The following is a 141162-nucleotide window of genomic DNA, read 5'->3' on the forward strand; positions in this document are numbered from 1 at the left end:
ATATAAGACCTGAAACAATTAAATGCATAGAAGAAAACATAGGAACGAAACTTATAGACCTTAGACTTAAAGAGGATTTTATGAATTTGACCTCAAAGGCAAGGAAAATAAAAGTAAAAATAAATTTTGAGACTACATCAAACTAAAAAGCTTCTCCTCAGCAAAAGAAACGATCAACGAGGTAAAAGAGACAACCATCCAAAGGGAGAAGATATTTGCAAGCAATGCCTTTGATAAGGGCCTAATATCCAAAATATACAAAGAACTCATTCAACTCAATAACAATAAAAAAATAAACAATCTGATCAAAAAATGGGCAGAGGACCTATACTTCTATACTTCTCCTAAGAAGACATGCAAATGGCCAACAAACATATGAAAAGATGCTCAACATTGCTATCTATTAGGGAAATGCAAATCAAAACCACAATGAGATACCATCTCACACCTGTTAGAATAGCTGTTATAAACAGGACAAATAATAACAAGTGTTGGAGAGGATGTGGAGAAAATGGAGACTTCATACACTGCTGGTGATATTGCAAATTGGTATAGCCACTATGGAAAACAGTATGGAGGTTCCTCAAAAAGCTAAGAATTGATCTACCATATGATCCAGCAATCCCTCTACTGAGTATTTTCCCCAAAGACTTGAAAACCCATATCCAAAAAGATATTTACACACTGATGTTCATAGCAGCATTATTCACAGTGGGTAGGACATAGAAGCAATCGAAATGTTCTACAATAGATGATTGGATAAAGAAGCTGTGGTACATGTATACAATGGAAGAGATAAGATGAAATACTGCCATTTGTGACAATGTGGATGGACTTCAAGATAATCATGCTAAGCGAAATAAGCCAGACAGAAAAAGTTGACAACCATATGATATTACTTATATGTGGGATATAAACCTAAAAGCAACAATGAACAGGACAAACAAACAGAGACTCATGGTCATGGACAATAGACTAGTGGTTTCCAGAGGGTGGAGGTGGGGGGGAGGGGAGAGCCAGATGCGTTAAAAGAGGTCAAATATGTGGTGACAGAGAGAAATCTAACTATGGGCAGTGAACACACAATGCAAGATATATTTTGCATTGTATACCTGAAATTTACTGGATTTTGCTAACCAATGTCACCATAATAAAAAAATAATTTAAAAAAATAGTTAAATAATTTATTATAAAAAAAGAAAAAAGATATTAATAGCATGGTTAAGTATTAACACAACAATAAAAAACAAGGAAACCAAAAAGTGAAAAAAAGGAAGCCACTTACAAGGGATTTTTTAAAAATTATATCATAAGCAAATAAATGTTATGCAGACATTGCAATATTATTGACAAAATTTTAAAAAGCTTTGGAAAGTGCTTATTATCTCTTTAAAAAAGATAAGTGGAATATGAATTATATAGATAAATTTCAACTGTGAGATATGTACAATATGTAAGAACTATGCATAAAAAGAAAACCAAGATAAAAGAAAAGAAAGTATAAATGTTTTAACATTCCTAGTACTATTACCAAATTGTTAAAAGGATCACACCAATTTGTATTTCATCCTCATAAGTAATTTGAAATTTTGAATTTTTTTGCAGTTGTTCTGTTCCTGGCAAAACTCTTTTTGAGAAGTAATAGATGTTTTAATTTCATTTAATATTTTATAGAAGTGCTTCCCCAACTGCAATGTAAATAAAAATGACACCTGGATCTTGCTAAAATGTAGAACCTGATAAAGACATTTGGAGTGAAGCCTAAGACCCTGTTTTTTGTTGTTGTTGTTTTGTTTTTTTAACAAGCTTCCTAGTTATTCTGATATTGCTGGTCTGATCCCATTGTAGGTATTAAGGCTTGAGGCTTAAGTCTTGGTACAGAAGAAAGTAGGAAAGTATTTCTTAAATTTTAAAAATGAAGTAAATTTGAAAAAAAATATTGCTTTAAAAAATATATTCCAGAGAAAATAATCTTCCCAAATTGTCTATGTTAGATCAAATATCAGGAAAACAACATAATCTTATTGATACTAATGAAGGCCGAAAAAAACGGAGTCGAGTAAAACTAGAAATAATGCCTGTAGGTTTGACTTAAAAAATACATCTTGGAGAGCTCCTCTCTGTATGGAATAGGTAGAAACTTGTAACCCAAACAGTTTTATCATTCAAATGCATAGGTCTTTTTGGTATCATGGGTTTCTCTGTAGAAATTTCATATACCATACAAATATGTCTAAACATGTCCTTTCCAGGTTAAAAAGATGTTCATCAACACCTTTATTTTTCATTAGGCCAACTTAAAAATTATTGCTATTCTAAATGAATTCAAATTAGTGAATATTTGGATATCTGTTCAAACATACAACCCATATACATTCAAGGCATTGTCTAATTTAATCATCTATTTAATATCCTAGAAGCTAAAAGATAAAATTGTTTAAATTATTCTATGTTTTTATCATTGGACATTATAGTTTATTTATACATTATCATTATTAACATAATAGAGGAACTTTCTTTTTTGTCCTCCCTGATGGGAGTACTAAAACAATGAGATAAAAAGTTTCTGGATATGCCATTTGGCCTTTCTATGTCTCAAATCAATTTAATAAGTATTTATTACTAGAGTATTTATTGTTTTAGGCTTTGTGATAACTACAACACGTATGAGATAAAGTCCTTATCCTTCAGTTGTTTCAAAATTATTTTAACTGTGAAATAATTATCATATAATCTTGTTCAGAGAGAAACTTGGCAAACAAATCACTGTAACAGTCCATCTTTTGGTATTCTACAAGTTGTTTTAGGTTGAGATTTATATGAAGCATTAGAGATTGCAAGGTGAAAAAAAAATTGAATGCTACTATTTTCTCTCCATTTGTCATTGATTATACAAACAAATGTCAAATGGTTCATTCAAGAAATAGTTGTCTTCAGATGCTCAGTGTTTTATAAGTAGACTTACCGCTATGTTGTAATGCTGAGTACATGTTGCAATACAGATTCCCCTATAGAGTAACATTTCTCAGTCTGTAATTTATGCCCCCTTTTAATACACATGCCTATCCAACAAGGCTCTGATATTTACTCCCTTCCTCTCATTGACAATAGTCTAGATAGCACTGATCTTAGCATGATATGATGACAACTGTAATTTCTTCAGTAGCCAAGTGGCATGGCTCCCTGAGGATTAAGTATTAAGATCAAGTATTTCAAACATGTGAAGAAATCTAAGTAATTGCATCTAGACCTAACTGCAAGGCCACATCAATATAAAGTCACACCCTTAAAGTTGTGTTAATTTGCCGATATTGGCATTGATGCCTTAGAGTTCCATGTAGAACAATTTGGAAGATAAATAAAGGTGAAAATGCTTTGCTCTTAATTTTTAAATTCAGTCAATGATTCTGAGGACAGATCTGCTTATTTCTTGCTGCTTTTAATTGCTTAGTGGTTCCTTTACCAAATACTCCCAATTTTTGCCTTATAAGACCTTTACCTACACAGGCAGAGGTGGTAGGGATTCTTGTGCTAAGGCAGTCAAAGTGCTGAATGGTGAAGGAAAAGGCTGAAGGGCTTTGTCAGAGTGGGTTCTGAGGAAGAATTTTCTGAGCTGAATGGCTTTTTAAAACAAACCAACAAACAAACCAAAGTGGGTGGTCTCTGAGCCTCAAGCCCTTTGAGGACTGCTAAATGAACTAGACTCCAATCTAATTATAGGCCACAAATACAGATCTCCATTAGAGCAGAAATATTTAGGGGTATTGCTGGCTTGCAAGGCCCCCAAAATTGAATGTGAGTGTTCACAAGTATCTCGTTATGCTTGCTGGATTCCTATATCTTATGGGGCAAGTTTATCAATTCTGGTTCAATATTATGAATTTTACCTTAATTTGACAATGGGTTTATCAACATCATGTAGAGTTGTATTTCAACTCTTGCTGTCCTTTGAGATCAACTGGAAAACTTTTAAACAACATTGACACTTAGACTTCTCCCCAGACCGATTGAATCAGAGTCCCTTGGGGTATGGGCCTCAGCACTGGTATTTTTTAAAAGTTACTCAAGTGATTCTCATATGTAACTACACGTTAGGAAACTTTAAGTTAGAGCAGTGATTCTCAAACTCAGCTGCACATTAGAATCACCAGGGGAATTTTAAAATATCTTGATAGTCAAGCTGCACCCCAAGCCAGTTAGGTCAGAATCTATCGGGGTGAGGCCTAGGCATCAGTATTTTTTAATAGTTTCCAAATGATCAAAATATGCACCAAGTTTGGGAACCATTGGAGAGCACTACACCTTCCATCTAAACTAATTCACACCTAATACAAATATGCTCCTTGCTCTGAATGAATTATGTCTGTGCTTCTCACATAAATCTTCATATGCTTACCTTGGGATCTTGTTAAAATGCAGATTCTGAATCTGCAAGGATGGTGCCAAGATTCTACATTTCCAAAAAAAAATTCAGGTGCTTTTGGTTAAGTGGGCCACATTTTAAGTAGTAATCAATTTTGCCACTGTAAATGGCCATCTGGATGAACCTTCATTAAAAAGATACAAAATATAGAGCATAGGATTTCATACAGAGGTCCACACTTTAAGAAAGTTAATTATATTATATTTAATTAGCCTGCATGTAAACTTCTGGTAGGAGATGATATTTCATTTGGGAAACTTATTAAAACAATCAGGGGAAAATGTATAGTCCCAGATAATACTGCAGTATTTCAGATAGAACCACTTCTCAGGCAGGTTTTAAAATAGACTCAAGCATTGGGTATTTCACTGTATTAGAGCAGATTTTTCAAATGTATAGCAGTGGCAGGGTTCTTTTTTTCAAAAATTTGTTCACAAATCCATTAATGCAAAGCAGACATAATAATTATACAAATTTTACAATGCTATTTATTTTTTTGTCGTTTGATGGAAAGATATGCCACTATTTCTAGAAACCCTGAACCATGTTCATAGAACCTTTGATGCCTCCAAGCATAGACTAAAATCTTGTGATTCAACGTACAGAGAGTATAAGAAATCTATTCTGAGAAATTCAATTTGATTTAAATTGAGTGTAAATATGAAACCTTTATTTACATTATATGGCTTGTGGCCACAAGGTTAATTCAATTGTTCGTGATTTATTTAAAAAATACAAATTTTCATTTTAGGCTTATTATGAGTCAGCCACAGTTCTAGGAAATGGAAATACCAGTGGGAAGATCTATTAAAAATTAACGGAAGAAATAATTGTTATTCTCTAATTGAAATATATGCAATTATGCAAAAATTCAGAAAAATTGCACAAAGGCAAAATTCAGAAACTAAATCACCTACAATTTCATCATTCAGAGACAACCGCTATTAACATCTTGTCATATACATATATTTATAGACTTTCTCATATACATGCATATACATACACATACTCGTTTTCTTCCCATTTACCTGACTCTAGTGCAGTGCCAAATGATAGCTTGAGTTGGGATTGGGGGGTGTTCTTACCCTCTCAATAATCTCTATTAGGCTTCCCAAAGCCACCTCCGTAAAAATTCAGTTCAAACAGAGTGTTTGCTAGACAATGTTGCTTCGATATAACTTCTCTGGTGGGACCTGTTATCAACCTTTCGACTACATTTTAAACTCTATTAAACCCCTCCCACAGAGCCTTCACTGTCAGTTCTAAAGCAGAAACTTGGCTGACCTGTGTGGGATTGGGTGAACCATTAAAAACTTTGTTTTACTGTTTCTCACACCTTAGTTATTCTCTGGAGGCTTCTTTGTTGTAATTCTTTCCACACATTACAGTAACCAAAAGTGATTTTTCCACCCCCAAATACGCTTAAATGGGCCAACTTCCGTCCCTCCAGTCCCTTCATTGGCAAAGCTCACAAGAAAATGGGTGAATTAGGCTTGTTCTTTTCTCACCTCTTTGCCCCATCAACATCTTCCAGACCAGACTTAACATTTCAGGCAAAGATGTGGATATACAAAGTTGCTTTCTTAAATCTTAAAGGAATATAACCATGTAAAGGGAATATATACTAAAATACTAAGTTGTGTATGTGTGTGTGTGTTTAAATCATGGAAGAAAGACTAATTTCTTCTTGGCTTTGGTAATCAAGAAAATATAACAAGGAGAATGAGAAACAGATGTAAATGCCATTTCTGATAAATTTAGGGGATACCTATCACTGTGGACCACAAAATATGAGGTGGAGATGTGTGAGAGAAGAATCTTCCTGGTTACAGAACTCAGATCAAGTCAGCAGAAGATAGTACTCCAAGCATGAAGCACACCTTGATATGAGAAGCAGAAACCTATTTGAAATAATGGGACTAGGGTGGGTAAGCTGGTAGCAAAAGCTTCCCTGGCAGCCCTACTACCTTCTGTAGTTCCACCTGCTCTATTTCTAGTACCCTAACTCCAAGAATCCTTTAAACAATCCTCTACTGAACAAACCATTAACTCTTTTCTGTTGCTTTCGCCTACATCATATCTTCACTTCTTTGCTTACCCAATTACAATTCCATAATTAACTATTGTAATCAGTTATTTGCATACACTCTCAACTTCCTTGCCCCCCTTTTTTTCACTCCCCCTTACTAACCCAGTAAAACTCCAACCCTGCTTTAATTGAACTTTTTGCATTTTGAGCTTTGACTCATGTAGATGAATGTGAGTAGGGAAAAACCCACAACTGTGCTTTTTTAAAGTGCTTATTAATTAGCAATGCATACATTTAGAGTTACATATTATTTACCAGAAGAAGGTACATGATATCTGGAACTTGTGAAAAAAAAATATGGGAGGAAATAAAAACAGCAAGATTAGTAAACTGTTTATAGTTCTGAAGGTGAATGATAAGCTTAGGAATTTATTATCCTTTTTTTCAATACTAGAAGAGAGTGGGGAAATACATTCAAAGTCCTCAAGAGAAAGAAAACTCAACCAAGAAATTCATGTGTAACAAAAGAAAAATAAACAAATGGGACTACATTAAACTAAAAAGTTTTTGTACAAAAAAAACAACTGACTGATTGGGAGAAGATATTCGCTAATGATATATCTGAGAAGAGGTTAATATCCAAAATGTATAAAGAACTCATTCAACTCAACAACAACACAAACAATCTAATTAAAAAATGGGCACATGACCTGAACAGATACTTCTCCAAAGAGGAAATACAGATGGCTAATAGACATATGAAACGATGCTCAATGTCACTAATCATCAAAGAAATGCAAATTAAAACCACAATGAGATAGCACCTCACACTTGTCAGCATGGCTAACATCAATAAATCAAGAACAACAAATGTTGGCGAGGATGCGGAGAAAAGGGAACCCTTATACATTGTTGGTGGGTTTGCAAATTGGTACAGCCGCTATGGAAAACAGTCTGGAGGTTTCTCAACAAAATAAAAATGGATATTCCTTTTGACTCAGAAATTGCACTTCTGGGTATTTATCCAAAGAAAACCAAAACAATACTATGCATCCCAATATTCACGGCAGCACAATTTACAATAGCCAAAATATGAAAGCAACCTGAATCCTCATCAACAGGCAATTGAATAAAGAAGTTATGGTTTATATATGCAATGGAATATTACTCAGCCACTAAAAAAATGAAATCCTACCATTTGCAATGACCTAGAGGTTATTATACTGAGTGAAATAAGTCAGACAGAGAAAGATAAATACCATATGATCTCATATGCAGAATCTAAGGAACAAAAAGAACAAACTAATCAAAAACAGACTCACAAATATAGTGGAAAATTTGGTGATGGACAAAGGGGAGGGGGAATTGGGGAGCTGGAAGAATGAGGTAAAGGGTTAAAGAAGTACAAATTAGTAGTTGATAGATGATCACAGGGATGGAGAGCACAGCATAGGGAATGTAATTAGCATTAATATATTGGCTAGGTGGAAAACCAGAAGAGAAAGAAGCAGGTAGGGGGATCATTTTATAAACTATGTAAATGTCTAACTAATGTACTGTATATTTGAAACTAACTAAATTTAAAAAAAAAGAAAGAAATTTATGTGTAACCAAACTTGTTTAAGTAGAGAGGAAACATATAAACATTTTTGGACATGCTCTAATTAGAGACCAGTTCTCCTGAACCCTTCTTGAGGAAATGGCCGAAGGATGAACCTCATATATCAACAGAGAAACTAGCAAAATGACTAATGAATGTTGAATCTCTTTTATTGCAGGACTAAGCATATAGTAAATCTGGAGGTTATAGCTGCAGAATAGAATGTACATTTTTAAAAGAAATGTCCCAAAAACAGTCCCAATATTACTCATTTTTTAATAGAATATCCTTTGTAGGAAGACAGAGCTAGCTTCAATAGGAACTTTAATACTTTGTGTTATTTTGGGCAAGTGAACTTTACTAAATTTCATCTCTTGTCTGTAAAATAGAGATAATTATACTTATCAAATAGGATGTACAGCAAAATAATGAAAAGTTCACTCGTTCAATAGATATTTATTGGCTTCTATCATGTACCAGGCATGTCCTAGGTGCTAGGTACACAGAATGAATATTAGACTTGGAGCTCACTTTCTACTTGAGGGAAGACAGACAAATAAATAAATGAAATGAAGTGATAATAAGTGCTGTGGAGAAAAACAAATGAGGAGATTCGTGTGGTGTGGGAGTGCTAGGGGCTGGGAGACATTGCAATTTCAACTGCACCATACCTGAAGGAAGCGATGGAGCAAGCCATGTGGGTATAGGAAGGTAGGGAGGAGGCTCAGGGAAGGTCATGGCCTGGTTCCTGGCTATGACTGTGGTTACTATTGTTATCTCTTGAAATGACTCATATTGGCTTCCCTGAAGCAGCAACTCTGACTTTACCAAGGTCTTCCAGTGGGCATCTCCCTGGTTGCACTCTATAACTGAGCCACAGACAGCCCTAACTTGAGCTCTCTGTTTCCTACAAAAGTCCTAGATATATAAGTATTTTATTTGACATGCTCTTATAGTTTTTTCTTTCCATTCCCTTCCTGACTCTGACACAGGTGCTGGATAGCTGGGCTGGAGGCAATCATGAAGAAAACCTTTCTGTGCTGAACTAAGTTATAATTCATCACACCTCCTGATACTCATAATTTTCTCCTGGTTAAATTTCTGCAACTCAATTTTTTTTTTTGGCAGCTCAAATTCTTAAAGTTAGTTACTTTCATATCAAGACATCTCTGCCCAAGGAGTTAAGTGGTAACTTGTTTTCTGATTGCTTAAAGGTATTATTAGCACAGAGGATTTGGTCATTTGGTCACTAACCCTTACCTTGTTCTGCCATTGTTCTTATTCATTAATTCGCTTATACATTTATTTATTTGATACTATGTGTCAAACTCTGGTTAGTACTAGATATACAGTGGAGAATGAAACAGGTATTTTTGTTGCCTTCACAGTCTAAAAGAGTACCTTTGAGTTCTTAAACAATAGACTCTTCCTACATCTACACTACCAGACAGGAAATAGGTATATTGCTTGAACTGCATCATCTTTGCAACCTCTGTAACTTTTAGAAATGGTATTTAGACTTGATGATTATATCTAATCAATGATTTCTATGATGTATAACTTTCTTCAGCATCTACACTTTCTGATTTTAGAATTTGTTTGATTTGTATCTAGTGTACTCAATGCTATTTGACAAATTCATTGTATTGTAATTTAATGTCTAGGGACTCCTATATGGTCTAGATCAATGGTTGCCAACATTTTTGGCACCAGGGACTGGCGCTCCTGTGAGAATCTAATGCCTGATGATCTGAGGTGGAGCTGAGGTGGTGATACTAGTGCTGGAGAGCAGGTGCAAATACAGATGAAGTTTTGCTTGCTCACTTGCTGCTTACCTGCTGTGTGGCCTGGTTCCTAACAGGCCATTGACCAGTACTGGTCCACAGCCCAGGGGTTGGGGACCCCTGGTCTAGGTATTATATAGATCTGCTTTCAAATAAAAACAAATTTAATAGCCAAGAGTAATCGAAGAGATTGAGGGTTAAGGTCATGAAAGTGGTCCAATTTATAATATAAAACAAAATGTTTTAAAATTCCCTTTTGCCATCTATCTGTTTCCCTCCCAATAACTGCAGCAACTTGAAATAAAGATCTCTTCTTTTTGTTCATCTCTTAAGTCAGGTACTGTATCTGGGCCTTACATATCTTTCATTTTTTCTTCCTCCTTATCTAGTCTGTATCACCTGTTTATTAGGAAAGTCAACCTAAGCTCTTTAGCTTCTTCTTTTTTTTTTTTTTACTTCACTCATTACGTGGATTCTCTTTCACAGTGGATTCTTAAACTTTAGACTGCACCAAATTATCTGGAAGTCTTGTTTAAAATGCAAGTGGCTGGGCCTCACCTCCAGAGTTTGGTATAGAAAGTCTGATTTGGGGCTCAAGAGTTTACATTTCTAATAAGTTCCTAGGTAGTGTTGATACTGCTGGTCCAGGGACCACATTTTGAGAACCACTGGTCTACAACTTAGGAGCATTTGAGAGCTGTTCCAGCAAACAAGACTTATCCTGAGTAGAAGCCTTTGTTATACTTATATATCAATAATGTCACCTGATTTTTTTATATGTTAATATAAAGCCTAAGAATTTAATGAGTCATCTATCACCATATTTAAAATTCTGTAGGAAGGGATGTGTATTTGGTAGACTCTGCTATGAAGTAAGAAGAAGAAAGGAAATATTTATTGCTTGATTGCCTGTACAGGAGATAGTAGAGTGGGGTTGGTAGCAGAGTTATTTCTGAAGCTGGGTCTTCTGTGGAGGCAGGATTATTGGAAAACCCTGGGAAAGTTATTCTCTTGCACATCAATTTCTTACTTTAGGAATAAAGATAACAGAAGTAATCATCTCAAGAGTTGTTGAGGCTCAGATGATTTAATACATATAAAGCCCTAGAATAATGATTGATGTATTTTTCATATTACGATACTTCTACTCTTCCTCCTCGTCCTCTCCTTCCCTTCCTTTTCTCCCCCTTCTCCTCCTCCTCCTTCTTGGGGATTTATCAAGTGTCTTCTATGCTACCTTTTTATAACTTAAAATCTATCCTAAAAGGTAAGCACCCCTATTATTCTCATTGTGCAGACTGGGAAACAGGAGTTCAGAAAGCTAGTAAAAATTTCTGGTCTTCGTATCTCACCAGCATTTTCCCAAAGGAATAATTTTTTTCCCATAAGGAGAATGGCACAGGGAAGCTAATTTCAAAAGTATGTTTGAATGTGACTGAATAAATACTTGCTTGATTAAGACGATTGGCGAATTTTCTAATTTAATATCATGTTCACTTTAAAATGTATTAAAAACAAATAACGGAAGCAAGAATGAATATAATAATGGCTGTATAACACACTAGTGAGTATCTAACATTTGTAGAGTACCTATCACATAATAGGAGTTGACCTATTAGAATGAATGTGATTTGGAATTGAAATTACCTAAAATTAAAGATTCATAATGTCCAGACTTATTAAGATTACATATACAGAAGAGGGTATTAATATACTATTATGAGACTTTTGAAAGTCGATTTGGTAATAGCTACCAAATTTCAAATTTATAGTTCTTCTGGAGGCGAGCAATTCAAAATCAAGGTTTTAGCAGTGCTATGTTTCTCCGAAGCCTCCAGGGGAGTTTCCTTCCTTGCTTCTTCCAGCTTTTGGTAACCCCAGGTATTCCTTTGCTATTGATTCATCACTCCAATCTCTGCCACTGTTTCACAGGGCTGTTTTTTTCCTGTGTGTCTTTTTCCTCTTCTCATAGGGACACCAGTCATATTGGAATAGGGCCCACCCTAATGATCTCGACTTGATTATATCTGCAAATACCCTATTTCTAATAGGGTCACATTCACAGGTACTGGTAGTCAGGACTTTAATATATATTTTAGGGGGACACAATCCCAAGAATGTATCATAGATGGTAATCTTAAAATTAATATGATGTTATTAAATTCCAGCTAGATAATGTTGACAACCTGAAGGAATTTATCAACAAGGGAAATTAGCTAGAGTTAGATGTTACAGACTTATTTGCCCCGATTGGACTTTATCCCTTAACATAAATTGGGAGGATTAAAAGAGAGACAAAAGAATGACTTTCTCACTATGTGATTCAGTCTTACTGTTTGTATCAAATTCAAAATTGTCTTCTGTACTACTAAGGGCACATGCCCCATGCTTTGAGAAATACTGTAAATATTTCCCTAAATGCTCTAAGTAATTAGAGAACAGATTCACTCTTTTGACTTAACTTCCTTAAATCACAAACCAAATGAATTGAGCTAAAAATATTTGTTTGAAAGTCTGTAGCATCTGACTATACTGTAGTGTACTGTAATAGCACTACTAGAACTAGCTGAAGTAAAAAAAGAGAAATTTGTCATAAGGAAGTATTTCAGGATATCAAATACAGGAAGTTTATTTGGGCCTTATAAGGAAGAGGAAACTGAAAACCTATGAGGACTATTCCTGGTGTACACTCTCTTTTTCTGTCTTCTCTTCTGTTCGTGTCATTCTTTTCTCCCAGAGCAAATCAGCATTCTGTACAACTCTATGCACACAAATAAAGACAGCAATCTCACAGTGGCAGGCTTAACTTTAGAGCATGGGTAACTTTAAGTGACAAAAGCCTGAGCAACTGTCTTTGAATTCTAGTTCCAACTTCCCCAGGAGGGAGACTGGGATTGGCTCAGCTTGAGTCAGGTGATAACTCAGGGTGAAATCAAGGGTGTGGGGGCAGGGCCACAGACAGTAAGTAACAGGCTGGCTACTCCGGGTAAAGAGGGCAGTTTTGAGAGAAAGAGGGCAGAATCCTTAACCTAGGTAAAGGCTCAGGAATTAATGCTTTACAAACTAACAATTATGCTAGGGAAATTCCAATTTTAGAGAGAGAACCTTAGTATGAATCCTTTCACAAAGAAATATTTTTAGTGAATTGCTAACTATACCTCTCTTTCAAGTTAAAATTTTTCGTAAAGTAGAGCATAACTATAATTGACATTTTGTATAATGTAATTATCCTCACCTGAAAGAGATTATAATTCCTGGTTTACAGAGGGGGAAATTGGGTTTTCATGCATGGAAGTTAAGTTTATCTGGTTATCTCAAGGGAAGGAGGAACCTCTTTGCCAGGAACACCTTTTTCTTTGAGACTATAAGGAAGGATGAGAGGATTGATACATAGAGAGATACACTGAAGTGCAGAGGAGGTTTGGAAAATTTGGGGCCATATTCAACTAAACTTTGAAATAAGTAATCCTAAAATATTTAGATTATTCAAAATAAAAAACATCGTTTGCTTGTCTACCTGACTCATAGTCCTGCATTTGTCTTAAATTACTAGACCTGGGATAAATTAGCCTTTTGTGATAGCTACTTGCTTTCTCCCTTCAGAACAGTACATTTTCCCTGTCTTGGAAAGAAAGAAACTAACACCTGGCTCTATCCCCAACCCTTTACTTGAATCAGTTTCCTCATTCAAGGACTTTTCAATATGCCTTTTGCTCTCACATTTATGATCTCTTTAAGATTATTTTTATTATTTCATAAAATTAATGGCATAGTTTTTTTTTTTTAATCCAAATACAGGTATTTGCATTTTCCTCTATTGCAACTCAGCCCTTATCATTCTAGCCCACACTGTTCTGTGTAATGCACTAAATTGTGACAAATGTTTCAGGATTACTAAGAAAATCCAACATTTTTCTTATACTTCCCAGCTTGATGATATCTGTAAATTATTTCTACCACAACCATAATAGGCATTATCTGTAATAAGGGTTTAAAATACTTTTTCATCTAATCTTCAAAACAACTCTTAAGGAAGATAGTAATATCACTATTATACTGATGAAGAAACAGAAGTTAAGAAAATCTAAATGACTTCCTTGGTGAATCTGTGATTCAAACTTCCATGGGCCAGACTTTTAAGCATAAGTTCTTACGGATTTTCAACTTTTGCTTTGTATCAAAACCACCTAAGAACTTTCAAAAGAGATAGAAGCCAAGGCCCCATCTCACACATAACTGTCTACGTTTTTTTCAGGCTTGGGTTTGGGAAGCGGCAGTCAAGCACTACTGCTGTCATATTCTACAGTGGAAGGACAGAATTTTGCACATACCACTACACACTGCCCCATAGTTGGCAATTAGCTGCTAATTTTTCCTTTTACATATGACCATATAATCTGTTTTGAATCTAAATGTGTTATCATCCAACCCACATTTCTTACTTCTCCATATTATGTGAAAGAATGTTGTGAAAAACTTGGTCAATCTTTTTGATATTCTCTTTTTCTAATCAAAGAATAGAGGGAATTTTCTGAAATGTTTACAAAGTTTCTAGCTATATCACTACCAGGGATCACATAAAGAGCTAAAAAAAAAAAAAAAAAAATCCCTACAAAGTGAAAAAGCTAAATATTCCAGGGTAATATTAGGCTAAAATCATAATATCTTAGTGAGGAAAGAGATAAGTCACTTCATCTCTCTGAGTGGGTATATTGATTTCTCAATTGTATAAGCCTATGAATAACATATTTCCTTTGTTCCCCAGGATTCTATATTCGAATCACAAATATAAAAAAAAGAGTCCATTTCTTTACAGGAAACACTCAATATTCACTTAGTCCAAATGGCTTTTCTCTGCAAAAAGGCAGTGGACAGTAACAGATACCATGCCTGGTTGAATAAGCACATCATTGCAAAATATAGAAATATCACTTAACTACAATGAATGTATCTGCATTGTTTTAGAGTTCTAAAACAGGTGTTTTTTTTCCTCATAAAAAAGAATGTTTCTAATTCCACAATTCATATGCTTTTCAATTTAACTCTGACATTAAGGCCACATTTAGCATTTTATCTTGTGTGGGTCTGTGTTCTGGTTTCTAGCCCAATGACGGTTTTTGATTGTAGGAAAAGGGAACTCTCATGGTGGTTGCTGCTTATAATTTCAACCTTACTATTCTAAAAAGGTTTTAGATTTGCCGTTGAGTCACAACTCCCATTTCTTTCTTTTTTTTTCTTTTTTTTAGAAATTAAAAAAAAGAAAAAGGGACTCTCCAGCATATTTTACTTGTAAACACATGAATATGGTTCCCAGAACCAATTCTATCATGGTGGCAGGTGGGGGGGGGGGGTGCCGGTGGAAGAGGTGGGTGAGGAGGGGGTGGTGGGGGGTAGGTTCCCTCACACCAACAAACAATTTTTGCTAAGACACCAGCTGGGTGTCCAAGAATTCAACTCAATTCTGACCATCAGATTCTACAAGTTAAGGTTTCAGACCTACAAGACTGCCCTTCCACCCATAACATACACACTTCAGATGCCAGCCACAAGCCCAGGCTCTTACCTGTGCTTCTGACCAACTGCATATAAACTGGGAGTTTATAGTTGACTCTTCCAACTCAAAATGCCAATCTCAAGTCCAAGTTGTTACCTATACTTTCTGACCAACTGGCTATAAATCAGAGGTTCCTACAACCCTTCCTTTGGTTTAATTAATTTGCTAGAATGGCTCACAGAACTCAGAGAAACATTTTACTTAACCAGATCACCAATTATTATAAAAAGATATTAAAGGATAAGAATCAATAGCCAGATCAAGAGATACCTAGGGCGAGGTCCAGAACAAAGGAACTTCTGTTCTTGTGGTGTATGGAGGAGCCCTGATAAGGTGGCAAGTGGAAGCATTCTAGTTCCCCAGTGTGGAAGCTCACCAAAAAAGGAATAGCTGTCCTTCTGGGTTTTTATGGAACCTTCATTACATGGTCATGATTGACTGAGTCACTGACCATTGGCAATTCAACTTAATCTCCAGCCCCTCTCCCCTGCCCAGAGGTAGGATGGGGTGGATAGGACCTAAAGTTATAAACATTGTTGGTTCTCCTAGCAACCAGCCCCCACCCCAGGAGGAGTCCAAAAGTTACTTTACTAACATAAAAAGAGAAATCAATCACTCTCTATACTTAACAAAATTCCAAGAGTTTTGGGAGCTGTGGATGATGAACACCACATATTTTATAAATCACAATATCGCACTTTCAGAATGCAGTTCCCTTATAATCCCTTACCCATGAGAAACCTGGCTCTAGTTCATTATTTACTTTAAAGATTTACTTGAAGAAGTCAGTGTGGATTCAAGTCATTTCCTATCCTATCATTTGGTCAAAGACCTTTTGCAATGGGTCTTATGTTAAGAAGAAATGTAGGAGTTATTTTGGTGAGGTTTATTTTAAAACATCATTAAATGCAAGCTAGAGCTGAATGGCAGCGACATTTGTGTATGGGGAAACAAGGCCGATAAATGCTCTAATTCTTTCGGACTGATAGAAAGAGAGCTAAATACTAAACGAAAAAGGCCCTACACAGTTGGGTGACAGGCTACTTCTTTGGCCTCACCTCTTACCACCGCCCTCTCCTTCACTGTCCTCCAGCCCCAGTAAACTCTTTCCCAGCCCTTAAAGTTGCCAAGCACATTCCCTTCTGAGAGTTTTTGCCTGTCTGCTAGTCCCTCTGCCTAAAATTCTTTTCCAAGACAGTCACAGGACTGGCTCATTTTCATCCTTCAGATCTCTCCTCAAATATCAGTTACTCTGGGAGATCTTTCCTGGCCACCATAACTAAAATAGCACACGATCTCTTCACTTTCTACTCCTCTACTTTTATTATTTTTCCTAGTGGCAATTATACACCAGCATACTATATACATTTAAGGCATTTTTGTTGCTCCAGTAGGGCAAGAAGTATGTGGGTAGTGTTCATCCTTGGGGCCTAACAAACCTGGCACCTAGTAAGTGCTCAGTAAATATTTGCTGAGTGAATGAAGCATTTTGGGCTGGTGTAAGTTGTTTCTATTCATTCGCCCAAGCTTTGTCGCCAATCCTCAAGCAGCCAGGCGCCTCATTCCACCCTCGCCCATTTTTGGCAGAGGTGAGGCACTCGGGGTTGCAGTGGCGCAAAACCGCCAAGTGAACGCGCTGCCTCAACCCTCAGTGCCACTTCCCCTTGGCCTAGAGGGCTGGACTGGGAAAGCACAGGTTTGCTGCATCCAGAACGTGGGAGCAAAAGCAGAAAGGAAACAAAAATGCGCAGGAGGAGAGTCTCTGCGCGGTGCCGGGCTGCACGCAGGAGGTGCCTTCGCTGTCGGGCTGACTCATTCCCAGTCATCTGCACGGCGGGCGGCGGCCACACACACACCCATCTGGAGAGCGCCGCCCGCTCTCCTCAGCCAGCTCAAGCTCTTCGCGCGCCACCACGCGGGTGCCCTCCCGGGAATCTGCGCGCGTGCCCGCGGCTTCTTGACAGGCGACGGTCTTGCATGGCCCGCCCCGGTCGGCCCCGCGGCGCGCGCGGGGAGAAGCGCGGCCCCGGGGAGCGGCGCACGCGCAGTCAGGGGCGCGCGCTAGTCCCCAACCCCCGCTCTCGCCCCCGCGCGGTGACTACACCGCCTGCGCCGGGAACAGGCTAGGCTGCTCGACTGGAGGCCGACCTGGAGGGGCTGAGTCAGAGCGTCGCCTGCGGCGCTGCGAAGACACGGTGGCGACGACAACTGTGACGGGCGGCCTGAAGTAGGAGTGGTGTGGGCTGCAGGAAGTAGAGAGGAAGAGGAGCAGAAGGGGGCAGAGCGGCTGCCGTAACGGCCTCCCTCGGCGCTGACAGGCTGGGCAGGCGCGGGGCTCGCTCGATAGTTGGCGCTGCCGTCTCCGCCGCTTGGTTCCTGGGCCCGGACTTGCGGTGCGCGTCGGGGCGAAGAGCTGCTGCCGCGGCGCGGGGAGAGGCCCGGTCCTCGCCTCCGAGGGATGTGAGTGGGAGCCGAACCTTCGCGGGAGGGCCCGGGGGGCCCAGCCTGGCGGAGGCTCGGACCGGTGCCGGCTCCCGGGACTTCGCAGACCTTGGCCGGCCGGAGGCGCCTGGTAGGAGCAGCCCCTGCGCGCTTGGGGGCGCGTCCTCGGCCCCAGATCCGTGCAGCGGACGGGTATTATTTGCTGCCCAGTCTCTGGGTGGGGAGCAGCAGTTGTCTCTCTACCTACCTCCCACCGCCTGATCCCTGCTTTCCCCCTGCTTGTGGCAGTAAACTTCACAGCAAGAGAATTTTTCATCTTTAAGGGGACACCTACAGCAGAGTGTTTTGCTCTTGATATTTACATGCATGTGTGCCTGATATTTACCCCTCCCCCCTTTACCTAACCCTCTTTAAAATTTTCTAGACATCCAAACAGCCTAGAAAGAAGCATTTATTTGCCCTGGATTTCTGCGGTAGTAACTGCCTTTTTTTTTTTCTTTTTAAGGTTTTCGGAAACAGGCAAGGGAACAAGATGTGAATTGCATTTCTTCTGCAGAAAAAGAGGTCTTTCCTCCACTTCTCGCAACGGTGAGTATGAGATCCTGGCTGCTGTCCTTTTCCGCTGCATAAAGGTGAGGATGTCCCTAGCTGTCAGTGCGTGCGAAGGAAGGTTGGAAGCCTGTGTAGTCAGGCTAGGCTCATGGTTGCCTACGCCTCTGAGAATGGCAGTGCTGAACTTTTAATGTTGATCTGGGAGGGTATTTGGGGGGTGTTTATTGTTGCTCTTGGATCCTTAAAGAAACATTCATTGATTCTTTCTCTACTGATTATACAAATAATATGGTTGAGAAAAACGTCAGTTACCCTTCTCTTCAAGTAGTCAGAGATTCTTAATCTTTCCAAGAGGAACAATTTCAAGTACTAAGAGATACCTATTGAGGGAACATGTTAGCCGTACATGCTGGAGTTTCTGCTGCCACACTGAATGCTTCCTGGATAGTTTTATCTGCCTAAGTTTGTTGTGTCGGTTGAATTTACCCAGTTTGCTTTCCGGTGGTTATTAATCTGTCAGGAGAAACTTTTTTTCTCTGAATGAAAGGATGAAAGTGGCTGAGATGTTTCATATAGAAGAGGAGAAATGTGGAGAAGGAAATTAGAAGTGGGAATAAGACAGATGAGGATTGCTTTTGGTTTCATAATAGGTTTATACAAGTAAGTTGTTGGGCTACTGCAGATATTCTGATATAACAGCCAGCCGATTTGAAGATGAATAACCAACCTTTGGCCTTCCTCTCCCCACCCCCTTTCACCTTTTATGGCTTCAAATGTGAAAATCATTTGCTTAAATGTGTACATATCTGTTAGTGTGTAACATATCAGCAAATTGGATGTGTCCAGCACTTGCCTGTATACATGTATTTAACTGTATAGGAAAGTTGCTATACTCGCTGACTAGATAAGCACATTATGCTTGTTTTTGTTCTAATTGAATGACCTGTGTTTGGAGTTTATATGTTTTAGGGACTAGTTAAAAAATAGTTTGTTTCATGTGCTGTTTTTCCTAGTGATTTGAAACAGGTGTCTCAGTTATGGGAGGGGAACTGATATCTTTTCTGTACTTCACCTGGCTGTTACTGGAAGGTGGACACTTTTTGAGGCAGAATAGGAAAGAACATTGGCTTTGGAGTCAGATACGGGTTTTGAAACCTGGTGTTCCTGCTGTGTCATAGTTGTATTATTTAAGATCCCTTACAACTTCACTTTTCTTAGGATTGTTGTGAAGATTGTTTAAGGTTATGCATGCAAAGTAGTACATTGCGTGGCTACTATAAAAGTCTTGGCTACTATCATGGCTGGGCAGATTCAGAGAACGGCAGAATGACTGCATAAGGTAATCTGCCAGCAACCAGTGTTTCTTCCTCGTTAGTATAAAGAGAAAAAACACTGGTTAAGGGATTGGTAGCCTTTTAATGGAAAGGTTCTACTCTTATGTCTCTCCTTGACACCACCTCTCCCATTGAGCTGCCCCTATCAACTATTGTGCTGCCCTCTTGTGGTTAATTGTACTAAGAATTTTCTTTTGTCCTCCCACATTAGATTTTTTTTTTTTTTTTTTTTTGGTCTTTTTAGGCCCCTTCCCTTTGCTCCCAGTTTTCCAAATTGTGTGCTGAGGTGCTCCAGAGCACCTGTAAACTCAGGCTTGAACTATTCATTTGAGGTAGTTCACAGTTTCAACAATAAGTTGACACATTCCTTTCTACAATGTCATGTCTTTGCAAAACTGTATTTTTAGAAGTTGCTCTGATAAAAAGCAAATATTGCATGAAAGCCAATGATACAGAAAATGAGAGTGTGACATCCAATTTAATTGCAAGGTTTGAGAAGTTGTATGGTGCCCAACAAGCACTAAGATGTAAGGACATTAACACTTAAATGGTTTGAACCTACCTACTTATTTCTTTTGACCAAGGAGTGCTGGGAAAAAATACTAAGACCGAAGACTCCCTGAATGAGAAAGGTTGGAAACCTCTGCCTTAGCTTTGATTGTCTTTTTGGGGTTAAAAAATATTTTTTTAATGGAAAACTTAATTTTTTAGTTGGTCACTAATTGATTCCATCTCCACCAAAATTACTGATATAATTATTGGTACAAAGCTAGAACCAGCTGATCATGGTTTAATGTATTTACTCTCCTATTTAATATCTTTGTAGCTTCTGCTCAGTTCTTTAATTTTAAAACCAATCTTACTGCTCACTTGTCATTCTAGTCACAGTACTGGCTTTCTACTAGCATTTTTGATCATCTCCTTAAACTCAACATGACTCAAATGAAAATCATTACTTTATACCCCTTCATAATTTCCTTCTTTCCCGGTTATATAGGCTTTAAATTAGGCATGTTCTTTAAACTATCTTTCATTTATCTCTTATATTAACCCATCCAACATGTCCTGTCCATGTTTCTTTTGTCCTTCTATCTCTGTTTCCCCCACTTTACCACCTGAATCTCAGGACTTGTTTCCTCAGCCTGGATTTTTGAAAGTCATATCAACCTCAGAGTTTAGCATCTCTTCCTTCCATTTATCCTTAATAAAAATGTTACTCTAATACTTGTTATCCTGGCATTTTCTTGTTCCCAAATCTTCACTGGCTTCCTACTTCATACCTGTTAACTTTATCTTCCTTTTCTTGGCTTTCAAGATACTCTATCATCAATCTCTGCCTTTTTTATTCATTCTTTTGTCTGAAGACTCTCAATAAGCATTCTCTGCTGTCTTCTTGCAGGTTGCTTTCCACATTTTCTTTAGTCTTAGAATATCTTCACATAGTTTACTTATATACCATTCTTTGGTTGTTTGATAGTTATTTCCCTAGTGATAGCCATATTTTTTCAATTTGATTGTATATGCTTTGATGAACAATACCTAATTTAAGAAAGCACACACCTATAGAGTGCTGAACAAATTGGTAGCATTTAATAAATGCTGTATATGAAAAAGAGACTTTAGTCAGTCACCAGATATTTATTAATACCTTCAAAAGGTCTTTGCTATGTCCAAAAGAGATGCAGAAAAATATAAAATAGGTTCCTTTCACTGAGGACTTAAAGTGTAATTGCAGAGATAAATAATGAGTTAGTTGGTTTGCTAATACTTTGAAGAAAAAAAAGAAAAACAACTTAATAGACATTTGAGACTACTTTAGTTGAATTGAGCAGAAAAGGCTCCAGAGAGGAGGTAGACTCAAAACTAGGCAGGATTTGAAGTTGAATAAGAGGAAAAAACTTGTATAGGAGGTAAACAAAGACAATGTGCATGACACATTCAGAGAGCAGTACATAAAACAACTTGAATGAAATGAGGGTTTGTGTGGGAGAGTAGTGACATATTAGGTTGAAAATCTAGATTGGAATTAGATTATGGATGCCTTTAAGTGCTAAGATAAGAAAATACTTTGCTCCATAAGTAACAGAAGATTTAAAAATTTTAGATTGAGAAAGAGCTTGCTAAAAGAAATATTTTAGGAAAATCAGAGTGGCACCAATGCTAAGTATAGTATGAACTGGAATGAAAAGTGATAGAAATAGGAAAATAATCTAGGCCTGAAGTAATGAGGATTTGCATTTAGTGGAATAAGACCAGACAGATGTCACCTAAGACTTCATTATGGATTGGACTCTGAGAAAGGAGGATGTGGGGTGTAGAGGAAAGAGGAGTAATCAAAGATAACTGATCATTTTAGTTTAATAAATTCTGGTTTTGAAATTGAAGAGGGAATTGAAGGACATTGGAACTCTAAGACCAGCCGAGAACATCTGGGCCCATCTATACATTTTGTGCATTAGAAATCTGAGACCCAGAGAGATTTAAAAATGTGTCTAAAGTTACTCAGCTAGTTAGTGACAAAGAATGAACTAGAATTTTGTTAATGGCGGTATTGACAGAAATAGGTATGAAATATTAGTAGCTGGTTGAGGAGATATAGACAGCTAGACTTATATTTTGGAAATGTTGAGTTTGAGGTGACAGTGGGATAGTCAAGTGACAATGGATAGCCAGGCCGTGGAACATGTGACTAGAACTTGGTAGAGAAATTGAAGGCTGGGATTATGGTACTCAGAGTGAAGAGCAGTAGACCTGAGTTTGAGCCTTGGGAATTGCCTGTAATTAGAGAGTAGGTGAAAGAAGAATTGACAAAGGAGACAAAAAATGAGCAGTTAGTATGAGAACCAAGTGAGTGGGTTGGTTGTGATGGTGAGAATGATTAACATGTTGAACTTTGTTGATCACTGCCAAGAAATGAGAAGAGTCAAAACTGAAAAAAAGGCTTTAAAAATGTGTGTTTTACCTCATGTGAAATCCAGAGAAGCAGCAGAAGAAAATTGCTTATAGTTTCCCATGCAGAAATAAATGTTCTCTTCTGTTAATTTTGTTTTCTCTCTAGTATAACAGACGACCTTTGGATTTGACACTCGGGTGAACAGTGGAGACTTATATCCAAAGCTCTAATGATGAGAATTTTGGGCATAATAAAGACTGGGAGGCATTTTCAACAGAGTGTTTGTCATTCTTCTGTGTCTTTTCGTTTCACACTACATAGGTACTGCTATTCCTTGTGGATATTAGCCCTGCATTTGTATTATTTGAATAAGTGGTTAGCATTAGACATTTGGTGATCCAGCAGGTTAGATAAATGATCTCTGGGTGCTATTTTACTGGAAAAATTTGAATAAAATTATAAAGTATGAGATTCCAAAAGGAAAAAGAAATGTAGGTAACATAAAACTGAAGGTAATGTGATTTAACAGTGTTCAGATTAAGAGAATTAAAAAGGGCAAAAGGAAGCATCTGTTTTTGAAGCCTGTATATACACTATAGCTACCAGAGGCGGACTAGGCTGGGATAGTCCATGGGCTATTTGTTTTGCTCAAATGCTTATATTGATTTTCCTAAAGACATCTTTCAGCCTGCATTTTTGATCTCAGTTGTTGGAAATGGGGTATTCATCGTTGCTTACTAAATAACTTGTTTTAATTTAATAAATTCTTATGATGAAATATATTGCTACTAGGTAACGTTTTTGTGATATGAAAGGTAATGCAATGAGAGGAAGTACACTGTTTTGGAACTCAGTGGATCAGGAACTGACTCTTCTGTCACTGTGTGTGATTTTGAGCCAGTCATGTATGTAATCATTGAGCTTTTTTTTTTGCTCATTTGGAATATGAGGGAATGGACTAAATCCTTCTTAAAATTTTTGTTTAAAAGAGTGGAATTACGTGGTAAAATATGTGTAAAAGTTAAGGAGTAAATGGCTTACGACTATAAGAAAAAACCAGCAGCCTCTTGCCCCTCCCCCATCCTGATTCCTGTCTTACAGGAAACCACTTTAAAAATTTCATAACAGTGTCTTCTGGTGCTTACCTCTATATTTCTAAACAACAATCTATCATCAACACATGCCTCACTCCTCCACCCATTCTGTATCTGTATTTATACTCTGCCCTTTTCTCCTTTGCAGTGAGAAATCCATCTAGTGTAGAGAAATCCATCTCCTTTTGCAGTCAAGGACTTTACCATTGTATTTCTCTCTCTTTCTTGTATTTTCAGTTTTTTTCCTCTATGAAATCATTTCCTTTAGTATATATTCTGGTCATTAATTGCTATGTGACGTAACTACCCCAAAATTAGTGATGTAAAACAAACTATTAGGCTCACAATTATTATGAGTCAATAATTCAGAGGAGGAATACCAATTATGGCTTATTCCTACTCCACAGTGTCTAGGACCTCAGTTGGGAAGACTTGCTGGCTGGGGGTAACTTGGAGGTTAGAGACTGGAATCATCTGGAAGTGTCTTCACTCACATGATTGGTAGTTGATGTTGGTTTTGACTGAGATCTATGCCAGAGTTGTCCCCTGGAGCATATACATATAGCCTGGACTTCCTTACAACATAGGAGCCTCAAAGCAGTTGGCTTTCTTATATGGTGAGTCAGGGTTTAAAAGCGGTGTTTAAGTGTTTAAGGGTGGGTGGTAGAGGATTAGACTCTGCTTATTAATTGGGGAGTGGAATGGCAAAGTCATATTGTGGAAGAAAACGTGTGGGATGGGAGATATTGTTATGGCCATCTGGACAATGCTGTTACCTTAGTTTACCCTTTTGTCACACTTCACATCCCTCTCACATCCAAAATACATACAAAATACACTAACTCCCTCCTCAGACACTTCTAATTCACCTCCCATTATGACATCATCTCAAAATCCAGTGTGTCAACATCTAAATCAAATCCAGATCAGGTTCCTTGGGTATGGTTTCTTGAGAATGATTTCTTTTTAACTAAAGACCTGTGAAGAGACAAGTAGTATGCCCCCATATAATTAACATACAAGATCGGAAAGGCCCTGCAGTCGACATTCTTGTTTAAAAAGAGGGACAAAGGAGGCGCACAGCAGTCTAGCAATTCTGAAACCTGGCTGGGTGCATGCTGACAGTTCCTTGATTGGGGCTCAGTCTTACTCTCTAGAAGTTGTTAGTGGGCTGTGGCTGCCTCTTTTGGTCTTTGGTTTCACCTCCTGAATTATTCCTTGTTGCCTCAGAATAATTGATCTGTGTTTACAGCTGAGTAACTTGCTGAACTTGCTTCCTGCTTATAGTTCGATTTAGGGTCTTAAGGCCTTTTATATAGTTACTTTCCCTTTCATTCTAAGCTAATATAACTCCTTTAAAAACTCTGTAGACTTCTTTGTATTAGTTCATAATCTAGTTCATCAGACAAAAGCTATGCGCACAAGTCTCTGTTGAGAGGAGCTTTTTCCTTAGGTTTCTTGTGAGGCTGCTGTGGAACAACACTCTTCAGATCCTTACATAATCTTTTCTCAAAGGATGTTCGAGGTACTGACTTAGATCTTGCTGGGGTTTTAACAATGGATTTTACAGACCCACTCTAGATTTAATCTTTGCCCTGAGGTTCTTTTATTAAGAACATTTTGCTGGCTGAAAAGACTTCTGAGCCCTTTGCATTTCCTTGAAATTCCACTCAAAATAGCTCATTCTTTAGTTCATCTCTCTGCTTTCTCAATTAGAAAGGCAGCTAGAAGAAACCAGCTGCTGCTTCAACATTCTACCTAGAATCTCAATTTATTAAGTAGAGTTGAATCTTGAACAACGTGGATTTGAACTGCATGGGTCCACTTATATGTGGATTTTTTTCAGCAAATATATTGGAAAAATTTTTAGAGATTTGCGATCATTTGAAAAACTCGCAGACAAACTGTGTAGCTTAGAGATATTTTTAAAAATTAGATATAAAAGCACAAATGTATGTAGATACTAGTCTGTTTACTATCATTTGCTATAATAAAGTATACACAAATCTATTATAAAAAGTTAGAATTTATCAAAACAACACACACAAACAGTCTGCATGGTGTCATTCGCTGTCAAGTAAATGTAAAGAAACATAAAGACACAATATTAAATCATAACTGCATAAAATGAACTGTAGTAAATACTGCACTACTATACTTTTATACCCACGTCTTATTGCTATTTCCCTGAGCTCAAGTTGAGCGTATTTACCGAAAACACCATGTGATGCTAATCATCACAGACGAACTGTGAGCAGTTCATTTCCCCAGTAAATGACTTGCTCATCGCAGTCAAAAGTAATCTCTTGTGGTCCTTGTGTGTTTTTCATTCTGTTTAGTGGAATATATAAACCTTGAATAACACCGTAGGACCCGTGGGGAGTGCCACTAATGATGTTGAAAGTGCTCCCAAGAAGCAGAGAAAAGTCCTGACATCACAAGAAGTTGAATTGCTTGATATGTACCACAGCTTTGGTTGCTCACCATTTCAAGATAAATCCAGCATAGGACCATTGTGAAAAAAAAAAAAAAAAAAAAAGGTTGTGAAACCGGTGCCACAGCTATGCCGGTAGGCACGAAAACCTTGCACTTTTTGGGAAATACCTTTTTATCTCATACTGCAAATGCAGATTTCATGTTAAAAAGCGAAGTCATCACATGACAACTTAAAGCAAAAGGAAAGTGAAGGATCTAAAGCTGGAGGATTTAATGCCAGTGAAAGATGATTTGATAATTTTAGGAAGAGATTTGGCTTAAAAAATGTCAAGGTAATAGGAGAAACAGCTTCTGCCAACCAAGAAGCAGCAGACAGGTTCCCAGATGTCATTAAGAAAATCATTGTGGGAAAAGGATATTTGCCTGAACAGGTTTTTTAATGCAGACAAAAGTGCCCTGTTCTGGAAAATGCCACGAAGGATATTTATTAGTAAGGAAGAGAAGCAAGAGCACCAGGATTTAAGGCAGGAGGGGATAGGCTAACTCTGCTGTTTTGTGCAAATGCAGTCAGCTTTATCATCAGGACTGACCTTATCTGTAAAGCTGCTAACTTCCAAACCTTGAAAAGAAAAGATAACGACCAGCTGCCAGTCTTTTGGTTGTACAAGAAAGCCTGGACAATGAGAACCCTTTTTCTGGGTTGGTTTTACTGATGCTTTCTTCCTAAAGTCAGGAAATAACTTGGGACAGCCCTTGGCCACTCAGAACCCATGAATTCAACACCGAAGGCATCAAAGTGATGTACTTGCCCCCAAACACAACTTTTTGGGGAGTCAGTACTTATGTAGATTATTTCAGAGTAATGTCTGCAATAGTGTTATGGCATGGTAGTATTTTAAAAATCATTAACATAAATTTAATTTAAATAACAGATTTTTTTTTGAATGTCAGTGGCAAAAGTAGTGTTAAATACTTCAACAGTGTAAATTTCCTGTGCAATTTTATTTTCTATAGGCAAACTCATTACTTTTTAAATTAAAAAATCATTATTTTTTTGGTGGCGACATAGACTTGGAATATGATGGTTTTGAAATGATATCTTAAAGAGGGAAAAAACCTCAATTTTCAAAGATCTATTTCAAGTGCTTTTCCACATCTTCACACTTTTTTCCTGTGTGTGTTATAAATCTTAAATCTACCTTTTCATATGTAGCTATCATTAAGCATGATTCTAAGGAGCAGCTCAAAATCTTCTAAGATAAAATACAGGAAAGGAATAAATTTGCTGAATAATTTCCATTTTCTCTCCTTTCTGTTTATATGTAAACTATGGTGTCAGGTTTCTCTGGAGGTTTTGAAAATTGTTGCCAGTCATGTATGTACTTTTGTGAGAGCCCAAGGTGAAATGATGGTTTGACTTCAGTATCACTTAAACACGTAGGTGTTCTTAACCTCTTTCCAAAGCCTCAAAATTGACAAGTATTTATCTTAGGTCCCTTGCTTTTTATGTGAATCACGATGTTGTTTTAAACATACATGTTTGCATATATTTTATACAGTATTTTAAGAGGCAGTAGTAGTATACAAACTTTAAACAATATCTCTGCAAGTAGAAAAATCCAAGTGCATAAAAATGGTCCTTTAAAAATTATACTTATCAATATAAGGGGCAAAAAGAATTGCAAGGATTTGCTGAAACTTGTGGTTGACAGAACTTGCTTAGCAAATTTTAATACCTTTCTAGATGTTTCTGTATAGTGAAAAATTCAAATACAGTTTTAAATGAATGAGGTCATCTTGTAGTATTGTCACTCACTCCCTCACTCAGTCACTCAGCTCAGTTACTCAGTGGGTCAGTTGGTTACTTAGGAAAATCCCTCAGTTGGTCGGTCTACCTACACACTCAACCTGTAAATCAGTGTGTAGTCAATCATTCATTAAATAAATCATTAGCGTAGTCAGTCATCTAATAAATACTTATTCAGAGTCCATTTTGTGTTATGCACAGGACGTAATACTCAGATTATAATGTAAACCATGGATATTGTGTTCAATGTCTTCATACTATATCCTATTGGCTAAGTATACATAGTTTATCACATCTCTTTAATGTTATTAAAATTTTTTTCCATTATTATAAAATGTTTCATAAAATTCTTAGATATGTATCCCCCTACTGTATTCTTTTCTTTTTTTAAAGGACAAATTCTTAGACATCATTTTCATATCCTTGCCAACAGTGGTCATTAACAATATTCTTAATCTTTGTCAATCTAATAGGGAAGAAACAATATTTCATTTTTATTTTTATTTACTTTCTCTATTAATGATGCTGATCATGTTTTTATTTTAGGGAATTTTGCATTTCTTTTGCGAAATGCCTGTTTATATTTTTTGTCCATTTTCTCATTGCCTTGGAAGGATTACTTGTATAAATATATTAAACCTTTGTAGCTTATGTTTTTTCCTCAGTTTTAAAAGCACTTGATTATTATATTTATAATTTTATGTAGTCAAGTTATCAGTCTTTGTTTCCTTTATTGCTTTTTTTGCTTAGATGTTAAGTTTGGAAAGGATGTACATATGTGAAAGAATTTTTTGGTATAGGAATAATTGAAGTGAATGGATTTAAAGCACACCAAAGAAATTACTGGAAATGTCCAACTTCAAATGTGTGAGGGGACTAGTGAAGAAGAGCAGCTAACAACAATGATTTTAAAAAGAGTATTTACAAATACTTGAAAAAGTTTTAAGTCATTTTGAAGGAATAGAATACAAATATAGAGAGAACTGTAAAGTAAAATTGAAATAAAGACATATATATGCATTGTTGAGATTGTTTCCTAGTAACAGTTTCTCCAACTTTGAAATAATCTTTAGATTTTGTCGTTTTGCTTGCTTTTAGGAGTTTTAATTTTTGACCATATGTTTCCTTATGGTTAATTTTTGTACATATTTCATATGTGCTCAAAAGTTTTTTTTGCAATATATTTGTCATTTTTCTAGTGGAGTGTCTTTTATCAGTTTGTGGAGCTTTTTGTATATTGAGCTACTTAACTCCTTGTTTGACAAATGAATTTCAGAGGTTTTCTCTCAGTCTATCTATTGGTTTTATGATTCCTTTTCTCTAGAGAAATTGAAAATGTAATAGATCTTTTTCTTTATTGTACAGGTAAAAAACTTGAATGACTTCAGTGTCATTAATGTGTATAAAGAGGCTGGTTATGTAAGATAGTAGGGAGAAGGGAAGACCATGAGGAACTGGACAGTGTATGTCCTGCCTGAGGCACTGAAATTCAGGTGGGAATCAAAAACACTTTAGTAGCCAAAGAAAATATGGACTCAGTCAGCCAATTTGTGTGACTTTTGTTATAGGGATTTTAGGTTTCTCATTTTGCATAAGAAAGTTTTTCCATTCCAAGTAAAAGTCATCTCAAAAGTTCTTTAAGAATTTTCATTCTTTTATATTTTACATTAAGCATTCATATGTAATTTATTTTTTACATAAAGTATAGGTTTAGCATGTTTTCTAAAGTTGTACTGTCAGTTATGATGCCAGTGCCTTTTGTAAACAGATATACTTTTGCTACTATATTGAAATATCATTATTCTATTAAGTTCACGTATATACTTGGATTTATTTCTGAATCTGTTTTGGTACACTGATCTGTCTAGGTATATACTAATATTATTTTGGCTTTAAATGCCTCTCAGATACATTCAAACAGAATTTAAAGGATCTGTATTTTTAAAAAATATTTGTCATTTGTATTTAATCTTCTTTATAGGAGATACACGTCTTTATATAATAAATGAGATTCTTGTGTTATCCCAGGCACTATTCTTTTTTATTAATCCAAAGAAGGGATGCTTTTTGTACTATTATAGCTTACGTAAGTATATTTTAGATGAAGAAATAAAGAAAGATTAGCAAATAATCAACTGCTTTTTGTGTACCATCTTTTGGTTTAATGTATCAAATTCACAAGGGATCTTTTACTTTAGCAAACACTAAGTTTTGGATAATGAAAATACATAATACCTCCCCTCCTTCAACCAAATTTCTTTGGTGTTAAAGCATTCAAAACCCCATTTTTACAAAATTTAGCCAATGGCATTATACTAAATATGCTTAATGTAATAGTCTCTACCATTTCTGACTTTATAAAATTTTAAATCTAATATTTATAGTCAGTTGAAATGTGCAATATAATGGATTAGATGGCGTGAATATAAAGTAAAACCATCTAAAAAGCTATCTCTTTTTAAAGGCTTTTCTCCCCCCAAATTAATTTTCCCGTTATATCTAAAATCCATTTTTTTTTTTAATGCCATGTGAGGAGGACATTCCATTTTTGAAAAAAGAAGAATGCTCACTCTCTCTTTATAGACCATCAAAATACATATGAGGGGGAAAAAAGGAAAATTTATGTTCATTCAGTTTACTGTAATTAAAATTAATGTAACTTAGTTTTCAAGCAGAAATGGAGTTAGAACAAGGTCTAGACTAATTAGACAGTAGAACTGATACCATATCACCTCCTTTTCTCCTTTTTCTCATTTTAAGTAATAGCATAATTGGGTAGCATGGCAGCTGTAGCTGGTATTGTCAGTATTCCCCATTCTTATTCCCTGGTGCCTTCTGTGTGCTTTAGCAAACTTATGTTAGTTTTTGCATCTCTACCTGATGTTTTCTTGGAACTGTAGAAAGCCATGCTTCTTCCAGTGCTTGTGGCAGATCAGAAGTTCTGTGGAATGAACACTCCTGGGAGTAGCCCATAATTTACCAGTGACCCTCAGGGGTTGGCATTATGTAAATACTACAGCTGATCCCTTGGGTGGGATAATTCTGAGACATTATGGTTTATACTGTTTCCTAGGCTTTCCTGAGGGATTAAGCTCACTGTGGTAGCTGATATAAGAGTGCAGTTTTGTTGGCCACCTTCCCTTCCCTACGTCTCTTCTCTGTGTACCTGCCAGTGTTACCTAAACTTTAAAACTAATTTTCTTTCCTTTGACTCTTGCATCAGGTTTGCTTCTAGGAGTATTTAAACTATGATAACATGTCTTTGGTGATAGTGTCACCAAACTTCAGTGAGAAGTTTCATTTTTCAGGAGTTTCATTTTTCAACACATGTGAATTGCCATACTTTTTTAACCCCACCGTCTATATATTTGGAAAAAGAAATGTAAAGGGGTTAAAAAAAAAAAAAAAGGAAACAAGAAAAGCCCTAGCATTGTCTTATAAAGTGTGAAGAGATGGAGGGAAAGTGCTAGTCTCTGAGTGAGATTATTTCAGGTAGATTGTTGCATTTAATCTTTAAGCCTATGAAACAACGGCTGTTATTTATTTTTATTTTTTGAAGAGATGAGGAAACAGGCTCAGAAAGATCAAATAACTTCTTCAGAGTAAAAGCACAGGGAACAGCTTTTAAACCTAGTTCTATTTCAAACTTATATCCGAAATCAAAAGCTAACATTCTTCCTTCCCCCCCTTTCATTTTAATATTTAAATTTTTTTGAAATATTCTTAACATATAAGAAATCAGGAAAAACAATTCATTTACCTGTATTCACTATCCAGTTTTTACAATTTTTTGGCTACTTTTTTGCTTTAGATCTTATTTTTTTGAGAATTAAACATAGATTCAGTTGAAGTCATCTACATATTCCTGCTCCTGTATCTCTCCCATTTACCCCACTAGAGGTAACCACTAGCCTGAAGCTGGTATCATTTTCATGCATATTTTAAATTTTTGTTACATACATATATCAATAAATAATATTTTATTATAAATTGTGAGTCTAAACCTTAAATAAATAGTATCATGCATAAATATCAATCCACAACTTGCTCTTTAATCCCCACTTATCTTAATGACATTCATTTATCCATGTTTTGATACATGTAGCTTTAGTTCATTTGAATTGATGTATAGTGTTATATTCCTATTGTATGAAGATTTCACAATTTATAATTTTTTTTTTTTTTACTAATTAACATTGAGGTTGTTTGTGGTTATTATTACAAATAATGCTACTCTGAAAGTTATGCACTAGTACTTTTCTCTAGAGTTGTACCTAGAAATGGAATTTCTGGGTTGTAAAATAGGTGTATCTTTAATTAATGTAGCCTAATTGCTCTCCAAAAACAGTTGTTGGAAGGATTCTTCTATTCTGCATCCTTTCTCCATAATTAGTATTTTTCAGACTTCTTAATTTTGCCAGCCTGATGGTTATGATTTAGTATCTTATTCTAGTTTGTATTTTCTTGATTATAGCTGAGATTTACCATCTCATGTTTATCCATATCTTTGCTCCTTTTTTTCATTGGGGTTTCTGTTGCTACTTGGTTTATATTTGCAGTTACCTTCTTTCACTTTGTAGCTTGGCTTATAATCAACAAGGATTAGTATCATATCTGAAAATGCCCCCCCCCCCTTAAAAAATAGTTTCCTGGATTATTTTCTATCATCAATTTGAGGATATTAATGCATCGTCTTCTATTATCTTTTATACTTTCTTGTTCTTTTCATGAATATTAATCTTTCCCTTTTATCTTTGATTATCAATAACATATTTATTTGAAAGTTTTTATCAGACCATATTCTTTCTTTGATCTTGAGTAGGTTCAGGCATTGGTATTTATAAAAAATTCCCTATGCTTTTCTAACTTGTAGCCAGGGGTGAGAACCATTACCTTAAATTATTTCGTATGGAGTACAGTAATTGTCACATTATTTTAAAGATAAAGGAAGTCAAAGAAGGAATGTGAATATTAAGGGTTCATAGTGTGTGAAGATTAGACAGGACAAGAATAGGGACTAGTGATTCTTAAACTGAATTATAAATTAAATATTTAAAAATCTATATTAAATGAAAAGTAAAAAGTATATTTAATAAATTCTTAAATATATTTTTCTGCAGATTATTCAGTTGTTCAAATTGGTTTTGTAACGGAGAATGTTTAGTTTGATTAGATATTTTAGATATGGTACTGGACATGGTAAAAATATAATTCTGTTTGGGATTTTTTCTTTTTAAAATTTTGTTGTTATTATTTTTTATTATGGTAACATTGGTTAATGAAATCCAGTAGGTTTCAGATGTACAATTCAACAGTAAGGCATATATATTGCATTGTGTGTTCCCCACCTATAGTGAGATTTCTTTCTGTCACCATGTATTTTACCCATTTTACCCCATCTATCTCTCCTCTCTCCCTTCCCACCTACCCCCTGGTAACCACTAATTTATTGTCCATGTCCATAGTCTCCGTTTGTCATGTTCGTTTGTTACTTTTAGGTTTATGTTCCACATATAAGTGATATTATGTGGTTTCCAGTTTTTTCTGTCTGGCTTATTTCACTTAGGATATTATCTCAAGGTCCATCTATATTTTATAAATGGCAATATTTCATCTCTTCTTAAGGCTGAGTAATATTTCATTGTATATATGTACCACCACTTCTTTAGCTAATCGTCAGTTGCATCCGTGTCCTGGCCACTGTGAATAGTGCTGCTATGAACGTTGATGTGCAAATATCTTTTAGGATATATATTTTCAAGTCTTTGGGGTAAATACCCAGTAGAGGGATTGCTGGATCATATGGTAGATTAATTCTTAGTGTTTTGAAGAACTACCATACTGTTTTCCATAGTGGCTGTACCAATTTGCAATCACACCAGCAGGGTTCCTTTTCTTCCACATCCTCTCCAACATTTGTTATTACTTGTCTTATTATTCTCTAATGGCTATTCTAACAGGTGTGAGATGGTATCTCATTGTGGTTTTGATTTGCATTTCCCTAATAGCTAGCGATGTTGAACATCTTTTCATGTTTGTTGGCCATTTGTGTGTTTTCTTGAGTGAAGTGTCTGTTCAGGTCCTCTGCCCATTTTTTGATTGGATTGTTTGTTTTTTGTTGTTGTTATTGAGTGGTATGAGTTCTTTGTGTCTTTTGGATATTAGGCCCTTATCAGAGGCATTGCTTCCAAATATAGTTTCCCATTTGGATGGTCGTCTCTTTACCTTGTTGATAGTTTCTTTTGCTGTGCAGAAACTTTTCAGATATAGCCCCATTCATTTATTTTTGCTTTTACTTCCCTTATGTTTGGGATATTTTTAAGGAAAAGCAGTGACATTTTGTTTTTTGTCTGAATAGAAATACATTTTTTAATCATTTTCTGTTATTGATTTTTAGTTGAATCCCAGTATGATCAGAGTTTTGATACTCTTATCAGTGGTCATATTTTTCATTTGAGATTTTTAAATTTGAGGACCATCAGTAAGTTTACATCAGTTCAAATGCAGAACTTTGTACTTTTCAATTTTTTTTCTTTTTGGTTTTAGATCCATTCATGGTGTTGCAAATGACAATATTTTATTTTTTTATGGTTGAATAGTATTCCATTGTGTGTGTGTGTGTGTGTGTGTATGTGTATCACATCTTTATCCATTCATCCACTGGTGGTCACGTAGGTTGTTTCCATATTTTGGCTATTGTAAATAATGCTGCAATAAACAAAGGGAAACATATATCTTTCTGAATTAGTGTTTTCATACTCTTCAGATAAATACTTAGAAAGATTGCTGGATCTTGTGGTGTTCTAGTCTTAATTTTTTGAGGAACCCCCATACTGTTTTCTCTAATGGCTATACCAAATTATAATCCCACCAGCAGTGTACCAGGTTCCCTTTGTTTTCTACATCCTCTCCAATACTTATTATTGCTTGTGTTTTTGATAATAGCCATTATAACAGGTATGAGGTGATATCATGTTGTGCATTTTGATTTATGTTTCTCTGATTATTAGCAACGTTCCACATCTTTTCATATGTTTTTTGGCCATTTTTATGTCTTCCTTTGAAAAATGTCTATTCAGATACCCTGCTTATTTTTTAATTTGTTTGTTTTGTTTTGTTGTTGAGTTGTGTGAGTTCTATATTTTGGATAGTAAACCCTTTTTGGAAATATCATTTGCAGATATCTTTTCCCGTTCAGTTGGTTGCCTTTTTGCTTTGTTGATGGTTTCTGTTGCTGTGCAGTTGTTTTTAGTTTGATGCAGTGCCATTTGTTTCTTTTGTCTTTCGATTTCAATTCACAAAAACACTGCTGAGACAGATGTCCAGAAGCCCAATGCTTATGTTTTCTTCTATGTATTTTAGTGTTTCAGGTCTTACATTCAGTTCCTAAATCCATTTTTAATTAATTTTTACGTATGGTTTAAGGTAGTGGTTTAGTTTCATTTCATTCTTTTATGTATGACTGACTGTCCGTTTTCTCACACCATTTATTAAAGAGACTTTCTTCATTGTATATGCTGGCTCCTTTCTTGTAACTTAGTTTCTTATAGATATGTGAGTTTATTTCTGGTCTCAATTCTGTTGCATGGGCTTAGGGTGAAGGAAGAAGGTAAAAAAGAAGAGGATGAAATTAACAGCAAAACAACTGACCCCAGAAAAAACAGAGATAATAGAAGGAAGAGAATATTTTTTTAAAACTCTACTTGGCATCCTCAGAGAGATTTAAGAATATTTTGAAAACATAAAGCATCATCAAATGATCATTAAAAAGGAGCAGATAATGAAAAATAGTTAATGAAAATAAATGACAATTGCATGAAAGGGTCGAATAATACAATGAAGAAACTAAATAATTTGGAAGACAAATTCAAGACAAACTCAGTTTCCTAAAATTGAGAGAAAGAGAAAGGGGAAGGGAGATAAATATTGACAGAGATTGACAGAAATATGAGCAAAAAACTAAGAAATTTGAAGGATCATTCCAGAAAGTATAACTCTAACAGTTCTTAATGGAGAAAGAGAAAAGAAGAAAAAAGAGACATTTAAAAAATGAAAGTAGGAATTTATTGGTGTTAAAGATGCCTGGGTTCATATTAAAAGGAAGTTCTTAGAAGATTTTCTGAAAGATAGACTATATTTTAATTCAGCGAACATTTATTGAGTGACTATTGAGTTCCAGAGTGGGTAAGTTTGAGGTGGTGCAATCATTACTTAACATTTTTTTCTGTTCTAAACACATAATTGTGTTACATTAAAATATAAAAAAAAGGAAAACAAAACATTTTATCCTGGATAAAAATAAAACAAGCTGTACATATCTATGGATTATAAATGCAAAGTAGTGAGTGAGGTTAAAGTCTTTGCCTTGCTGAGTCCCTATGTAGAAGTAGACACTTGTCGTATAACATATAGACTAAAGCCAGGTTCTGGGTGTTACTTCTACTGCTAGCCATCATTTCTCTCTCAGTAGGCTATTGGTAGGAGAATCTCCTGCCAAATATTGCCTGGTGCCACAACTTTGGATAAGCTGCAAATTTAGGAAGATGTGACAACGATTTTTAAACACCAAGATGGAGCCAAGCATCTTCTGCTTTATTGCTGGTTGTGCAACATATCTGATAACCTCCTCAGGGCAGAAAGTTTAATCTGCTTTTGTGAGACTTGGTTCTATATATAGATAGCCAGATAGGCTAGGTAGAGACAACCACAAATTGTTAGAAAAGGAAGAGTGTCTATAGAGTGTATTTTTTCCCTATGTATCTACTTACCCACCTACCTACTTACTTACCTATTCATCTTGGGAGTGATAGGAGGTGGGGAATGGTGAAATGAACATATAAACCAAATCCAAAATGCATGCAGAAATATAGTTAACAAGATAAAAACTTAATTCCTCATAAAATTAAAAAAAAATTTTAATTAAACCATCAATTGAAGTGTGTAACATACACAGAGAAAAGTGTGTAAAGCTTGACAAATTATCCCAAAGTCAACACACCTGTATAACCACTACTCACATCGAGAAATAGCATATTACCAGTACCCCAAAGGCCTCCCTTTTGCCTTCTGCCAGTCATTCTCCATGGAACCCACTGTACAGGCCTTGGCAATCTAATCGTTGTTCTAAATTTTGTCATCGAGAAAGAGCAGGTAAGAGATATGGAAGTGAGCTTGAGAGGCTCCTATGGTCAGTAGTAGTTCTGCTAAAAGAACTAGATGGAATTCCCTCTATTTTTTTTCTTTAAATGCATTGTAATTGAGAATTTTCTAGAACAGATAAGAAGATATGAACATTCAGATTAAAAGTGTATCGTGAATTTTGGTAAAGATAAATAAATCTTTACCAAAACCATTCCACAATAAAACTGTAGAATATTGTTGATAAAGAGAAAAATCTTAAATGACTAGAGGGAAAAACATGACACCTGAGACCAACAATAGATTTTATATTTATATCAATAAAGACTAGAAAATAGTACAGTGATATATTCAAAGTGCTGGGAGGAAAGAACTGCAAATAGAATTTTGAGAATGAGAGCAAAATATTTTTTTCAAGGGCTCAACCAAAATGGCCTTAATAGGAGGTTTCTGAGTTACACTCCTCCCGTGGACACACTGAATGAATGTCCAGTTACATATAGAGCAGTTTTCTCTGAATGAAATCCTGAAATTAGCTGAGTGACCCCACATTAGACAAATGAGAGAATGCCCACATCGAAACTGATAGGAAAGGCTGAGACACACTCTCGTTATAAATCTCATCTCTGGCATAGGGCCATACAATCAGGAGGGAACTTCCAACTTCTCCTTGATGAACAAAGGGTTTGGCAACCCAACTTTAAGACTCCCACTTGAGATATGGGCATCCAAAATGCATAGCTCTGAAAGCCAGCAAGACTTATGGTAATGAGTACCACAAGACTATAACGAAGAAGCAGTTAACAGATGTGCAAACACTCAAAGCAACTATCTCCCTCAGAACAGAGGGGGCAGACAAAAATGTCCATCTCCATCTTGTCCTGAGAAGTGTCCATTTGCATACTTTAAAAGCTGCATCCTGATGGCAGGCTTTAATTTAACAGGCATGTAGGGCTTGGCTTTGATCCTTCCCGGAGATAGGGGAAGCTGGCAGTCACCTTCCCTGCCTTCTCCTCCTAGCCTGCTTTAGGTTACTAGTGTCTCCCTAGAAAGAGCTTATATGCATATCTGGTGCCCTACCTTTTGCAACTGCTTCCTGAAAGATGGGCTTTTGGATCACCTGGCTCAGATAGCCAATGAGGCTTGCACTCACAAATCTCACAGGGCTGTAGCAAACAAAGATGTGCTCAATGGGCATAGGAGCACCCCTCCCGCCATGAAGCTTTAGACCTGGGCCCAGCACAGAGGGCAATAGACAAAAGTGTCTGTCTTCTTTTTTGCCTGGAAGGGGCCAGTCTACATATTTCCCCTGCTGCTGCCTAAGGGTCTGGCTTCCATTCACCTTGTATCTAGGTTCTGAATGTGATCTTCCCTTGTGGGACACTAATGGTTCTTGGCACACCCTCAAATACTGGGAAATACTAAGATCAAAGACAATCAAAAAGGTTTGAGAGACAATTAGGAGCTTGGGCAGGGGTGACTGACAAGGTTCAAACCTTACTCAAGACAAATCTGTCAAGAGAAGGAGAGGTGGCTGCTTTATGTAATGTTCAGAAACCAACACAAAGAAAATCTCGAAACAAAGGAATATATTTCAAACAAAAGAACAAAAATAAGTCTCCAGAAGTAGATCTTAATGAAATGGAGATAAGTGATTTACCTGATAGAGTTCAACATGAGAGATAAAGATGTTCACTGAGATCAGGAGAGCAATACATAAATAAAATGAGAATTTTAACAAAGAGAAAACATTAAAAAGTACTAACAAAATCATAGAGCTAAAGAATGTATTAACTGAATTGAGAAATTCAGTTGAGAGATTCAACATCAGACTATATAAAGCACAAGAAAGGATCAGTGAACTAGAAGACAGGGCTGTGGAATTCATCCAACTAGAGGGGCAAAAGAAAAAAGAATGAAAAAGAATGAAGATCACTTAAGGGACTTTTGGGAAACCATCAAGCTGACCAATATGTGCATCGTAGGGGTCCCAGAGGAGAAAGAGAGAAAGGGACAGAAAGATTATTCAAAAAAAAAAAATTTTCCTTAGCCTAGGAAAAGAAACATACATCCAGATTGAAGAAGCCCAGAGGATACTAAATATGGTGAATTTGAAGAGACCCATTACTGAGACAGATTACAATTGCATTTTCAAAAGTTAAACATAAAGAGAGAATCTTAAAAGCAGCAAGAGAAAAGCAACTTACTACCTACAAGGTAATTCCCATGAGACCATCAGATTTTTTAAAAAATTTTATTTTTAAGCAAAAATTTTGCTGGCCAGAAGGGAGTAGGATATAGTGAAAGGAAAAAACTGCTACCCAGGAATACTGTGCCCAGCAAAGTCATCTTTCAGAACTGAAGGATAGTTTTCCGAAGAAAAGCTGAATACACAGTGTAAAAAGATATAAATTGTGACATCAAAAACATAAAGTGTGGGAAGAGGAAAGTAAAAATGTAGAGCTTCTGTGCATTTGAAGTTAAGCTGTATTAACTTAAAATAGACTGTTATAAAAATGCTTTATGTAAGCCTTATAGTAACCACAAAGCAAAATCCTATAGACTTTACAGAAAAGATAAAGAAAAAGGAGTCAAAGCATTCCAGAACAGAAAATCAGATCTCAAAGAGAGCAAAGGAATTATAAAACAACCAGAAAATAACCAAATATTAATAGTACATCTATATCAATAATTACTTTAAATGTTAATGTACTAACTTCTCTCAGGAAAAGATAAAGAGTGGCTCAATGGATTATATATATATTTTAAAAAGACCGAATTATATGCTACCTACAAGAGATTCACTTCACTTTTAAGGACAAAAGATATTCCATTAGATGGAAGCCAAAAGAAAGCAGGACTAGCTATACGTATATCAGACAAAATAGTCTCTAAGCCACAGACTGTAACGAGGGGTCATTTTATCAAGAGGATATAACATTAGCAACTGTTTATGCACCAAATAGAAGAGATCCTAAATATATAAAGCAAATATTAACCTATCTGAAAGGAGAAATAGACAAATAGTACAGGATTTCAGTATCCCACTTTGAAAAATGGATACATCATCCAAACAGAAAATCAATAAGGAAACATTGGAATTAAACTATACTTTGGTCACCTAAGATCATATGATCATTTCAATAGATGCAGAGAAAGCATTTGACAAAATTCAACATTTTATCATGATTAAAAAATCTCAACAAATTGGCTATAAAAGTAACGTACCTTAATATAATAAGGGCCAGATTAGACAAAACCACAATTAACATCATCCTCAGTGGTGAAAAGATGAGAGCTTTTTTTTCTAAGATCAGGATCAGTACACAGATGCCTACTCTTACCACTTTTATTCAACATAGTACTGGAAGTCTTAGCCAGAGCAAATAGGTAAGAAAAAGAAATAAAAAGCTTCCAAATTGGAAAGGAAGAAGTAAAAAATGTTTCTATTTGCAGGTGACAAGATCTTATATATAGAAAACTCTAAAGATGCCACCAAAAACGGTTAGAATTAATAAAATCAGTAAAGTTGCAGGATACAAAATCAACTTAGAAAAATCATTTGTATTTCTATACACTAACAACAAACAGTCAGAAAGAGAAAGTAAAAAAAAAAATTCTTATTACAATTTCATCAAAAGAAATAAAATACTTAGAACCAAGGAAGTGAAAGATCTATACAATAAAAACTATATGACATTGATGAAAAAAGTTGAAGAAGACATATAAATGGAAAGTTAGTCCATGCTCATGGATGGGAGGAATTAAAATTGTTTAAATGTCCATACTATCAAAGGGATCTATGCAATCCCTATCAAAACTACAATGTCATTTTTCACAGAAATAGAACAAACCTAAAACTCTTATGGAACCAGAAAAGATCACAGATAGCCAAAGCAATATTGAAAAAGAAGAGCAAAGCTGGAGGTATCACAGTTTCTGATTTCAAACTGTATGACAAAGCTGTATTAATTAAAACAGTACGGTATTGGCATAAAAACACACATTGATCAATTAAACAGAATAGTGAGTTCCCAAATAAACCCATGCATGTATGGCCAATTAATATATGAGAAAGGAGGCAAGAATCTACAATGGATAAAGGATAGTCTCTTTAGTAAAATGTGTTGGGAAAACTAGATAGCCACATGCAAAAGAAAGTAAACCCCTATCCTACACAAGATCAACTCAAAATAGTTTGAAGATTTGAATGTCAGACCTGAAACCATATGCATTGGTCTTGGCAATGATTTTTTTTTTTTTTGGATTTGACACCAAAAGCAAAGGCAACCAAAATAAAAATAAACAAATGCAACTATATCAAATGAAAAAATTTCTGCTCAGCAAAGGAAACCATTAATAAAATGAAAAGGCCACCTGTAAAGTGTGAGAAAATATTTGCAAACTATCTAGTCAGGGGGTAATATGTAAAATACACGAGGAATTCATATAACTAAAGAGTCAACAGGTACATGAAAAGATGCTCAACATCACTAATCATCAGACAGATGTAAAGTAAGGCCAGTAAGATATCACCTTACATCTTTAGAATGGCCGTCATCCAAAGGACAATAAATAACAAATATGAGGATGTGGAATGTAAACTGGTACAGCCACTATGGAACAGTTTGGAGGTTCCTCAAGAAATTAAAAATAGAACTACCATATGATACAACAATCCCACTTCTGGATATGTATCAAGTGGAAACTTAATCATTATCTTGGAAAGATATCTGTACTCCTATGTTCATTGCAGCATTATTCACAACAGTGAAGGTATGGAAATGACCTAAGTGTCTGTCGATGGATGAATGGATCAAGAAAATATAGTGTGTGTGTGTGTGTGTGTGTGTGTGTACACTGGAATATCATTCAGCCTTTATAAAGGAATACATGCTTTTTGTGGCAATGTAGATGAACCTGGAGGACAAGTGAAATTAGCTAGACACAACCATAAATACTGTATAGTACTACTTATATCTGGAACCTTAGGGGAAAAAAAGTAACTCTTAAGAAATAAATAGAAAAGTGGTTGCTGGGGATGGGGGGGGATAGGGAGAAATTTGTAAAAGCTATACATTTTCAGTTAATAGATAAGTTCTGAAGATCTAATATCTAACATGCTGACTATAGTTGAAACTACTATATTATATAACTGAAATTTTCTAAAAGAGTAGAACTTAAGCCTCCCCCTCCCCCAGAAAAGGTATATGATAAGGTAAGGGATGTCTTAATTACCTCAGTGGTGGTGGGGGGGGGGGAGGATCTATTCACAATTTATACAATGTAAATTATCACGTATACTTTTAAGTATACATTTTCAGTTAATAGATAAGTTCTGAAGATCTAATATCTAACATGCTGACTATAGTTGAAACTACTATATTATATAACTGAAATTTTCTAAAAGAGTAGAACTTAAGCCTCCCCCTCCCCCAGAAAAGGTATATGATAAGGTAAGGGATGTCTTAATTACCTCAGTGGTGGTGGGGGGGGGGGAGGATCTATTCACAATTTATACAATGTAAATTATCACGTATACTTTTAAGTATCTTACAATTTTATTTGTCAGTTATAACTCAATATAGGTGAAAAAAAGTGCTTTATTTTGTATTTGTACACTGGAAGTCCAAGAAACATTAAAATGCAACTGTAGTTTTGCATTAGCTTACTTTTGATATTTAAATTTCTGATCTTGGATTGTGCCCGCGGGCGCACAGGTTGGTGCAGCTTGCCACTGTCAAGGGGCAAGCAGGACCAGGAATGCAAGCTTTCTGAGAGCAGAGGCCTTGGATGACTTGTTCAGCACTGTACTCTAAGTACCTGAAACCATGCCTGGCTCATAGAAGTGCTCTCAACTCAACAACTTTCAGAGGAGCCATAGAACTTGATTGTGCTTTACTTTTTCTATCTGTAAGAGGAGGCTATTGATCTCAGAGACAGCGCTGGCATGTAAACTGACACTGCAATGGCAGAGGGAAATCTGCTCAATATATCCAGGTGACTCCTGGGGTCCCTGCATTATCTAATGCACATATCACCGAGAAGCTTTTCCAGCTCCAGAGTTTTATGGGCAACTGACAGGCAGTCTCAGGCCTTGAGGAGCACCAGTCTTTCTGCTAAACCACCCCAGGCCCGGTATTGGGAGGTAACTGGACTATGGCCTACAGCGTTATCTCTGCCACTTTTACCTATAGATCCAGCATAGGCAGCAACCATCTGCGGATCACTAGGTAGCCCTGAACAATCAAAGCCAGTGGCTGACTGTGGCCTACTGGGCAGCTCCTCTCAAGGGACAACAGAACCACTGCACCCGGAGTCTGGCACTAGACCACAACAGAGCAATTCCTGACTAGCCACATAAGCAGTACACGCAAAGGGTGGTCTCAACAAGCGCACAAGCCTGCTGGGGCAAATCCCATTCAGTGGAGTCAGCACCCACATAGCAACTCATACCATGTGGTTGTAGCCAATTCCCACATTTAGTCAGCCTGAGCATTAATCCCACCCACTGATGTACTAACACCTATAAAGGCTTAGCTGCCACAGACGATCACACACAACTAACACAAAGATCATGTCACGTCCAGAGCCCCTGGTATAGGAGATTAGAAAGAGTGTGCCACTGGGCCACACAGGACACCTTCCATATAAGGCCATCTGGCCAAGGCTGAGAGATAAAACAAATCTCCCTAACACATAAAAGCGAACACAGAGAGGCTAATGAGAAAACAAAGAAACATGCCACAAACAAAACAGGAGAAAACTCCAGAATATAAGCTAAATGAAATGGAGGCAAGCAACATACCAGAGACAGAGTGCAAAATAATGGTTATAAAGATGCTCAATGAACTTAGGGGGAGAGTGGATGAGCTCAATGAGAACCTCAACAGAGATAGTAAGTATAAAAAAGGACATAGAAACCATTAAAAGGAACCAGACAAAAATGAACAATACAATAATTGAAATGAAAAACGCACTAGAAGGATTCGACAGTAGATTGGATGAAGCAGAAGATTGAGTCAGCAAACTGGAAGGTAAGGTAGCAGAAAACACCCAATCGAAATGGCAAAGAGAAAAGAGAATTTTAAAAAATGAGGATAGTTTAAGAGACCTCTGGGGACAACATGAAGTGTAACAATATCCGTATCACAGGAGTACCTAAAGGAGAAGAGAGAGAACAAGGGATTGAGAATCTATTTGAAGAAATAATGACAGAAAACTTCCCTAACCTGGCAAAGGAATTAGACATACAAGTCCAGGAAGCACAAAGAGTTCCAAATGAGGTATTCAAATGGACCCACACCAGGACCTATTATAATTAAAGTGCCAAAGTTCAAAGACAGAGAATCTTAAAGGCAGCAAGAGAAAGGCAGCTAATTACTACAAGGGTACCCCCATAAGAATGTCTGCTGACTTTTAATCAGAGACTTTGCAGGCTAGAAGGGACTGGCAAGAAATATTCAAAGTTATGAAAAATAAAAATCTACAACCACGAATATTCTACCCAGCAAGGCTTTCACTTAAAATGGAAGGTTAGATAAAGAACTTCCCAGAAAGGGAAAATCTTAAGGAATGTATCACTAACAAGCCGATATTACAAGAAATGTTAAAAGACCTTCTGTAAAAAAAAAAAAAAAAAAAAGGGGGTGGGGTGGGGAGAAAAATCAAATACAGATAATAAAATGGCAGTGAGTATGTACCTATCAATAATCATTTTAAATGTAAAGGAATTAAATGTTAATTAAATTTCCAATCTTGTTTAGCTTAACTACATATAAAATTTCTTCTTTCTAGATTTCTCTTCACAAATCTTCGAAAATTTTCTCATTCCTTCAATTTCCTGCTTCTCATTTGGAGATAACCAACTTTAGGACAAACCCCTTTCCTTCGATTTCCATCAAAAATTATCTCCATACTATATACCTTCTGTTACCAAAAACATACACTTTCTTCTCCATCATAATTAGAATTCTTAATTCTTAGAAACCTCAGTTTCTAGTAGTAGCTAAAAAGTAAGCATTTAATATTTTTAATTGGCAGATTTATGAACCATTTTGTAACCTCTAGAAGCATAGGCTTTTGTTGGTAATATATACACAATTTTTAAGAAACATTTTGTAAGGTATTCAACATTCATTAACATTCTAATTTACCTTTTAGCTTTTCTGTAATGAGAAACCAAAAGTAGTGAACTCAGATTCCTCTAATAATTAATGTTAATAACTCTAAAAGTATGTATTTCCAAGCCAATAAATATTTTAAATTGGTAGTACCATCTGGAGGCAAAACACCATATTATATATATTACTGACAAATATAGAGGTCATGCACATACTCTTTTTATTCTCCATCATCAGTATTTATAACATCTCTGAGGAGGCAAACCTAGTTTCCTTAGGGAGTGGTGAAATAGATGGAGTGACCGGTGATCTCTATACTCCCTCAGAGTGTGAGGGTAAGGGCGGAGGAGAAAATTCCTGATTATTTTTAGATCTCAGGGAGGCACTGCTATCATTGGGCCATCTAATAAGTCTGGGTCTTGGTAAAGGATCACAGAAGCCCGTACATAGGGGATTTCTTACTGCTTTTTCTCCCTTTTGCAAAAGAAAAAATAATCTAGTTGTGGGATAGTATTATAGAGAACCGTTTACAAGCCAAACTTATTAGTATCCTCCCTCCCTTTCCACGTTGGTTTGGAAGGAGGCGAGGCCCCAAAAGGTTCTCCCTGCAAGAAAGTACTGCAGCTTGTTTTGCTGACAGCTGGGTCTACCTTCTGGGCAGGCAGGAGCTAGTGAGTATGTAAGATGCTGGGGAGGAAGGAGGAAAAAATTCTTCCCTGATGGGCAACTGAACTTGGGCAGCCTGGGTCAAAAAAAAAAAAAAAGGAAAAAAAAAAAAAAAAAAGCACCGAACCTTAACCCCTAAATTGCCAGGAGTCTGAATGAAAGCGTATTACTCTGCACGTTGAGAGGTGTGTGGATGCACCCTGTGGCACCTGAGGCTGAGCACCCCACTCCCCACCCCCATCTTCCTGGCAGCTTCTTTCTGTCCCCTGGCACTGCGCGCAGCCTCCTGGAAAAATGGAAAGGATGGGGCAGGGGTGCTGCTGGTCAGCCAGCCAAGGGGTGTGAAAGAAGCTGACAGTTCTACAGGAAAATTCAGAAGAGAAAGACTTATTAGTATAAAGTAAGGCTAAGGTAATTAAGTCTGCCTTTCTGTAAGAGGAAATCGTTTTCTAGGAGGAGGAAAAAGGCTTGAACATGAGGTGTCTCTGACCATTTACCCTGGTGTTTGCAATAAAGATCTAATTGAAGTATGGAGTTATAATTAATGCTCACATTAATAGGCCAGGTTTCCCCATTGGGGAGTTTATAGTGTGGCCATGCAGTGTTACAAAAGAAAAACAAATTTCTACTTCTCAGACCACAGGATGGGAAAGGAAAAGAAACATACCTCCGCATGGGAGACCCCTCTTCTGCTTCGGGGAGGCAATTGCTTACCATGCGGCTTGGGTCTCCAGCATGGAAAAGCCCTTTTGCACAAGAGAAAGACCTTCCTCTCCAATGATGGGGAGGAAAATAACACCATGGGTGAAGAAATCAATTAGGGAGGCAATTGAGGTTGCAGGCGGAGAAACCAATTAGGGAGCAGAAAACAACTGTAAGGTAATAGGTCAGAATGGGAATGGTGAGAAAAGGACCCCCGCACCCCTGGTCTAACTCAGGAGAAAACGAGAAGCTCCAAAGGAAAGTGGCCTAGAATACAGATAAGAGAGGAGGCAGAAGGGCATCTAGCCAAGAGGGGCGAGGTCTAGGTCTTAACAAGACCGCCTGGGTCCAGCACCACTTACCATTGGGGAGATCTAAAACCCATTCTTGCCCTGGTGGCATTGAGGGGTCCTCGGTTCTTTCTGCTGATGCAGTAAGAATTACAAATCAGTGAGTTTTAGGAAAAGTAAGATTTATTGAAAACACATTTCAAGAAAGAAATGGGTTGTGCGAGAGAAGACTGCAGCCTTGTAGAGCTTCAGGTGTGAGTCATATTGGCTTCTGGCTGCGTGTTTACAGGGCTGGTGCTAGATGATTGGCATATGAGGTCATTTTGATTGATATTTGGCTGTTATATAACCCTTTGCCTACTGTGCATGTAGTTACCTAGAATGCAGTCTGTTATAATTAGATTAATGAACTTCCAGGTATATGCATGATATTATAATGATGGTGTAATGAGGCTAAGGTTACGGAAAGGTTAGTGTAGAACTAACTGCCCTTGTGCTTGTGGCTGGACCAAACCAGCGGCTATTTTATGGCTTTTTACTTCTTCATGCCCCATTATTTAGGGGTAATTTCTAACTGTAAAATGGGTGTTTCAGAGAGGTCCTAAGGGAGGTCTTTGCAGGGGGCCTTCATTCCCCAGTCACTCATGTCCGCTTAACAACCTAACAGATTTGACAAGAGTCTCTGTTGTCAGCGAGTACTCCTTTGTATAGAAAGGATACTTTATCAATATCACTTTCATTTGTAACTGTATTGTTTTCTCTTACAGGCAAACATTCTGAAAAAGACTCTGCATGGAAATGGCTTGCCTTACAATGACGGAAATGGAAGGAACATCCATGTCTCCTGTACATCAGAATGGTGATATTCCTGGAAATGCCAATTCTGTGAAGCAAATAGACCCAGTTCTACAGGTGTATCTTTATCATTCCCTTGGGAAAACTGAAGGCGATTACCTGAAGTTTCCAAGTGGGGAGTATGTTGCAGAAGAAATTTGTGTTGCTGCTTCTAAAGCCTGTGGTAGGTTTTAAAAAAATATATATTTTTTTCTTCTGAAGAAATCATTGCTTTAATCATACTACTCTAATACATGTTGTATACTGCGTTATTCTTTTTTTTTTTAATGCTTATATGGCTAACAAATGTGTTTTCACATGTATAAAAAAGAGCATCACTAGAGTAGAATTTAAGGTAAATCTGCCTTGGGTGAGTCCTATAGACTACGTGTTTGTGTTTCCTTAAAATTCATGTTGAAACCTATTCCCCCAATGTCATGATATTTTGAAGTAGAACCTATGGGAAGCGATTAGGTCATCAGGCAGATCCCTCATCAATGGAATTAGTCCCCTTATAGAAGAAACCCCAGAGAGCATCTTTGCCCCTTCTGCCATATGAGGACATAGTTAAAAAGAGAAATCAAAGATGAACCATCTATCTATGAACCATGGGTGGGTTCTCATTAATGACACTGAATCTACCAGCACCTTGATTTTGTACTTTCCAGCTTCCAGAATTGTGAGAAATTTCTGTTGTTTATAAGCTACTTAGTCTATGGTATTTTCATTACAGTATGCCTAATGGACTAAGACAAAAATTGGTACTGAGAAATGGGGGGATGCTGTAAAAATGTGGAAGTGGCTTTGGAACTGGATAATGAGTAATGGAAGAGTTTAGAGGTGTATGGTAGAGAAAGCCTACATTGTTGCGAACAGACCTTTAGAGGCAGTTCTGGTGAGGACTCCTGAAGAAGAGGAGAGTTGTAGAGAAAACCTCAATCTTCTTAGATAATACTTAAGTAATCTTGAACAGAATGTTCGTAGAAATACGGATGACAAAGGCCATTTTGATGAGGTCTTAGACACAAATGAAGAACATGTTATTGGAAACTGGAGGAAAAGCAGTCCTTGCTGTGAAGTGGCATAGTACTTGCCTGAATTGTGTTTGCGTTTTAGAGTTTTGTGAACAATAAAATTAGATCTTTACCTTAGCAAACTGTTGAAGGTGCAGGTTGGTGAATCCTGACTGCTTATATTAAAATGTGGAAAGAGAAAAATGACTTAAAGATGGAATTGGTCATCAAAAAGAAAGCAGAACTTAAAGATTTGGAAAATTAATGATGTCAGAAATGAGAAAGTGTGTTCAGAAGAGAACACTAAGGAGGTGGCCAAGCAACCATTTGATAATTAGTGTGGATTAGCCGTCTCAGCAGATTCCAGGAGCTGTCCCCTAAAATAGTGGAAGAATGACTCTGAAAGCAATTCAGAAATCATCAGGCCTGCCCCTCCTTCCACAGGCTCAGAGTGCAAGGCCCTGGAGGTCAGAGCATCAAGTCTAAGAGACTTACTCTCATGCCAGAAGATCTAATGGAATTTGCTCTATTGGGTTTTAGACCGGTCCCTGCTTGGGACCCGTCATTATGTTCTTTACTCCTTTTGGAATGTAAATGTCTCTCCTATGCCTGTCCCACCTTTGTATTTTGGAAGCACATACCTTGTTTGATTTCACAGGTTCATAGCTGGAGAGAAGTTTGCCTCAGGATGAACCATACTTGAGACACACCCAGATCTGATTTTGATGATATTTAGATGAGACTTTGAAGTTCAGAGTTTTGAGTTGATGGTGGAATGAGTTAAGACTCTGAGGGCTGTTGGGATGGAATGTGAAAACAGAGACTTATGCATGTGGACAATAGACTAGTAGTTATGACAGGGTAGGGACTGGGAGGAGAAGCGAGAATATTTGCCAAACAATAATGTAGAATACAACAATATGTTCCATTGGTCACAAATACTGCTTTTCCTTTATTCAGGATTGAGAATGAACTTTCCCCTTCCTCAAAGAGGGTACCCAAAAGTTGTCATCCAGTCAGAGCATCGGCCTCAAAATCCAGGCTTTCCCGATATTCTCTGTGTCATGTTCAGTTATTATTCTGCTTGGTCAGAAATCTATGAACTGTAGAGACAGTTATTCTCACATTGTATCTACAGCCTTGACAAGTTATATGTAAAATATAGGATATGAGATAATTTTTCATAGCACAGAGACAACAAAGTTTTGACTAAATTGCTATGTCAAGTTATCTCTTGGAACCCTCCCATCTCTCTCTGAGCCCTTTGCCAGTTACTCTTCCTTGACTGTGCTACTCAGGTACCGAGTATGCCTTCTTTTCCCTTCCCCAAAGGCCCTTCATTTTATCTAGCTGCAATCAAAACTTATATTAACAACCCTTTTTAGTATGGCTTTATTTGATAAAATATTTTATAACTTATAAATGGATTTTAATATTGAGATATTTGTATTTAATGAAGTATGTTGATCTGTAGTAGTCTCTAATTGTAAAAGTGTTTAGGAGAAATAGGTATATTTAAGTGACCTTTATTTTTAATTCGGTGTCTAAAGAGTAGAATGGAATATGGAGTTAATGTTGAAGCTGCACAACATGTTGTCCAACATTTTTTCAGTCAGCTAAAATTTATTGACACTGCGCCAAATCTTTTACACATGTTATTCAATACTTACAACATTAGGATGTGTAGGTACTGTTCTCTTTCTGTTAAAGATGAGAAAATTGCCCAAATTAGTCTTTTTTCTTTAACCTGACCTTAGAATTTCTTTTGATGGTTTTGGAAGTAGAGTTCGCAGGGCCCTAATCTTTAACACTGAAAATTGTGACCAATCGAAATGATTTAGGCATTCATTCAGCATTTGGCAAATGAATAAATGGGTTGGATCTGCTGTGGAAAGAAGTAAATAAGAGAATAACGAAAGGCTGTAAAATGGTGTTGGGAACCATTGTAAACTTTACTTTGATGTGAGCAGTATCACCAGGATCTCATTAGAGTAAGATTATTTTTAAGACATACCTAGTTAGAGTTAGAACCAGCATTTCAAATGTTTTGGATACCTTTTAAAGAGTTTTGAGGAAAGTCTTTTCTATCTATCCACATATGTACAATATTTAGCAATCTTTATTTTTTTGTGTGAATTCAGATGCCCATTTGATATCTTTTTTCTTCTAAAGAACTTCTTCTAATATTTTTTTGTAGTGCAGGTCTGCTGGATATAAATGATCTCAGCTTTTGTTTGATTGAAAAGTCTTTTTTTTACCATTATTTTTGAAAGACATTTTAGCTGAGAATAGAATTTTAGCTTAGTAGAGAATTATGTCTACAGTGTTTTTTTTCAGTGTTTCTTTCACTGTTTCTGTCTTGAGTTGTATTTAATGAGAAATAAGCTATTTTTCTTAACTTGGTGTCTTTTTTTTAAATGTGCCTTTTTTTGATGATTTTTATAATTTTTTTATCACTGGTTTTTGGAAATTTGATTATGACTTACTTTGTAGATTTATTTCTGTTTTCTCTGTTTGTGGTTTGTTGAGCCTCTTGGATCTATGAGTTTATAATTTTCATGATATTTATGTACTCTTTCTTGTTCCTCATCTTTTGGACCGCATTAGTTAGACCTTTTGATATTTTTTGATATCAGTTTTTTTAGATTTTTTTTTAATGATTTCCATTACCTCATCATGTTCATCTTTTGTTTTACCTTTAATAAATAGAACATATTATAGTACCTCATTTAGCTTCATAGGTAATTCTACCATCTGTGGCATTTTTGGTTATTCTTCTATTGATTGATATTTCTTCTAGTTCTATTCTCTAGCTACTTTTAAGATTTTTTTTCTGTTGTTGATCTTCAGCAGTTTGACTACAGTGTACATATGTGTTGCTTTGTCTTTATTTTACTTGGGCTCTTTGAGCATGTTGAGTTTGTGGGTCAGTGTCTTTGCTTAGGTATGGAAAATTCTTGGCTGTTATCTCTTCAATTACATGTAAATTAGGTCCATTCAGTTAGGGAAAACAAAAATAATTACTTACATAGCTTTTAAAGCCCAGTTAGGATATATTCCTGGGTCTTTAGAATGGAACCCATGTTACATACATAAATTGTTTGCTAAACAATTTATTCATATTATCGTATTTTATCCTTCCCACTATTCCGTTAACTCATTTTTATCGTTCTCATTATAAAGATGATGACATACAGGCCTAGAGAGATTAACTGTCACAAGTTTACCTAGCTAGGAAATGCTTGAGCTCAGGCTTAACTCATATCTAACTCCAAGGTAACACTGTATAACTTGGTCAGCACTATTCAAACTGGAACACTTTTGAGATGAAAAGATATGTTGTTAATAATTATGCTGGGACACTGGGGGTACATCAAAATTACCTTTGTCCAGTCAGGTTATATGCTCATTCTGTCTGTAACTCTATGCTATGTAGCACCTCTTTTTTCTTTTCTGTATAACTATTTTAGCACTGGGAGCATTTGCAGGTGATCCTCCATGCCTATGCACATTTTATGTACTCTATCTACAATTACATAGAATAGCTAAATCAGCTATGCATTACCTTTTCAGAAGCTTTCATTGACATCTTTACTCCATTTGACTTCAAGATAATTTTTTTTTCACCTTTGGTAAAGAAAACCAGAGCCAGGCAGAAGTTAAAGTGATAAAGATGGATTTTATTTAAAAACAAAACAAAACAACCAAAAAACATCGTAATTGGGGAAGATTCTTCAGTAAACAAGGGGGCATAATTCTGAATATAACCTAAGCAAGCCGGGATTTATAGCTAAGGAGCCAGTTGGGCGGCGGCATTGGTGAAAGGAAAATTAAGAGGAGGCGTCAAGTCTGGGGGGATTCTGGCTGTACCACTCTAATAGGATTCTTGCTCAAGGCAGGCCAGAGTGATCAGATATTACCTAGTAAGGAAGAGGAGTTTGATATAGCAAAGGTAGGGAATTGTTGCTAAAGGGACTTAGAAGGATTCTTGCTAAAACTTGATTCTATAAGAAAGTACCTGGATGGGCCTTATTGTGGAGAGGGTTCAGAGGAGCTTGGCTAAAATTTGGTCAAGCAAAGAACCTTTTCACCTCTTCTCTGTACTACTGTGTTTTTTTGTGGTCTACTATCATTATACTTAGCCTCTTGAGTTATAATTCTTCAGTGGCTTCTCTTTGTCATCTCCTACACTATGAGATTCTTAAAGTTAGGCACTATTTTTTGTTTTTGTATTTCCCATACCCATCCTGTGCTTGTTATAGTAGTGGTCCCCAATCTTTTCGGCACCATGACTGGTTTGTGGAAGACAAATTTTCCACTGACCCCAAGGAGGTGGGGGCTGGGGTGGAAATGGTTTCAGGATGATTTAGGCACATTACATTTATTATGCATTTTATTTATATTGTTATTACATTGTGATATATAATGAAATAATTATGCAACTCACCATAATGCACCAAGCTTAGGAGCCCTAAGCTTGTTTTCCTGCAATTAGACAGCCCTATCTGGGGGTAATGGGAGACAGTGACACCCAAAATGTGTTGCCATGTCCAGTTTACTCCATTATCTCATTTTGGTTACTGTTACTGCAGAAAACACTGCCTTAAGAAGATAGGATGTTGGAAATAGAAGCAGGCTTTCCAGCACTTTTGTGGCAAACTCAGGGTATTCCGGTTTGACTTTAATCTAGAATGTATGGAGATTTGAAGTTGTCTCAAATATACTTTTAAGGCCGCCATGATTTGCACTCCCAAGCAGTTGATCCTCTTCTGGAGCAAAGTCAATTCACCTGGCTTATTCACAAATGGTCGCAGATCAATTCCTTCCCAGTTTAGGGGTCCTTTGTGGTTGGGAAATAATACTCAAACTCTTTTGAAAGCTGAGATAGGTGATCATGCACCAGCTGGGAGAAAGAAGGCCCTGACTTAGTCTCTCTCAAAATCTGTTATTGTTTGTAACATGTCAAAAATCCCAATGTTCACTTGTTGCCCCCATAATTCCAGTTTGGCTTTGAATGCAGCCGCTTTCTATGCCAACTTGAACACAGTTGTCATTTTCCCCTAAAGTGACAGATTGAATTGGTTAAGCAAATTGAATATGTCACACAAGTAAGCAAGTTTCGCCACCCAATCTGTATCACTGAAATGTGCTGCCAGTGGTGACTATTTTTCTAAAAGAAATCTCTGGAGCTGCTCTCATAATTGAGAAACTCTGGCTAGTGATTTACCTTTAGAAAGCCATCCACTTCTGTGTGTATGAGAAGACGTGTGTGCTCTGCATCCACCTCCTCACTGCTGCACGAACAGACATGAGTCAAGGGTATGTACTTTAATGTGGTTGATAATTTTAATCACGTCCTGCAAAATGTCATTAAGTTCAGGTGACATTTTTTGGCTAGCCAGCATTTTTCTAGGGATGACACAGTGCATAGACTCACATTCAGAAGCAACCTCTTTGACCTGAGTAGTGAAACCAGAAAGCTGTCCAGTCATGGTAGCCACTCTGTCCATGCATATACCAACACAAAATGACTAATTCAGTTTTCCTGTTATGTAATCATTGAAAGACTTCAATGGTTCCGCACCTGTGGTGTTGATTGGTAACAAATGTGCACATAACATATCCTCGTGCACATCCTCCTGAAAAATATAGCACATAGAAACAAGCATTGTTGCCTTGTCAACATCAGTAGACATGCCAAACTGGATTGCATACTACAGTGACTCATTAACCTCTCTAACAGTTATGCCTCTGCTACTTCATCACTTTGTCTAGTTATGGTGCTAACCAAAAGAGGAACATGTGCCACCTTTTGAACTGCAGCCTCTTCTAAAAGTTCACAGCAGATGTCCTTAGCAGCAGGCAGGAACAACTCTTCACCAATAGTAAAGGGTTTCTTAGCTTTAGCAATGTGGTTAGCCACTAAAGGGTGATGATGTTCTCAGTGCAGACACATTTGATGAAGTGGTGGCTTTCAATAATAGTTTCTGTTCTTCGTGTTCACATTTAAAAAAACAAAACAAAACAAAACTCCAAAGTCTTGTCTTTTAATACAGGGTGCTTGGTCTCCATGTAGTAAAGCAGTTTTGAAGGGTACATGATGTTGGATAGCCAGTCACCACATATTATACAAAGTGGGCTTGGAGAATGCAAATCATCTGTTGCAATAAACCTGTAATTTAAGTATTGATATTTTCTTTTAAATGCAGCTTTCTTTTTGTTGGCAATCTTAGAGTCTTCTGCTGTCTCATCATTGGGTCTTTCCTGCTTTTCAGAGAAGCTCCTCAGTAATGTTTGTTTTTTACTCATTTTGGCTAGAGCTTACCAAAAATGTGACTAAGACAAAGTGCGCAGTATGGGAAAAAGGCATGGGCTGATATGGTAAATAAAATAATGGGCAGGCCATGTGCAGACTAAAATAAGTGTTGGATTCTAACTTAAAGCCTGTCACCAGATGCTTTTATTTGTTGATTCTCTTTATTAAATTTTTATTCTGTTAACTTCTATTCTGTCATATCCCTTCAGCTGTCCTGTCTTTGGGATTACTCTATTGTTTGCTAATATCGAGTTAGCTAATATTGAGTCAGTCTGTTATTTTCTTATATAAGCAGGTTAAAGCTACATTTTTTTTCTCTTGAACAACACTTTAGTCATATTTCATAATTTTTAATACATGATAATGATCATTGTAAATACTTTTTAATTTCTGTTGTAATCTCTCCTATGATCTGTGAGATATTTAGAAGAACTTGTAAATAGAAGAATGAATGTAAGGATATAGTTTAAAAGTTGTTACTGAATAATGTTTTTATATGTAACTTACTGAAATTATTACATATCTGTGAGTATACAGTTGTGTAATAATCTCAATAAAAATTAAAAGTTTTTGTTGTCAGCGTGTCAAGTTGGTGTCATTTTTGCCTGTAATGGAAAAGAATAAAATAAAAATATCACTAAAATAAAAATACTTTTGTTTTCTTTGAGGCTTGTCTTCAAATATATATGATTGGAGAACATGCTCTGTATGATTATTCTCTGGCATTTTTAGAGACTCTTTTTTAATCCCCACATGATTGTAGTGGAGTGTGCGTATGTACGTATGTGTGTGTGAATGTTCTATATGTGTTTGGAAATAAAAAGCATTAATTGTGTGCCTTATATGTTTTATATGGTTTTTAAAAATTTCAGTGGCCTTCAACCTTTCGTTAATGTACCTCCAAAAAATCTTTGAAAACACATACCATTGTAATTTAAGTTGACAATTAAAATTTTTCATTGTAAGTTTAAACAGTGCAGAGCATATAAGTACAAGTGTATTGTATAAAACTTGACATTTAAAAATAAAGCTATTTTGCTATTCTCTTAAAAGCAAAATATTTTAGTTATTTGATGCTCTTATCAGTTAAAACACACAGATTTGGATCAATCTTTCTGTAGAGACAACTGAAAAAATTAGATGATGTATTTTTTAAAATCTGCTTGAAAGAGTCCCAGCAATTGTATCTTAAAATATAAGTGAAAAAATATATTTTTTTAAGAATTCAGTTTTAAGTCATGTTGAACCAAAAGATTTTAACTGCTACTGCATTTTATGCTGATTTCAAGTTATTACTTCAGACCCACTACAAATTATAAATGTTAATGTAGCTATTTCTTTTTCTGGTTCTTTTCTAGGAATCACACCTGTGTATCATAGTATGTTTGCTTTAATGAATGAAACAGAAAGGATGTGGTATCCACCCAACCATGTCTTCCATGTAGATGACTCAGCCAGACATAATGTACTCTACAGAATAAGGTACTTTTCTCCTTTAAAGTGACTCGCTTAATGGTAAAAAGACAAAGTGGGAGAAATTAATTGAACACATTTTTTAATTGCAAGGTGCTTGATAATCAGACCAGAACCAATCAGCATTTAATCTTCTTCATTTAAGACTTTGTTTCTCCACTAGAGGAAATATTCATACATGTTCTTTAACTAGAATGCTCTGAGAATAAAGCTGTTCTGGTGAGGTGCTGCTTTACCCCACTTATGGTTATCATTAAAAATGTTCAAGGATGAGTGAGCATGGCTTTACCAGCAAAATCCTAAATGTTTAGAATACTGCTAGTTTCCCAGGAAACGATGTTTTATGCAATAAAATATAATCTCACATCTCTTCTTTTTTTACAACTTTTTTAAAAAGTTGAAATGATGGAAAGACTTCGCCAGTGTTTATTACAGCCTCGAATTATAAGTTAACTTATTAATAATTTATGATAATATGTAATACCAATTTAGAGAAATTCAGAGGTGCTTCTCTACTCAAAAGGTTGAAACAAAGAAATACGTTTAATCTATGTCTCTTATGAAATAGATCCATTCACTACAGAGAGTCAGTGTTGCATAATAAAAAAGAGCACAGACTCATTCTTAATTTTAAAAAGAAAGGAAGCCTTAATTAACTAAGACTCAGGAGAAACATCTTTACCATGATAAAGAGTATCTATAAAAACATGTAGCAAATAATATTCTTAAATGAAAAAATGTTAGAAGCAGTCTCTTTAAAATTAGGAATAAGATAGAAATAAGGATAGGATCTTCTGTTTGGGATTTTAGTGGAGTTCTAAACAGTACAGTAAGACAAGAATAAAAAAGGTTCATAATTGAGAACAAAGAAATAAGTCATTATTTGGAGATATGATTGTTAACATAGAAAATAACAAATCTACAGGCATCACTAATAAGTATATTTCTACATTTTTCTGTTCCCTGTTGCTTCTAAATTCTGTGCATGAAAGAAGGCAGTATTTTGATTTTACAATTATGTTTCTTATATCTTCTACCTATATTTTTAGTATGATCTCAATCCACATTTCCTTTGGTTCCCAACCTGTATTTAGTGCTGTTAGCTGTGTTTTCTGATTATGGAATAATACCTGTTAGTATGCTGGAAGTGGTTATATAAACATAGTATGTTTATATTTTAACTGTTTGGAGGCTGACAGAATGTTTTAACTGTCTTGTAGATTTTACTTTCCTTACTGGTATTGTAATGGCAGCAACAGAACCTATCGACATGGAATATCTCGAGGTGCTGAAGCTCCTCTTCTTGACGACTTTGTCATGTCATACCTTTTTGCTCAGGTATAATTATATTATCTTGTACATGTGTTAAATGATAAATATCTTGCTGTGTAGTGTACCTTTAATCAGGAAAATCTTCATATACGGGAAAACTGATGTTCCGTCTTGCATAGGTGCAAATAGGTAATAAAATTGAATCTTTTATCACTAATTTTAACCCTGTGGTTTATGGATAATAGAATCTCTTTTACAAAGATTCCTTGAATTGGCCCTTCTGAATTTTCTTTTTTTATTTTAGTGCTTTAGATTACTTTAACAATTTTACAAAGCTAAGACTGAGTTTTACAACATGATTCATATAGACATAAGTGGCTGGACTATAAGTAAAATTTCTTTAAAGAAGTTTTTTTAATTCCTCAACAATTTCAGACTTAAGTAGTAGAGAATGAAATGTTAAGATACTACATGACTACATAAAAAGTGAACTATAATAGTTTGTGTAGCTCCTCATATGAGAGTGGCTGGATGTTGATACTTAGAGAGCTGTGTTCCAGTTATTTATTAATAGTATTATGTTAAATTTTTGTAGTGTATTTGAGCATTTTGTAATGCTTTTTTAAAAAAATCCATTACCTTGATTTAAACGATAATTGAAGTGTTTTATCATTAAGTAACTTTTGTTTTTATGTGCCAGAAGACTAAGGAGTAAAAAATAAAGGAAAAAAAGGGTATTCGTGCTTTTGGGCAAAGATACATTCTTGTTATCTCCAAGGTATCAGATTAAGTAGTTCTAAATTAGATTTGCTAATATCATAAGAAATAATCCCACAGATCCTCATGGCTCAGTTTTCTAAGATTTTTAGTAAGTCTAGCTCAGTTTGTGAACAACAAAAAATATTTCTCTTCTGAGATATGAGAGTAACCTACTTTTTCTTTATTGTGGTAAGATATACTTAATAAAATTTATCATTTACCTATTTTTGACTAGATGGATCAGTGCCATTAATTAAGTACATTTCACATTATGGTGTAATCATCACTAGCACCTATCATCAGAACATTTTTTTATCTTCCTAATTGAAACTTCAACCCATTAAATAATAACTCTCCATTCCGCTCTTCTTCTGGCCCCTGGCAGCCACCTGTCCACTTTCTCTATGACTTCCCCTATTCCAGGTGCTTCATTTAGTGGAATTATACAATATTTATTCTTCTGTGACTGGCTTATTTCTCCTAGCATAATGAATTCAAGGTTCATTCATGTTATAGTGTGTGTCAGAATTTCCTTCTTTTTTAAGGTTGAATATTCTCTTGTACGTAGTACCAGATCTTGTTTATCCATTCATCTGTTGATGGATACTTGGGTTGCTTCCACCTTTTGGCTCTTGTGAATAATGCTGCAATGAACATGGGTATATAAATATATCTTTGAGCCACTGCTTTCATTCCTTTGGATATATATCCAGAAGGAATTAATTGAATCATATGGTAATTCTATTTTAATTCTTTTGAGGAACTGCTATACTGTTTCCCATAGCAGCTGCACTGTTTTGTATTCATGTTTGTAGTACACAGTTGTTCCAGTTTCTTCACATCCTTGACAACACTCACTATTTTTTTTTTTTTTTGATAATAGCCGTTCTGATCGGTGTGAAGTGGTATCTTGTAGTGTCGATTTGCATTTCCCTAATGACTAGCAATGAGCATTTTTTCTATAAGCTTGTTGGCTTATGAAATATATGAAATATATTATGAAATATATCTCTTTGGGGGAAATTTCTATTTAAATCTTTTGCCCATTTTTTAAATCATTTTTGTTGTTGTTATTGAGTTATAAGTATTTTTTATATTCTGGTTATTAACCGCTTATCAGATTTATGATTTGTAGATATTTTCTCTCATTCCATAGGTTTACTTTTCACTTTGTTCATCGTGTCTATGCACATGTTTTTAATTTTTATGTAGTCCAATTTATCTATTTTTTATCTGTGCTTTTGGTGTCATATTGAAGAAATCATTGCCAGATCTAATATGAAGCTTTCCCCTATATTTTCTAAGTGATTTATGGTTTTAGCTCTTACAGTTAAGTATTTGGTACATTGTTAAATAAAGTTTTATATATGGTGTAAGATAAGGGTTCAACTTTATCCTTTTGCTTATGAATATCCAGTTTTCTCAGTACCATTTGTAGGGAAGACTGTTCTCTATTGATGGTCTTGGTACTCTTTTCAAAAATCATTTGACCACCAGTCAACTTTTATTAAGCTTCTTTTGTTTCAGTAACCATTAAGAAAAGAGAGAGAGGGGCTTTTGAGGATGGTATACTATGAGGTTATGACTTCTTGCCGCTTTTATCATTATATTATTTCATCTGTGCTATAGAACTGATTTCTTATGAAGGCATGTTAGTTAAGTCTCATTAATAAGGCAAGGTTTCCTAAAGTATTAATTCATTTATTTTACCCTAATATTAATACTATGATATCATATTTTTGATCTAGAAAACTTGTGGGCGATTCCCCATTTTGTTTTACTAGGAGGGATTTTCATATTTAGGAGAGCAAAATAATATCACCATGGAATCCCAGATTCTATCTAGACAATACCATATGCATTTTTCTATTTTTTAATGTTTCTACTTCTGTAAATCTGTGTCTCCCCCAAAAAATAAAGTCATGATTAACTTATTCTCCAAGTGTATTGATATCAAGTTAGACTGTATGCATATTAGAGACAATAGAGTGGATTTGACCAATGACATTATCAGAGAGTAAGACTGTTGACTTTTTAAATTAACTTAAAAAATAGTTTAGCCATTAAACTGTCTTTAGAGTAGGTAAGAGAGTATTATAGAAAGATAGATTTGCAACAAGTAAGCAAATAAAAAGCCAAAGGTGTGCTGCCCCTTTTAAATTCACCTTTTTCCTGAGGATTGTCTTTTTTATCACCAAATATGGCCTCTCAGGAATACATAAACTACTGCCATGTGAACGACCTTTAGTTAATTCATATGTATTCGGAAAAAAGAAAAAAAAGAAAAAATGATATTTACTCCATGTTCTTCTTTCTTTGGTTCATTTCTTATATTTCTGGCTAAATGCAGATAAAAATTCTTCAACTATTGTCAGCTACCCAGATAAAAAACTATTTTCTACATTTTTAATTACATGAAAATATTTACTCTGTGATGTTTAAGGAAAACTAGTTTAAGATAATAATACTGTCTACAGCCATGCCACTCTGAACATGCTCAATCTCATCTGATCTTGGAAACTAAGCAGGGTCGGGCCTGGTTAGTACTTGGATGGGAGACCACCTAGGAATACCAGGTACTATAAGTGGTAAAAAAAAAAAAAAAAAAAAATTAAAAAAAAATAATAATAAAAATACATTTTGGCATTTGTGACTATTTCATTTGTAACTTTTCTCTATTGGGTATTTGGGTGATTGTGTTCTTAACACTGCTCTCACTGGTTTTTCGTGTATTTGTTTTTTGGGGGACATGAGTTCCACAGAATATCTTCATGAACAGAATTTATTATCCACTGATCCTATACAGTATATGGAACTAAAGCAAGCTATTAAAAAAAGAATCTACCTAGCCATCAACTATCAGTAGCTCCTTCTTAATCAGAATAACTTAATTGACCATTTTCAAAAGCATAGTAAATAAGTATTTAAAATCATACAAAAAGAACTTTAGCTCCTTCCGTGAATTAATTTTTTATTACCAACATTTAGGATTTTGTTTTGGTTAATACTGATTACTTCATTGTTTGTGCCTTTTATGTAATATAGTTTATTTGTTAATAGGAAGTTAACAAAAAATATACTTTTAAATGCATATTTATTTCTTTTAATAAAATTATTTTAAAATTTATTTTAAAGAATTTATGTAAAACTGTAATTTCATAAGTTATATCAGAAGAAAGAAGATACATACAAAAAGTATAGAAGAAGGTCTTATATTTCTCTTATCCAGTTTAAAACCTTGGTTAAATATTGGTATTCCAGCTAATAGCTCTTACTTTTATTTTAAAGAAAATTTTTATTATTTATTATTATTATTTACTTATTAAAGAATATTGGTATTATTTATGTTCTCTCCTTTCTCTTCTCCTATTACGTGTTCAGTCTGATTTTATCCATATCCTTATATGATCCAGATCAAAATCTTGGAAATTCTGTTTTTCCCTTTTCTTTATTCTTTATATATAATTATAAAGTTAGCAATTTTAAGACTCTTTTAATGTCTTCTATTCCCTATATCAGGTCTTTATTACTTCACATCTGAACCATTACATCAGCCTTTTAAAGAGTCTCCCTGAATATACTGTATTTTCTTAAAGTACTTCTATTATTGCTACTTCCAGCAGTGAAAGCATCATGATGCTTTAGGAAAAGACACTTTAAGAAACTGGTGCTTTATGAAGATGATTCTCTATTGCTTCTAGGATCAAGTCATTCACGGGTTCCTGACATCTGACCCCAACTTACTTTTCCAAGTTCTAATCAACACTATTCCCTTGCATAAAATGTTTGCCCTAACCAGAGTAGTTTGAATCTCCGAACGTGCCTTGTGCTTTGTTCTTGTGTCATTCTTTTTATTTCCTCACCCTGTTTTGTAACCATCAAAAATTACTTCATCTTTAAAGAATACATGAAATAACGAATTTTCCATGAAACCTGCCCTGATTACCCCAACTGCATATAATCCTGAAGTACCTGTTGTGTGGCACTTACTATGCAGTATCTGGCATCATAACTTTCTGTTCATGTGTTCACATGTTTAGCTTCTCTGCTAGATTTTAGTCTTTTTTGAGGGGCGAGACCACATCTCATAGTTCTTTGTATCCAACACAGTCCTTAGTGTAATGCTTTGAACATATTTGGAACTCCATACATGTTTAATTAGTATCTACTTTAATTTAATTAGTTTTGATGTAGAAGATATAATTTGAAAACATAAGCTGTGCAATAGATTGATGTCATATGTACTTTCTAATTGGGAACCCAATTTCAATCAGTTTCCATATACAAAAGAACTTTTACTAAAATTTTATAGCAAAATGATTGAAAATGGAAAGAGTTTATGTTCTTTTTAAATACACGTGTTCTGGAAATTACAGTATAGGTTAAAATACAGTAGTAGATGACATGTGATAGTGAAACTTATGAGATACTTCCTTCTAAATATTTTTTTTTTAGTGGCGTCATGATTTTTTGCATGGATGGATAAAAGTACCTGTGACTCATGAAACACAGGAAGAATGTCTTGGGATGGCAGTGCTAGATATGATGAGAATAGCTAAAGAAAAGGATCAAACCCCACTGGACATCTATAGCTCTGTCAGGTAATTTCCTTATGGAAATCTATATACATAAATGAGAACTTTTGGAGTTTTTATAGAATTTATTTGTATTTTCTGTGTTTCTTTATATTTCTTTATTTCATAATAGTTAAAGGTTGTATAGGTAACTTTTCTTCCTTGTGCACAACACATACGTTTTGAGATGAAAGAAATTATTTTTTTTCCAGTTTTATTGAGATATAATTGACATAAAGCACTGTGTAAGTTTAAGGTATACAGATTAATGATTTGACTTACATATATCATGAAATGATTGCCACAATAAATTTAGTTAACATCAGCCATCTCACGTAGATAGAAAGAACAAAGAAAAAAAAATATTTTCTTTCTTGTGATGAGAACTCTTAGGATCCACTGTCTTAACAACTCTCATATTTATAATAAGCATCTTAAACTATAATTATCATATTGTACATTACATCATGAGAAGTACTTATTTATCTTATAACTAGAAGAAATTACTCAAAGAGTTGGTATTGGACAGAAAATATCATAAGTGTTCAGTATCTATTATTTGATTTATTTATTCTGAAAAGGTTAGGTAGGATCACAACACTGAAAAGAGTACCTGGAGGCATAATTTCTGTTAGCAGATCCTCAAAATGTCTGTATAAATAATTCTGAATCAGAATGTCTCTAATAGTGTTCGTTTTTTACTTGAATTAGTATCACATGCTAAAATGGAAGAGTCTTAGTCTCTAACCCAAGAATTTGGATTCAGTAAATCTGAGGTGAAGTCCACAAATATGAATTTTTACAAATACTGCAGGAGATTCTTTTAAATTTCAGCTTTATTGAGGTATAATTGACATATAAAATTGTAAGATATTTAAAGCGTACATCATGATGATTTGTTATATGTATACATTGCGAAAGGATTTTCCCTATATCGTTTTAACACATTTATCACCTCACATATTTACCACTTTTTGTTGTTGTTTTCTTTTGGTGAGAACATTTAAGTTCTAGTCTCTTTCGCAAATTTCAGTTATATAATACAGTGTTATCAACTATAGTCACCATATTTTACATTAGGTCCTCAAACGTTATTCATCTTATAACTGGTTCAGCAGATTCTTATACAGAGCCACATTCTCCAAATTGTTCTTCTGCACATTGAATTTTGACAATCATGCCAAATACAATTTTTTGAAACACTACTCCTGTAGCCCAGCTTTAATGGCTATACAACTTCTACTCTTTTTAAAGATATATATAACCGTGAATTGTATAAGAATGCTTTTTTTTTAAGTTTGAAGACTAAATATGTATTCTACATATTACACACTTACCAGATTAAAAGTTTGAAGATGTCATGAATCTATTTAAAACTCTCTTAACTACTTGAAATCCTTCTCTCAATAATTGGCTTTAGTCACTTCTTTCCTGAGTACCTTCAAAATAGTTCACATGCAATTTCAGGGTATCAATTTCTTTGTTTCCCTCTATAGATTTAAGTATTCTTGTTTTGTTTTCAGATGTCTGTTAGACCTTATTAACCACAAGGATGTGGGCCATAGGGTATGATTTTAGGAACTCACTGAGGAATCTAGAAGATTCCAAAGTCCAAAGGAAAATAAAAAACATTTCTATTTCCACTAAGGCCTTGATCTTTATTAAACTGCAAGCAGACATCCCTTGGGATAGTAACTCATTTATTTATTTGTTCATTCATTCATTCAGCAGCATCTAGCAACAGACTCAGGGGTGGGGTATCTTACATATCATAAATAGAAACCGAAGGAATCAAAGGGAACACAGATGAAGAAGAGGGAATTGTTGAGCCACTGAAGATGAATTTTATAAATATTAAGCCATCTCTAGGCTTATACTATGATAGAACACAGCTTTGAAGATCATGATATTGTCTAAAGTCTTGGTACAGTCTTTTCGTGTAGATTGTGGTTTCTTTGATGTCAGGAATTGTTCACTCTATTCTTCACTCTCCATTATTTAATCTGGTGTCTTACACACAGTGAATGTATTTCTCTGGTTCTCCTAACCATGATATAAATGCATCTACAGAATTCTCCATTATTTTTTTTCTTTATTTTACTTTTAAAATTGTACATACATTAAAAGTTCATTATGATTCTATGATATTTTAAAACAGCTCTATGGAGATATAATTCACACATCATAAAGTTCACCCATTTAAAGTGTACAGTTCAATATTATTATTAAGTTGTTAGGACTCTTTATATATTCTGGATACAAGTCTCCAGGTATAAGTTACCATGTATATGATTTACAAATATTTTTCCCATTTTGTGGATTGTTTTCTCACTTTTTTGAAGATATTTGCAGTACAAGAGTTTAAATTTCGAGATAGTCTGATTTATGTTTTTTCTTTTGTCTCTTGTACCATGATATTTTAATATTAGATAAATAATTTATGCTTGCCCTGAAGCAAAAGCATACCAGCCTTGCTTGCCTTCTTGATATAATTTAACTCACTGTTTTCTGAATTCTTATTTAGTGCTCATTTCTGAGAAATAATCAAAGAACTCTACTAAATTTTAAAATATTCAAGATTGATGAATGATTATTTCTTGGCAGAATTAAATAAGCTGCTTTGTTTCCAGAAATATCCAGTAGGGTATGGATCTCTGCTTAGTATAACTAAATATATATTCTTTCCCAGACTTAAAGAAAATACATGTAAGGTGCATCTCTTTATGGGGGCGGGGTGGGACGGTGTCACAGAATACTATCAGACAAAGTGGAGGAGCATCTTATGTAGTCATAGAGGTCCAGAAAGAGTTCCTGGATTTGATGATGCTTGAGCTATGACTTGAAGAATAAGCGATAACCAGACAGATGGGTGATGAGAAGAAGGATTAGCCTATTTGAAGGCATGGGCATTTAATATAGGTGTATCTTTAGAAAGAAAATGTTCTTCATTTGTCAGATATTTGAACAGGAGGGAAATAAATGATCTTTGTTAGGATATTTTACACAGAGATGGAGGTAAAAAAGAGATCATTTCCAAATGGAATTGTTTTGATTGCAAAAGAATTATTAGGAGTTATTGAAGCTGTCCTAAGAAAATAATGTATATAAAAGAAGTATCTTCACATAATGAACAACAGTTGCATTCAACAAAATGTAACAATTTCCAGAATTGAGATAAATATTTGTGTACAACATCATAGGAAATATTTTCAAAATAATGCCAAAAAAAATGATCTGTGGGAAAACAAATTTTCAGAGGCTCCATTATTAACCTAACACCTCATGAGGAGAAGAAAATTAACATTTCCTATTCTAAACATGTATGATAACTCATAAGACCGTATATTTATTTACACCATCAAACAAAACCTTAAGGTTCTATACTGTGTAGGTGGTAACTTTGCCACCTTTTTCCACTTGTGTGCTATAGCATTTACCTCTCACAGAGAAGGGTGGTGACTTCTCTTTTAATTTTGTTTTAGTTTTATATTCTAATTTGTTTTATTTTTTTGTATGTTGTCTTTATTCCTAGCTACAAGACATTCTTACCAAAATGTGTTCGAGCAAAGATCCAAGAATATCATATTTTGACAAGGAAGAGAATAAGGTACAGATTTCGCAGATTTATTGAGCAATTCAGCCATTGCAAAGCCACTGCCAGAAATTTGAAACTTAAGTATCTTATAAATCTGGAAACTCTTCAGTCTGCATTCTACACAGAGCAATTTGAAGTAAAAGAACCTGGAAGAGGTCCTTCAGGTGAGGAGATTTTTGCAACCATTATAATAACTGGAAACGGTGGAATTCAGTGGTCAAGAGGGAAACATAAAGAAAGTGATACACTGACAGAACAGGTAATCCTTAATGATATGTTCTCATTCTTTGTTAATTTAAGTACAATGGCAATAGAAGCAAAGTAATTTTAGTTATTTGAAACATGGTCTTGTACTTTTCTTCTCCCTTTGATAGAAATGTGAGTTTTTAATGTTGTGAAGCCATCCAGGTCATATCTATAGTTCTTTTCTGATTGTTCCTAAATGTTTTTTTTTTAATTTAATTCTTTATGACAAAATAATTAGTATAGGTGTTCTTAGAGTTTCAGAAAAGGCATGAATTCTAACAATGATTTTGAAGGTAGTTTTGCTTCCTTTTTGTCTTTTACTATTATTAATATAGGAGGCATAATCATAAAATTTAATAACCTAGAAAAGATTAATTTTAATTGATTTTATAATGATGTATACCTATGAAATAATTTGTTTTAGGTTTACATCATAAGTTTTAAGTTTGTTAATATCTATGTTGTTCATAGATTATTATAAATTTTTAAATAATCTATCTGCATTCTTTGGTAGTTAAACTTCAGTTTTCTGGCAATGGTTTCTATTAATGTTGATTGGATTGAAGGGTACTAGAGCATACTTAAGATTCTTGGCAGCCTTTAATACTCTCATTTTTAAGTCAAAGCAAGATATAGTATAGTCTTAGAGTTAGATTATTGGGGGAGAGAATCCTATTTAATGCTTATCTATTGCTATCAATAATTTTTATTTTAAAGAATTTGTTATGAATGTTATCTTCTTCGTAAGTCTTGTTTTAAAATGGCTCCATGGATTCTACCTGTTTTTAATTTCAAATGCTCTTAATTATAGGATTTACAGTTATATTGTGATTTTCCTGATATTATTGATGTCAGTATTAAGCAGGCAAACCAGGAAGGCTCAAATGAAAGCAGAATTGTCACTATCCATAAGCAAGATGGTAAAAATCTGGTAAGTTTGCTTTATAATGAAATAATGGTTATATTATTAGAAATCTTAATACCAGAGTTATTTTCTTGTAGGAATTCTGATTATAGTTTTAAATATAACTCTAAACATAAATATCAGTTTAGTCAGCTTTTTTATTACATTTAGCTTGTTGTATCACTACCAACTCTTTTCTTCCCAGAGTTTCTTGTACACTAATGTATTTTTCACTCATTTTTATGATTAGCAAAGCACCAGCTACTTTTTCTTCCCATTCTGGGTTGTTCTGTGTCGTAATGCTCATTTCTGAATAGTTATCCTTTATTTATTTATTTATTTTAACCAATAGAGATATACATAATACCAGTCAGACTGCCTAATTAGAGAAAGAAATCAAGTCAAGGAATTACATAAAAAAAAGGTAAATCAATTCCAGGTCAGCTCTTCCTAGACTATAAGACATGATTAATTCTAAAAGATTTAACCATTCTCTTTATTTAAATAGCTTCAGAAATCCCACTTATTTAATTTATTTTTTATTTTTTTATTTTTTATTTTTTGGCTTTATTGAAATATAATAGACAGTTGCTCATATTTACATTGCACAATTTATGAGTTTTTTTCAATTATAGTTGGCATGCAATAATATATTAGTTTCAGTTGTACAGCATAGTGATTAGAGAGCTATGTAACTCACAGAGTGATTACCCCACTAAATCTAGTACCCCTCTTCCCTCTTACATATTCATTACAACATTAACTCTTTTCCTTATGCTACACTTTATATCTCCGTGTCTATTTTATAACTATCCATTTGTACCTCTCAATCCCCATATCCTTTTTACTCCATGCTCCCAAACCCCCTCCCATCTAGTAGCCCTCAAAATATTCTCTGTATCTATGAGTTTATTTTTGCTTTTGTTGTTGTTGTTTATTTTGTTTTTTAGATTCCACAGTTATGTGAAATCATGCAATATTTGTCTTTATCTGACTTATTTCATTCAGCGTAATACCCTCTAGGTCCATCAAGGCAATATCTTTTTCTGTGTGTGTCTTTTAATCTGAAGTGAGTCTCTTGTAGGCAGCAAATATAGGGATTTTGTTTTCGTATCCATTTATCTTTTTGTTGGAGCACTTAATTCTTTTCCATTTGAGGTACTCGTTGATAGGAATGTAATTATTACCATTCTTTATTCCTGTTTTTGATACATGTTTTTTTCTTCTTGAAGAAGTTCCTTCAACACTTCCTGTAATACTGGCTTGGTGTTGATAAGTTTCTTTAACTTATTTTTGTCTGGGAAGCTCTTTAGGCTGTCCTTCGACTGTAAATGATAGCTTTGCTGTGTAAAGTATTCTTGGTTATAGATCTTGGGTTTTCATCACATTGAATATTTTTTGCCAAGCCTTTCTGTCCTGCATAGTTTCTTTTGAGAAATCAGCTGCCAGTCTTATGAGTGCTCTCTTGTAAGTAACTAACTGCTTTTCTCTTGCTGCTTTTAAGATTCTCTCTTTGTATTTAACCTTTGGCATTTTAATTATGATGTGTCTTGGTGTGAGCCTCTTCTGGTTCATCTTTTTTGGGACTCTCTGAGCTTCTGGAGTTTTATGTCCATTTCCCTCACCAGGTTAGGGAAGATTTCCATCATTATTCTTCAAATTGCTCTTCAACTTCTTGTTTTCCCTCCATTACCCCTATGACACAGATATTTTTTCATTTCATTGTGTCTTGTATGCTCCTTAAATTATTATTATAGTCTTGGCTTCTTTTTTCTTGCTGTTTTGATTGGGTGTCCTTGGCTTCCCCATCCTCTATATCGGTGACTTGAGCCTTTTCTTTATCCACTCTGTAGATTCCCTCTTATATACATCTCCTCTCAGATAACGTGTTCTTCATTTCTGACTCGTTTCCTTTTATAATTTCCATTTCCATTTTTATGTTTTCATCTCTTTATTAAAGTTCTCACTGAATTCATCTATACTTTGCCTTAATAATTATAATTATTTTCATAGTCTTGGCATCTTTTTTCTTGACATTCTGATTGAGCGTCCTGATTGGCTTTCCTGTCCTCTAGGCAGAGCATTTGATCCTCTTCTTTATTCACTTTGTTTATTCCTTTATTTATTCCATTTAATGTATTTCTCATCTCAGATAATGTGTTCTCCATTTCAGACTGGTTCCCTTTTATAATTTCCACTTCCATTTTTTTTTTCTACTTCCATTTTTATCTCTTTGTTGGAGTTCTCTACACTTCCCATCTTTATAACTAGTGTTTTGAACTCTGCATCTGTTAGATTGTTTGACTGTATTATTCCTGAATCTCTGTTCTGTTCTCTCATATGGTTTCTGCTGCTTTGTCTTCCCATTTGTGCTGCCATTCTGTATCTGTTTCTACATACTAAGCAAAGCTCCTAAGTCTCCTCATCTTATTAGCATGGCTTTGTATAGTAGATGTCCATTGGTAGTGTCCCGAGGGGGGTACAGCTGCAGCCTTTGCCCCTTAAGGGCCACCTGTTAAAATTCAGCAAACAATCCACAAATGCTGTGTTTATATTTGCTTCAAGAAACCACACCAGAAACCAAGGCCAGCTGACACCAGGGTGAGTCTTGGCACTGCTCAGTAAGAAGCACCAGACTTGCTGAGGACATAACTGAATGTGGCTTGTGTGGAGCTGCAAGTTGGGGGAGGCGGAGTTTCAGGGAATCCTCTGGGTGGAGCGACCTCTGTTATCAAGTTTGCTGACATCTCAACTATGGTGGTACTGAGTCTGCTCCCTGGGAGTGGGGAGGGCTCAACAGAGGGACAGTGGATACTCCAGGCAATTGTGTCAGGGAGAGAGCCTCACCTTCAGCCATCACTCCAACAACTCAGTGTCTTCCTATAAGTCCTTGGTGCTCCCCATGCACCTGACAGAGTGTTAGTGCTCAGGGTAAGCAGGTCCGTCACTCCGAAGGTTCATTTGCAGGCACGGCCCCTTTAAGAGGTGATTGGAGCTGCCAGCTACTGCAGCCTCTGTCCCACTCAGCCTCTGGGACCCAGCAGCCTCTCATCTTTGACCCTTCCTATCTTCTACTATTGCACATCGGTTAATTATTTTTCTCCCTCATTGTAGTACTTCTGTTCATCTAGATCCCACGTGACTTTACTTGCTGTTTGCGCCGTGTTTCTTTCACAACTCTGATGTGGTCACAGGAGGGATGAACAAAGCTTCTATCATCGACACCATTTTTTTCCTGTTTCTCCCCACTTATTTTAATTGGAAAAAAAAAAAGATATGAATTCCTTTATACTCTGATCTTAAATTTCTTATTTATCTGGCTCTGTTTTCTTTTTAACATGGATATTTCCTGATTTGCTGGCTTAAACATTGTATTAATGTTATTTGTTCATTTTACTTAAATATCTCTATACCTATCTGGCCATTTCGGGTTAATATTACCAAAATTATAACTAACTTGGAATTCATTTTAGTCAGCACGTTTTCCTGTTCTTCAAGAACAATGTAATTAATAGTCTGTACCTACTCCCTATAGACTATGATCTTCTAACAGGTAAACAGCATATTTTTGCATGTGATTTTTTTTTTTTTTTACTCCCTGCACCTTGCACAGTGTTCTAGGACCTAGTTTAGAAAGAGCTTGGTAAGTTTCATGGATCAATGAAAGAATGATTAATAATTGTCAATCCCAATGTGGAATTTATAGAAGAAATATTTACTTTAGAAATACTGTAAATATACATGTGTATTCTATAAAGAGTTTATTGATACTAATATGAACATCCTGTAGTAACATAACTTCTTTGTGAGATGTTATTTGAACTTGGCCTTATTTAAAGCCTCAAATACAGAGTTTAAGTAACTTTCCAAGGTCACAGTGTTAGTCAAGTAATAGGGCTTGTGTAAACCCAGATGCATGATTTGATACCCTAAGCTCTTAACTGTGACACTGCTGTGTTTGCTTGGTATTCCTAAAGCCCCTTAAAATATTACATTAACATTTTGTTAGAATGGCTTTAAAGATTAATTTAGGAAGAATTGACATTTCTTTACCATATCATATTTTCTATTTAAGGGATACCTTATAATTCTCCTTGTATCCAAGTATTATTTTATGTTTTTAATTAACTTTTTGATAGTTTTATTTATATTAGTATATCATTTTTCTTCCTGAATTTTATTCATGATGTATTATACTTTTTATGTTACTTAGTAGGATTAAGAACTTTTTCTCAATATATTTTTCTAAGAAATTATTGCTAGATATAAGAAAGTAATTTTTGCTTATTTTTCCAGATTTTATGTTAGTTACATTTTTTTTTTAGTATCTTTATTGTTTACTCTCATTTTTTTCTATCTTTTAAAAATATGGTAACATATATTTCACATAAAATTTAGCATCTTGATCTAGCAATTCCATATCTAGGTGTATATCTGAAGGACACCAAGTCACTATTTCAAAATTTTCTTTTGGTTCCCTGAATATATCGTCATATAATCTCCAAATAGAGATAGTTCTACCTTCTCGTTTCCAGTTTCTGTATTTATATTTGCTTTCTATGGCTTCATCATGTTAACACAATAGAATGCACTGTTAAATAGTTGGCTTTCTTCTTCCCGATTTTAGGAGATATTGCTTCATTTTTTTCTATTAAATAAGATGCTGCATTTTAGACCAAGTATATGTTCCCATATATGTATGATATAATCATAGCATAGCTATATATGACTTTAGTTTATACTATATACATTTTAGTTTATAGCATGAATACTTGAACTTAGCAGTATATATTTGGTATATAAAAGTAAATTATCATTTCTAATTAATACCAACTTTTAGATTGATTTTTCATAGAGAAAAATCATTTTTGTCTAATAGATACAATGGAAAATATAGTAAAATTGTGAATGTAAACAGAACTATAACTGGAAAGGCATGATAACCCCATATTTGAGGGCATCTTAAATATCAGACACAAGAATTTGTAATTCAAATTGAGGAATTGGGGGCCATAAAAAGACATTTGATCAATTAGGAAGAAAATTAGTTTAGGAAAATAGATCTAATGACATGGAGTGAAAAGAATTTTTAATAGGTAACATGCAGCAGACTTTTGAAATGATACTTATTGTTTCTTTTTCTTTTCTCCATTTAGGAAGTTGAACTTAACTCATTAAGAGAAGCTTTGTCTTTTGTGTCATTAATTGATGGATATTATAGACTAACTGCAGATGCACATCATTACCTCTGTAAAGAAGTAGCACCTCCAACGGTGCTTGAAAATATACAAAGCAACTGTCATGGCCCAATTTCGTGAGTAATATAGACTTTTGAAGTAAATTATTGAAGTAATTGAGATATTTACAAAGAAGTTTTTACACAACAGTGATATTCATAGGTTTAGGAGTTTAGGAAAAAATAACCGAAGTAGTTTTTTGTAACAGATCTATTTATTATTGGATTAAATAATAATTAGAATTATTTAGGATAATTTACCATATTTATCCCAATTTATAATACTTCTAACTTATATAAGTTTGACATTTCGTTGCCTAGGTATGTTATGTTTTCATGTATATTGTATTTTGCCTTTTAAGATGTGTGATTTCAATAAAACGTGTAGCAAATTTTCAAAATCAGTAATCTTTGTCACTGGTCTTTGCCATGGATCTTCTATTAGACTTTATTATATTAAATATTTAAAAACAAAAATTTTTATATTAGAAATTGCTTTGGTAGAAGAGACATAAGTGTTTATGATATATTGTCTGCATAGTTAAATGAAATTTTAGGAGAGTGAGCATGGTTTTTAAAATACTAAATTTGTAATCAGAGACAGAAAATTCAAATGAAGGAATTGTTCTTTGTTGTTTTGTATGTCCAAATATACAAAATTTATTTTATTTGTTTTTAAAACAATATAATTGCCTCTTGAGTTGGTTTAAACTTATTGCAAAATAGTTTGGTACTTTTAACATTTTTCCTTAACAAAATTTTTGATAAACCTATAAAGTAGAGGATACTTCTAAAAATTCTAAGTTTTAGATTTGACTTTTGATCTTTTAGATGACATCTTGCTGTTATCTTTCACATTACTTCTTTCTTTAGAATGGATTTTGCCATCAGTAAACTGAAGAAAGCAGGTAATCAGACTGGACTCTATGTACTTCGATGCAATCCTAAGGACTTTAATAAATATTTTTTGACTTTTGCTGTAGAGGTAGGTATGTCACATTAAATAATGGTAATATCGTTAGTCCTTATAATTTCACCTTCATGTTTATCTACCACATTTCTTTTTTAATACTCTGAATTATAGCTCAGGATATGATAACTAGCATAATAATATTTACTTTAGGGATTCTGCATATATAATAAATAAGATATAATTCCTAGGACTTATTTTTTTAAAAATAAAAAATAATTTATAATGTTTTTCTTGTTTGTATTTGTTTTTCTTGTTTGTATTTTATTTTATTTTTTGATGTTTGGTTGTTACAATTGTATCAGACTGCGTTGTCTCTTTTTTCACAAAAATGGAAATCTTTACCAAAACATGTAGAACAAAATAAATCAGAAGCAAACTTTCCTTTTACTAGTAATGTTTACTAGATTAGTGTGAAATATGGCAATAACATAGACATAAACAGTATTGCACTTTTAACTAGTGGTTCTCCAATATTAAAAATAAGGATCTGCAATGTATGTTTTAAGTGTAAAACTACAATGAAACCTCACTGTTAGTATTATTTTGGATCTCATCTAAGGTTGTTTACTCTTCAAAGTTATCTAAAAAAATACTATCACTTATAAGGCAGTTTTATGGTATAAATCTTGAGAAACATTAAGCTGCTTCCAAAATTTATCTTGCTTTTTAAAAATAAAGAAAGGATTTTGTTATTCAATTATGTGACATTATAAACTGCAGCCATCTTATATTTAGCATATGTAAATTAACTGTCCATAAAAACAGAAGGTAGGTTACTTCATAACTTTAACATTGTTAAATACTATTTTAATTTAAAATCTATTTTAATTTCACAATATCTTCTTAGTATAATAGATAACAGTTCATTATATTCAATTAGCAAATCAAAATATGTATATTTTTTATGTTTATTTGCCCAGCCTAATGTGAGGGCTATGTATCACGGAGTATAGATATATTGCCTACTTAAAGACATTTATCTTTTGGAAAAAAATAAAGTATAGCTAAAAAATTCTAGTTTGAGCATTGTAATTATTCAGTGTAGGCAAATATAGACAGTAACAGAAAGGGTTGCAATTATTAAGAAAGATCTTTTGGAGTAGGAAGAACTTGAAATTGACCTTGAAGTCAATTTAGTTGATTGTGTATGAATGGTTTTAAGTGGGTTAAATATACTTATAAGAAACAGCTCAAAAAAAAAAAAAAGATGAATGAACAAGTTCATGGTACATCATAGAAAACAAACATTGAAAAATTGAAAAATATTAAAATCACCATATTAGAGACAATATACAAATACAGTAATGGCACAGTGGAATGGGTAATTAATTACCTTTACTTGTGGAATGGGGTATGAATTGTTAGTGAGGACCTCACACAGAGTGGTACTCGAACTGAGTTTTAAGAAATGAGTAAAAGTTCATTGCTCAGAAGGAGATGTATATTCATAGGCAGAGAGATAACATTACATTTATCAAGGCATGAAATAGTGTGTTTGCTTGAAATTTTAGTCACTAAATATAGCTAGAACATAGGCTGTACGTTTGGAATAGCAGAAGTTGAGATTAGAGTTGGAAGCGGAAGCCAGCTCAAGGAAGACCTTATACGCTAAATTAGTTTTAGACTTCATTTTATAAATGATGGAAGGAAAGGTGTTAAGGATGGTATTATTATTGTTAATTATCATATTATATATTTTTAATAAAGTGAACTCTTAAGCTGTTTCTGTAAGCTGTATAAATGTAATTAGATTCTTTTTTGAGGAATCAAGCACCTGTATCACCCTAAACTGATACTGCATTAGGATTCGTGGTTCAAATGTCTAAATGTTCTGTTGGTTATTTTTTTGAGATCCATTTTTTCACAATCACTAGAATTGTCCATCATGATTTTCCCTCCCTCTTTTTGTAATTAAACTTATATAGCGAGAAAATGTCATTGAATATAAGCATTGTTTGATTACAAAAAATGAAAATGGAGAATACAACCTAAGCGGGACTAAGAAGAACTTCAGTAATCTTAAAGATCTTTTGAATTGCTACCAGATGGAAACTGTTCGCTCAGACAATATAATTTTCCAGTTTACGAAATGCTGTCCCCCAAAGCCAAAAGGTAAAATAATTTTCTAGTTATTTTTAAAATACTGGTAATAAATTATATATATGGTGAGTGGTATTGTCAGGATATTGACTTCAAAAGAAATATGAAAGAAGTTACTCCCAAAACAAATTAATTTGTATCATTCTGTTATACAAGGATCCTCAAATAGAATTGTTCAGTTTGGTGTGGATTGTCTAGGAGTGACTTGAAGTTCCATCATTCTAAAATGGTATTTTAAAATAATAATTGCTTGATATAAGTCATTTATTTAACTAAAAGAAAGACCTTACTATCTAATTGTAATATGTTCTAAGTAAAAACATTCATACTTTTTAGAATCTAAATTTCTGTACTTTTAAAGTTAAAATAGTGAAGTTGGGAATCTCTTGAAATAATAGACTTATTAAAAATTATTAAAATTCCTGAAAATTTATATTAAGGAAGTGGTTATAATTTTGAGTGTTTGAAATAGTTAGAATACATTAAAATTTAATGAATAAACTTCTAAAATTATTTTCAATGAAAAAAATATAGTAAGTTGTTAAGCTTTTCTTACGTATAGAACACATTTTACTCATTTGGAGTAGTTTATATCTACCATATTTGGTTTTGATTTTATAAATGTGTGTGTGTGTGTACACACATATATATAATTATTTCTTTTATTTTCTTTTACAGATAAATCAAACCTTCTAGTCTTTAGAACCAATGGTATTTCTGATGTACCAACCTCACCAACATTACTGAGGCATAATAATGTGAACCAAATGGTTTTTCACAAAATTAGAAATGAAGATTTGATATTTGTAAGTCATTAGATACTGATTATTGTCTTTTTTTGTCATTTTAAAATAACAGCTTTTTTTTAATGTCCTACCCTATTTACATTCATGTGACATTTGGAGCTATTTTATTATGATGTATATTGTCAAAATTTTATTGCAATTTAAATATTTTTATTTCTTGTGAGAATATGATACCAAATTTGAGTTAGAAATTAGCAAAATTAATTCTTTTAAGAAGGGAATTTATTCTCTTTTCAGGATATTTAAAATATTTCTTTAGAAATCTTAAATTGAAAATTAAAAGTCTTCTATGGAAGACTATATCTTAATTTTCAAGTTCTAGAGAAAGTAAGGGAAATTCAAGTGGTTAAAAATAAAGAAGGAACTGTAAACACAGTGGTACGTAAGAGCTGATGTTTTGGCTATAGAATGATGTAGGGTGGTTGGGTTTAGTCTCTAATCAAGTAGATTAAGGTCTAAAAATAATAGAAAGAAGGGTCAAGTATTAAGGTCTACACAAGGCTAGGAGTCAAAAGTAATGCCATCTCTGAATAAAGCCAGGACCCTCAAGTAAATACATCCTCAATAAAACAATATGTGGATTGTGAAAAATTAACCCACTAGCAAAAGAATAGGAGTGTTGTCTGTTTTAGTTGGGCTCTTAGTTAAGAAAATAAATCTCTCCTGAGAATTTGTAATCATAAGATTTTGAGTTCGGGTTTCTTTATACCACCTACATAGACTGAGAAACCCTGTACCAATTGATTAAAATAAAAAGTGGTACTCCCCTAGTAATACCCTGTGGTGCTTGGCAGAAGCAGAAACAAAATATTTGTGAAAGAACATACTCTTAATCTAGGTCACCTAGGATTCCACAGATGAAATGCCTGCAAACATGAGCTTTTAATTGAAAAATTTAAAGCATATGGGGAAATAATCCAAAAGTAAGAGAGAGTCAGCAGACCAACAAATACCAAAATAGACCTTCAAGTACTTCATATAACAGACTCTTCAGATAGAGATTATAAAATACATATACATATTTAAATATATAAAAGGAGTTGAAAACATGGAGATAAAAACAGGACATTATTTAAAAAGACCAAAAAGATTTAGAGAAAGAAAGTAGAGGAAGAAAAATACATTCATTGACATTAAAACAAAATGGGAAGGTTAGGAAGCTGATTACTTATAGTGGAAGAGAGAATTAGTGACTTGGAAGGTATATCTAAAAATTTTTCAGATGCAGCAGATAGGGAGAAAGAAATGGAAATTGTGAAAGAGAGATTAAGGGACATGGAGAGTAGAATGAGAAGGACCAACTGATGTCTGAGTTCCATAAAGAGGCAGTAGATTGAATTATCAAGACTTATAAAGACATGAATCCTCATGTGAATAATAGTAAGCAAAGAGTCTCCAGGTAACTTAATATTAGAAAACTAATAGTAGTAGAGCTTCAGTTTGAACACAGGCAGCGCTGCTTCAGAGTGCAGGCTTTCAACAATTATTCTGTAAGGATATGCAGGAAATATTAGTATTAGTATTGATAGCTAATTATTGAGCATTTACTAAGTGCTTTCATGTATTTATTCATTTATTGTTCATAACAGTCCTATGGAAAAATAGTTATTATCCCCATCCCTCAGATGAAGAAACCAAGGTAACTGCAGCACAAAGAGATTAAATTGCCTGTATAAGGTCTTATCACTAAAAGGTAGTAATAAGGAACAAGTCAGATATTCTGCATCCACAGACCATAGTGTGCTGCCTTTCTACTGCACTATTAGGGAAGGCAAACGAAAGATTCACACATAAGTAAATGTAGGTAAACAGACACTATTATTAAAAAAAGTGATAATTATAGCTAATTCAGAGGATTTTAGAACAAAGTGGAACTAAAATACACTTTATTAATCCTTGTTTTTTGTCTTCTATTACTCTGTAAGGAAGCAGAATATAATTTGGAATCTCAAATATGAGTTTAGTTTGTAAGGAAAATATTCGCTAATGGATGTTTTAAAAGCTCTTTGTCATTGAATGTATTTCCTAATTCCCACATCTTGCTCCATTTTCACTCATCCTTTTCTTTCCCTTTTTTCTTCTAAAGAATGAAAGCCTTGGCCAAGGCACTTTCACAAAAATTTTTAAAGGTGTAAGAAGAGAAGTGGGAGACTATGGTCAACTGCATGAAACAGAAGTCCTTTTAAAAGTCCTGGATAAAGCACATAGAAACTATTCAGAGGTATGTATGTTCTTTGTGAATTTAATGTAATGTATTATATTTAAAGATTTGATGCCTTTTGAGCCATGCTTCTCTTGCTCAGGCCTACTTCCATGTCTAGAAGTATACTTTCCCTTCTAATAAAACTTTTCTTTTCTACTGTAAAAAAAAAAAAAAAAAAAAGATTTGATTTCATATGTATACAACAGGATCTTTCTGAGAATACCTTCTGATGGGGCTATAGAAAATTACGGAGTATTTTTCTAATAACCTTTCCAAACTAATTACTTTTTGCATCACGTTATAGGTATTATTACATTTCTGCATATACCAAGGCAGTGGTTTTGAAATTTGGCTTCTTAGAGCTGTATAGGTTCCACAGGTTTCTTCCACAATTTCATCTACTTAAAAAAGTTTGAAAGGCACTGTACTTAGAAACATTCTAGGAGAAATATGGATGCCTCCAGGCATCATCCTGAGGTACTAGACCACAAAAATCCAGCTGCCAGTTGCTAGGGTCCTTAGCCTAACAAGCCATCACCAAACATGACATAACAAGCATTACAATTTCTTAAAGGATGTTAGTGAAAGATGATGTGAAACATACAAGCCAAAGAGTTTTTCTAATCCAGGACACCACAGTATTGGTGATTATGATCCTCAACAACCATAGCCAGCAGTTCTAGTCAAAGTTAAGTTGAGTTAGAGTTAATACCGTGCAAATTTCTCGACATGGTTATCATGATATTTTATCTGCACAGAGGTCATTCTTTATTACTTAGGAAGTGTTATCTGAACTCCCATCCACTTACTGCAGTCTCATATTTCTGTCTCTGGTATCTACCTCTGTTAGTACTGTTCTCTACTCTAGGTGCCATGTTTCTCTTCATCATTCATGTTGCCCTGTACCACTGTTGCTCTCTTTGCTGTCTCCTTATTCCAGACTTTTTCAGGGGTTTCCTCAGAATGAACTCTAGCATTAAGTAAGGTTGATTGCAGTTGTGAGTTCATTATAAGGGGACCAAAGCACTTTGTAGCCTTATCTGTAGTTTTGCTGAGAATAGGAGAAAGTGTATTTCTCTTATGGCTAAAAGCATCTTTCTGAACTATGAATACTTATAGACACAAATAGTAATACTTTTGCATTTTTTGTATGGTTTTCTTTTTTCTTAGTCTTTCTTTGAAGCAGCAAGTATGATGAGCCAGCTTTCTCACAAGCATCTGGTTTTAAATTATGGAGTATGTGTCTGTGGAGAGGAGAGTAAGTAAAGTTTGGCTTCCTTATGTTAATGTTATACCTTTCTCAGAACATCCATTTTTGTTTATATAGAAAATTCAATTTCAGAATTATAGTTAGGTATCAACATAAACCATAATTTAACAAATTAAATATTGTTGAAACCAAAAACATTGTAGAACTTTTTAATTATGTCTTCTTAAAAAAAAAAAACCAATGAATGAAATTAAACTGCAAACAGCAGTTAATGTCTTATGTTAAAATGCTAAAACAGTAGAGTATTATAGTAAACAAATGTCTTATAATCTTTTATGTTTACCATAACAATATTAATTATGACTGGTTCAGCATAACATTGGAATAACTGGCCATCTCAAAATAGTACACATTTATTTGCAATTATAAAATGAAGCATAAAATTATAGACTGAATTTTTAATGAAACTGACAGAAATGATTGGATGTCGATATTGGATATATTCTATGTGTATATTTAGACTGTTCATAAAAACTCACAAAGTTTATATTCAGAAAATTTCAATGTAATTCTTCATTTCCATTAGTAATATGGATTAAATAACACATTCATATATATTTGAAAATGGGAAGTCTTTTCAAAGGCAGTGGTTTTCATATCTGTTCTCTGGAAGTTTCTCTCAGATATCTCAGAGGGATAATGAAATGAGAATAAATCAAATGCAGTAGTTCATGGAGAATTCTGCCCACTCACCACCAACCAGAGTGGTTCTGTATTTATCTCTTTTATTTATTGATTTTTCTCATCACTTTTCATTTGGGAAAAAAAAGACTATACTTCCTTACAGAGTTTGAAAACAGTGTCTTTAGAGCACATAATCCCAATTCTTACACTTGCTTTTTTACTTATTTCACTGATTCTATGGTGCACTTTTTTCACACTTAAAAATATTTGAAATTGGGAAGCGTGATATAATCAATGGCATGTCAGTTTAATTGGCATTTTTTTTCTTTTATGACACATAAAATAATGGGACATAATGACAATCTGATTATCTTTGAAACATAGTAGGTGTTAAATGCTGCATAAAAACGTCTTATTAAGCTCCTGTTTGTTGTCCCTCCTGGATTTTTCTTTTTCTTTCTTTTTTTTTTTTTTTTTTTTGGCACTTGCCCCAAAATAAATTACCTGCAGTCATTTTTTTTTTTTAAATTAAACGTATTGGGGTAACATATGTCAATTCGTAATTATTTAATGTAGATTGTTCTCTAAATTAACTATGGGAAGCAAACCTTTAATTTGTTTTGTTACCCAGCAAGGCCCAAAGGCAACTTTTGACACTAACAGTTGTTATACCAAATGAAAAGTAATTTTAATATTGGATAAAGCAAAATCACAATTTGAATTTAGATCTACAATATGCATTTTAAACCAAATATAAGAAACATAGGCATGTATGAAGTATAGGCACTTAATTATTTACTGGGCCATCAACTAACACGAATGACAATGTGAGAGTCTGTCAGAATTTCTTTAAAAGTATCTACCATGATACCATGCTTAAAATATTTATTTGAATTTTTTGTGGTTTTTATTTCACCTTAATTTTCCATCTTTTAACTTTGAAAACCAAAATCTTTTCTCATTTATACTTTAGAAACAACAGAATGACCTTAATAAATTCAAGTTTGAAATTGGGACCTTAAGCTTACAGTATTACAAATTATTACTAGATGACTATAAATAAACTCTAAACCCAGTTAATTACTTTATTAAATAACATGCCTTTATGTAGAAACAGTCTTGGCTTTCAGGAACTTGGTCAATCCTAATGACATTGGGAATTTTTATCTGTGTCTTAAAGGCAGTCACTACTGTTTTTAGGAGCAAACACTTGTTTCTCTGGCAAAAATATATCTTAATAGTATTTTTAAAATAGTTTTAAAGATAAAGTAATAAAAAGCACTAATTTTTTGCAGCTTAAATTAAAGGATGGTTGCAATTCGAACTCCTTTATGTTTCCAGCAGAATCGATGTTGCTATTAATTTTTTTGTATAGAAGAAGAATTCTGGGAAGTTTTGAATGTCTAAATAGTTTCATTTAGAAAAATTAACTGAGAAATTTTTATTTCAAAACAGCCATAATTCACTAATAATATTCTATGGGTTAATATTCTGTTTATATGTGTGTGTGTATATAATGTTATATTACATATAATTTCATATATATGTAAATATATAATAACCTTATATAACATTATAATGCATATTATGTTATATATTACTATATAACAACTATGTATAATATTGTATATATAAAATTGTTTCTATTCCTACTTCTCACTGTTGTGAATAAAATCAAACCCTAAAATAAAATGATATATAGCTGTTAAGCTTTCTTTAAATTAGTTGAGTTTTATGCAGTTTAACTTCTTTTTATAATGCCCACATATAACTATAAACATATTTATGGAAGTTTTAAATTATATATTTTTTATTGTGTGTGTACTTGATCCTTATTATTATTATATTTTAATGCAGATATTCTGGTTCAGGAGTTTGTGAAATTTGGATCATTAGACACATATTTGAAAAAGAATAAAAATTCTATCAATATATTATGGAAACTTGAAGTGGCTAAACAATTGGCATGGGCCATGCATTTTCTAGTAAGTAATTAGTATATCCTTTTATCAGAATTTGTTTCAGCTTTTGGAGCAATGTAGAAAGATCTTGATCTGGGAACCAGAAATAAATAGGTAAAGGGATGCTGAGTCATTTAGAATAATTTCTGTTAGTTGATGAAAGGTATTATTTTAGGCATACATTTATTTATGTAAAATCCCTTTACAAGTTTTGTCATTCCATCAGTCTCTTTGAGTTGCTGATAGCCAATCGGTAGTTTGTGTCTCTTGGGTTTAGAAACATATAGAAACACATTGTGCTAACTATGGATAGCAGAAAATCCCTGTAGGATGTCCCTTGTTAGGTTGTTTATGGGCAATTAGAAATTATGCCTAATAAAAAAGCAATACTGCTGGAGAAGAAGAATATTAGAGGGCCAGCCAATGATCAGGCCCCTCAGAATGCACCTATAATCAGCTGCTGAACAGAAAGAGTATTTCTGTCAGCCACCACCTAGAAATAGATGCTACTTAAAATCTCAGTTTTAGAAAGTGAAGTCACATTGGATAGTTTTAATGTAGTTTTATCATGAGTATTGATCATTGTGGTATTTCAAATGTAAAACAGGAAGTACATTGTTGTCATAAATTTCCTTTTATTATCTCAAAGCATGCTTCCAAATTAATGTCTTTCCAATTTTTCTTCCTTAAATCCATTTTGGGGCCTTGGACGTCTTAAGAGGTCATATATTTATGGACTGATATTTGAATGTATGTGCATTTAACTTTAATAGGAAGAAAAAATCCTTATTCATGGGAATGTGTGCGCCAAAAATATTCTACTTATCAGAGAAGAAGACAGGAAGACAGGAAATCCTCCTTTCATCAAACTTAGTGATCCCGGCATTAGTATTACAGTTTTGCCAAAGGACAGTAAGTTCTGCAAGGATTGAATTTAACTTTATTGAGCTTTACTTGGAGAGCAGCATAAAAAAATGTTGTTAATTTTTCTCAAGCTATTTTATTGATGCATTCTTGATTAATAATATTTATGCACAGTTTTTAGCAATCTAAATTGTTATAGTTATATCCTAGTCTCTGTCCATTTCTCCTTTCTTATAGGGACTATAAAATAATTTTTCAAAGCAGTTTTAATCCTAATTATGTATGGAAGATCAGGTTTTATTTATTTTTAAAGTGAAGTTTTTAATATAATTCTTCTACATTTTTCTTTCCTTAGTCACTAAATGAGAAGATATGTTTATCTAGTTTGAGACCTTATTTCCATCAGCTAATTCTGATTAAAAGCTTTTTTTAAAAAACAAACAAAAAAAACTTGTGTTTCTTAACCTGTTTAACATAGTTAATTAAAATGAAAATTTTAGTCAGATAGTTGAGAGGTGTTCTTTTGGTCCAAATAATGTTGCATTTGTATTTCATTGTCTTAGCTAACTTCTCTAATTGAATGTTCCAAATTTAGAATCAAAATTGATCAACTTTTGTGCATCGATGTATGGTATCCTATTTGAGCCAATAGTACATAATTTGATGGCTTATCTGACAGTAAAGACAGAGAAAGTAGAGCAGAAAAAGTTATAGAATCTTAGATTTGGTGCTCAGTGAAATTTTACCATTTGGAATGGAAGGTGAAGAAAGAGAAAATGTATTCATATGGTGAAAGAAAAAGGCACCTGTTTACTTATACAGCAAAAATATTCACATCGCTTTACCAGAATGTACCAAAAGGTGCAACAGATTATCCTTCATTTTTACAAAAGGTACATTTTGGTACATTTTAGATATCTTATCCATCTACCTATCTACCTACCCACCTACCTACCTACCTACCTACCTACTTACCTACTTTTCTACCTATCCACCTATCTATTTCTATACTAGAAGGTAGGGTTAAAGTGCTCCCTCCTTCATTGAATACCATTTTTCCGATGAGGTCAAAGACCACAGAAACTTTACTTGGGAAATTCCATGATCTTAGCAGAACCTATGTATATTAATTCCGTACCCAGAATATCTTGGTTATCCACTGCCTGTTGGTCTTCATTTTTTCATCTACAAATTAGAACTGCCACTGCTCTTGAATCTTGAATCATGAGAACTGCTTGGAATGATGCTTACTTTACCTTTACCTCTTACACATTGTAAAGAAGTAAAAAATATATATATATCAAGAAGTAATTTTAGGAAAAATTTTATGGAAAATATTTTTTTTTTGAATGTAGAACTAATAGGAAGGGGTAGAAAGACACTGAGATTTAATGAAAAGAATTTGAGTTGATCGAGGTTTTATTGTACAGGATTCTAATTCTCTTTGTGCTACTAACAAATTGTATGCCTTTGAGCAAATTTTTCATTCTTTATGTATTTCAATGTTGGCATTGTTAAAGCTGAAATATTGAATTAGATGATCTCAAAGGTCCATTCTAGCTCTAAAGCATGTTCATGCACTTGCATGTGCACACACCACCCCCCAAACATATCATTTGAAAATGATTTGCATATAAAAGAATTGTTTACTTGTAAGAACTATTTAACCATACTTTGTTCCTATCATTTAAAAGTTCTTCAAGAGAGAATACCATGGGTACCACCTGAATGCATTGAAAATCCTAAAATTCTAAACTTGGCAACAGACAAATGGAGTTTTGGTACCACTTTGTGGGAAATCTGCAGTGGAGGAGATAAGCCTCTCAGTGCTTTGGATTCTCAAAGAGTAAGTTTATACAGATTGCGGAGTTGGAATTACTCTATAATCCTTGACATTAACTTCACATGATTTTATATTTTTTAGCCCATCTAAAGTTAAAAAGAAGGTTGATATAGCATTATACAATTTATTCTCAATGTGTGATTCTTTACTTATAGAAACTACAGTTTTATGAAGATAGGCACCAGCTTCCTGCACCAAAGTGGACAGAATTAGCAAATCTTATTAATAATTGTATGGATTATGAACCAGATTTTAGACCTTCTTTCAGAGCCATTATACGAGATCTTAATAGTTTGTTTACTCCAGGTAGGTATCAATAGAGCAATCTTACTGATTCTCCAGCTATCTTTTTTATTGTATTTAATAAATCTTTACTAATTTTGTAATCCCTTCTAAGAAGTTCTTGATGTCTTTTAGACCTTCTTAATTTCATATGTTCATATGAATTTTCCTACTTTATACGTATTCTAGTCTCCTTGATTAAGTAGTCTTTTTATTTTCTAAAAAGGCTTTTTCTCCTTCAGTAACCTAATTTTAGTTTGCCAGTTAATGAGTAGTATACTATAGAAGTTTATTTGTCTTATTTGACTTTTTAAAAACAATTCTTTTTTAAAAAACTAGTTTTCATGCATTTCATAATTGCTTTTCTAAACATAAAGTAGATTTGTTTTTGTTTGTCCTTTCTTTTAAAATATGTAACCAAATATGCATGTGTCTGACCCTCACTCCAATGCTTCCTGCCATTCTTTGTAAAGTCAGAATACAATCTTACTTTATAAATACTAAAACTGCCTATTTCGGAAGGTGATCATTTATTCTTTACAAAAATCTTTTTTGAAAGCCTGTCATATTATAAGTAGTAATTAAAGGCTTCTATTAATATAATCTAAATTATAAGAGTTGCCCTGTATTAATTTGTATTTAGTATTTCTAACTCATTCCAATTTTGGTCAGCTTGAAAACATATCAGTTTAACCCAGAGAATGTATTTGCCAGCTTCTGGTTGTAATATTCTGTGTTTCTGCAGATTATGAACTATTAACAGAAAATGACATGTTACCAAATATGAGGATAGGTGCCCTGGGGTTTTCTGGTGCTTTTGAAGACCGAGACCCTACACAGTTTGAAGAGAGACACTTGAAATTTCTGCAGCAACTGGGCAAGGTAAGGTGTCAGAAGTTTTTTGAATAGTTAAAGTGTAATCATAGAACATTTTATTTAGTATAAAAAGGCTCTAGAAATTCTCTAAAGTTAAATTTCACAAAATTTTAAGGAATGTGTATGGAAAAAAAGTTTAGTTGTCATGTTGGAGAAGTGCTGTTAAATAAACAGCTATCTTTACTGAAGAACTTCTCAGAACCTTTAACATATATGTGTATTGAACATCTTCAAAAGGATGATAAATTATGCAGTATTTTCCTAATTGATTTGGCTTTTTCTTGGCAGAGGGCATTATGGTTATGAAATAGAGAAAAGAATAATTAAGCCTTTCTACTCACTTGTTCAGTCACCTGAGAAATAATCTGATTGTTCAGAGTCTAGATGTTGTTGACTAGACTATGCTCAGAAACTGTTTGCTAAAAGGTCACAGACATGCTGAGCCTACAAGTTTGAAGGAATACCAGGAAAGGCAGGTGCACTTATAGTGGTAAGCTCTCTTTCTTCCCCTAGGTTTGCTAGTATAGAGTTTTGTACCCTGTGATCTTATGAATTGAATTTGGCATGGGTGCATTACGAAGGCCTCACTTAGGCCTTGAATCTAAGCTAAATATTCTGATCCATCTTTGGGAATTTATATAAAGTGTTGGCTTAGTTATATTAATATTTTGCTGCTGTTCTATGTTTGTAAAATTTTCTCAGGAATGTTTCAAGGAGCGTAGCAATGGCAAAAAATGGTCTACGTATTTGGGTGTTATCTATTGTTCTATAACAGATTACCTTAAAACTTAACAAATAAAAACAACAGCCATTTATTATTACCTGGTTTTGGTGAGTCAGGGTTCTGGAAGCAACTTAGTAGGTGTCAGCCAGACTTTGCAGTCTCATATGAAGGCTTGACTAACTAGGGGAATATTTACTTCCAAGCTCATTCATGTAGCTATTGAGAGACCTCAGAATGTCTGCTTCCAAGCTCATTTACATAGGCCTCTCCACAGGCCTCTGAACATGGCAGCTAAGAGCAAACACCCAAGGCGAAAGCCATAGTCTTTTTATAACCTAATCTCAAGAGTGCCATCTCATCACTTATTATGTGGTCTACGTAATTAGATTTAACTTGAGCTTTCATATGGTCTAGATTTTTTTTTAATTTACTTCAAATATATAACTGGAAATATAGTTACTTAGAATCTTGCACCTCAGGGAGTACATTGTTCTATTCTTTAAGAATGCAATAATATCCAAAATACACTAATTTAATAAATGCCCAAAGGTTAATTTTAAATGCATTATATCAACTTATAAATTCTATATAGATAATAAGTCTTAAATAAAAAGAAAATAGATTTCTTTAAAGACTGACCTTTTTGTAAAAAAAGTAGGAATATCTTTAGAGGCTAAAAATTTACTTTCTTGAGCAAATAAATTATATCTTGTATTAGCCTGCTCAGGCTGCCATAACAAAATATTATAGATGGTGGCTTAAACAACAGACGTTCATTTCTCATGCTTTTGGAGGCTGGAAAGTCCAAGATCAAGGTTCTGGTAGGGTTTGGTTGCTGGTGAGGGCTCTCTTCTTGGCTTGCATATGACCACCTTCTAGCTATGTCCTCATGTGCCAGAGAGCTCTGATGTTTCTTCCTCTTCTTATAAAGGTCTCAACCTTATCATATTAAAGCCTGACCCTTATGACCTCAGTTGTCCTTTATTGCCTCTTCACAGGCCGTGTCTCCAAATACATCCACATTGGGAGTTACAGCTTTATCATGTGAATTTTGGGGGTATATGTATTCAGTCCATAACAGACCCATACTCCATCCAGCTCATTGACAATGATGGCAAAGGGTATATTGTGAAGAAGGACAGTTCTTCCTGGAAGTTAGTGATAGAAATTTAAAAATTCCCTGGCATGTCCCTTAGGTTGTCTTAATAATGTTCATAATTTGTGTTTAAATGCTTTTCGTAGTTGTTTATATTTCAGCTTGTAATTCCTTTTGAAGAAATTAAATATATAGATTTACTACCCACCTATTGAAATATTATTTCCTTTTTTTGTTCTGAAAGTTGCCTAATGTAAGCTTAGAGATGTCTGTCAATTCTAGCTATTAGAATTGCTTATGTAATTAGAATTTGTCAGTATTTATGTAGAAAAGTTAAGATTTCTACCTAATGTTCTGTGTTGTTTAGGGTAATTTTGGGAGTGTGGAGATGTGCCGGTATGACCCTCTACAAGACAATACTGGGGAGGTGGTGGCTGTGAAAAAGCTTCAGCACAGTACTGAAGAGCACCTCAGAGATTTTGAAAGGGAAATTGAAATCCTTAAATCTCTACAGCATGACAACATTGTAAAGTACAAGGGAGTGTGCTACAGTGCTGGTATGTTGCCCATTGAAACCTGTATTGAACTCAAGTATGTCTTTGGCATCTTAGTTAATAGAAACATATACTGCCTCAGGATCTGGACTTATAATGTACCAGTGACCAGAGAGAAGACTGGAGATTGTGCTTGGCAATGGTGGTGGGCTGTAACTACAGAAAGTCCTTGGCTAGTTAGTTGATCATTTTCTTCACTGAGGATGGTGATTATCATTCTTGCTTAAGCTGACCAAATGAACTTCATTTTTAAAGAAAGAAATTGTCATTGCTCAGATTTTTTTTACAATTTTTTAAAATTAGATCCTTTCTGTTCAATATAAGACGAGGAGAAAGGAAGTTTTCTCATTAGCTTATTCCGGTTTGCATAAAGGGTTGCAAAAGACTAAGACATAACTATTTTTAACGCTTCTTTTTAAAGATTTTATTTGGAAAGCCTGTGTTCTTAACTACAGTATCATCTTTAACTTATAATCAAAGTTTTGTCTTCTTAGACTCAGATTTTTTTATGCCTTTAAGTCATTTATATATGGTTGTTTTCTAATATTTCATCAGTAAAATATGGCATGGTAAAATATTCTGTTTTCATTTGTATGTTAAAAGGCCGGCGTAACCTAAGATTAATTATGGAATATTTACCATATGGAAGTTTACGAGACTATCTTCAAAAGCATAAAGACCGGATAGATCATAAAAAACTTCTGCAGTACACATCTCAAATATGCAAGGTACTGACATTTCTGGCTATGTGTTACAGATGAAGAAAGCATGTTGAATTAATTGTTAAGAATCCTCTAGTTTTTTATAGATAATTAAGGGAGTATACATAGATAAGACTTTAAATTGTTTATCTTTACAAAACTAGCTGAAAGAAAAATGTTATTTTACCCATAGGGTATGGAGTATCTTGGTACAAAAAGGTATATCCACAGGGATCTGGCAACAAGGAATATATTGGTGGAGAATGAAAACAGAGTTAAAATTGGAGATTTTGGGTTAACCAAAGTCTTGCCACAAGACAAAGAATACTATAAAGTGAAAGAACCTGGCGAAAGTCCCATATTCTGGTGAGTATATTTTAGTACAATAAAATAAAATTTTAAAGCACAAACTTCAACCTTTATTTTTACTATTATTAATAGTTTGTCGTTTATATATTTATATTTATAGCAAAAATTTATCATATGCTTATACTGGGCTTAAACGCATTTTGTGGATTATCTCATTTAATCCTCATAACAACCCTTAGAGGATATGTATTATCTCATCTTGAGCATGAGGGAACTGAATTGTTGATAGGTTAAATAGCTTGCACAAGGTCAAGGTTTTTTAGATTCTACATGTTATATCAAGTCCTTCTTTGTCTGATTTATTTCACTTAGCATAATACCCTAGAGGGGTAGGAGATAGGGAGTTGGGTAAAAAAGGTTAAGGGAAATAAGAGGTACAGACTTCTAGTTATAAAATAAATAAATCACAGGAATGTAATGTAAAGCATAAGGAATATAGTCAGTCATATCGTTCGTTATAACTTTGTATAGTGACAGATGGTTACTAGATTTATCTCAGTATTCACTTTGTAAGGTGTATAAATGCTGAATAACTATGTTATACACCTGAAACTCATAATATTATATGTCTTTTGTTTTTAATAAAAAGAAAAGAAAGTAATTGTTCAATTTTTTTTAAGTTTATCGGACAAAGAAGAAGGGCATTTCATGAGGAAAACAAGAACAAGGGAATTGGACTTGCAAGTAAATGGCATGATTACAGAACGAACAGGAAATAATTGGAACTGGAATGGCATCGAGCCCTGTACATACACATGTTAATGAGTTCAGACTTTATTCAGTAAACAGTTTATCAGTGGGAAATTAGAGGCTTTATCTACAGGAATACCATAGTAAGATTTATATTTTAGGAAAATACCTCTACTTTTGGTGGAGAACAGCAATTCTCAAAGTGTGGAGGAGACCTCTGGCATCCCCTTTAGGTGTTCCGTGATGTCAAAAGTATTTCATAATAATACTAAGATGTTATTTGCCTTCCTGAGATCTTGCCCCAACCAATTCACAAAGTGCCCATGGCCTGTTGACAGGCAGCTGCCCCTGCCCTGCCCCTTTCCGGGGTTGTGCATTCTGCATAGGCAAAGGACCTCAGCTAGGACAGTGTGCAAATTTGGGGGAAAACAGTGGCAGGCAGATCATTGATGCCAGCATAAAATACAATATCACTCGGGCAGATCACAGGGGTTTGAGGACCCATCTCAGAAGGCAGTAGGTCTTGTAGTAATATATGACTTTTGTTGGAGCCCGCAGTCCCAGAACTGGCAGCAAATCTGCTACTATTCAGACCTAATAGCCCTGTGCCTCACTGAGACAGGGCCACACCTACTGCACAAATGACCTGTGACAAGACTGTTTTCAGGCAACCTGGTTCCATTCTGTGCTTTCCTAGGGGCATGAATTCAACAGCAAACAACAGCTCTGTTTGTGTGGCCCATGCAAAGCTCTTGCATCTGGGAGAACTTTTGGTGGCAGGCACAAACCCCTGCCCACAAGCTTCAGTAATTCTCTAACAGATCTTGAATTTTTGCAGACCAAGGTGGGCAGCGAGCGGGTGGCTTTGCTCTGATCTGAGACTTTTATAGGGAGCCACAGAGACACCACTGGCATGTAAACTGATACTGCAGTGGCAGGCGGAAATCTCAGTGTATCTAGGTGACTCCCTGGGTCCCTGCACCACCAACACAAGTATTACCTAGAGGCTCTTCAAGTTGTGGAGTCTTATAGGCAACCGACAGGGAGCCTCAGGCTGTGAGGCACACTGGTCCTTCTGTTAAACTGCCCCAGGCCCAAAGACACAGAATATCTTTCCATTTCTTTGTGTCTTCTTCAATTTCTTTTAATAGAGTCTTCTTGTTTTCATCATATAGGTCCTTCGCATGTTTGGTTTATTCCTAGGTATTTTTTTGTTGTTGCAATTGCAAAAGGAATTGTTGGGGTTTTTTTTATTTATTTCTTTTTCTGACAATTCATTATTAGAGTATCGGAATGCTATGGATTTTTGAACATCTATCTTGTATCCTGAAACTTTACTGTATTAGTTTATTAGTTTTAATAGTTCTTGTGGAGTCTATAGGCTTTCTATAGAGATAATCATATCATCCGCAAATAGTGACAGTTTGCCTTCTTTGTTTCCTAATTGATTGAATGCCTTTTATTTCTTTCTCTAGCCTGATTGTCCTCACTAGGACCACCAATATTACATTGAATAACAGTCGTGATAGTGGACAGCCTTATCTTGTTCCTGATCTTAGAGGAAGTGTTTTTAGTTTTTCACCATTAAGTATGTTAGCTGAAGGTTTCTCATATGTGGCCTTTATTATATTGGTGTACTTTCTTTCTCTATCTATTTTATTAAGTGTTTTGATCATAAATGGATACTCTATCTTGTCAAAGGCTTTTTCTGCATCTGTTAATATGATCATATGATTTTTATTTATTTTGTTTATGTGGTGTATCACATTAATCGATTTGCATATATTAAACCATCCCTGTGCCCTGGATTAAAGACCACTTGATCATGGTGTACGATCTTTTTAATGCGTTGTTGTATTTGGTTTGCTAGTATCTTATTTAGGATTTTTGCATCTCTGTTCATGAGAGATACTGGTCTGTAGTTTTCTTTTTTTGTGTTATCCTTACCAGGTTTTGGTATCAGAGTAATATTGGCCTCATAAAATGAGTTAGGAAGTACTGCCTTCTCTGATTTTTTGGAAGAATTTGAGAAGAATAGGTATTAAATCTTTGAATGTTTGGTAGAATTCACTGGCGAAGCCATCAGGTCCTGGACTTTTACTGTTTGGTAGGTTTTTGATGATTTTTTCAATTTCCACTGCTGATCAGTCTATTTAGATTTTCCAGTTCTTGATTCAGTCTAGGAAGGTTGTATGTTTCTGAGAACTTGTCCGTTTCTTATAGTTTTCATATAGTTTTTCTTAGTATTCTTGTATGATCCTTTAAATTTCTGCAGTGTCTGTCATAACTTCTCTTTCATTCCTGGTGTCTTTTCTCTTTTTTCTTTAGTGAGTCTAGCCAGGGGTGTGTCAATTTTATCAATCTCAAAGAACTTTGTTGCATTAATCTTTTCTATTGTCTTTTTATTCTGAATTTTATTTAAATCTGCTTTAATTCTGATTATTTCCTTTCTTCTGACTTTAGGCTTCATTTGCTCTGTTAGGTTGTTTATTTGGGCTCATTCTTGTTTTTGTTGGTTAGTTTGTTTTTGGAGATAGGCCTTTAACAATATAAACTTTCTTCTTATTACCACTTTTGCTGTGCCCCAAAAGTTTTTATATGTTGTGCTATCATTCTTATTTGTTTCTATGTATCTCTTGCTCTCTCTTTTTATTTCTTCTATGGTCCAGTCATTCTTCAGTAGCATGTTGTTTAATCTCCATGTATTTGTGGTTCTTCCTGCTTTCTTTTTACAGTTGATCTCCAGCTTCAAAGCATTATGATCACAGAATGATATGGTTGGTATAATATTGATTCTCTTATGTTTGTTGAGGCTAGTTTTATGTCCCAGCATGTAATCAATCCATGAGAATGTTCCATGTGCACTAGAGAAGAATGTATAAGCAGCTGTTTTAGAATGAAAGACTATGAATGTCGATTATGTCTAGTTGGTCTGATGTATCATTTAAGGATGTTATTTCCTTATTGATCTTCTGTTTAGATGATCTGTCCTTATCCAACACTAGGGAATTTAGGTCCCCTACTATGATAATGTTTTGGTCAGTTTCTCCCTTTAGTTCTGTTAGTAATTGCTTTATATATTTTGGGGCTCCCTGATTGGGAACATAGATATTAATAAGTATTATATGTTCTTGGTGTATGATTCCCTTTATCATTATGAAGTGTCCTTCAGTATTTCTCTTTGCCTTTTTTATCTTGAAGTCTATTTTGTTCAGTATTAGTACTGCTACTCCTGCTTTTCTCTGAGTGTCATTTGCTTAAATTATCATTTTCCACCCTTTTGCTCTGAGAACTGAGATGTGTTTCCTCAAGGCAGCCTGTAGTTGGGTTTTGTTTTTTGATCCATTCTGCAACTTTGTGCCTTTTTATTGGTGAGTTCAGTCTAGTTAGATTTAGGGTGATTATTGAAATAAGAGGTTTTCCTATAGCCATTTTATTTTTTGCTTTCTGGTACCTTGGTGTTTTCCTGTCCTTGCGTTTCAGTCTGTTATTTTAATTTGGTGACGTTTTATGGATTTTCCCTCTGTTCCTTCTTGTTTTGTGTTACGCACCTCAGTTCTGGATCTTTGGTATGTGATTACTATTAAGAATATGTAGAGGATAGCTCTCTCTATATATATATACATACAGCAGTTCATTTTCTTCTAAGCATGCCTTATTTCCATTCCTCCTTGCCAGTTTGGACATTGATTCCTCCCCTTTTCTGTTATTGTCTCACATTGTCCCTGTGTATGCTGAACATTCATTTCTAATTTTCAATAGCAATTCTCTTCTTATTGTTTAAGCTTGTAATACCCTGTTCTTAATAAGGGTTGCACTATTCTGGTTCTGTCTGCCTGTTAGTTGTCTTACTCATAGTTACATGTTTTTTTGTCATTTGTTTCAGGTGGTCAGACCCCTATAATGTATTTCCTGAAATATGGGCCTCATAGTGGAGAATTCCCTCAACTTTTGTATGTCTGTAAATATCTTTATTTCTCCTTCATCTCTAAAAGCAAGATTTGCTTGATACATTATTCTTGGCTAGTATTCCTTTCATTTAACAGTCCGAATATTTGGTTCCACTCTTTTCTTGCTTGTAAGGTTTGTGCCGAGAAATCTGAAGATAGTCTAATGAGTTTTTTAGGTCACTGTCTTTTCCCTGGTGGCCTTGAGAATTCTTTTTATGTCATTAATTTTTGATAATTTTAATATGTCTTGGAGAAGCTTTTTTGGATTGAGATAATTGGATGTTCTGTTAGCTTCTTGGATTCTAAGCTCCAGCTCATTCCTTAGATTTGGAAAATGCTCATCAACTGTTTGTCTAAATATGCTCTCTAATCCCTTCTCCCTCTCCTCTCCTTCTGGTATATCCATTATTCTTATGTTGCCTTTCCTGATGGTATCAGCTAGTTCTTGTATTTCTCTTTTCATTATTTTCCATTCTTCAGTCTCTCTTCTTCCTTCTGAATTATTTCTAGATTTCTGTCTTTGATATCACTGATTCATTCCTCCATTTGGTCAGCTCTGTTTTCTGTTTGCTATTTCACTCTTCATCTCTTAGTGTGTTCTTCATCTCCAGAAGTTCTATTTGATTCTTTTTTAGGGCTTCAGCCTCTTTGCTCTAAAACACATTTGCTGATCTTTTTTTTTTTTTTTTTTTGAGTTGTTGGAATTGTGGATCTGAATTATTGTGCATCTTATTGAGTTTTTTTCAGAAGTGCAATCCTTAATGTTGTTTAAGTCGCATATTTCTATGTCTTTAAGCTTATTTTCTGGAGATATTTTTTCTTTCTTTCTGAGCTGCCTCGTCACCCTGGTTGTTCATGGTGTTTGATGGACTATATCTCTGGGTTGGTGGATGGGGATTGTTGCTGGTCTCCGTGTCTCACTCTCTTGCTTCACAACAGCGACTGCTAAGACACAGTCGTTGCCCCACTACGCTTAGTTCCCACTCTGCTTTCTGTCCTGATCTCTGGAATCCACTGTATAGAACTCACTGATCCTTCAGACAGAGCTGTTCGGGGAACCTGCTGCAGTTTCTCCCCTTCCCTTACTCCTGCAGGGAGCTCTGGCTGTGTGAGACAGCGTCTTTGTTCCTCTAAATCTACCCTCACACTCAACTCCCACGGTTCTGACCTCTAGAAGCTCTTATGCACATAACACTCACTCAGAATGCTTGTGTGCAGGTTGGGCACTATTTGTTGAATTTTAGATGTTCAGCTTATTGTCGTTTCAAGGGGAGAGATCTGGGGATATCTCTCACTCCACCATGCTTTTGACATTACTCTCCACCAAAATAGACTTTAAAACAAAGGCTATAATAAGAGACAAAGAGGGATATTACATAATGATAAAGGGATCAATACGGCAAGAAGACAGCCTTAGTTACCATATATATACCCAACATAGGAGCACCTACATATATAAAGCAGTTACTGACTGACGTAAAAGGAGAGATCATCCATTCATAGTAGGAATCTTTAACACCTCACTGACACCAGTGGACACCAGGCAGAAGATCAACAAGGAAAAACTGTGGGCTTAGATAACACACTAGACTAGGTGAGTTTAATAGATATTTTTCAAAGCATTTCACCCCAAAGCAGCAAAATATACATTCTTCTCAAGTGCACATGGAACATTTTCCAGGATAGACCACATGTTAGGCTACAAAACAAGTATCAGTAAATTTAAGAAGGTTGAAATCATATCAACAGTCTTCTCTGATCACAGTGATATGAAACTAGAAATCAACTACAAGGGAAAAAAAAAGAGGAAAATACACAAACACATGGAGGCTAAATAACATACTACTAAACAATGACTGGGTTAACATTGAGATCAAAGAAGAAATCAAAAGATACCTAGAGACAAATGAAAATGAAAACACGACTCAAAAATCTATGGGATACGGCAGAAGCAGTCCTAAGAGGGAAATTCATAGCAATACAGGCTTACCTCAAGAAACAAGAAAAAGCTCAAATAAACACTCTAACCTTACACGTAAAAGAACTAGGGAAAAAATAACAAACAAAGCCCAAAGTGAGTAGAAGGAAGGAACTGAAAATCAGAGCCAAAAATAAATGAAATAGAGTCTAGAAAAACAATATAAAAGATTAATGAAACCAAGAGCTGGTTCTTTGAAAGGGTAAACAAAATTGATAAACCTTTAACCAGACTCATCAAGGAAAAAAGAGAGAGGACTCAAATAAAATCAGAAATGAAAGAGAACTAACTATGGAATCCACAGAAATACAAAGAATAATAAGAAAATACTATGAGCAATTATATGCCAACAAATTGGACAATCTGGAAGAAATGAACACATTCCTAGAAACATACAATCTCCCAAGACTGAGCCAAGAAGAAAAAAAATCTGAACCAATCGATTACCACCAATGACATTGAATATGACAATCTAATAAGGGGCTAATATTCAAATATATAAAGAATTCATACAACTCAACCAAAAAACGATCCAATTTAAAAATGGCAGAAGACCTAAACAGATATTTCTCCAAAGAAGAAATACAGATGGCCAATAGACATATGAAAAAAAGCTCAAAGTCACTAATCTTCAGAGAAATGCAAATTAAAACCATGATGACGTTTCACCTCGCACCTGTCAAAATGTCTTTCATAAATAAGTCAAAGAACAACAAGTGTTGACGAGGATGCGGAGAAAAGGGAATGCTTTGTTGGTGGGATTGCAAATTGGTACAGCCGCTATGGAAAACAGTCTGGAAGTTTCTTTAAAAATTAAAAATGGATCTACCTTGTGACCCAGCAATTGCATTTCTGGGAATTTATTCAAAGAAAACCAAGACAATAATTTGTAAAGATTTATGCATCCCTATGGCAGCACTATTCACAATAGCTAAAATATGGAAGCAACCTAAATGTCCATCAACAGATAATTAATTGGATAAAGAAGTTATGGTTAATATATACAATGGAATATTACTCAGCTATACAGAAAATGAAATCCTACCATTTGCAATGATATGGATAGAGCTAGAGGTTATTATGCTGAGCAAAATAAGTCAAACAGAAAGATAAACACCATACAATTTTACTTATATGTGGAATCTAAGGAGTAAAAAGAATAAACTAATTGAAAACAAACACAACTATAGAGAACAATCTGGTGATAGCCAGAGGGGAGAGGGGTAAGGAGGGCTGGGAGAAAGCTGTGAAGGATTAAAAGTACAAATTTTTTAAAAAAATGAAGTACGAATTAGTAGTTGATAGATTGTCCTAGGGGTGGGGAGCACAGCATAGGGAATGCAGGCAGCAGTAATGTAATGGCTTTGTGTAGAGCCAGAGGGAAGAAAGGGTAATCAGGGTGATTGTTTCATAAACTATATAAATGTCTAACCAATGTACTGTATACTTGAAACTAATAATAAAAAAAAAAATCCTTAAGATTTGCAGCTTGGGCAATTAGATTATGATGTACTTCATTGCATAAAGAAAGTGAAATAATAAGCAGGTTTTGGAATGGTGGGAGTGGAGTTCTATTTGTCTGTAGAACTTTAATATGGAAATGTTCAGTAAGTCTGAAGCACAAAAGAAAGGTCAAAGATGTTATAAATTTAGGAGACTTTAGCATATAGCTGGATGATACTACCTAAGTGAAAGGAAAGTTTTTGACATAGAGGAGATCCAATGATGGAACCTTGAGGAAACCCACGTTTAAAGGATGGAGAAAAGAAGGGAAAGTGTTGGGGAAATATAATTAAAAACTAAATCACCTCCCAACTCAGAACCTCACCACAAAAATAGAAGATAAAGAAAACAATTTTATCTCTGAATAAGCACTAATCCTGAAAGTAATATAGTATGCATTAGAAGCAATCAACTAGGAGATGGCAAAGAGAAAAAGGAATCTTACCCTTTTAAATAGCCAAGCAAATTCAACCCATTACATAAATGTTCTTAAGATAAACAATAGCAAGTCCTCGGTTGAGAGGACTTGACATGACTGTTTGTCACATGGAGTTCATTCTAAATTTATTGGGTAATTGAAGTCACTGTCTGTGTTAGTTGATTGGCTTTATCAAAAGAAAAACAAGCTTCTCATGTCTTTAAGACAGGAGATAGTTTTATAACTTGAAAAGAGGCACCTGCTGAAGATAGGTTCCTACCCTCCCACAGAAGCTGGGAAGATAGGGATACTATCTTTCTTGATGATCGTATTCCAAAGAGATGGTTCCTGGGTTCTTGGGAAAGATATTCCTGGATCTTAAAGCTGGCAAGAAGCTTTAAAGCAAAAGCTTTTTAAAAAATTTGCATACATTTAGAAAGAAAGAATTTACAATTATAAGTTTTCTAAAGTAAATGCTTTAAGGAAAGTGGAGGAAGAGTCTTTTCCCTCATTTCCAGTGATAATGTAGGTAAAATCAAGAGTTCGCATATCAAGTAACTGTCGCATATCAAGTAACGTGCCATATATGTTACAGGTATGCTCCAGAATCACTGACAGAGAGCAAGTTTTCTGTGGCCTCAGATGTTTGGAGCTTTGGAGTAGTTCTGTATGAACTTTTCACATATATTGAGAAGAGTAAAAGTCCTCCAGCGGTTAGTGTGCTTTTTATTTACTTTCAACTTTATTCTTATAAAGTGAGAAAAGCTTTTTCCAAACAATAATAGTAAGCTTAAGGCTCATTTTAGAGCCTCTTATTTCTTATTTGTAAGACAACATCCAGTAAAATAACCCTAAACTTATTTATTAAATTAATTTGAATTTTCAAAAGGGAGGCTGGAGTATTACTTAGTATATTCTCGGAATATTATTCTTAGTAAATCCATAAACTCATTCATTCCATGAATTATTGCAAAATTTAAAATAAACCTTCTAAAGTAATTTTTTTCCTGTTCATTGTAGGATTTTTTTTAATATAGGAGAGTAAAAAAGAAAATAAAAATCATCTCTAATTCAACTACTCAGAGATAACTACTTTAATATTGTGGCGTTTTCTTCCAGGCTACTTTTAATTTTATATATAAAAGTGAAATTTAATTTTAAATATTTCTTTTATAAAATACAGGTTATGCTATACAGCTTGCTATCCTGTACTTTCATTAAGTATTATAGCATAGATGTATTCTTATGTTATTAAATATCTACTGCAAATATGACTTCTAACTTCTGGGTAGCATTTCATCATAAAGATATAATTTCTGGGCAATTATTTTTTATTTTTCAGTTTTTTAAGTAACACTTCAATTAACATAGTGAGCATCCTTATACATAAGTGTATATGTTTATCTCTGATTGTCACCTTAGAATAAAAGGATAATTATAGGTGAAAGTTTATGAATTCTTTTAAAGATTTTTGATTATTTCAAACTGCTTTCTAGAAAAACTATACCAGATTACACACTCAATAGCAATACATAGGATGTGTACATTTCATCATTTGACAGTATTGACCATGATATTTTTACATAGTTTTGCCAAATTGATAAGAGAGAAGTTCTATTGATTTTAATTTGCATGTCTCCTATTAGTACGATTAAATACATATTAGGTGTTTGGGGTGATTATATGTATGTGCATTATCTCATATGCTTTTCTCATTTTTATATTGGTAATTTTTCTTACCAGTTTATAAAGAGCTCTCTATATTTAAGTAAATAAGATATTGTAAATATTTTTCTAGCTTATAGTTCAGACTTTCATTTTATGAATTTTTAACATATGAATGTTTTCTCTCTAATGCATTTATGCTTAAATATTCATTCTGCATTTTCTTTTTATTATGTCCTCTTTTACATTCAAGTTTTTATTTCAACTGAAATGTAATATGACATGTTAAGGCAATAACAACCAAAAAAATGTGACTGTATTTTCACTTGTTTTGGGCCTTTCTCAGGGAATTTGTGTTGAATATGTTACAGTTATGGAAATGGCATTATAGAGGTTCTACATTTAACAGTCTGTTTTGAACTATGACTGGAAGGAAGTTTTTGATCTTTAAAATGTCTATTTTTAAAAGGTTTCGAACATTTAAGAAAACATACATATGCAGAAGTTTTCCCATTTTCTGAAAGAAGTTAAGAAAGAATTCTGCTTCAAATTAAATGTACCAGAAAAATCTCATTGAAAAGTGAATTTGTGTTTCAGGAATTCATGCGTATGATTGGCAATGACAAACAAGGGCAGATGATTGTATTTCATTTGATAGAACTCCTGAAGAATAATGGAAGATTACCAAGACCAGATGGATGCCCAGATGAGGTGACAAAAAAACCTTTTTTTTCTATCCACAATAATCATGCAGCATTTTTTTTCTATTTTTAAATAAAGATTTTGAGTCACTTTATGAAATTTACTTGATGAGCTTTTAGATAAATAGCATAATCATTATGACTGTGGATCTAGCCATAGCCATGACATATACCTGTATAGGAAAATGAATTGGGAGTTCCTCATTCATGTCTTCCGCCAATTAAAAGATGGCACTTTGAAAAAAAAAGATGTCACTTGTGTTCATTGTCATTTTGGTTTATTTTCTTTTTTACAGATTTATGTAATCATGACAGAATGCTGGAACAATAATGTAAATCAACGCCCCTCTTTCAGACACCTCGCTCTTCGAGTTGATCAAATAAGGGACAGCATGGCTGGATAAAAGAAATGAACTTCACTCTGAGACCAAAATAGATTTAGAGAACAAAGTTTTGTATTTCACGTTGCTGTGGACTATAATTACATATATGATTATGATGTATATCATGATGCTAGCCAGCGAAGATGTAGAAATAATGTGCTCAAAACTTTTCAAAGTTCAATGAGTTTTTCTTCATGAGGAAATCAGTAAAAGAAATTGATGAAAAGTCCTTAGTAAAAAGTTTTATGAACATAGTTAACATCATCTTTCTTTGGCAAAAGAAAAACAATAGACTTTTTCAACTCAGAATTTTGAGAAATGGAAAAATTGTAATATAAATTTTGGAATGTTAAAGATGCACCGAATGCATATGTACAGTTTTTACTACAGTGAATGTACAATACCTTGGCATTTTGTGTGATATTTTACACAAGGGCTGGGATTCATTAATAGTGTTTTACAGTTTTTCCATAGTTGATCTACAATAACTTCACCATACAAACAAATTAAGATGCTCAGATAATTGAATAAGCACCTTTGTGTCCTTGTACACCTATATCACTGGCTAACAATATAAGCAGTGTATACTTTTAGCTTGAGTTTTATGTATTGTAAATATTTTTCAAAGAAAAGGGAACAAATGTTTAGTTTTATTTGTAAAGGAAATCTCTCTTATTCTAAAGAATACATTTTGAAATGGAACAAGTTTACAAAGCTGTAACAATCTATTTTCTTATTTGTCTCCCTTCTCCCTTGTATCTGTTTGTGGTGAATGTGTTTTTTTTTTTTTTTTTTTTTTAAAAAAAAAAAAAAAAAACAATCTCTAAGTTTTTCTAAGACTATGGTGAATAGTTTTCTTTTAAAATTATGAGATTATGAATGCAAGAATATTGTCCTTTCTTGTGCTGTTGGCTGCCAACTAGATTCTTCAATCCCTGGAATCTATGTTCATGCATTAAATTTAAGTGTAAGTCAAAGTATAATATTTTTTAAATGTATAAACTTATTAAGATGCGTGGTGGGTTAGAAATTTTTTTTCTAAAGACTGTTTTAGGGATTTCAGAAATTTATTGTAGTCGGAGAAGAAATTTCTTTTCGTTAGAGATTCTTATATACAAGGGAGAAATGATGAAAAACATACTTGTTATTTTATTCAAGAATGCCAGTAGAAAATTTATAATGCACGACTTTCAGAAAAATGTGAGTATACATATTTTCAATGAAGTATAAAGGGTTGTTTGTTGTTGCTGTCATTTTTTTAGTACTACTTCGTTTTAGATATCATGCCTGAAGTATAGTGGGGTTTATTGTGTTATTTATACAAAGTTTAAAGTACTTCATATTTTAGTTAAAATGAAAACAATTTATTTTCAATGGTATATGCTAAGTTTTAAACTTTTACTTAAGACTTTTGATTATTTTTCTATCTTTTGGAGCTAGTTGTAAAATGCAAATTGTATAAGAAAAAATGCCTCACAGTTTGAGAGATATATATATATATTTTTTTGGGTGGAAGGAAGGAAAGAGAAAAGAATAATTTTTACATTGTCTTTAAAATATTTTAGTAGTAATCAAGTACAAAAATTATCTAAAACAATAGTATATTAGATTTTTAAAGATTTTTAGTAGCTGTTTTGATGAAAGTTAAATATAATTTTTATTTAATTTGTAAAGATTCCTCAAGGATCTATAAATATGCTATTAAAAGTAGCTGTTCTGCTACTTTTTAAGTCAAAAGTAGCATCTCATAAGATATGCTTGATTTCAGATTTTTATTAAAACAAGTACTTAAAGGAAAATTCTTAAAGATATAAAATATTTTGTTTTTATAAACAAGGATGTCAACTAAATTTCTTTTTAAAAATATTTTTAATGTTTCGGTTTTTAGTTGTAGGCCCCTATAAACATTCTTAAGTGTTTAGAATGGGATGACTACCTTATTGTAAAATTCCATTTTCAAAAGAATTATTATTCATTAAGGGTTAGTGATGTTTTGGATTTTGATTCTGACTATACATAAAAAGAAATTACCCCTGCAGCTGTTTAGTTGGTCTGCACAAGAAACAGGTAATTATTATACCACTTAATGCCAAAATGTTTCTTCAAATTAATATTCCTCAGAAAGGAGGGTAAAGACTTTCTTAGAATTCCGTACTTCTGTAAATATTCTAATATATTGTTAGACAGTATTTATATAAATAATTCTCTATATTCATGGTTACCTGCTTTGGGAAATAGTCACTTTTTTATGTTATTTATATATATGCTTCCAGTAGCACTATAATGTGCTGTGGAAGGCTGCTTTCTTACAACCCAAGACTTCTGCTATAAAGATAAATTTTTATCAAAACTATAATTTCTGATATTTTTATTTAAACAGTTTTTTTATGGTGTAGACATTAGAAAGTTCCTACAATTCTATACTTGGGAAGCCATTCTTCATGGAGTGGCATTATGTGGTCAGTTTATTAGACTGTTATTTTCTTTATTGTGCCTTTAATATGTTCCCACAAAATTGAAATATTAACATAATAAATATTCAGAAGTTATTTCTTTTGTATTGTCATCTAACCAAGGAAGTAGAAGTGCCCACAGTTTAGGGATATGCAGAGAAAGCCTTTTGTAATATCAATCTTTAGATTTTTTTTTTAATGAAATGCTTACTAAGATTACTACCAACTACTATGTACTCTTTATAAACACTGCAGTATCCACTCTAGTTCTGGTATTTAAATTATTTCTAATGAAAGTTTCTCTAATTTTCCAGAATCACTTACTAAAGATCTTTTAGTTTGCTATATTAGATTAGTAAGTATAAGTCAGTAGCATTACCCAAACATAAGACTAGATTATATGAAATTTCATTTTATTTAAGAAAAATAATCAAAGTATGACCATCAGAAAATATCAGAAAATATTTTGCATTTACTCCCAAATTTGGGTTGGTCGTACTTAATTTCAAGATAACTAATTGCTAAATGTTTTATGATGCTTATAGTGACTTTAGAGAGATTTCAGAATGACACTGACAGGAGAGACTTTTAAAAGATTCACATTAATCAAATTTATATAATATGCATGCCAAGTAGCCTTTAACTTTTCATATGAATCAAATTCTTAGTAAAATGTACATTATATACCTAAATATTTAAATATTTACTTTATTGCAATACGTTCTTTAGGTTGGACAATTTCTATTGTGACAGATGACACAAGCCCTAAATATGGTTCATTTTTTTCAGTCTTACAAAAATGTATAAGGAAAAGCCTTATCTCCAATTGAAACATCAGTCTTTATTAATATGGTTTTAAAAGTTGTTAATGATTTGTTTTGTGTACCAATCTCACCCTGTCAGTAACTAATGTTGTGGTTGGAATGATCCTCGTGGTTTTGATTATGATTGCAAGATTCTATTTATCACCAACCATCAGGGAATTTGGGAGGGGAAAACATTTATTACTTACTTATAGAACCTGGAAATTATATTTACACCTGGGGCCATACAGTGAGGTCACTGGTAGAAAAAGACAAAGTGCATGGGCTTGGGTTTCTGCTTTTATTGAGGTCAAGGGTGGTAGCCTAGGGTTTTGCAGGCTCACTCTATTTGTGAATTTAAAACTCTGAAGAGCAGGAATTTCAAGTACAAGACGAGGAAAAACAAGTGGTCCAAATGGTCAGTTATTGAAATCAACCAAGACCTCTAAAACAAAGGACACTTAGAGGAGGGAGGTGGCCTGGTTCTTCTTCTGGTCATTGGTCATTGGTCTGGCAATGTATTTATTGGAGATAGCCTTCTTTAAAGTGGATACCTCAGCAATCAAGCGTAAGTCATACATTTGCATTACAAATGTCTTATACTGTCTGATCAGTATTCCATTGTAAGGCCTTTCTTTGCATAGCAATTGCTTAACATCTAACTTTTGAACATAACTATAATGAATTTATAAAATGAGAGGGTTAAAAGAGTCCCTGTTCTAGTTTTCTATATTCTTAGATTTTGTGAATAGTTTTGATATTAATAACTGTAGTAGGAAGCACTGCTATAAATGATATTTATTTGGGGTCAAGTAAGGTAGCATTGAGGAGGGTGAACAGACAGAACCATAACTTTTAGATCTGTTGGTAAATAACACTAATAAATAGTGCAAGGTGATAAGGAAAAGATGGTGTTAAATAAAAAAATTTTCATGGCCAAAAGCTTTTCTAAAAGAAAAGCGTCATTGGCCCATATGCTACCCAAAAAAGGAATGGATCCTAGGCCATGGTTAGGTAGAATAGACAAACATGTCTGCCGTCCTGGAGTAGATGGACACTTTTTGAGGGGAAGAAAGATGTAAGTTGCTCTGGAAGAATTTACATTGGTTATGTTACTTTTGGGGTGACATTTGAACTGTAGCACCACCCCAGTGACATGGGGTAGGGTAACAATGCAGAAGTGCAATTTGCATTTTTCCTCTTGATGGCCTTGGCAGTTTCCTCCTACAGTTCCCTCTGAAGGTTGATTGCAGTGCTGCCTATAGTTGTCCCTGTGATACCTGTGAGAGAAGTGGCAATACCTATATAGGTGATTCCCTGGGCCTGGCTGTTTGGGGAGAAACTCCCTTTTGACACATCATTGAGTCTTTGGGAGCTGATCAAGAATGTCCATGCACATTGCGAGGGAGAAAGCACCAAGAAAAGGACCTGAAGAAGAATTACAAAGAAGGAAAGAGACTTGATCTCTGTTACTGAGGAAAGAAAATATGACTCCAGAGGAGGAGTAGACTGGATTAGCAAAAAGAGATTTGAGGTCTTTTTGATAGAAATTAAAATATCTTTGAAGATTTAGGTTAGCTTGAACTCCCCTGTCAGAGTTGAAGAGGAGGAGGCAGATAAAGATATTGGAAGGGTGACCCATAAATAGGGGTTGGGGTAACCCACCCGCACTCTGAGAAGATAGACAGAGCCAGCAGGGCTGAGAAATCTTGAGTGAGACAATTTGGTTAGCTAATTGATAAGGAGTAGATGGAATAGGAAAAGCTGTGGTAAGAATTTTAAAAGATGAGAATGTCAAAAGAATTATAAAACATCCTGGGTTTTCCTTCTTGAAGAAGAATCTCAGGTCTTCTATTGGTTTGAAGGTATAAGGAGAGTCTTCTACAGGGACCTCTGGAGTCTCAATATAAAGTTTGACTCAAGAGTGATGGACCCAACAGGAAATCCCAGGGACCTTTACTGCAGTTGAGGAAAATGAAAGAACAAACTAAGGTCCCTTATAAATGGGCTGTAACTGAGAGGCCGGAGAATTATCCTTGTACAATTTGATTAATACTAGGGTGCCAGGGGAATATAACAGAGGGTTCTTTGTCTTCTGAGGTTTAATTGTGATTCCATAGTTCTTAAGAGCGTAGGGTTATAGAGTTAGTGTGTCAGAACAGAAAAGGAGATTATCTCTTTACTGTAAAATGGGTCCCCCCTCAAGTTGTAAATCTTGCAAATCATGAGATAAGGCTTGACCAAAAAGGTGGGGACTGTCCTGGCCCAGAAGAAGACTTGGGTATTCAGGCATAATAAGAAAAGTTTGAGTAAATGGATAATTATCCTATAGGTAATATAAAGATGGAGTAAAATATTGAGAAATTGGCTTAACAGTGACTCCAAAAATGATGTAAGTTCAAGAGGAGAAGGGTCCAAAGAAGGAAGTAAAGACAGAGCATGTGGCCCCGGTATCCAAAAAGGAAAGTAATTGTCCTACTTCCTGCCATGTCCAGGTGTATCTTCGGCTCCAGTCCCATGCTGGAGATTTCTTGTGATGGGGCTGACTGGAGGGGACCTCCTCAGTCCCATGTAACCTTTTGAAAGCCTATGGCTGGTTCTGACCCAGTGGTCCTTCAACAACCCTTGGGCCAGAGGGCAGCCTAATGACCCAGCTGCTGACATTTGTAGTAAGCAGATTTGGGAGGCTTATCCTTGTTGGGACATGTTTTGGCCCAGTGGCTAGGTTGGCAGCAGATGATGTACTTCAATGATTTCTTCGCTGTTAGGAGCAGGTACTTGCTGGCATGGGCTGTGATTAGCCTTGAAAGGCCGTTAGTAGCAGGGCATGCCTAGCTTCTGTCCTTCTTACTTTTCTCGTGAGCTTGGGCCTCTAAATGTCTGGTTTGATAAGGTCTGTAGCATGGACCTCTGGCATAGAAGAGATAATTGAAATTGTAGATGGTGAGACTAGGGAGGGAGGAGAGTGGCTGTAAGGTAATAGTGATGTAGGACAGGGTAAATTCCCTGAGTGGAGGAGGGCGGGAATCAAGCCCTGCACTGAGAGAAAAGTGTTCTCGATGAAATATGAGAAATAATTCAAAGGTATGAGAGAGTCTAAGAGGGACAGAGACAATAGAGAGATAGAAACAATGAGAGACAGTAAAGGCCCTGAGAAGGACCGAGATACTGAGCGGGACCACGAATGTTCGGTGAATTCAGTTTATAGACTTATCTACTTCCCGGTTACAGGAATGAGTCATAGCTCTGGTTCATTGTTTGAAGGAACTTGTGGAGATTCATAAGAAATTGGTTTAATTCAAGACAAATGTACCCAACTGTTGATTTAAAACACACAAGATTATTTTGATGAAGCAGAGGATTCTTGTTTTTTACTCAGAATGTTGCAGGAAGCGACACCCGATGGAGGAATTTGGACACTCAGACAACTTGGTAGAGAAAGAATTTATTGCAGACAGAGAGCATGGGGCATTCAACAGACCCAAAGCACGAGCTCCCCTTGATTAGATTTATTACAGCTTATATACCTCTGCAGTGTTCATGCAAGGGACATGTGATTTCTTTGTTTGAGGTTCTACGTGTACTTCGTGACTCAGGATAGAGAGAGGGACCTTCGAGTGAGGGACTGCAAGGGGAGAGGAATTTCCAGGCCATTGGTCTTAGCAACTTACAGGTCATTTTGCCTTATAGAACCCGTGACCTTGGCATTATCAACACTGTTATAGGATTCTCAGAGAGACAGGATTCTGAGGCTATAAGCAGGAAGTACCACTTACTAATGCCAGCACCGGCTCAGAGGATTCCTATCTAAAGGCTAAGCCCCAACTATAACATAACAAACAGTTTTACACAGTCTTGCTATTCCTACACAGCTACAGAAATAAGGAAGGATATTAGTTGGATAGCAAGCTGTGAATCAACAGATATGAGCTGGAGAGTCCTAGAGTGGAGGAGAGGGCAATCAGGAATGGATTTTAACCAAATGAGTTGGTCATTTTTGCAAGCCCTTTCCTTTGCATTTTTCAGATGCCTCTCTCAACATTTCATAGTATCAGTAGCAGTCTGAAGTTTTAGGAAACATCGTCTTATTCGGCAGAAAGAAAAACAACTCTAATTTTGTATTTTAACTCTCAGAGATCTTAATGTCTAATGGCAGTTAGAAAGTGAGCAAAGAGGTAATTCATTTGCCCTTAATAGGTTTATAGAGACTGAGGAAAGGCGGGGATAGGGTGCAGCTTGTGACTCCAGCTGCTTGTGTTTTAAAAGTGCTCCTTGTTCTCTAGTTGCCACAGCATGAAGTGGTAGTGGCTGTGTTCCACTTCTAGCTATCTGCAAGACCTTGAAAGTTACTGATAATTAGGAAAAAAAAAAAAACAACGTATATAGCCTTTAATTTCAAGTGATAATTCAAAGTAAGCAACTCACAATTTTAAATTGCTAAACTTAGATGATAATGCAAAAAAATAGAAATGAGTGGACCCTAAAAAGTTAAACGCAGAAATCCAATTTGCATTGTTCCTCTGTTCTTCCCAGTGGACACAGCAAAGAATTACAGGTCAGCAAGATTTAGAAAAAGTAAGATTTATTAAAGTACACTTTAAAAGGAGACAGGCCACACTAAGGAAGTTTGCGGCCCTGGGGAATTTGGGAGGTGAAAAGATAAAAGATGGCGTACACTCAGAGAGGGAAGAGTGTTCTCAGTGAAGAGGGCCATGCAGAAGTGGGAAGGTCCGTGTTATATTGGGGCCTCAATCGGTGGTTACAAAGGTGCTCCTAGGTAATTGGCATGTGAGATCATTTTGATTGACACTTGGCTGCTATATAACTGCCTAGTGTGCATGTGCTTACCCAGAATTCAGTCTGTTATAATTAGATTTATGAACTTCCAAGCATAAACATGGTGTTATAATGATGGTATAATGAGGCTGAGGTTGTGGGCAGGTCAGGGTAGTACCTTCTGTGCAAGCGTCTGTGGCTGGATTTAGCCAGCTATAGGCTATGGCCTTCTAGTCTTTTGTCCCCCGGTTGCTCATGTCTGACAGGCTACCTAACAATTACAGATAAGGAGGGCAAAAAGGTGAAGCAGAAGCAGTTCTATGATAGGTGCTTAGTCTGCAAGGAAGAAATATTTACTACTTTTGATTGGTTATAGCAACAGTCCTGAAATTTCATGTATTTGCAGGATGCGATGGTGTCTAATGGTTGGCTATGAGCCACCTAGATGTTGATTCGGAGCTCCAGTATACATTCAGGAATGTAAGTAGTCTTTTGTTAGTTGACCCACAGCTCTGTTAACTTAAAAGGGCCTTTCAATGTGAAAGGCAACAAGCATTTTTTGTTTGTTTTTTGAGATCAATAAGAATAGCTATTTGGGAATGCATTGATTCAGGCAAAAGCCCAAATAGTGTTCTGATTAGGAGACAAAACAATGACATTTATGAAAAAGGGAAGGGAAGCAATCACATAATAGAATAGAAGGCATTTTTGTTGGTGCAGATAATATAACAAAATGACGTTAATTCTAAATATTTTTAATTTTCAGTTCGGCAGTCAGTCTAGTAGTCATAATAATTGCTGTCTTGTTATCATTGCAAACAGTTCTTTGGGACACAGTGTTGCCCTAGGACCAGTCCAAAGTTTATTTTGCCCCATTTTGACATTCCAAAGATTTGAGATACAAGACCTGCGAGGCAATTCCTCTAGCATAGCAGCTCCAGTTCCACATTAAAGTGGCTCCATTCATACTCCTGTTTACATTTTCACCATTTTGATCAAGATCTTTCCTTAAAAACAGCACTGATCGATTACTGGAAAACAGCACTGATCGATTATTAAAAGCATCATTGGTCCTCTGTTGTCAGGTAGCTCATTTTGGATGTCATCCCATTGTTAGTCCCCCATTGCCAGGAAGGCGCATTCCTGGTATGTCATGTCCCACATAGAAGAAAAAGTATTTTTTTGGAACCCGTAGGCCACATTTGAGCAACAAGAGTGGCAGAACAGAGGAAGGCTATTACCCTCATATTTCTTTAAGGACGGGCATCTGTAGTTTCTCATGTGAAGTCTCATAGGCCTTCATGATCATCTCAAAACATCGAGCAATTGTTATCAGAATGGTGTCTTTATAACATGGAACTATGCAAAACAAACATTTATAACAGCAAAAGTTTTTATAATAAAATGCTAAGTTCAATTTGAAGAATAGTTCTGAACTAGAAGGCAATACCGGAGGGCAGTCGACTGAAGGTATTAAAGCTGTTGGTAGGCACTCTGCAGGGGGCATTTTGTATCCATTTATATTACCTTTTATAACTGTTTACTGGTTAACAATTCTTATCTCTCTTACTCTGGCTGCTGTAATTTAGAACATCTCAGAATTCTTGTCAATGGTATAGCAAGATATTGTAAAGACAGCAGGCAGCTGAGAAGGCAAATTATCTGTTGCAGATGATAAGACATTCTCAGAAGATGCACTAAAAACACAAATGAAGGCATACAATAGAAAAATTTATTGATCAATTCTCCTTTTAAGTACAGTTGTATACATGAATGAAAAATGTCTAGGCATGCTTTTCATACACCAAAAAGATAAAGTAGGTAGGATTTTTAATGAAAAAACTTTAGGGTCTTTCAAATTCTTGGAATATATATGGATCTCAGTGCTGAATTTTCTGTTAGCATGTCGTATAAGATTGTGGTAGGAATTTATTTATTGAAATTAAAAACATTGGGGATTAAGGAAATCATAGATACTAAAGAAAATGGAAACAAAACAAGAAAGATAAGCCTAACACTCAAGGCATTCAATTATGAAAATATCTACTTGAAATTTTCAACTTCAGCTACTTGAAATACACATATACTTTCTTCCTCTGAATAAAAGTTTTTTTTAAAAGGTTGCTATAACAATGAATATAGTAATTTCAAATTGTAAGTGAATTAGGACAAAATTTATTATTTCATGTCCTTAGAAACATTGAAGACCCCTTAATTTTTGGTTGGAGAAAAAGTAAAAAGAAAGAAAATTGTTTGCAGAATAAGAGACATCATCTTGATTCTTAAGAACAACTGAATTCTCTGACAATACTGATTAAAATACTTTTAATTAGTATAACCAAGGTGTCTAAGCCCTTAAAGTGCAAGCTTCATGTGGCCCAGAGCTAAATGACAAATTGAAAACGGTTCGTGTTGAGTGATGGTACTTACTGACTACTGTTCTGAAAGCATTCTAAAAACAAAACAATAGTTACTTTTTCTACAAATCCTGCCAGAACGGGATTTCCTTTCTTTTAAAAAGTGTTTTAAATCCTTGTTTCCAGATGTAATTCTAAGGACAGCATGAATCTCATAGCACTTCTTTTCCTTTCTGTTACTAGTTTATAACACTACAGCGCAACTCGAATAGGAATTCTTGACAATATGAGTAAAGGTATTTTTTGACAAAGAAAATTAAAATAGTCTTTCTGTTTTAGTGTCGAAACTGAATTCTAGAACTCTGATTCTACCATTACGATTCCTTAAGAAGGCCCTGTTTATTTACAAAACTATTACTACTGTAAAGAACAATCTATTTCCTAAAAGTGGTTTGGAAAACTGAAGCCTAAGGAACAATACATATGATGCTGGGGAAAGGGAATTCCTAAATTTCTGTCAGATCTAATGTTAAGTTTACATTTAAGGGGATTTTCTTTTAACATCTTGAATTTCTCTTATTTTAATATTACTATAATGAATGTGGTAGGTTACAGTATGCCTAACTCAATCAAATGCCAAAACTACTTTTGGCTTTAGTAATTACCTAAGTCATTTTCCTTTTTCTTTTTTCTTTTTTTAAGTTGTCCATGATTTGTTGGAGTATTACAGAACAGCAGAAAGATTCAAACAGCTCCATGTGGTGGTTTGAAATTATTCCCAACTGTAGGTTGAGTGACCTGCAGGTTGGACAGACTACCAAAGTCCAGGAACTTCAGCATTTCCTTAGTGTCAGGATCAACTTCAATTATCTCCGGGAACATAATTATCTCTCCTTTCTCTTTTTCTTATAGCTTGATGGAGATACCTCTCACGGGCCCTCTCTGAATCCGCTTTATCAGAGTTAGGTCATTTACTTATAGCCCTAAATTGATTACTTAATGATCAAATTCTCAGTAGAGTCCTTTATCCTTTTTAAATTAAGAAAAAAAACTATATTATATATTACTTCAGACTTTCCTATATTTGCACATACATCGATACTGACATGCAAGCTACCTACAACTTTTAAGTTGTGCCAGGTAATTCATGTTACTGATTGTAGTAAAGTCATCACCTCTTAAGTATTTTGATAAAATCCTAAATTTCATTTACATACTTAGAATAAAGAAGAATAGATAAGCCAATTATGAATATATGCAAAGAGATCCTGGATAATGTTATGTGAGAGTGATCTTGGTAGTATATCAGTTTAGAATCCTGTTAAATAAACATTCAGATAAAAGTGAGATTAAAACTTTTGGTATTGCTGCAGCTCTGAGGATATGAGCCCTAATCATTGTGTTTTTAGGGAACCTAGTTTGGTGTTGCTTCAAATAATCTCATATGTAAAGGACCCATATGTAGGACTTTGGGCTTGGGCCTATTGTGAGAGTTGGATTTTCATATATTTCTCTCCAGAGCATAGTTTTTCAGCAGAGGTGATCTTACCTCCAAAGTGGCAAATAGTGATGTCAGGGGATGAAAAATCTCTTTGTATGTATAAAGCACAGAAATATATGAAGTATATAAACAAATGTAACCATATTAAAATTTCATTATGGAGGTGATTAGGGAAACGTCTAAAAACCTCTTTGGGTTTGAGGGGATGGTAAGAGAAGGAGGATGTTCAAAGAAACGTGAGAAGCATTGCTCCAAAGTGTACCCATGTGGATATGGGCCAAACTAGCACTACCTCAGAAACAACCTCAGTAAGAAAGGGTAGATATGTCAGTGTCAGAACAGCAGAGAATGTTAGATCCTTAAGCAAATACTCTAAATAGTGTATCTGAACTGAGAAAAATTAGTTGACATGTAATCTTTTTAAAGTCATCTCATATTAATCTCTCTATAACTTAAAGATTTTCTTAACAGGTGTAATAGTTGGGTCTTTTTCAGTGTAGATACATCTCTGAGTGCCATTTTGTTGGCTTTTTTTTTTTTATTTCACAATAAAGTAATAAGACATAATAATACTCTCAAAAAACAACATGCAGTATATTAACAATTTTTCTTCTTGGTCATATAATAAGAAGAAATTACCTTTTGCTAGTCAAACCACATCATATTACTGTATATTAAAGTCAAAGTTAAATTTCCACAGAGAAAAGGAAAAGAGACTAACCATGCCAAATAAAAATTATACTTATGCTATGGAATTTACCCAGAATACAAAGCAGTCATCTTTGAAAAATTCTGCAGTTATATTTTAATTATAGGCATCCCAATGAGTGTGAAATTGTGCAGCATTGTGGTTTTGATTTGCATTTCACTAATGATTAATGATGTGTAGCATCTTTTAGTGTGCAATTTATTGACCATTTTTAAATCTTTGGAGGAATGTCTTTTTAAGTCTTTTGCCCATTTTAAAATCAGGTTGCTTGGTATTATTGTTAAGTATAGGAGTTCTTTATATATTATGGATATTTATCCCTTATCAGATATATAATTTACAAATATCTTTTCGCATTCTGTGCATTGCCATTTTGTTTTGTTGATTATGTACTGTATTGCACAAATTTTTTAATTTTGGTATTTTCCAGCTTATATATTTTTACTTTTGGTGTCATATCCCAGAATTCATTGTGAAATCCAATGTCATGAAGCTTTTTCCCCTATGTTTTCTTCTAAATATTGTATAATTTTAGCTCATATTTAGGTCTTTGGTCTATTTTAGTTTTTATGTAGGGTGTAAAGTAAGAGTTCAACTTCATTTTTGCATGGAGATCCTAGTGTTTCCAGCTCCGTTTGTGGAAAAGAGTGTTCTTTCCCTGTTGAATAATCTTGGGGCACCCATGTAAAAAATCACTTGACCATATATGTGAGAGTTTATTTTTGAACTCTCTATTTTTTCCATCGATTTATATGTTTATCTTTATGCCAATACCATACCATTTTGATTATTTCAGTTTTTGTAGTAATTCTGTAATCAGCAAGCATGAGATCTCCAATTTTTGTTCTTTTTCAAAATTGTTTTGGTTATTTGGTGTCCCTTGAGATTCCATATGAATTTTAGGATGCTTTTTTTCCTTTTCTGCCAAAAAAAAAGTCATTGAGATTTGATATGGACTGCATTAAATCTATAGATCTCTTTGAGTAGGGTAGTATCCCTCTTATGTGAATTATTTTATCCATAGAACTATGAGGTAGGTACTATTACTTTTCTCATTTAATTGTGTGGAAACCGAAGTTTAGCAAGATAAAATAAATTTCCAAGTCCCACATGTATAAAGAATGGGTGCTGGAATTTGGACTTAGGCAGTCTGACTCCAATGCCAGAGTTCATAACCAGTTCACGTGCTGCCATTTACAGCTTTGGCAGTACACATATAAAGTAGCAGTAAACTAGATAAGCATTCTGCAGTGATCCTTGGTTATATTTTCCAGGTAGTAGGATGACAAAATCATTTCAGTTCCTAGTGGAAATTATTTAAGTATATTTTTAGTTGGTTTACTACAGCCTGTCCTCCAAACAAAATAATTTAAGTGCACAACAATTTGATAAGATTAAGAAAGTAAGTCTTTGTAGAGGAACAATATAAGGATGACGAGAGAAAGTTGAAAGTAAATGAACTTAGACAAAACTTGGACTGGATGACTGTTAACTCGGACTACTCTGCCAAAATATAAGGAAATATTATTTAAATTGGACACTCTCAAGTCTACACATATATTTGGTTGCATGAGGAACTGAACCATGTTTTACAAAGTCACTGTAATATTTGCTATGTGAAGGAGGGTTAATCCCAAGTAAGAAGAGGATCAGAGACTCATGTTATAGCTGAGAAAGCTAAATACAAAGAAGTTATCTTAACTTTCCTATATCACATATCCGATTGAGAGCAAAACCAGGCTAGAGCCCAGGTCTTTGATTCTGATGGATGCTCTTTATACAAAAATATGATAATTTACCTTATTTTTGAAGAAATGGGCCTAGGTTGTATATAAATCATAAACTTATTTAATCTTAATTAACGGTTCTTATTAATTATTTAATTAACAGATTTTTTGTGTGTGTGAGCCCACAGTGAACAAGGGACTATGCTAAACACTATTAGTAAACAAAACCTTTCAGATCCTCAAGGGATATTTAGTTGAGAAGGGAGTAGGGTATAGGTTTAGAAAGCATTACAAAGATAACTTGCAAATATCTAGGGAGTAAAAAAGAACGTAAAGTAGCAGCACATCTCTAAAAGGAAGTTACTTCTGATGAATTTGCAGTAGAGGAAATAAGTGGTAGGTAAAACCGAAGCAGTATCAGTTACACAGGTAATATAGCAAATAGATATTTATTATTTTCGAATCAAGTAAATAACCTGGGAAATGTTAACCTAGAACCAAGGTTACAAAACTATTTTGTATGATGGTGAATCAACCAGAAAATTACACCAAATTAAGCCATATATAACTACAATTCACAACTATATATGGGGATTCAGAGCTCAGAACCCCTAAGTAAAAACTTGATTCTTGTTTTTATCTCTTATACTCTTTCTATTCTTCCTCCTCACTGTCTCCATCAATCTTTTTTTCAAGTCTGTACTATTATAATAACAAAATTAGTCTTCCTACCTTCTCGTTAGTCCTGCACATCACTGTCAGGTCATTCTTCCCATAGCACAGTTTTATCCATGTCACTCTTCTTAGAAGTTTTCTACTTCTCCCCATTTTCTACAGAATAAAGTTCAACACACCTCAGACTGTCACCAGAGGCAGAGCCAGATTTTAACATCAAAAAGAAGGGAATCTCGGGTAGGGCCTGCCTTGTTGGTTGAACAACAGGAAGAATGTACTTTTTTTTTTTTAATGACACCATCATTTGATTACCTTTCCCACCTGTCTCCTGTATTAACTTTCGTACTATTCTCACTAGCATCATTTCATCATAATCTTAACAACTGTTACGTCAATGTGTTATAAATTACTGAAAAAGTACCATTTTTCAGGAGAAATATGCTCAGGAGGAATTACTCTGTCTGCTCCTCTTGTAAACTAGGCTCTATCTGTCATTCCAAGACTTCCGAAACATGTCCCAAATCTCCTTACCTAGATTTATCTCTCACTATTCATCAATAATAATTTTCCAATCTGGCCAAACTGATCTATTCACCATTCATTTCCTGAAAATACCTTGTAGCTTGAACTAGAGAGGTGGGAATAGAAATGGAAAGAAGTAGGGAAGTATGCCACTGATGGATTAGATGAGAGGAGTGAGAGAAAGGAACAAATTATGGCTGTCTCTTAGGTTTGGTCTGAGCAACCAAATGAATGGTCGAGCTATTTATTTACTTACATGAGGGAAGGGGCAGTTCAGAAGAATCCTATTTTGGACATGTTAAATTTGAGAAGTCTATTAGCTATCCAAGTAGAGGTATCGCATAGGTAGTCATTTAAAATAATGGATTCGGTTAAGGTAACTTAAGGAAGTGTTAGAAAAAGGAAGCAAGTAAAGGATCAGAACTTGAGACAATCTAACATTTAGAGGTTAGACTGAGGAGGAGTCAAAGAAAAAAAATGGTCAGTGAAGTAAGAGTGGGATTTCATAAAAGCAAGATAAAAATGTGTTTTAAGTAGGAGAAAGTCATCAACTGTGTTGAATATTTTTTACGAAGGACCTACCAATGAAAGCACCATGAACTGACCATTGTAATTGGCCACAGTGAACTGATGGATAAGTTCAAAGGTCAGTGTTCAGACTTTATCAAGCTGAAGAGGTTATGAGGTTGGTGAGGAAGTGGAGCCAATAAATGTAGACTGCTGTTTTGAGAAGTTTTGCCATGAAGGAGAGCAGGAAAATAAGGTGAAAACTTCATGTGGATGTGAAGAGAGGATTCTTGGGTTTTAGTTGGAGATCCTAAACCAAGTTTATATGCATAAGCCATAGGAAAAACAGAGGGAGGCTGATGATATGGGGAAGAGAATTATAAAAGGAGTGAAATTTTGAATGGGATCCAGAACACAAGAGAGATCATGGACACTTCTGCAATTGTAACTAGAGAAAATGGTACAGGTAGGTAGAATTAGTAGTGGAAACACAAGAGCATTTTCCTCTGATTAACTATTTTCTCACTGAAGTTTAAGTGAATTTACCATCTGAGACTGGTAATTTGATGTTATGCCCTTGTCTCATTCAATTACTCTTTCCTGAAACATGAGGCTTCTGCTTCTGCTTCTGGCCTTATAGAATAACCTGGACCAGATTTGCCCTTCTCCTATAAGCAATTGGAGAACTGGATAAAACATGAAATACCTAAATTGAGACATTGAATAAAAGGCACAACTGTGATCCCTAAGAGAAGGGAAAAAATGAGATGAGCCTCACAATAAGTTCAACAATAGAAGCTATCTAAACTGAAGCACAATGAGAAAAAAACAAACAGAGCCTCACTGACCTTTGGGATACTCTCAGGTGATGCAATCTGTGTATTGGAGTCCCAGAATAAAAAGTAGAATAGAATTTTAAAAATTTGAAGAATGAGTAAAATTTCTCTGGATACCAAACAGTAAACCCACAAAATTCAAGAATAAAGCCACACCGAGGCACATTAAAAACTGTTCATTTAGAATTATGCAAAATATCCTCCAAAATAAAAATACCCTTCATTTTCTATAAAATACTTTCATTTTCTATAAAATACTTTCCGAAATAAAGACTTTTTCAGAAAACCAAAAGCTGAGAGAATTCATCATTAGATTATTTGTACTACAAGAAATAATAAAGTTCTTTAGACAAAAAATTTATACCACATGGAAACTTGATTCTGCAATAAAGGATTAAAGGGAGCCAGATGATGAATATGAGGGCAAATATAGAATGTTTTCTTCTTTTTGATTTCCTTAAAGTTAGGTTAGGCAGGGCCATCCATCCCCCTCCTTCCAGGGCTGCTCTCCTCCCTCTTTCCACCACTACCCCAACCCCAGTGGCCTTGGCCATTGTTGATATCTCCTATGAGTAATGGCATCTCATCATGGCAGAACATAAAGATAATGAGCTTCAAGACTATCACAAAAAATGATGCTAGAGAACAAGAATATACACAGTTGTCTTAAACAGTTAAGGGAACAATTAAAAGAATTTACCAGTCAGTATGAAAATTGTCTGAAAATGATCTGAATTCTCTACAATCACCAAATCTGGATAACTTGTGGGTGAAATACTTAAAGAATTAATGGAAGAAAAAGTCATTGTTAAAACTACAAATGGACCAAGATATTTGTGGCTTGTCATTGTCAGCTTGAAAAAAGTAAGTTTAAGCCAGAAACAAGAGTTGCTTTGGATATGATTACATTAATATTTTCTAAGATCTACTGGCTTACAGCATGTCGCATAAGGACACAGGGAATTTTTTTTTTTTTCCTGAGATCGGGGCATTATCAACAAATCCTAGAATAAAGAGTGGTAATAGAACTATCTCTTATAAACCTAGAATTATTCTAGTTTAGGGATAATACCTCTAAAGGTCTGTTTGTTATATGGACCACCAGTTATAGGAAACACCAATTAAACAAAAGCTGTTGTTAGTCAGCTGGACTACAATTTCTTAAATGTTGTATCTAGTTCTACTGCAGACAAGTGCACTGGTGAAAGTGCTTGTTTGATTAGAGAAATGTTTAATTATGAAGGAATTGTAAGAAGCCATGCATTTAAAAAATTTATTTTTATTAGTTTCAGTTATTCAGCACATGGTTAGACATTTCTGCAATTTATGAAGCGATCCCCTCGGTTAATCTAGCACCCACCATTACAATATTATTGCTTATATGCCCTATACTGTATTCCACATCCCTGTGACTGTTTTGTAACTCCTAATTTGCATTTCTTCATCCTTTTGCCTTTTTCACCTTTGCTCCCACTCCACCTCCCCTCTGGCAATCATCAGTTTGTTCACTGTATCTGGGAGTCTATTTTCATTTTGTTTGTTCATTTCTTTTGTTCCTCAGATTCTGCATATAAGTGAAACCAAATGGTATGTGTCTTCCTCTGACTTATTCAGCATAATACCCTCTAGGTCCATCTATGTTGTTGTGAATGATAATATTTCATTTTTAATGGCTAATTTTCCATTGTACGTATGTACCATAACTTCTTTATCCAGTCATCTATTGATGGGCACTTAGGCTGCTTCCATATCTTGGCTATTGTGAATAGTGCTGCAGTGAACATAGGGGTGCATATACCTTTATGAATTAGTGTTTTGGTTTTCTTTGGCTAAATACCCAGAAGTGCAATTGCTGGGTCAAAAGGTAGTTCTATTTTTAATTTTTTGAAGAGCCTACAAACGGTTTTCCGTAGTGGCTATACCAATTTGCAATCCCACTAACAGTGTATGAGGGTTCCTTTTCCTCTGTATCCTTGCCAATACTTGATTTTTGATTTATTGATGATAGCCATTCTGACAGGTGTGAGGTCAGAATGGCTATCATCAATAAATCAAAAATCAAGCATTGATTTTTGCATTTCTCTGATGATTAGAGAAATGCAAATTATTTTTATTTATTATTATTATTATTTATTATCATTATTTATACCTACAGTACCTGGTCTTCCTAGGTGGTCTCCCATCCAAGTACTAACCAAGTCTGACCCTGCTTCACTTCCAAAATCAGATATCGGGCTTGTTCAAGGTGGCACAGCCATAGACCATAGACCATGGCTCCAGTGGGGCATGAACTCAGGATTCTGTGTATAAAGCAGACGTGCTAACTGCTACACTATGGAACCATGTCCGAGAAATGCAAATTAAATCTGATTTTAATTTGCATTTCTCTGATGCACTGATGATTAGTGTCCTTGATCGTCTTTTCATATCTGTATTGGCCATCTGCTTTTGGAGAAATACCTATTCAAGTCTTCTCATTTTTTAATTGGATTGTTTGGGTTTTTATTTATTTTCTGTTTTTTAGTGTTGTGTTGTAAGAGTTTTTATAAAATTTGAATATTAACCCTTATCAGATGTATCAAAGAGCAATATCTTCTCCCATTCAGTAGGTCGTCTTTTTGTTTTGTTGATGGTTTCCTTAGTAATTTAAAAACTTTTCAGTTTCATGCAGTCCCATTTGTTTATTTTTTCTTTTTTTTCCCTTGCCCAAGGAGATATATCAGAAAACATATTACTCAGAGCAATGTCAGGGAGTTTACTACCTATATTTTCTTCTAGGAGTTTTATGGTTTCAGGTCTTACATTTAAGTCTTTAAACCATTTTGAGTTTACTCTTGTATATGGTATAAGAAGGTGATCCAGTTTTATCTTTTTCCGCACATATCTATCCAGTCTCCCCAACACTATTTATTGAAGAGACTGCCTTTACCCCATTATATACTCTTGCCTCCTTTGTCATATATTAAATGAGCACATGGGCATGGATTTATTTCTAGATTCTCATTTCTGTTCCATTGATGTATGTATCTGTTTTTATGCCAGTACCGTGCTGTTTTGATTACTATAGCCTTGTAGTATAGTTTGCTGTTAGGTAGTGTGATACCTCCAACTTTGCGCTTCTTCCTCAAGATTGCCATGGCTATTCAGGATCTTTTATGGTCCTATGTAAATTTGTGGATTATTCGTTCTAGTTCTCTGTAAAATGGCATCGGTGTTTTGATAAGGAGTACATTGCTTTGGGTAGTATGAACATTTTAATGATGCTGATTCTTCCTATCCAGTAGCATGGTATATGCTTCCATTTATTTGTATCTTCTTCAATTTCTTTTTACACTAAAATAATTTTCTAAGTATGGGTCTTTTACCTCCTTGGCTAAATTGATTCCTAGATATTTTATTGTTTTTTGATGCTATTGTAAATGAGATTGTTTTCTTAATTTCTCTTTCTGAAAGTTCATCATTGGTGTATAAAAATGTCACTGACTTCTGAATGTTAATTTTGTATCTTGCTACTTTACTGAATTCATTTATCCGTTCTAACGGTTTTTTTTTTTTTTTTTGGTGGAACATTTAGGGTTTTCTCTATCTAATATCATGTCATCTGAAAATAATAAGATTTATGTCTTCATTTCAATTTGGATGCCTTTTATTTCTCTGGTCCAATTGTTGTAGCTAGGACTTTCAATAATAAGTTGAACAAAAGTGGTGAAAATGGACATCTTTGTCTTGTTCCTGATCTTAAGATACTGTTAGCTTTTCCCCCATTGAATATGTTAGTTGTAGCCTTGACATATATGGCTTTAATACATTGAGGTGTGTTCCCTCTATTCCCACTTTGCTGAGAGTTTTTATCATAAATATATGCTGGATTTTGTCAAATGCTTTTTCCACATCTATTGGTATGATCATATGATTTTTATTTTTCAGTTTGGTAATGTGGTACATCACATTAATTGATTTGCAGATACTGAACCAAACTTGCATCCCAAGAATAAATCCAACTTGATCATGGTAAATGACATTTTAAATGTATTGCTGAATTTGGATTGCTAATATTTTGTTGAGAATTTTTGTATCTATATTTGTCAGGGATATTGGCCTATAATTTTCTTTTTTTGTAATGTCTTTGTCTGGTTTTGGAATCAGGGTAACGGTTGCCTCAATATGAGTTTGGGAGCCTTCCCTTCTCTTGAATTTTTTGCAATAATTTGATATTAGGTGTCAATTCTTTGAATGTTTGGTAAAATTCACCAAATTCACCTATGAGCCATCTGGTCCAGGACTTTTGTTTTTGGGGAGTTTCAGTACTGATTTGATTTCATTGTTGGTAATTGATCAGTTTAGATTTTCTGTTTCTTCTTTACTCAGTGTTGGGAGATTGTATGTCTCTAGGAATGTACCCATTACTTCCAGATAGTCCTATTTGTCGGCATATAATTTCTCATAGGATTTTGTTATAATCCTTTGTATTTCTGTGGATTCCATAGTTATTTGTCCTCTTTCGTTTCTGATTTTATTTATTTGGGTCTTCTATATTTTTTCTTGATAAGTCTGGTTAAGGGTTTATCAACTTTGTTTATCCTTTCAAAGAACTAGCTCTTGGTTTCATTGATATTTTGTGTTGTTTTTCTAGACTATTTTATTTCCTCTCTGATATTTATTATTTCCTTTCTTCTACTCACTTTGGGCTTTGTTTGCTGGTCATTTTCTAGTTTTCTCATGTATATGATTAGATTATTTAATTTAGCTTTCTCTTGTTTCTTGAGGTAAGCCTGTATTGCTATGAATTTCCCTCTTAGGACTGCTTTTGCTGTGTCTCATAAATTTTCAGTATCTGTGTTTTCATTTTCATTTGTCTCTAGGTATCTTTTGATGTCATCCTTGATCTGATTGTTAACCCATTCATTGTTTGTTTGTTTGTTTGTTTTAGGCAAGGCAACCCTTGATTGACCTCACAGATTGCAAGGACCTTGTTAGTTTACAATCCCTTATTTTTTTATTTTTTGTGCCTACAGCACCTGGTTTTCCTAGGTGGTCTCCCATCCAAGGACTAACCAGGCATGACCCTGCTTAGCTTCCAAGATCAGATGGGATTGGGCTTGTTCAGTGTAGCATGACCGTAGACCCCATTCATTGTTTAGTAGCATGTTATTTAGCTTCCATGTGTTTGTTTGTGTATTTTTCAGGTTTTTTCTTGTAATAGATTTCTAGTTTTATACCATCGTGGTTGGAGAAGACATTTGATATGATTTCATTCTTAAATTTACTGGATTTGTTTTGTGGCCTAACATGCGATCTATCCTGGAAAATGTTCCATGTGCACTTGAGAAGAATGTATATTTTGCTGCTTTGGGGTGAAACACTCTGAAAGTATTAATTAAATCCATTTGATCTAGTGTGTCATTTAAGTCTGCTGTTCCCTTGTTGATTTTTTGTCTGGAAGATCTGTCCATGGGGTGTTAAAAATTCCTACTATGAATGTCTTGCTGGTGACCTCTCCCTTTATGTTGGTCAATATTTGCTTTATATATGTAGCTGCTCTTTTGTTGGGTGCATATGTTTGTTAGGGTTGTGTCAATCCCTTTATCATTATGTAATGCCCTTTTTTGTTTGTTATTATAACCTTTGTTTTAAAGTCTATTTTGTCTGATATAAGTATTGCCACTGCAGCTTTTTTTCATTTCCATTTGCATGAAATATCTTTTTTCATCCCTTTACTTTCAGTTTGTGCACGTCATTCGATTTGGGGTGAATCTCTTGTAGACAGCATATGTGTATGGGTCTTGGTTTCTCATCCATTCAGCTATCCCGAGATCTTTTGATTGGATCATTAAATCTATTTACATTTAAAGTGATTATTGATATTTATTGCTATTTCGTATTCATATTTATGTTTTTGTTTGTCTTCCCCCTCCCCCTTTCTTTTCAAAGAAGTCCCTTTAACATTTCTTGTAATAGTGACTTGTTGTTGATGATTCCTTTGGCTTTTTCCTGTCTGAGAAGCTCTATATCTCAACTTTGACTTTGATCAATAGCCTTTTGGGATAGAGTAATCTTGGTTGTAGGTCCTTACTTTTCATCAGTTTGAATATTTTGTGCTAATCCCACTGGCCCGCAAAGTTTCTGTTGAAAAATCAGCTGACATTCTTAGGGGCGTACCCTTATAAGTAATTAGCTGCCGTTCTCTTGCTGCTTTTAGGATTTGCTCTTTGTCTTTAACCTTTGGCATTTTAATTATGATGTGTCTTGATGTGGGCCTGTTTGGCTTCCTCTTGTTTGGGACTCCTTATACTGTCCGGACTTGTATGTTTATTTCCTTCACCAGATTAGGGAAGTTTTCTGTTATTATTTCTTCAAAAAAGTTTTCAATTCTTTGCTCTCTCTCCTTCTGGTACCCCCATGATGTGAATGTTGGTATGCTTGATGTTGTCTCAGAGGTCTCTTAATCTTTCCTTATTTTTTAAGATTCTTTCTTTTTGCTGTTCTGATTGGGTATTTTCTGCTATTTTGTCTTCCAAATCATTGACTCAGTCTCCTGCTTCATGTAATCTATTGTCGATTTTTTCTAGTATGTTCTTCATTTAAGTTATTGTATTCCTCATTTTTGACTGGTTCATTTTATGGTTTCTATGTCATTTTTTATATTTACTATCTCTCTGTTAAAGTCCTCAATGAGATCATCTCTTCTCCCGCTAAGGTTTTTGAGCATCCTTGTAACCAGTGTTTGAACTCTGTCTTTGGTAAGTTGCTCACCTCTATTTCATTTAGCTTTTTTGGGGGGGGGAGTTTTCTTCTGTTGTTTCATTTGTGGCATTTTTGTTGTTTTTTTTTTCTCATTTCAGTTGTCTCTCTGTGTTCATTTCAATGTATTAGGTAGATTTGTTCAGCCAGAGGGATTATATGTGGCCCTGTGGTATAGTCTTCCTGATCACTTGCTCTAGGAGCTTCAGGAGTGTTCCTTGTGTCAGTTGTGTGTTCCCGTGTTATAGCTAAGCCTTGATTGCGATTAGCATGTTAGTGTATGGGATTGACCTTCGGGCTGATTGACTGGGAGGATTGGCCATGCCCAAGGTATGAGCTGCTATGTAGGGACTGATCCTATGGAGTGAGATTTGCCCTAGATTGTGTACCTGTTGAGACTACCCTTTGGATGTTCCGCTTTGTGATGCTCTGCTGTGGTCTGATGCTAGCCTCTGGATATGTTGGTTCTGTGGCTCCTCGGGAGGGGTTCCCAGGCAGGCCAAGGTAAGCCACTGCCTTTGATCACTCAGGGCAACCCGGTTGATGCTACAAAGGGATCCATGGGTAGTTGCTGCCTTAACTGGATCTTGTAGCAAAAGTGAGAGACCACACTGTGAATCATGGCTATTGCCCGCCATACTGGGCCTGGGAAGTTTAGCAAATGGTCCAGGGCACCCCCAAGTCCTGAGGCTTCCTGCTGGCTGCCCATAAGACTCTACAGCTAAAAAAAGCCTTTGGGTGGTACGCGAGTTTGGTAGGGCTGAGACCCTGGGAATTGCCAGGGTAAAGTGAATAGATTGCATCTAGCCAATAGAGATTCAGATTGTGTGCCAGTGCCAAGCCTGTGGCCTCTCACAAAAATCTCAGATCACTCTGAGGCCAGCTGCTGCCTATCTTGGGCCACAAACCCCAAAGATTTGTTCAAGAGATACTGCAGCAGGACAGTGCTGGTTGCCCATCACCAACTGGTATGTGCAGGCCCTGCACAGGCCAAATGAACTGAGAGCTGTAGAATGCACCACCTGCAGATAGCACAGGGTAGGGGTGGTTGCTGAGCAATGAGCTTGCCTCAGGCAAATTGTGGGTTGAGTTGGGCAGGGTTGCAGGGAGTCATAGGGTAGAGCAAACCAATCTCACTGGGCCAGCACAGATTCAGAATTGGCTGTGTGTGGGGAATGTTCAACACAGGCAAGATGGCGCCCATCTGTAGACAGCACCGAAGGGGGGCCGACAAAGGAACAATAGCGACTGTCCCTCCAGCCCTTGCCTCATGCTACAAACTCAGTCTTTTCCCATATGTCTCTTGCACTTCCTGAGCTGCTGACCCTCCACTAAAGCCTAGGGTGAGTGTGAGCAAATGAGTCTATATGTGAGTCTAAGGGGGATGTTTGGGTTTTCAGGTTCCTTCACTCTCATCTGAACGCTTGGAATCCTCACCAATTTTTACAGTCACATTTTGTGGGAACTCTTCTTCCAGGCACAGGAACCCTGGGCTGGGGAGCCCCTCTGTGGGGCTAGGGCCCCTTGATCCTTCAGGAGGACCTCTGTAGTCACTATCCCACCTGGTGCTCAACTGCCACTTGTGGGTTTGGGGCCAGCCCATTTCCTGTCTCCTCACCTACAACCTGTCTATATATGTTTCTTCCTTTATATCTTCAGTTGTATGTAATGTGTTCTTCTATTCACCAAGTCAATTGTTTTAAATTTGGCTGTAATTTTAATGCGGCCAAGGGAGGAGGCAAACACTGCATTTACCCAGCTTGCCATCTTGACCCTCCCCACCCCAACCATGCATTTTTATGGGTAAATAGATGCCATTGGTGGATATTTGTTTTCTTAAATAAGTTCAACTGATAGATTCAGAAGACTTTAATAAAGTTAATCAAATGGATGATATGATATTCTGCAAAGTTAAAATTATGGCTACAAACAAGTATAGTGAGTCCTGTTTTGCTGTCATCAGGTAAATAGAATATATATTGATTTATTTATATCCATTATTAGATATATTGAAAATCTATGAAGGTACCATTATAAAGCATGATAAAGTGTTATTAGAAGCAATTATGACATTTTCAGATAGCTGTAATAGAACAGACCTGAGAAGTTTGCACTGAAGAAAGTATATTTACCATTTATTCTGATCATGAATTTGCAATGTAAAGAGACTTTATGAAAGCTATCAGAAGTATCTGATTTTAAGCTAGGGTCTAAATTGTACTACAGATATTTGATGATTACATGACAGACATGACAATGTAAAAATCAGTAAAGAAAATGTACACAATGGCAGTAATCTCATTAAAAATGTATAGATAAAAATAATCGACTATTTAAAACAAAATAATGAAAATGTGTGGTTTGTAATAGATGAGGAAGATATAACACAAATAGCAGAAATGTCGGGAAAATTGAAGAATACTGTTGAAGCGGTCTTAAACTACATGTGAGGTGATATGTTATCTGAAGGACAGACTACAAACTGGCAAACCAGTATTAATTATTGGGAGTTTCCATTTAAGACAAAATCCATTTACCATTCTTGCCCTAAACCAACTCAAAACCTTTCCGAACCACTCTCAGGGGCCCTGTCATTTGAGCCCACTCAGGTATTTTATCAGAAATTTTAATGTAAACAGTTAGTTTGAAACTACATCAGGTATTTTATCAGAAATTTTAATGTAAAGAGTTAGTTTGACTTGGACTTGTGTTAGAGGACTGAAATGGAAAAAGCTGAACACTAAGGAAACCAAGAGATTAAAAAAAAAAAAAAAAAGCTTTAGGAAGCAGCTACCGTGTCTAAACAAAGGAAAGGTGTTGAAGTTAACAAAACCTAAACCTAAAAACTTGAAAGGGCACCTTTGGAGCTGAGATCCAGATTTCTGAGGAGAATGTCCTGTGTAGCTGGTGCTTGTATTGTAGGAGCTTGGTGGAGGGTACCCACAGAGATGGGCCTCAGACCTTTGAGAAAGAGACTCTAGTCCAATGGTGTTGGTATCTGAAGGAAAAGGATGAAGCTGGTTATGTAAATTGAGGCTAAAACTAACCAAATGTAATTACCAGTGTGGAGATAGGCTATGGGGGCGATGCTAACAAAAACAGAGAGCAAAAGGGGAAGGAGTCTCTCCCTAGTGTCCCGTTGGCAGAACTTAACAGGAAGCCAGCTAATAAAGGAAGTGTGGTTTACACTGGACTCAAGTCCCAGCATCACAAAGCAGAATAAAAACCAGGAGATTTGGGGCCTGAGAGCCATACTGATGCCAAGAAAAACAAAGTGGAGGCCAAATAAATGCACTCCAAACAAAAATGTATAGATAATTTCCGTGCAAGATTTTTATTGTCATTAGGAGTATTGAACAAGATGCTAGGATTAAAATTTTGATCCAGCTCTATCAAGTAACTTAACATGAAGAAGCCTCAACAAGTTGCTAAGTATCTCAGCTTTCATTCGGTTGTTTCCTGCTTCAAGATTTCTCTAAGAAGTCGGTAAGAAAAATGCAAGTATTCTATCCAAATGCACAAAATCATAGTTAGCATAATTACAAATATTCAAAAATAAGCACTAAGCCAAAAAGCAAATCAAATACACCTTGACATACAAATTATTAAAGTGCGTAAGGAAGTATATGGCTATTCAAGTAACATCCTTGGTTAATATCATGATTTTCTAATTTTGACTTTAGTTGTGTATATATTAGTTAGTAAGCTGATAAACCGTATTTTTTATCCTTAAACTAGAAGTACAGACCTATAATTCTTCAAATTGGCGCAGTGTATCACAATATTTTGGCCTAAGCGTGGGCAATTCTCAATGGTGCATTTTTACCTAATACCTTAGCAGGCTTACTCCACCACTCAACCATGATGTATAGCCTGTCATTTTGTATCTAAACAGGTGGCTCCCTATATGCAGAAAGATAAGAATGTAGACTATACCCTGACACAAAATTTTTTTAAAAAAAACATTAATGTATTGTAATTGTCTATGATGTAGACCCTATGTGGAAAAGAACCTTTGTCCTAAGAAATAACAGAATGCAATAAGAGTAAAAATTTTAATTGAAGAGAACCTTATAGCACATTTTTTGGGAAATAAACTGGAAAAAGATTTCAAGTGATGCTTACCCACTAATTAATGGTACAAAGTAGGAATATCCCTTTGGATTCTTTAGATTGCTCTAATTTGTAGCATTAAAAATAATTCATATATGGACATCAAATGGGAAAAAAACAGCAAAAAGTTAATAATATAATATTTACATTGAGTTGAGATAGACAGCACATAAATAGTAGGATTTTGAAAATATCCATATAGTGACTTTATTAACAGTGGTTCTCAACCTTTAATCTACTTCAGAATGACCTCGAGGGCCTGTAAAAACAGATTGCTGAGTCCCATGCCCAGAGTTTATGATTCCGTAGGTCTTGGGTGGGACCTTAGAATTGCATTTCTAACAAGTTCCCAGCTGATGCTGACACTGCTCGTTTGGTCAACACTCTTCTCTGACCAAGCCAGAGTAGAGTGTCACTTTAATTATATTGGTATCTTCCAAGCAAAGACAGAGTATCTTAGATTGTATAACCAAAATAAATTAATTTAACTCCCTTTAAGTTCTCAATAGAAACTTTCAGATTTCTGACCAGTTACCCAAGGGAATTAAAACTCAAGGTATTAAAAATATACCTACTATTTTATGGGAAAAGAGAATAGTTAGAAAAGCATTAGATCCCCTACCCATCCCCACCCCCCAAAAAAGTATACCTTCTATTACAGTATAAGAGCTCCTACTGGTAGTGGTAGTTGGTTAGTTATTTTTAAGTGGGTACTATAGATGTATTGGCATACTGGAGTGAGCCTAATAGTTATGGGCATCAGTCTGTGTGTCATGCAGATGGAATACAGAACATTTGATAATTCATGTAAATGAAGCTTAAGAGAGTTCCAACCATAATGACAAGGGTGAACAGGTAATTCTTAGATGTCTACATGGAATCATGCCATCTCCAGTAATATCTTCAAACACAAAATTATGAAAAACGGGAGTCAACAAAGAAAATACGAAGATTCCTATTAGTACCATAAAGTACTGTCAAGTACTTGCTAGTACATTCAAGTGTTGTTCATAGCAGAGAGCCTACAAGGACAATTACAAATAAATAAATACTAAAATAAACATATTAATCTTTTATTAAGTTAGTATAATTCCTATGATGGTTAGTATATCTCGGTCACAACTGATTCTCCTTTCTTTAAGTTTTTATAATCAATATACGGAAGGCATGCAATAAGAAGTTCTTCTTTTGTACATCCTTTAAGACAACACTTTTCTGAGTATCCTCTGCGTATTCTTTGGGGATGATTCCCCCAAAACAATTTACTTAATGTTTTAATTTTATTTGTATTTTTCTTCTGATATCCTACAATCCCACGAATATATGAATTGACATCTTGTGATAAGGAAAATTCTCTGGTCCTATTAGATAGTAAGTTGTCCTTTTTATACCGGTACGCAGGCAGTGACTGTACCTCCAAAGTGTTTTTTGCTTCTTCTTGAGAGGCAGAAGTAAAGACTGTTGAGAGATAAGAAAAAATTCTACTTTATTAAAATTTAATCATAATACTGAAACTAAAGTCAGCTAATTATTAAAAACAAGTAATCATTTTTTAAATAATAAAATGGTTATTCAAAAGCAATGTGTATTTTTAACTAAAATACTTGTAGGTAGTGTTATCCTATCTAAAAAGGCTTAGAAACCTTTGTACTTTATGCAAAGAAAAAAACAATTTTATTGAGATACTGTTCAAAGCCATAGAATTGAGCATTATAAGTACACAATTCAGTGGTTTTTAGTATATTCACAAGGTTGTGTAGTCATTACTCCTATGTAATTTCAGAACATTTCTATCGCCTAAAAAAGAAACTCCATACTCAACAGCAGTCACTCCCATTTCTCTCATCCTCCGGCCCCTGACAACCACAAATCTACTTTATATTTCTATGCATTTTCCTATTCTGAAAATAAAGTTATTCCATATATGGCCTTTGTGCCTGGTATCTTTCACTTAGCATAATTTTCAAGGTTAATTCATGTCATAGCATGTATTAGTGCTCCATTCTTTTTATGGCTGAATAATTTTCCATGGTATGCATATACCACATTTTATTTATCCACTTACTAGTTGATGGACATTTGGGTTGTTTCCACTTTTTGGCTATTAGGAATAGCGCTGCTATGAATATTCACATACAAGTTTTCGTGTGAATATATGTCTTCAATTCTCTTGGGTGTATACCTAGGAGTAGAACTGCTGGATCATATGTTTAACTTTCTGAGGAACCACCAAATGGTATAACCAACGTTCTTCATAGTGGTTGAACCATTTTACAATTCCACCACTGATATACCGGGGTTCCAATTGCCCCACACCCTCACCAACACTTGATATTTTCCTTTTTTTTTTTTTTTATTACAGCCTCCTCACAGATGTGAAATGGCTTTAAATTATGGTTTTGATTTGTGTTTACCTAATGACTAATGATACTGATCATCTTTTCATATGCTTATGAAAACCTCCCTTCCCCTCTTTGTAGAAATAGCTATTCAAATCCTTTGTCAATTTTCAAATTGGGTTGTCTTTTTATAAGTATTATAAGTATGTGATTAGTAGAAGCCATTTTGTTCTTCACCGAAATATAAAGAAAGGGAGAAGTGGTGCTATTTTCAATGAACTGAGTGCTACTGTTAACTCGGTACTTTTGGAAAGAAAATAACTCCAGAAAGTTATTATGTGCAGGCTTGTTGAATTTCTATCACTGCCCTTGCCCATCTACAGTCCCTTCTAGGATATATTGGCCTATAGCCACAGCTGCAGAACCAACCTTTAGGCAGCCATGTTCTGAACCACAGGACTTCACCCTATAGCCACAGTTGAACAGACTGGAGGTTGGCACCTGCCCGAAAGAAACCAATCTACTACAGTGGCTAGCAATCCATGGCATGTGAAAAAATAAGTTGACCCAATCAAATATCCTCTCTTTGAAATGAGAACTAAGAAGTAATAAGAAAAGGATGAGTTAGTGACAACCACAACTGAAAGGATACTATGAAGCTTGTTATGACAAGCTAAAATTATAAAAGAACATAAATACTAGAGAAAATACAGAAGGAGAGAAAAAGAGAAGGAGGGAAGGAGGAGGAAGGGAGGGAGAAAGGGAGGGGGAAGAGAGGTTTTTATAGCTGATGTGATCCCTTAGGATATTCTGAGAATTTCCAGGTCTAGATCTTGTTTTTATAACAACTATCTTCACTTTTTTTTTTTAAAAAAAAGGTTATTTAGGTGAATCTCTGTCTCTCGTAGTTAGAGTCTAATGAGAACACTCTTTAATAACTTTTTATTTAATAAATGTCTAAGCAGAACTATGGAATATTAAAACTTTAGGATATGTACTAAAGGAACAGTAGTAATGTCATCTAAGACAGATATATGTAATCACTTAAAACGTATCATAATTAACAGTACACTGAAAGGAAACAGTGAATTATGTTGTCTTGGAAGGTTGGAGAAAAGTCTTCCTGTATAAGATGTGACATACTTTCACTTAAGGGGAAAAAAGGCAGATAATAAAAAGGAAATTTTTTCATAAAGTCAACTAGGGACAAGTTAATGAAAACTACATGTCAAATTGGTGGTGGTCGGGAGGCGAGAATTTAAAGAGAAACAAGCTGTTCTCGTCAGGAAACAAAAAAGATTAAAAATCAGTATTCAAATTGATGAATTTGAAAAAGAGCAACAGAGAAAAGAACCTAAAGCAGCACGAAGAAATCAATAAAATACAGAACCAAAACAATATAAAGGTTTAGAAAACCAAAAGTTGGTTCTTTAAAAAGACAAATCAAGAAAAAAAGAAAGACTAAAATAAAATACAGTAGGAAAAACGAACTACAGATAGAACAGGTTATTTTTATAAATAGATATTATGAATGCTTATACATTTAAAAATCAAAATCAATGGATAAATTCCTAGAAAAATACAAGATGCCTTATTTGGCACATGAAGACACAGAAAACAAACATACCAACGATATTCAAAGAAGTTAAAAGCGTAGTCATAGTTATCAACTCCTATAAAGGACAGACGTAGATGAGTTGAGGAGTGGGTTCTACCTACTTTTCAAGAATAGTAAATTCTAATCACATACAAGTTGTTCCAGGAAAAGAGTAAAAGCTGTCCAGCTCATATTATGAAGCTAGTATAATCTTTATTCCAAAACGAGATAAGGACAATATGAGATTTTTAAAAGATCATAAGCCCATCTTACTTACAATTGTTTCTTTGAAAAGACCTAAATAAGATATTAACTGAATCTATAAATATATTTTATAAATATATGAAGGGTTTAATCCCCCCAAATTTAAGGATTGGTCAAGATCATAAAATCTATCAATGCGAGTTACCGCATTAACAGACTCCCATCCTCACTCTCAGCTGGTTTTGCTTTCTACTTTATGAGAAAATTGATGCAATTAGAAGAGAACATGCATTAACTTTCTTCACCATTTTTTAAAGCTCATCTCTTAACATCTGTACCCATACATTCTGCATTCCTACCTTTTTCCATAAGTGAACTATCCACTCTAAAGCCAATTCCTCTCCTTATGAGTTAGATTTCACCTCCTCTTGCCTACTCCAGGATATCACTCCACCAAGTCTTCTCTCTATCCTTCATCAATTATTCACTTCTATTGAATTACTTCTATGAGCAAACAAGATATTTCTCCCAAAAACCACTTCTCTTGGTCCTACTTACCCTACCAGTTACCATCCTATTTCTTTTCTCCCCTCTGTAGCAAAACTCAATAGTTTTCTACATTTACTACTTTATTCTTCATTTCTCATTCTATTTTAAACCAACTCTAATCAGGTTTTTGTTCCATCACTCCACCAAAACTCTTATCGAGGTTACAAATGACCTCTATATTGCTAAATTCAACAGCCAACTTTTATCTTATTTGACTAATCAAAAACACTCCTTGATAAACTTTCTTCACTTGGTTTCCAGGACACTACATTCTTTTCTCTTCCTACCTATTTGACCTTTTCCTTTTTCCTTTTCAAGTCCTTTCTCTTCAACTTTTTGATGTTGCTGTCCGCCAGGGCTCACATTTTGGAATTACATTTTTAAAAATATATATTGCAGTGATTCTTGATTTCTCTTTTCTCTCATATCTCACATCAAATCTGTCCAAATATATCTAGAATATAACAGTTTTCACTACCTCCACTGCTACCATCCTCATTCAACTGCTGTCATCTCTAAAATCCTCCCAACACATCTCTCTGCTTCTATTCCTGTCTCTGTACAGTCTGTTGTCGACATAGTAGTCAGAGTGATCCCTTTAAATGTCAATTATGTCGCTCCTCTGCTCAAAAATCTGTGACGACACCCTGCATCACTCAGAGCAAAAGCCACCTTTACTGCGGTCTAAAAGACTCTATTTTATCTGGCCTGCCTGTTAGCTCTTCGACTTTACCTTCTACTTCCCTCATTCTCTCTGTTCCAGCCACGCTAGCCTCTTTGTTGTTTCCTGTATACAAAAGGCAGAAGTGTATTTGCTCTGTTCCTTCTGCCTAAATATTCTTTCCCCAGATAGCCACTTAGCTAATTCCTTTACCTCATCTTTTCTCAAATCTTACCTTTTCAATGAGGCTGACCTTGACCACACTATTTAATACTATACCCCATACTCCAATTCCCTATACTCTCGATTTCTCTTACCCTGTTTCATTTTTTATTTTTCTATAGCTCTTCTAATATTTACTTATGTTCATTACTTATCCCAGCTCCACAAGGCCAGGGATCTTTGTTTTGTTAACTGATATATCCCAAAGGTCTAGAGCAGTGCCTGGCACTTTGCAGGTACCTAATAAGTATTTGCTGAATTAATTAATAAAAAAGAAAAATCATGATTATGCAAAAGGATGCCTGAAAAAATAGGCCTTAATAAAGTTCAAGCCTACTCATAATGATAAAAAAGATCTCTTAGCAAGCTTCCTTATTTTAGTAAAGATATATAGCATAAACCTACAAACATTATACCTAGTAGAGAAATTTAAATACATTCTCCTTTAAAAATGGGAATAGGATAAGATATCCATCTAGCACCACTACTTAGTTATGCTAGAAGACTTGGCCAACGCTATAAGAAAAAAAATATTAGTCTAAGGTTTAGAAGAGAAGTAACGAAACTATCATTTGTAAGTGATAGAATAGTCTATAGAAAAAAATCTATAGAAACAAACTATTAGAACTATTAAAATAGTTCAGCATAATTACTGGATAGAGATCAACTTATAAAAATCAATTGCATTTCTCTAACCAATCACTAACTAGAAAATGTAATTAATTTTCTCCTTTCTGTAGCAAAACTCAACAATTTTCTATATATAGAAATAGTATTTTCAATAGCAATAAAAACGAAGAATAAAGCATTAACTTAGCCAACAATACAGAAAGTCTCCATAGAGAAAACTTTAAAATTCTAATAATAGAATACAAAGATATTCCATGCTTTTGATTGGGATGACTTTATGTTATAAAGATGTCAGTCCTCTTCAAATTAATCTATATATTCCATATATCCCAATTAAAATTCCAGATGGATTTCTTAAAAAAGAAATCCAATAAGCTACTCTTAAATATGCATGGAACAGTAAAGGTTAGCTGAGTCAATATTAAGGGAAAAATAAACATTGGAGACTCAATAATAATAACCTTCTCAGATAAATGACATCCTACAGTGATAGTATTATATACAGTACAGTAATGGTACAATGCAAACATAAAAATGAATTTAAAAGTATAGGAAGCTCAGACAAACTTAATAAGCAATAAAGGTGGCTCTACAAATCAGTGGGGGGAAATTACTATTTAGTAGATGGTGTTCAGTAAACTAGTTCCTCATGTAGAGAAAAATAAGACTCATTGAGAAAACTAAGACAGTATCCCTAGCCAGAACAGAATAAAAAATGGGCCCCAGAAGATATGAGTAAATACCTTTTAAAAAAAAAAAAAAAAGTAAAACTATACAGAAAAAGACCTCTAAAACCAAATCTCAAAAGTATGAACAATAAGGCAAAACACTTATTGACTAATTATGTAAAAATTAAGGCTCTCAACACCAAGAGACAGATGACAGAATGGGAGAAAACATTTGTGATATCTAAAAACCAACAATGAATTACTATTGTATCTAAATTTTGAAAAACTCTTACAAACCAACTGGAGAATTACGATTCCAACAAAAATTGGCGAAATATATAAATAGGAAACTTTCTGAGAAAAGAAACCCAAAAGGCTGTTATGCATATGAAAAAGTGTCAAATACAGAGCAAGATAAAAGCGAAATGGCATTTCATGCTTATCACACTGACAAAAGTTAAATACTGTATAATACTATTGGCATGGATATGAGAACACAGGAATCGTCGTGCATTGGTGGTGCAACTATAAATTGGTGTAGCCATTCTGCAGAGCAATCTCACACATCTCAGGCCCCTCCCAGACCTACTAAATCAGGATCTGTATATTAATGGTATTTCCCAGGTGATTCCTATGCACGTTAAACTGTGAGAATCACTGAATTAATGTATAGGTTGAAGACTTCAGGGAGAGACACCTCATTATAAGAGCTGGATAAAGTGAGTTTATTTATAGGTAGGTTTGATGGTGGAAAATGATCAAGATTCAATCTGCTAGTTTCTATTTTTGTCTTTACAAGTTTTCATTCCCTTGGCAGCACTAATGTTATAAGTTTCATTCATTCATTAAAAAGTTAAGAGTGCCTATAATGAGCTAGCCACTATTTCACTTTGTTTCAGTCATCTACATTAGGGTCTCTTTTTTTGGCATGGTAGTCCTTTCTTTAACTTCAGAAATCTCTGCTTTTGCAAAATTTGTCCAAGTCAAATCAATTGAATTACTTATAAAATCACACTTATAAAGTGCATTTTCGCTTAAAATGGCAAAGTGTATTAGAACTAAAATGTTAGTCATAAAAAATGTAGTTGGAAGATAATAGCTCTGAAACAAGAATATTCTTCTTAAGGACTATTTAAAAGCATTAAGTATGATTTCAATACATATTAAACACATACAATGTACTAGGCTCTCTGCTAGCCATTTCAGATAAAAACATGCATGAGAAAGTGGTATGGTGTAGGAGGCTGGCTTTGTGGGAATGAGGCTTGTGCAGTGGCACAGACTCAGTGCTGAGAAGGACCCTGCATTTTGTTAAATGCCCTATTGTTGCAGTCTTGAAGTTTTCAATAATTTTATCTTTGAAACTTGTATGTGAATTCTAATGGGACAGTGGACTATGTGTAAGCAGAGAAGATACGCACAAGAAAGGAAAAAAGCTTTATATTTTAGTAACTTTAATGACTCTTTCCTACTTTTTGAACAAGGGGGTCCTCATTTTCATCTTGCACTGGGCTGGCCAGGCCAATTACACAGCTGGTCCTGATGATAGTTAGATAGAACTAAGTGTTAATAACTGTGGTAGAATAGAGAATGGAGCGCTATGCAAGAGTCAGTGACTTCACAGGGAAAATGATACCTAAGTTATGGAGTTTACCAGGTGACAGGAGTATTCCAGAAAGGGAAAGCGTAGGAAGCAGCAGCATTCTTACATAAATACGTAGACATAGATGTGTATATTTATTTCCTCCAAGTTAAAAAAAAAAAGTTTAGAGGTTTTCTATATCCACAATATACTAGTTTATAAAATTCTTTATTTACCTGTGTACTAGGCACAAATTCCATTTCCTGGGGAAGCTCACCATCTGGCAGAGCATACTCGGGGATAAGAAATGTAGAGAGATGAGCAAACATGCCTTTGGTTTAGATTTTTACCTGAGCGTGTGCCTCTCCCCCAGGCTGGGAAAGTGGTTTGGGAGCTTTCTAACCGGTCGGGGACGAAGCTTTCAACCTTCCCCGTGGCCCGGAAAGGCAGCTGTGTGAAAGGGGCCTTTCCCCCTATGTGGCTCCAGTCAGCATCGCCACAGAGCTTTATTATTCCTTTCAGTAGGTGCCTGCCGCACAGCCTCCTGGCTCTGCTGCTGCCGCTCTGCTGACACAGCAGCAGGAGCCCGAGCCACAGCAGACACACACCCAGGAGCCGCGGCATCCCTGGGCCCCGCAGCCAGGTCTGCAGCGCACTAACGGCCCGCCGCCCGCGCACGCACCCGCAGGTCGTGGGAGCGCGTGCAGACCTCGCGAGAGCCCCAAGGCGAGGCGCGAGGCGGCAGCGCCGCCCGGGCTTTCCACGCGCTCCCCAGGCTCTCGGGCCGTCATTTATCTTGCCTTCCTCACTGGAGAAACTGGTCAAGTGGAATACGAGGCCCCAGTAAACCGGAAGAGCCATAAAAGATGTCGCTCCTTCCAGTGTAGCCCCTTTTGCCTGGTCGTTAATGGGGCGGCACTTCTCATAGAAACCTCTCCCTCTTCTTGATCTCAGGAGGTTTGTTCACATTCGTGTGCTTTGCTTTATAACGTCTTTCCCCAAATCCCTAAGCTCCAGGAAGGCAATGCCAGTGCCTGGTCTTGTTTTCCATTGTACTTCAGTGCCTGACGCATAGTTAGCAATGAAATATTTGAAACGTAGGTGCTAGAATATGTGTGCATTTTAAAGTAATATTCAGAGCTTCAGAAAATTTCTACCAGTTCCGCAGGGAGAAATGGGCCAAGGATGCCTGGGATGATGATATGATTCTTTCGGTTATAGATTATAGAGTTAGTCCATTGCCAAATTGTAACTAGCCTGTGACAGGGAACCCTGGAAGATTTGCCTTCTAAGAATAACGGATTTTGCCAAATTATGAGGGAGAGGTCAGGAAAGTGCAGCGCAATCGGTATGAGGAGCTTTATTTAAAATTTTTAAATAAAATTTTATTGGTATTTACTCGGAAGAATGTACTATTAGCCACAAGGGGGCAGCCAGAGGAGTAGTCAACTTCTGGTTGCCAAAGTCGCAGAGAAGCGTCAGCAGTTGTCAATGTTCTCATCACTTCCCTTTACATTTTTTTCTCTACTTTCTGCCTGACTCTATCTTTTTCACTATTTTCCATTCTCTCGGCTTTTCCCTACTTCCTAGTGGCATCCATAATGTCAAATTAACTGGCAATCAGATTTTTTAAAAGGTTGATGTAATTTGATAAGCACAATTTCATTGCTTTCCTTGAAAAACAACTAATATCCAAACTACAGTGGGCCATGAGGGAAAACATGTGAGAAACGAAAATGTTTGTTATATTGACAAGATGTAAAAAAAAGAAAAAACTCTCAAGCAATGCCAGAAACCGACAAATTTGTTTCATACTCTCGTTCTCTTTGCACTTTCTTTGCCCTTGCCCTGCTTTGTATTTCTTCATACCATTTATTACAAACTGACATACTATATATTTTACTTCTCTATATGTTTACTATTCATCTCCTCCTACCAGAATGTAAACTCCATGTAGGCAGTGATTTTTGTTTATTTTGTTTACCTTGATATTATCTGCCTTGAACAGTGCCTGGCACATATCGGTTCTCAGTGATAACTCAATGTTAATAATTATAACTAATAATATTAATAACATATGAATGAATGAATAAGCTTCCTAAAAAAATGACTATATGTTCCTTTATACTCTATTTTATACTTATGTCAAAATCATAGTTCTTTATTGCACTATGGTGAATTTTGAAAAAGTCATAATTATCTCTCCTCTACTAGTTGTAAGCTCATTAATGAGTGGAACCGTTTTTGTTATTATACAATGCCTCGGACAGTACCTACTAAACATTTGTGAATGAATGAACACATCCTAACTACTAATACTACTTATTACTTTTATTATCGAGATTCAGTGAATCTATTGAACAATTATTAGTGAAGTGACTTATTTTGAATGAATAAGTTAGCTATTACTGAATGAATTTCTGACGTAGTTATTAGTATGCCATTCTAGGTACCTTATTCCAGAACATTGTCAGGAAATGGGAGCTGCTAGTAAATAACATTTCATCATTTATAAATGAGAATTTTATTTATGAGATAAAATATGAGATTGTTAGGGATTGTATTAGAATATTTCTCAAGTTATTTTAGCTTTTTGTGTTTGTATCTTGATATGAGAACTGGGATTTCCATGGTTTAATCATTTAAATTTTTAGTTCAGCAATGTTAATTGCAATACAATTAAATATAATATCTAAAATAATTGCTTGATTGTGAGACAAGTAATGTCTCCTTTATATACTTTTTTGTTTTCTGTCTAATTTATTATCTTCTCCACTGTAATGGTGTTTTGAAAGAATAATGATAATAATAACACATCATTTGTTGAGTGATTTTAGCACTTCAGGCATTTTTCTAAGTGCTTGTACACATTTTACCCCATTTAATTCTTATAGCAATCATATCACATAGTACTATAATTTTCCCCATTTTATAGATGAGGAAGCTTAGACTTAGATTAAAAAATTTGCAAGGAGGAGAAAAAAGTGGCGTAGATGATAGGTGCTCTGTTCATCCCTCTGGTAACCAAATCAAAGTTGTGACAGAAACAAGGAACAACAGCAAGGAAAAATCACCTAGGATCTAGATGAACAAGCTATACAACTAGGGAAAAATCTAAGAAAGCACCCTGCAATGGCAGAAGGTAGGTCAGGGCAAGGATGCGGGGTGACCAGGTCTCGAGCAGCTGAGATGGAGGCTATGGTACTGGCAGATGCCTCTTAAAGGGACCATGTCTGGGAGCGGAATTTTGTGGTGACCGACCTGCTCACTATGAGCACCAGTTCCTGTTGGGCTGCGCGCAGGGGCACCGGAGACTTACAGGGAGACATTGTTGGGATGAGGGCTGAGGTGAGACTCACTCAGTACA

The 141162-nt window shown here is 34.9% G+C and overlaps 2 protein-coding genes and 3 pseudogenes across 2 annotated transcripts; 3 read left to right on the forward strand and 2 right to left on the reverse strand.

Moving 5' to 3' along the window:
- The first annotated feature begins 17740 nt into the window (after positions 1-17740).
- JAK2 (Janus kinase 2) lies at positions 17741-102328 on the forward strand. Its single transcript, XM_016138353.2, has 25 exons — positions 17741-17850; positions 18338-18420; positions 47635-47885; positions 56389-56512; positions 57724-57841; positions 62990-63135; positions 66641-66962; positions 67761-67880; positions 73010-73167; positions 73963-74074; positions 75988-76174; positions 76841-76968; positions 79055-79189; positions 80342-80429; positions 82923-83050; positions 83800-83938; positions 85585-85736; positions 85889-86039; positions 86761-86897; positions 89079-89268; positions 89869-89993; positions 90160-90332; positions 99470-99587; positions 101137-101250; positions 101537-102328. Exons 3-25 carry the CDS (start codon positions 47660-47662, stop codon positions 101642-101644), a joined length of 3399 nt encoding a protein of 1132 aa, XP_015993839.2. The 5' UTR covers positions 17741-17850; positions 18338-18420; positions 47635-47659; the 3' UTR covers positions 101645-102328.
- Positions 61004-61122, forward strand: LOC118601200 (annotated as a pseudogene).
- Positions 102329-118776: 16448 nt separating the features above from the next.
- Positions 118777-119960, forward strand: LOC118600421 (annotated as a pseudogene).
- Positions 119961-123495: 3535 nt separating this feature from the next.
- On the reverse strand, positions 123496-123614 carry LOC118601212 (annotated as a pseudogene).
- A 6611-nt stretch (positions 123615-130225) lies between these two features.
- Positions 130226-138419, reverse strand: INSL6 (insulin like 6). Its single transcript, XM_016138319.2, has 2 exons — positions 138146-138419; positions 130226-130801 (listed from the first exon to the last, which is right to left on the reverse strand). Exons 1-2 carry the CDS (start codon positions 138417-138419, stop codon positions 130446-130448), a joined length of 630 nt encoding a protein of 209 aa, XP_015993805.1. The 3' UTR covers positions 130226-130445.
- Positions 138420-141162: the final 2743 nt, after the last annotated feature.

Source organism: Rousettus aegyptiacus, unplaced genomic scaffold (assembly GCF_014176215.1).
Source record: "Rousettus aegyptiacus isolate mRouAeg1 unplaced genomic scaffold, mRouAeg1.p scaffold_m13_p_3, whole genome shotgun sequence".
Taxonomy (NCBI): Eukaryota; Metazoa; Chordata; class Mammalia; order Chiroptera; family Pteropodidae; genus Rousettus; species Rousettus aegyptiacus.

Coding starts and splice junctions, on each gene's coding strand:
- JAK2 (XM_016138353.2), top strand. CDS start 47,660: ATGGAAATGGCTTGCCTTACAATGACGGAAATGGAAGGAACATCCATG. Junction 47,886..56,388: donor TGCTGCTTCTAAAGCCTGTG/GTAGGTTTTAAA, acceptor GTTCTTTTCTAG/GAATCACACCTGTGTATCAT. Junction 56,513..57,723: donor AATGTACTCTACAGAATAAG/GTACTTTTCTCC, acceptor ACTGTCTTGTAG/ATTTTACTTTCCTTACTGGT.
- INSL6 (XM_016138319.2), bottom strand. CDS start 138,419: ATGCCGCGGCTCCTGGGTGTGTGTCTGCTGTGGCTCGGGCTCCTGCTG. Junction 130,802..138,145: donor GGGGAGAGGCACACGCTCAG/GTAAAAATCTAA, acceptor ATCTCTCAACAG/TCTTTACTTCTGCCTCTCAA.